We start from the raw sequence: 141,309 nt of genomic DNA on the forward strand, positions 1-141,309 counted from the left end.
CACGGGGAGGGAGGGAGGGGTCAGGCTGGACAGTTTGTGGTGGTTGGTTCTCTTCCCTTCCATCTGGGGCAGGGGTCAGACGGAGCCCGTGGGTCTTGCTAGTGGCAGGGAACTTTATCCCCTGAGCCCTCTCGTTTGTGTTATGTTTGGTTTTTCTGAGACAGGGTTTCTCTGTGTAGCCCTGGCTGTCCCGGAACTTGTTCTGTAGACCAGGCTGTCCTCGAATTTAGGGATCCACCTGCCTCTGCCTCCTGAGTGCTGGGATTAAAGGTGTGGGTCACCACTGCCATCTTGTTTTTTAAAAGGCTATATTAAAAAAATACTTAAAGGAAATAGTTATTTTTGTAATTAAGAAAATGGTGTAGGAATCATTTTGGGGGGATGCATTGGATAAGGGGTAAAGTCTTGGAAATAGGAGGAGGAAGGGGACAGGAAAAAATGTTACATTGATTCAGGTTTTGTCACTAGGAAATAGAATAAATTCATGTTAAGTTATAGAAATGGGAATAATTTGTAAATGGTGAAATCACATCCTAACGAAAGGATTCACTTCATGCGTACATATATATTTGTAGACCAGTTCATGGGCAGATGGCAGACAGATTATCCTTTAATAACAGCAATTAGAAAAGTAAGGACTTGAGAGACAGCCTGGTGTGGTGGCACATCTCTTTAATCCCAGCCCTGGAGGAAAGCCTTTAATTGTGGCAAAGGTAGGAACTCTATTCCAGGCCAGCTTGCCTATAGGAGTAGTTTCAGGACCTCCAAGGCTACTCAAACAAAAAAACAGCCAAACAACAACAACAAATCAAAATTAAAAACAAAAAACAAAAACATAAAAAAACCCCAAAAACATCTTTAAGGGGCCAGAGATGGCTCAGTGGTCCTTGGAGAGGACTGGAGTTTGATTCCTTGCGTTTACACAACCATCTAATTCCGATCCCAGGACATCTGAAGCCTCTCCCTGCACCAGGCTCTCGTGTGGTCCGCAGACATACATGCAGTCAGATGTGTGTGATAACATTTGGGTTTTTCCTGGTCTCTCTTGTTTATAGCCGGGGACAAGGGACTCCTTGTCAAGCTAGATAGATTTTGGCGGTTTTCCCTCAGTGGCACTGACTTCCAGGTTACCGTAGTTTTAGGGAAGAGAAATCTCAGAAGCTAGCTCTCTAATCAGCAATTCTGGAGCAGAGAGGTCTGCTGTTTGGGCTGGCTTTGGTGGCTGAGTCACTGATGTTTCCAGGGTTGCTTGACAGCAGGGCCTTAAATGCCTGTGTGGGTGCAGGACTGGCTCTGCCCAGCAGGTGGTGCTGCTTCCCCACAGCCCTATTGAAAGGCATCAGATGGGAACAGGGAGGGAGCAGGGACGTGACTAACAGTTCATTTATCTTTAAAAGCCAGTAACAGGCTATTGCAAGAGCAGAGGAGTTAGACAAAGTTTTGGCAGTAATACCAACCACAACCCACCCTCTAATCCCCTTTCCCCTCCTGTATCTAACACATTTTAAAAAATACATTCCTTTTGGGTAGACAAGTTTTAGCAGCAGTGTTTAAAGGGCTTTCAGGAATTTTTGTTTTCAGGAATGTGTTTTTTTACTCCTATAAAATATAATTAAATATAATATGTCCCATAACAATTTGCTATACTACTACCTGTGCCTTGATGTCCAAATTATACTATCTTCAGTAATAGTCAACAGTAATTTGCAGTGCCCGGCCTGGTGACTTACAGTTACAGTCCCTGGCAGGGGCCAGCCTGGTTTACATAGGGAGATCCAGGCTGGTAGCCAAGGCCACGTGAGCTCTGTCTCAAAACAAATCAAAAATCCCACAGTTGTTGCTCATAGAGTAATGAGTAAAATCTGCCCTTGAGTTTCACTCAGGTTTATTCTGTCAAGATGTGAGTCCTGGGCTGACATGAGGGCACATTGTCCCTATGGTCAGCATGCACATCCTCTAGAGATGTTAGGAAACCAGAGACAAAGTAAGGTCTGGGAGGGCGGGCAGGGCTTGTAATCTTACCAGATAGAGAAGGGGGAGAACACTGTGTGCGCATTAAATGTAGAGAGTTAGACAGAATTGCTGGGACTGGGGACTAGGGAACCCGGTGGCTGAATAAGGTTAGAGAGGTCTACAGGAGAGGCCTGACCATTAGGTTGTTGGGACCTAGTGAAAAGACTGTACTCTAGATGTGGTCGGAAGCTACTGGGGAATTCTGAGCAGGACTGGGTGACTTAAATTGTGTTTGATGGAGAATGGGTTGCTATAGGAAGACCTATGAGAGGAGAGGGTTGGAAGCAGAAAACGCTTGGGTGTTTTTAAAAACGATTTAGTACTTAATTGTGTGTGTGTGTGTGTGTGTGTGTGTGTGTGTGTGTGTGCGCGCGCGCGCGCGCGCGCGCCATCATGTGCTTGTGGGTGGAGGCCAGAAGATGGCATCAGATCTGAAACTGGAGTTGTGAGCCACTTGAGGTAGATGCAGGGAACTACACTCAGGAGTTCTTCAAGGGCAGCAAGTGCTCTTTGCTGATGCTCTTAAGGTCTCTTAAGGTCCCACTCAGGTATTTTGATCACAAAGGAATAAGGTGTTTTTACATAAACCAATGGAAGGCTTAGAGGAGGGACAGTCAGGTGAACCACCCCAGGAAGCCCCACAGTGGTGATTTGGGAACTGCCACAGTTGTCACAGCAACGGCTAACCCATGGAGCTGGCCAAGAAGTGGGGTACAAGCCCGCTGGTTACAACCTCTCCAAACACTTGCATTTTAGTGACCTTAGATTGTCTTACATCTCACTGAGTAACTCAGTCCCAGAACCTCCTGTAGGTATGTCTGCGAAATGGTTTTCATTTTCCAACTCCACTAATTGCTCTGTCTGCCGGATCCTGTATCGGAGACTATTGTATGGAAGGGTTAGCAGTGGCTGGTTTTGGTGTGCTAACACCAGAAATGGACATGGATGTCTTAGAGGTGTTGATAACCACATTAGGTTGACTGGACGGGAAAGGGAAATGCCTACCATTTCGCCTTGAGTAACTGGATAGCTGTTGCTATGGAGACAGTGACTTGATGTGTAAAGTGGAAAGCTGATGTAGACTGGGAGACAGAGGTAAGAAGTAACCAAACCAGTGAGGAGGAGCCCAGAGCCCGAAGCTCTGGCCTGCCCGCAGAGCAGGCTGAGGTTGAGAGCTGATTGGCATAGGAATGCTGTTAAATCGCGGAGTTTTGATTAGGGGAAGAATTAGGAGAGGAAGACCTGAAGTTTCAACTTTTGAGATTAAGCCTCAGAAGGAAGCAAGCCAAGCAGATGAAGAAGAGACTATGATGAGCCCTGACAGTAATGCACGCGAGGGTCTAACTCCATTTTAATCCCCCCGCCCCCCATAGGGTTGTGGTCTTTGTTACGAGGTATAAGACTTTGAGTGCACCTGGGAGAGGTGGGGGTAGGGATCATATAGAAACCCCTATCTGCCAAGAAGACACCAGGATGTGTTATTCAAAGACCTAATTCACCAAAGACCATATTTTTCTGATCTTCCTAACAAGCTTTTAGGCCAAGTTTATTGTTTGTCCAACTATTACCCATCATTCATTCAGCTGTGCTTTTAACTCTTTCAGCAAAGTGGCCTGGGTAGCTACCGGAACTGGCAGAGTTCCAAGCTCGGGAAGGTACAGCCAATCCCTTCGAGCCGTTATGGGCATTGTCAGACGGTTGCTGTGGTGGCTCGCCAGGACTGTTCCTTGAAATTCATGTGTTCAAATCCCAACGGGGTAGGCATTCAGGAGGTAATTGGATGAAATGAAGTGTAGTAGCACCCATCTAGACCCTAGTACCCTGGAGCCTGAGCCTGGACCATCTGAATGTGAGTTCCAGATTAGCAGGGCTGCGTGGTAAGACTCTGTCTCAATAAATGAAATAAGTAAATAAGTGTCATAAGGATAAGGCCCTGCTCCAGTAGGCTCGGTGCCTTCATTAGGGGAAGAGAAGACAGGAGAGAGCTTGGTTTTACCAGTTTTTTTTAGTCCCACGACTGTCTCATCTCTCTCTCCCTCTCCTCGCTGTCTACTTTGTGAGAACACAGTGAAAGGTCACCCAAAGCTCGAACCCTGAGCCAATTCCCCTGCCTCAGCGCTCTCACTGTATTGCTTCGAGAGCTCCCTAGTCAGGTGCTGCAGTTTGCACATTTGCTCCTGGGAAGCCGCTACCTCCATGCTGTGTGGGAACCCAGATTCACACAGCCTGCAGAGGAACGCAGGCTGTGAGCAGTCAGTTAGCCACTGCTTCCAACCTCAGGCTTTCTAGTCAGCGAGCTGAGACCCCGGATACCAGAGAGCATTGATGTTGCAGCTGTGCTGGCAGTTAGCGCTGAGTCTGGGAGTCAGACAGTGGTTTTCTGCTGTTGCATCTTTTTTTTTTTTTTAAAGATTTATTTATTTATTATATGTAAGTACACTGTAGCTGTCTTCAGACACTCCAGAAGAGGGCACCAGATCTCGTTACGGATGGTTGTGAGCCACCATGTGGTTGCTGGGATTTGAACTCTGGACCTTCGAAAGAACAGTCGGGTGCTCTTACCCACTGAGCCATCTCACCAGCCCCTGCTGTTGCATCTTATGTTTGGCCTGGCATCCAGCAGTCAACGTAACTAGGACATCAACTAAGTCATCAAGTAAGTCATTGTTACCGAGCAGGGCGCGGCCTCTCCTCCACAGCACAGGCCTGTGCCACAGTGTGCAGTTAGGAATGTCAAGATTGCCCCATTCTTTTCCTCAATGGTGGTATCGCTTTTCTTTGGTATCTTAGGGTTTTACTGCTGTGAACAGACACATGACCAAGGTAACTCTTATAAAGACAACATTTACTTGGGACTGGCTTACGGGTTCAGAGGCTCAGTCCATTTTCACCGAGATGGGAGCATGGCAGTGTCCAGGCAGGCATGGTGCAGGAGAGTTCTACATCTTCGTCTGAAGGCTGCTAGGAGAAGACTAGCTTCCAGGTAGCTAGGACAAGAGCTGTAAAGCCCTCAGTGACACACTTACTCCAACATGTTCACATCTCCAAATAAAGCCATTCTTAGCCTGCTTACACATCTGTACACTGTTATGAGCCTGGTCCCAGCAGAGGTAGAAGGTAGAAGAGAGTATATCGGACCCCCTGGAACTGGTGTTACAGACGTTGTGAGCCACCATGTCGTTGCTGGGAATTGAACCCTGGTCCTCTGAAAGGGCATCCAGTGCTTTAACCACTGAGCCGACTCTCCAGCGGCTGTGCACTGTAACCTTAGTCAATTACAGGCATGTATGTACCTTATTAATGTTTCCGTGCATGTGTCATGACATACATGTGGAGGTCAGAGAGCAACCTTGTGGGTTGGCTTCCTTACCACCTGGGTCCGGGGGATTGAACTGGGGTTGTCCAGGTTATCAGCAAGCACCTTTACCTACTGAGCTGCCTCTCTGGCCCGAGATCATGTTTTACAAAGACTTAGTCCATAACAAATCCTAAGAAATAGTGTCGCGGCAGACTCTGGAGGCTGATTTGAAGAGTGGAGAGACCACACCCAACTCAGCGAAGAGGGTGAGATTTTCATATCTGAAGGTAGATTACCCCTGGAGTCTCAGCAATAATGAAAGGTTTAGAGGGCTGGGACCTATGGGACATTGTAGTGAGCTGGGATTTCAGTCTGAGGACATGGGAAAGCCCTGGAGTTTCGTCAGCACAGGAAAGAAAATGAACAAGTGTAGCCTTTAAGAGAGATGGCCTTGTTGTGTCAGGAGCAGGTTGAAGGGAACCCATAATGGAAACAGACCAGGTTTGTTGTTAGGAGACCATCAGGAGAGATGGTTAACAGATTGGACCAGATGGTGGCAGTAGAGATTCGTAGTCATCTTAAAGACTGGGAGGGTTTCATATAGCCCAGGCTGGCCTTAAATTTCTCCTTCCCTCCTCCCTGCTTCCCCCCCCCCTTCTTTCTTTCTCTTCCTTCTCTTCTTCCTTTTCTTTCCTCCCTCCTCCTCTTCCCCCTTTTCCTTCTAGAAATGGTTTCACCAAGTAGTTGTGGTCACCCTGGAACTCACTATGACCTTGAATTCTCAGAGGTCCGCCTGCCTCTGCCTCCTGAGGGCTGGGATTGAAGGTATGCGCTGTCATGCCTGGCTTGTACTCAGCTTCAAAGGTGACTTTGTTTGGATTTCCCCACAAATATTGGGTGTGGGAACAGATACAGGAGTCCCTGTAACGATTGGAAGATGAACATCTTTAACTTACACAGGACAACTGTTCAAGGGTGGGTTTAAGGGCTTGAGACCAAAGGGTTGAAACTGAGATGCCCTACAGTGGAGATGCCGTTAATTAGTAAAGAGTGGACCAAGCAGGATGGCGATCTGGCTGGATAACTCGGAAGGGTTGATATATGGCAGTAAAATCTTCCTTCTCTCCTTGTTTGAGATAGGGGTCTTACCACGTAGCTCATTCTAGAGTGGACCCCAGCCCTCCTGCCTCTGCCTCTCTAGTGCTGGGATGACCATTAAATACTTCTGGCCTTTTCTCCTTCGAGAGGCTCAGTTGGACAACACAAAACTCAGTATGTGTGGGACTTTGTTCCCTGACAGCCAGGGCTGCTCATTCTGTATGAAGATTCCCCAGCTATGGCTTCCTGTGAGTGCTGTGAATGTCAGCTCTAAGGGGTCACTCTGAGCTCCATCTGTATTTGTGTGAGGTCGTTTAAAAATAAAAAGGTTTGGAAGATCCCATTCCTATGCCCAGCCTCCCAACCCCCGTCCCTGACCAGCTACCTAACCACTGTGGTTTTTGGATTGAATCACACATATCTAAAACTTAAAAGATGACATCCATATGTAAGGGGAAATATGGTATTTATCACTTTGGATCTTTGGTAACCCAGATGACATGACGTGGAACCTGTACAAAGTACTGCGTAAGATGGCCAAGAACTGGGCCTAAATGTCATGAGCCTAGGGGAGACCCCCCTGCAGTACAGTGACTCTTAATGACACATTTCTATACCATAGCTCACAGACTAAGCCCTCATCCAAGAAGCTGCTGCTCCGAGTAGATGGTAATTAGCAGAGACCCACAACTGGACAGTGGGCAGAGAGTGAGTTGGGAGCACTTAGCGCTAACTGGGAGGCCTTTATCGAGACCCTTTCCCTTGGGCTGGAGAGATGGCTCAGCGGTTAAGACCACTGACTGCTCTTCTAGAGGTCCTGAGTTAAATTCCCAGCAACCACATGGTGATTCAACCACATGGTAGCTCACAACCATTTGGGGATCTGATGCCCTCTTCTGGTGTGTCTAAAGACAGACAGTGACATAAATAAATCTTAAAAAAAAAAGAAAGATAGAAAGAAAGAAAGACCCCTTCTCAAGATCCCTCTATGCAGAAGAGGCGGCAGAGTCAGAGCCAGAGGTGACGATTCCAAAGAAACTGTTTCTAGACACCATAGAACCATAGAACTAGACACCATAGAACTGATACACATGTGAACTCAGAGCCGGTGACAGTGCATACAAGGCCTGTGTAGGTTCAAACCAGACAACATCCCAGCCCTGAGGAGGGAGAGCAGACACAAAGTCCTTCCTACCCCTAACCAAGAAGATACTCGTAACTGGAATTTTCTGGGACACAAAACCAGCTTCCTCAAATGGAGTGCCACTGGGTATATCAACAACACAACTGGGCAGATTCCATGCCCAGGAGTAGTTTGCTAACACACATACACACACCCCGTGTCCTTTTGTGAGATCTCTGCATACTGGCTGGTTTTGTGTCAACTTGACACAGGCTGGAGTTATCACAGAGAAAGGAGCTTCAGGTGGGGAAATGCCTCCATGAGATCCAGCTGTAAGGCATTTTCTCAATTAGTGATCAAGGTGGGAGGGCCCCTTGTGGGTGGTGCCATCCCTGGGCTGGTAGTCTTGGGTTCTATAACAAAGCAAGCTGTGCAAGCCAGGGGAAGCAAGCCAGTAAGCAGCACCCTCCATGGCCTCTGCATCAGCTCCTGCTTCCTGATCTGCTTGAGTTCCAGTCCTGCCTTCCTTTGGTGATGAACAGCAGTGTGGAAGTGTAAGCTGAATAAACCCTTTCCTCCCCAACTTGCTTCTTGGTCATGATGTCTGTGCAGGAATAGAAACCCTGACTAAGACACTGTGTTTTGTCTTATTGGTTTTCTTTTTAGTTTGCTTTGATTTTAGCTTCTTATGGAGAGAGAAATTGGACGTGGGGTTGGGGAAGATCAGGGAGGAGAGAAAGAACATGTTAAAACTTTATTGTACAAAAACATTTTCTCAGATAAGATGTTTGGCTTTCGATTCCATTCCTGCTATGGAATTCCTAACACCCATAGGATAGAACAGCAGTGTTTTATTCATAATGAACATCTTCTGTTTGTACCAGACTTCATGCTACTGAGGTAACTTTAGGATGAGGCTGCTCACCAGGTGCTTAGACCTCCAGCCTACCTACTTCCGGGAGGTTGGGGGCAGCTGGGATGGAGAGCCGTCAGCTCCACTCCTGAACAGAGAGCTGTGGGTAGCTTCCAGGCTGGGAAGCTGAGAGCCTGGGGTGCTCTGAGGGCAAGGGAGCCAGCCCCGGGCCTGCCTTCTTTACCCATGCACCTCTTCCATTTGACTGATCCTGAACTGTATATCTGTCACAATAGAGTGAGCATTAAAGAACGTGTTCTGCAAGCTATCCACAGCAAGCATGGACGTGTACGTGCACACCCACGAAGAACTGTTAGTGTAAGAAATGAGGAAGTCACGATTTAGCATAAAACCCCTTTATTCAGTGGCCAGGTCCCAATGAGTCATGTCAGTCTTGCTTGATTCTGCTGCTACATACACTTAAGAAAGCAGAGAAGCGTGATCATCGAAAGCTCTTTAACTTGGAGTGTGGAGAGTAAAACAAAGCCGTTTGTTCTTTGATAAAAATCTTTAAAATATAAAAATGAAAAGGAGGAAAGAAGAGAAACCCCATAGCAGTTTCAAAACTAACAGATGTCCCCCTGGAGTATTTACGGTAAAGACGCCTTTTTAATAAGAGAATACTCTACTTGAGGCTTTCTCACACCCCTGAGGGCTTTTCACTCTCTGCCCTGTCCTGTAGTGATGAGTCCTCCCCCTCCTTCTTCACTCTGGCTTCCACCCTGTCGTTTGTCTCTGAATCTCTTTGATGCTCCTCACCTCCACTCAGAAACGAGCAGCAAATCTATTCATTGGACATTTACTGTGTGCTCGGCTATGCTGGGGGCGGAGATTAGATGTAACAGCATTTGAACCCTTCCTTGGGAAGCTATACTTCAGGTTGAATTTACAAAACAACGTTTTCCACATTACATTCCGGGCTGTCTGAGACCCTTAGGAGTTGGGAGAGTTTTTTGAAACAATGCACTTGGTTGGGGGAGGGGGTGCTTGTGCACTTGGTTGGGGAGTGCTTGTGCACTTGGTTGGGGGAGGGGAGGTGCTTGTGCACTTGGCACTCTGTTGTTGGCACAGGGATCTAGGATGGCCTTGAACACCTGCACCTCTGGGCTCATCTCTGAACAGCTTAGCAGTATTGCAGCTCCATTTGTGCCAATGTGGTTTGTGGGAGGGCGATGTCTTTAATTTGCTTCTATAACTTCCAAATTTAATTTAAAGTCCCCAGTCCTCAAACTATAAAATTTGAGCAACACACGGATGTTAAAATCTCCCCTGGGTTGGACTGGCAGCAAGAGGACTAACCTGTCTTTCCTCAGAGCCCACAGGTGCCCTCATGCCTTTCACCCCCATGTAGATTTCTTTTGCGATTCTTTGAGAATCTTTTTTTCTTCTTATTATTTCTTTAGATATAAATTAAGCTTACACGTATACCCCTTTCATACTTGAAGCCAAAACAAGGTTCTTGCCTTTGGTCCATACCTTTGCCCACAAGGCCTACATAGTCCCGTGAGAGTGGCACTTCAAAAAGAAAATGCAAGCCATGAGCTATAAAACTGGAACTGTGGGGTGATGCACTGTGGAAGGAAAAACCAAGCCACGCCCTCTCAGCTGTACCTCGTGCCTTTCGCGGCTGACTGTCCCGGGGTAGCATTCACGTTTGGAGATCTTCCTCAGGCAGAGTGACTCAAGTCCAAATGATGGTGGCCGGCTTTTTTCCCCCGCTCACTCTCTGTAGCATGCTTCTCTCTCTGGATCCACAAAGCCGACGGCTGAACAGTGATGTCAGCCTGATGGGTAAGCTCTACCCACGCCTCTCAGGCCACGGCCAGCTTTAGTGCGGAGTGCATGCAGTCAGCTCTTAGGTTTCCACTCAAGTTCCCCTCGTGCTCGTGCTCGCCTCAAGCCCTTCTGACCTGAAGGCGACTTAGGGAGCTGGCTTGACTCTCACTTTATATTCAGCTGGCCTTACTTTGCAGGAGGAAGATGCCAGGTTGGAACCGGGAAAAGGATGAGAAGCGCAAGGCCTGCTGGGAGGGCGGGGGGCGGGGAGGTGGTCATGCACAAGCTTCTGGCTCTGTCGTGCATGTTTTCGATGTGACAGCGTGTATTTCCATACATGAGGGCTTGTGCTTGTTCAAGAAAAAAGTAACCTGCCCTGAAAAGCTCTTCTGTCAGATGTGGCCGTGAGTATGCGTCCGTGTGTGTGAAAAGCATCGTGAGGTGATGTGTCGAGTCCCGTGAGTGTATCCTCCTGGCCCCTCCCCTGTTGCCACACCCACCGCACCCCTTAGGACAAACTGATGGGCTACACCTGATCCGTCTGATATTCAGAAGCTTCTGACAGGCTTTCTGAGAAGCTCAGGAAGTTCTCTTGGTACTCGGAGCACACAATCTCATAGCGGTAGTGCCGGAACTCCACAGCCAGGGTGCCAAAGTACGCCAGGAAGCACATGACCAGGCCCCATTGGACCCTGGCTGCGTACATGTGGATATCTTGGGCCATCAGGATGAAATCTAGGGCACAGGAGTTAAGGAGGGTAATCGGGCATAACCGCATTAGTCTCCTCATCACTGGGCAAGCTACCAGCAGCAGGGCTCGCTGAAGCTGATAATTGCATGTGTTATTAGACTGTATTGAGCTGTGTGCCGTGCTGGGCATGCTTCTAGATGTGTTCACAGATGATCTCCTGAAACACTTACAGTGATCCTGTCATCACTGAGAGTCAAGAAACGGAGGCCAAGTGGGGAGCTTGCCGGAAGTCCCTCACACAGGCATGAATTGGTGGATTTACACAATCCACCAATCTTGGCCACCTACCACACCCCCAATATCGGTCTGATATTCAGAAGAGGGCATTAGGTCTCAGGAACTGGAATTATGAGTGGTTATGCGCCACCACGTGCATTCTGGGAACTGAACCCTGGTCCTCTGAAAGAGCAACCGTGTTCTTAACCATGGAGCCATCCTTTCAGCTTCCATGGAGCTCATTTAGCACCCACATGGTGGCTCAAAGCCATCTGTAATCCCAGTACTAAAGCATGATGCCCTATTATGACCTCCAAAGGCACCAGGTATAAAGGTGGTTCACATATATTCATGCATGCACACATGTAGGCAAAGCAGTCATACATGTAAAAATAAACTTAAAATCTAAAAACTTCTGAAAAAAAAAACCCAAATAATTTCAAAAGACCAATAAAATATTAGATGACAGTCCTTTCCCTAAATGTGTATACATCCATATCAAAGAAATATATATATGTGTGTAATACATATAGTGTGTGCGCACACATATGACCATGGATATGGAAGTATGGGGGCTGAGCAGAGAGCAAAAGCTCACAGCATGTTTTGGTGAAATACAGTCTAAGAACCAAAAACATTTGTTCAGAAAAATCACATATGCCCCCTGGATTTATCTGTGGACTTACACCTGTGCTCTGTCTTTAATGCACAGACCTAACATCTTCAGGGACTTCCAGAGACTGTAAGAGCAGGTGGAGCTACTTCAGCGATCTTTACTCTCTTGATTCAGCCTGGATCCAGGAAAGCCAGACACTAAGCAACTGGACTCACTGGTTTTGTGTTAACTTGACACAAGCTAGAGTCATAAGAGGAAGGGACTTCAGTTGAGGAAATGCCTCCATGACATCCAGCTGTAGGGCAGTGTCTCAAATAGTGATCAATGGGGGAGTGCCCAGCCAATGATGGGTGATACCACTCCTGGGCTTGTGATCCTGGGTTCTACAAGAAAGCAAGCCAGTAGGCACCGCTCCATGAACTCTGTACCAGCTCCTGCCTCCAGGATCCTGCCTTGTTTGAGTTTCTGTCCTGACTTCCTTCAGTGATGAAGAGCAATATGGAAGTGTAAGCCACATAAACCCTTCCCTCCCCAACTTGCTTTCTGGTCATGGTGTTTTTGTCGCAGTGATAGGAACCCTAACTTAGGCAGCAGCGCTTCCAAGTGTTCAGATGCAACCAAATCAGAACCATTAACTGTCAGCCCCAGAGTCACAGACAGTCTGCACATTCTTTTGACTGAGGGTAGAAAATGTCATCAGGGCTGGGTTAACTCTGGGGACATGGCAGCTTTGATTTCTTTGATCATGTGGCATCAGGTAGCTACAATCTGTGGGATCCTGGACAAATTAGCCTACCTGTGAAGCTCAACCTCTGATTGAAAGAATCAATACATTTCACGAGCTTAGAACGACGCCTAGACAGGGTAAGCGCTCAGCAAACACTGGGTATTGCTGACTGAGGTGTGTAAGTGTTAGCTGTGAGTGACCATTTAGGAATCGTGACTCCCTCTTCTGAGGAGAACCTGCCTGAGTAGCTGTTGGTTACTACAGGGTGTAGACAAGGCCCGAGCCATTCGAACCCACTTTACTAGGAATAAAAGCTGATTTCTTTTCATCTGCTCTGTGCTCAGTGTAAGTAATGGGTGGGGTGGGGTTGGGGGTTTGAATGATAGATGCCAACCGCAGACTCGTGTATTTGAAAACTTCATCCCCAGCTGGGGGGTTCTGTTTGTGAAAATTACAGAACTGTTAGAAGACGGAGCCTTGCTGGAGGAAGTATGTTCCGGATGCAGGCTTTGAATCTTTAGAGCTTTGCCCCACTTCCACAGCCAGCTTCCTGCTCTGACCACTAGGCTTTCCTGTCATGATGGACCTGAACCCCGTGGCTCTGTAAGCTTCAACAAACCTTTCATGTTCTAAGTTGCTTTTGGTCGGGGTATTTTTATCACAGCAACAGACCAACACAGACAGGGACTGGTGACTTCTATTGAGCCAGGGCTGTGCGCTGGCTGGCCCTGCTCTCTGGGGCTTGTCTGGGGTTTGAGGGAGTGAGGCACACTCTGCCTTTCCCTCCCTCTGCTTATTGATGACAGTGTGCAGATGGGGTCTGAGCTGATCTCTCCTCTGTTCCCTAGGAATCAAGGCTGATTTTTGCCCAGCTCCTCTTTGTCTTTCCTCCCTTGGTTCAAAGTCTGAGAGGAGAAAGAGCATAGCACCCTAAAGGCTCAAATCTTTATCCAGGAAAACCACACCCCTAGGCCACCCAGTTCCTGAACTTGTTTTCCAGAAAAATATATAATCCGGAGAGATATAAGCATTTGTCCCCTGCAATTCATTTTAAGGATAACCAGTAACCTACCAGAGGAAGACAAAGTCATGGATACATTTTTTAAGATGGAAAAAATATCACAACACTTTTGGATTTCTGTACTGTGGTTTTCATGAATGGAATCTCTGGCTGGCGGCAGAATGCCCGACACCTTTCCCGTAGGTTGGAAGGATCTTCAGAGAGCAGAACCTGCTTTGGTTTAAGTTACCCATCTCTCTTTGGCTTGGTATAAAAATCTGGTCTGATAGTTTTTTGTTTTTTTTTTTAATTTACTTTTATTTTTGAGACAGGGTCTGATGTGGTCCAGTGTGGCCTTGAACTCACTATGTAGGCAAGGCTGATCTTAATCTCCCAGTTCTCTAGCCTTCATCTAGAAGGTTCTGGGAATTTCATCTATGCTCCACCAGACCTGACTATTGATTTTTATTTATTTATGTAAAGACTTATTTGTATGTGTGTGTGTGTGTGTGTGTGACTACTCTGTCTGCATGTATGTATATGCACCCATAGTGTGTCCAGTATCTGAGGAATCCAGATGGGGGTACAGCATACCCTCTCTGGAATTACAGGCAGTTGTGAGCCACCATGTGGGGGTGGGAACCAAACCCCAGGCCCCTGCAAGAGCAGCAAGTGTTCTTGACCACTCGGCCATCTCTGTAGCCCCTGGCTAGGCCTTTGTAAAGGTAGAGCACAAAGTCATAGGTTCATGTTGACGCTTTTGGACCTGACAGCTTTTCTACACTGGGGGAAGGGCAATGGTCTTCTGTACATAAAGCTTACCTGTGCTCTACTGTCCCTGACAGAGAGCCCTCAAAGGATACACAGGACTACACAGAGGGTAATGACGGCTGACAAGATGACTCGCGGGATCCCAGCTCTCCGCCCCTCGTTCTTGATATTGACTTTGAGTGTCAGTGCGGCCTGGATCCAGCAGGTCAGTGTGCCAAACCCGAAGGTCAAGGATGTCCCCACATTGTGGATTTCTTCATCGTTTGTGAGCTAGAAGACAGAGGTGGAAGACACGCAGGCCGTGAGCAACTACGGAGAGGGATGGGGGAAGGTCTTCAGGAGTGGGGCTACAGAGATTAGAAAGGTTGGGCTGGGCTTCCTGGTCTCTCCAGCCTCTTTGTGTTGATTCTCAAATGGTTAAAATCCACAGAGAGGGAGGGAAAGAAATCGTTTTTTCACCAAACTTAAAAAACATTTGTTTAGAAAACCCTGCAGGAGGCAGGGATCTATTTCCTGAATTTATTTTCCAGAAAAAGCTTTTAAGGAAAGGAAATTAAAAAGCAGGAGAATTACATAAAAAAGGAAAATGTCAAGTTCCTATGGGCACACATCCCAGACTCTGCTTTTCAAGCTGAGAGAGAACGAGGGTCGGGATGTGGATGCGTACTTACTGAGAATCGCCAGTTCTGGCACGGGAAGATTTGATTGGCACACAGTGATACCCTTGAGACAACTGGCTTGTCTGTAACACAGGCCCACTCAATGTTAATAGGAATTCTCTGGGTTTTGTTTTCCTATAGTCATAAAGAAAACTGTAAGCTCTGCGCGTTAGCCAGAGCCACAGGCCATTAAAGAACAACTGTGTCTGAAGATCCAGTCTCAAGGATCGGCAGAGTCTAAACACTGAGGCTTCTCTGGGTTGTTTCCGTTGGCTGTCAGAGATGTAAGAACTCTCCACATGAGCACGCAGCTATTGCACAGAAGGTGCCTCTCACCAAAAACTCCCGATAAAATTATCTGCACTTTAACGGCACCTTCAGGAAAGTGAAATCCGCTCAGGAGACAGCTTTTAAACCACGGTGAAATATTATTGTAAACCTTTACACTCCCCTTAGCTCTTTTACTGTCTGATAGTGTTGCTGTAAGTGTTGCACCAAATTAATACTGCTTTTCTCTTATGATCTTTCTATTGTTTCTGGTTATAGATTCCCCTGCCCCACCCTTTACTAAGAAGCCACGTTCCCCCCTCATAATTCAAAAGGTCTATTTTCAAAACTCATTTAAAGCAATGATTTCTCAAGCTGAATTTCACTTCTAGGAAATCAATTTCTCATGTTGAATGTAACCCATTTCGTTTATTACTCCTGTTTTACCTGTTTTTTAAAATAGGTAATACAGTCATATGGATCAAACTTTCTCAAATTTGTAAAAAGAGGTGGTGATGGGAACATTTCTCATCCCATACGCTAGAGGGCTGATTATCGGTTCTCTAAATGCTCCTCGCAGACAATCTAGCAAGGATGTTCTTCTCATTGGGTGTCATCATTCATAGCTTTAAAATCTGTCCTTCTCCAAGACAACCCATTTCTGGGATTCTTCTAGGACTTCAGAATGAAATATTCACTTCAGTAGTCATCAGAGCTCAAAGCCCTGGGGGTGGGGGTACTAACTAAGCTACACCTCCATGTCCAGCCCTTGTGAAGGCCGCCACCAAGATCTCGGCAGCCATCTCAACAGAGATGCTCTTGACAGTTTGTTATCCTGGGCCATATGCTCTAAGAGTGCAGCTTCCCGGCTATCCAGCTTGACATGGAATAGGGCTGTTAACAATGCATCGTGCAAAAAATATCGATTGGCTGGGAGCCAAGGTGAAGCCTTGAGGAGGAAATGGTCCTGGTTTAATGAATCAGCTGGAGGCAGGGTGAAAATAAGAAAGAGCTGCAGAAAAACCCACTAGCGGGTTTTGGTAAAAACAAAGACACATGTGCAGTTGAATGCCGAGGGTCCTGGGTGCCTCTGTCAGGGAGGAGATCAGATATATCTTGTTTGCTCACAGTGCAGGGAACAGGGGAACAAAGGGAGGCAGGGAAATTAGCCAACTACAGAAAAAATAAAAAGAAACCATTCAGGACAAGAGGAAATTGCTCTTCCAGGTGTGTGCACAGGGCTCCTGAGTTCTGGGAGGCTGAGTCAGGGCTAATACATCTCTGTATGAATCAGGGATTCTAGAAAAGGTTTTCCATCGTGGTTTTCCATCCTGACTTTCATGTCAACGTGTTACTGTGAAATGCACGCGTTCATCATAGACGCTGGTCAGCATTGAATTATCTAGGAAAGCACACTGGGATACTGTTTACAATGAAGACAAGCGTGAGCCGCCCTCTAAAGGAATCCTTGTAGGAGAAACCCAGCCATTGTGAGCTCCTTCTCAGCCATTGTGGCATCTATGCCTGCAGTTAGCACTCACATGTCAGACCCTGGGGACGGGGGGATGCAGGACCCAAGTGTCTACTTGTGTTTGAAGTTCATGCAGAATAACACGGGCCATACATACAGTGACTATACCTCAGCCTGCAACAATCTAGACGTGAATAATCTTACCAGCACGAGAGGGAGGCAGAAATGCCAGAGGAAGTACCTGGAAATTACCAAGTAAGGTCATTCCAAAAGAAGCCAGACACAGCGCCGCCAGACCGCTGATATTCAGCCATGGGTTTAAAACCTTTGGTTTTAGCTGGATGAAGCGCAGAACAGCTACCACGAGGGCTGGGGAGGAAATAAACCATAAAATCAAAATACGTAAACCACAGGCCTAGACAAAGGTAGACGTCTAAGACCATGGCAAAACAGTAAGACACTTTAAAAACTTGTTTTGAGACAGGGTCTTGGTAGGTAGTCCAGGCTGGCCTGGAACTCAGAATGTAGTCCAGGCTATGTAGTCCAGGCTATGCAGTCCAGGCTGTCCTGGAACTCAGAATGTAGTCCAGGCTATGCAGTCCAGGCTGTCCTGGAACTCAGAGTGTAGTCCAGGCTATGCAGTCCAAGCTGGTCTGGAACTCAGTCTGTAGTCCAGGCTGGCCTGGAACTCAAGTTTGTAGTCCAGGCTATGCAGTCCAGGCTGTCCTGGGACTCAGTCTGTAGTCGAGGCTCAAACCCAGGATTCTCCTCCATTGATTTTTTTGTTTTGTTTTTTTTTTTTTTGTTTTTTTTTGTTTTTGGATTTTTGAGACAGGGTTTCTCTGTGTAGCCCTGGCTGTCCTGGAACTCACTTTGTAGACCAGGCTGGCCTCGCACTCAGAGATCCGCCTGCCTCTGCCTCCCGAGTGCTGGGATCCTCCATTAGCTTTCTGAATGCTGGAGTTATTGACATGAGCTACCATGGCTGGCTCTCACGACATATCTTAAATCTCACCACAGACACATTTTCCTTATTATTTCTGTATTTTTGAGATTATTAGAATGCCATTTTCTCCTTCCCTTTCCTCCCTCCAAACCTTCCCAAATACACCTACTTGCTGTCTTACAAACTCATGCATGGCTTCTTTTTCTCATTAATTGTTATTAGACACATATATGTATGCATAGGTATATGTATATATACATATCCCTAAATACATAAATACAACCTGCTCGGTCTGCATAATGCTGATTGTCAATGTGTTTTCGGGACTGACTGACTGATATTGGGTAACCAGCTGGTGTGCTCTTCCCCGGGGATCGACTGTTTTGTCCACTCTCAGGAGTCCTTAGTTACCTCTAGTTCTTGACAGACAGACAGTTTCTCAAAGGACCTTTTCATTCAATGCTTAGACTCTCCATATGCCTTATTATTCTGAACTTTTGGGGAATCAGAGGGGACCTGATGCTGGGAGTGACCCTGTTTGAATGTTTACTGCCTTGTCAGCCATAAGTGCTTACGTACAAAGTCTTGGCCTTAGTGGAGAAGTATTAGCTTAGTTGAGATTTCTGAAAAAAAAAAAAAAAAAAAAAAAACGAGATTTCTGTGGGAAAAGTTGAGGCTTCTGTAGGAAAGTATTATCCCCAGTTAAGAACAAATAGCTACAGATCTTGTGGACAGGTACCTAGCAACCCATTCTGTTCTGTTCCTCCTGATGAACTTTTTACCTAGCCAATATCCTGCTTTGGGGAATAGGTGCGTTCTCCCAGAAACAAAGCGATTTTGTGTCATCCCCCTCCCCATACTCTGCTTCTGTGGGCATAAAACCTGCCTGGGAATAATAAAAATTTGACAGCTTGATAAATCAGACTTGCTGTCCGTCCTTGTGTTTCTCGCTTCTCATTCTCTCCACAGGTGGTTCCCCAGACCCTGTTCGACCGTCCTGCAGGCCGGGACAACCTGAAGCAGCCCAGTGTACATTTCCCCTCCATTGATGCAAGGATGACAGTGTTGCTAACAGGGCTGTTTCCCAAGCTTTCAAAAGCAATATCAGCGAAGCCCAGACTGGGCCAGGAGAGGACTGCAGAGTCATGGCACAATCCAAGAAGACAGGGACAAATGACATGCCAGGATTTGGGATTAGCTGGTCAGCCACCTTTGGCTTATAGCAGTGTTAGAACAGAAAGGCCAGAAGACATGGGAAAGAGGACAAGGTTATCACATCTGGACAAACCACATTCACTGAAAAGTAATTCCTTCAAGTGATATTAGTCACTTGTTTTTAAAAGGACACTTTTAAAAAGTGAATTGAGAATATAAAGGTAGAATGGGGGTTAGATTTCAAACCCCACTTCTGTCTGTCTGTTTATCTGTCTATCTATCATCCATCTATCTAAACATCTATCTATCCATCCACCCATGACATCACCTATCTATCTATCTATCTATCTATCATCATCATCATCCATCTATCATCTATCTCCTACCCACTACCTCATCTGTCTATCTATCATCTGTCTATCATCCATCTATCTACCTATCTTTACATCCCAGCCACACTTCCCTCTTCTCTTCCCAGTCCCTCTCCTGACCCGACCTTCCTTCTATCTACTTAACACCCCCCTCCCCATTTCTCTTCAGAAAAGGCAGGCCTTCCATGGATGTCAAATAGCTCTGGCACAACCCACTTGTACTAGAGGCCTTGAGGACAGTCTGAACTCAAGTCACTAACCTAAAAGATCACCTTTTATTACTGCTTATGCAGAGATAGTTCTCTGTGTGTGTCTTTGTGTGTCTGTGTGTGTGTTTAAAGTTAGTCTATAAATGAAGAAAGATAATTAGCAGTTAACTTAAACATATCCACATATAAGGGAATGTAGTAACAACTTCCTATGACCATTTTGATATTGTATTTCATCAGAAAAGACAAAATTACCCTACTTATATAGCAATTTAACTGGAAATTATTTACTAAGGGTTTACCCTTGACTCCAGACCCTCATCTCTCCAGCCGTGAACAGAGAGAAGCCATCCATCTACATGCCTGCATTTCCCAAGTTGCTAGGTTTCACTGTGTTGAGCGGTGTGATCCAAAGCTCATTTGTAACTCCGAGTACCTCTGACCAGCAATGGGAATAAAACTTGATTCAGATGTTCCAGCTAAGGCCTATGACTGATCAGAGAATAACCAAGTTGACAACTGTTCTACAACCAATATCTCTGGAGGTGTACCAGAAGGCTGTGAGTTACAAGGAGGGTTATACTAGAAGTCTACTAGTTACAAAAGCATGACACTATATCTAGTTAGTTACAAGGAGGGTTATACTAGAAGTCTACTAGTTACAAAAGCATTCATTGTTACGATGGGAACAGGAAGAAGGTAGGAGAGGGCTAATTAGGCAGGACTGGTAAAGCAGCCTTAGATCAGAATGGAAGGGCTTAGCACAGCGCCCCATGGGAAGGAACACTCACTAATTAACACTGTATGATGTCACTGCAGAAGAACAAAACACAAACTTAGCACCGTTGATCTCTTCTGAAGACAACTAGTGAGAAGCCTTTTCCTGGGAACTCTCTGCCGGGCATTTAACATTGTGGACCTATTGTGCTAGAACTTTGACATGCACTGTAAACACAGATCCAGTATGGCTTCTCACGCTGACCCACCTGACAGTGTCTCCCCCACGCCCAGCACCGGGGATGTGGATCACTTTGGAAACTATGAATGTCTTGTCTAGAGTCATGGATGTGCCTACCTCCTGGAGGCAGCGGCTTCCTGCTTGGAATATGGGCGAGAAGTTGCTTTATCAGGAGCAGAAACCTCCATCTGAATGTGATGATTTGACACCCAGTTTTGACAGTCACATTCCAAACACCAGGCTTTGCCCTTTTCAGCCCTGACTCTGTACCAACCAGCTCAGAAGAGACAAGGTCTCCCTTCAAGATAGATTCTAGTCTGAATTTTATAAAGACGGAACTGATGAGGATTTGGCTTTATAAGAATTTATGAACTTAATCTATCTTTAGTCAAACAATCTGTTAGAAGAGCCAATTTTCAACATAGTGATCAAGTTACAACTTCTCAAAAGTAGCTTCTGGGAAGTATGGCCATTTCAAAGACATCTTCATATCCCACACGCGGATCCGCTCTCGTGACAGCTACTTTCTGACCAATAGATATACTGACAACTTGGAAAATAATTACTTTATGTGTTTTTCCTGCATGTATGTGTACCATACATATGCAGTACCTGCAGGGTTCAGAAGAGGAGGTGTCAGGTGCCCTTGGGACTGGCTAGTTGCAAGCCACGATGTGGATACTGGGACTTGAACCCCCATCTTCAAGAAGAGCAGCCAGTGCTCTTAACATCTGAGCCATCCCTCTATCCCCTAATAGGTTAATAAGTATACTTTTAAGTTTCATTAAAAATGATTGATTTGGGGGCCAGTGAGATGGCTTGTGAAGACACTTGCCACTAAGCCTGAGAACCTGAGTTCAATCCCCAGGTCTTACATGGTAGGAGAGCACTAACCTCTGAAAGTTGTCATCTGACCTTCACATACATGTGACATGTGTAAACTACCTCCCCCGCCCCCAAACAAGATGTAATGAAAGACATTTATATTTGTATTAAACAGCTTTAGAAAGAGAACTTTAAAACCCACCCCTCTGCTATTTTGGGGCCTACATAAGTTGTTGTGGTTGCTGCTGTTGTTGTTGTTATATGGGAGTTTCCTCTCTATAAAAGACCACAATTAGAAACATAGCTGACGTTGAAAAATGAAATGTCTAAGGACTGATTGGAGTTTTCCAGTCGGGGAAGTCAGAATAACATTTCCCCGTCACAATCCTCAGCTGGCAGGCAGCTGACTTCTGTTTTGTTAATTCTACTGTTTATCCATCAGCGATTCCTATTTATGGCTGCGGGAAAGCACAGCAGCCGGGATGCTCTGGCTGAGGGGGGGTGTGGGGGGGGGCGGCTGCTGTTAGGTGACTGGGATCAGTTAGCTATTTGCGGTACCCTCTCATCCTCCCTAGGGCAAGGGAATGCTCTTTTTAACACATTTGTCTTGGGTCCTTGCCCCCAGTGGGGAAGAAAGTGTACATTCAGGACAGAGAAGGCAGCTAATTCTGTGGAGAGAATAACCGAACATTTAATCTTTGATTAGTCTGTCAAAAAGATAAAAGATCCCCGCTAACTAATTTTAATAAGTGCCACATGGACTCTCTTTCAGATTATAAATTACTGCCTATACGGCTGTCAAAAGCAGCGACTTTATAAGCAGTGAAAGCTATTTTTAAAGGCAGCTGGAGAGCTTAAAGTGATAGCTTGAGGTCTACTGGGGACCAGCCTCGGGGAGAAGAAAGCAGCTACCATACACAACAATAATCTTTAAAGAAAAAAAAAAGATTCTTTTCCACGCTCAGTTGATAAATAAGTGACTGCGGCGTTGCTCTCACAGAACACTAATCTCAATCAGTTTTTGCGTCCACCAGCTGGCATCAAGCATGATGATCGGTAACAACGGCTGAACACAGACCGCTCTGACACCTTCCAGCAAAGGCTGCTAAAAGCTTAATTGTTCTTCTACGGCGCAGGGAGAGCCGGAGAATGAGGGGACGATGCACCTGGAAGAGGGTGTCGCTTGCTTTTATAATTTGTTAATCGCAGGCTTTGTGACCACGGGACACATAAGTTGTTGCAAACTGGCAGTTTTTAGAGCCTACCCCAAAGACTTCTGGGACGTATCAATTGTGCAGAGTATACCAAGGAAATAATGAGGAGCTTCGCGGCATGCTCGCTGGTTTCCTTGAAGCCCCGTGGAGGACAGCTGTGGCAGCCTTTGCGAGAGGGAAGGCTCCTGTGTACTGTGAGGAAATGAGGCAGAGATGGGAAAACAGTCAACCATGGGTCTGGAGCAGAAATCACGGCTGCCAATGTCTGTGCTGAGCCCCCGGGAGATGCTCAGGGCTGAGGCTGGCAGCCTATAGGCCCGCCCACGCGCTGTGATCCGGGGATCCCAGAGGGTCTGCGGGAGGCCTCAGAGCAGCTGTTCAGGTTCACCGTTGGGGCTTTGTGCTCTGTTAACTGCGAGCGTTTGTTAGTAGGCATGTAGGCCATGAGTGAATGGATTTACTGGATTATTTATTTACTTGTTTATTTATAGACAGGGGCTCTCAATGTAGTCCAGGCTGGCCAGGAACTTACTATGTAGACCAGGCTGACCTCGAATTCAGATATCTATCCAGTTGCTTCTGCCCTCAGGGTTTAAAGGCACATGCGTGGGTGTTTTTAGACGAGCAGATGATATTCAACAAGACGAAGAACATGGCTGCTTCCCTCTGTCCCCAGAGGACTGGCAGGGTTGTGTACGAGTACTTTCAGATGCTCAGGGGCAGGGTGTTAAAGGAGGATTTTGGGATCCAGAGAAATGGTACTTTTTCTGAAGCCTGTGTTTTCACAGGGCAGCCTGATGTATGTGGGCACTCAGGAGGATGTCGGGCTAGGGTCAACGTTAAGGGAGATACTCATCACAGAGCCTATGTCTTCGCCAAGGAAGGAATAAATAAGACATCCTTTTCAAAGCAACCACATGCCACCCTCTTACAGTCTCAGCAAGATTTTATGACACGTGAAATATGTTATCTCGCGCAGCAAAAGAAATAAAGTTCGGAGTATGAAGGAAGAGATGAGCACCATAAAGGGAGGAGGGCTGGAGGGAGGCAGGGGGATGCAAAAGGATTTACGAGGGGGAAACGGGTCCTTAAAACAAAAGCTGCCTTCAGCATACTGACTTGACTTGACACTAAATTTTAGTCAGGTCCCCCCATGGTTTCGATAAGGATTTAGGAAGATTTAAAGCAGAGATGTATCAGAGCACAGGAATCTCTCTGTCCCTGTTCCTCTTACCTAGGAAGGCGGCCATGTTCATTACTTGACTGAACACACAGCTCGCAGGAGGGTCGTCACCTGCAAAACTGGAAGAGGGGAAAGCCTTAGGGTCCGGCTGTCCACGTCTGTAACTTGGTGGATCTGACATGCACTTTCCTTAAACAGGCCAGGCAGACTCAGTTACCTGATGTACGGAGCATGCTTTGCACCCGATTTCCTAGATGACAAAGCACAGAGGCACAGATTAAGACAATGTCACTGGTAACTCTGGGGGAACAGTGAATGCATTCTCTAGAGGAAATCTTTACCTTGCAGCCGAATTTAATGGCAAAATTTTGTCATCTTCCACGGCTATAAAGTACCTAGCAAGAGAGAATGACTACTTTAAAAATTTTTTAAAACAAACAAACAAAACCCTAAGAATTGTTTGCCAATTTAATTGGGTTAAATGTCTAATTTATCTGTATCATGCCATATGTATTATTTTCTAAGAAAACTTTTTTTTTTCGTTTTTTGTTTTTTTCGAGACAGGGTTTCTCTGTATAGCTCTGGCTGTCCTGGAACTCACTCTGTAGACCAGGCTGGCCTTGAACTCAGAAATCTGCTGCCTCTGCCCCCCAAGTGCTGGGATTAAAGGTGTGCGCCACCACCGCCTGGCAAGAAAACACTCTTTAGGTAGGAATGTCTGCACACATACAACTGTATTTCCAATATTTGGGATACGGAGGAAGTAGGATCAGGAATTCAAGGCCATCTTCAGCTACATCGGGAGTGCAAGACCTGCCTGGGCTATATGAGACTCTCTCTCAATAAACCAACTAAGCAACCAACCAGGAAATAGAAAAAGGTCTTTGACTACGTTTATTTTTCTTTTGGGTCAGGATCTCACTATGGCGCTGGTTGACCTGGAATTTGTTCTGTAGCTCACACTGGCCTAAAACCTACGATCCCCCTCTTTCAGCCTTCTAAGTGCTGGGATTGCAGGTGCGCACCACCACAACCGTGCCAATTGCAATTGTTTACCCATAGATCACTAGTTCTTTAAAGCAAAATGCCAGGGTTAATGGGTCACTGATTATCAGGACCTGTAGAGACGGCTCAACAGTTAAGAGCATGCGCTGTTCTTCCAGAGGACCTGAGTTCAGTTCTCAGCACTGATGCCAGGTGGCTCACAGCTCCTGTGACTCCAGCTACAGGGGCATCTGATGGCTCCAGCCTTCATAGACATCTACACTTATAGGCACATACCACACAGAGACATATATATGATTAAAAAGAAACCCAACTCCTTACAAGAGTTAATGTTGAAGAGACTCCAAACTAGCAGTGATACTTATAATCTGAAAACGTGGTGGTGGGGGTAAACCTTATAGCTTTAATAGGAATATTCTCAGGAATATATGGTCTCAATTCTTCCTTTTCTGTTTGTTTGCTTGTTTGGTTTTGTTTTCCCACTCTTTGTAATCAAGGCTGCGGTGGTTTGAATGAGAATGAACACCTGGTCCCCAGTTGGTGGAACTGCTTGGGAAGGACTAGGAGGTGTGGTCTTGCTGAGGGAACTGCTTGGGAAGGACTAGGAGGTGTGGTCTTGCTGAGGGTGGTATTGCTGTGGGGCGGGCTTTAAGGTTCAAAGACTTATATCATTTCCAGCTAGCTCTCTCTGCTTCCTACTTGCAGATCAAGATGTGAGCTCTCAGCTTTTCCAGCCACCACATCTTTGCTCTGCAATCAGGAACTCTCTGGAACTGGAGGCCCCAAACCACATGCTTTCTCTTTTATAAGTTGTCTCAGCCATGGGGTTTTATCACAGCAATAGAACAGAAGCTAAGACAGAGCCCATGGCCTTTTACGTGCTAGGGAAGTGCTCTCCCATTGGCCACACAGCCCCAGGCCAGTGACATCATTCTTCATGCGTTTTCTTGAGACAAATGTTGACTGAATCATCAACTAAGGGAACTTTTTCTGTGGTAAGCCAGGCCTTCTGGCACAGTGATAACTATTTGATAAATACATCATATCTTGTCATAACTAGATTGCAAATGGAGTCCACAGCACATCGGTGTCAAATGAGGAAAATCTTGCAAATATTAACTCCTATAATCAGTTTTCAAGATTCATTAGAGTGGTCTAAGCCAATCATCCCAGGACAGGCTCCATACCAGCCTTTAGAGTAAGACTCTGGGTAAACAAAAAGCTTCACAAGAAGTTCAGATGGCTGTGTGTGGTGTAATCTCAGCACTCAGAAGACTGTTGCAAGTTCAAGGCCAGCCTAGTCTACACAGCAAGACCTGTCTTGATGGGGGTTAGAGGTTAAGGGAAAGAGAGATGGAACAGAAGACAAAACCAGTCTTCTTCATTACCTATTTTTGCATAATTTATTATTAAATTTTGTTATTGTTAATAAAGGATGATAAAATGGAGACTTTAGTAAGGTTGAATTAGTATGTATGTGTATATGTATAAATATATATTTACTTTTAAAAAACATCATTTGCTATATATAAAGTTACTTATAAGTACACTTCTATAAATATGTCATAATACCAAAACTTGGATTTTTCTCTGAAATCCTTTATACACTTGAATCCTTTATTTATTTACTTATTTATTTTATTTTTCTTCTTGCTCCGGCTCCACTCCTTCCCAGAGCGGAAGGCTTATGATTTATTTATTTTATGTATGTGAGTACAATGCCACTCTCTTCAGACACACCAGAAGAGGGCACCAGATCTCATTCTAGATGGTTGTGAGCCACCATGTGGTTGCTGGGATTTGAACTCAGGACCTCTGGAAGAGCAGTCAGTGCTCTTAACTGTTGAGCCATCTCTCCAGCCCCTACACTTGAATCCTTAAATCATTAACTGAAGTATACTCACACTATCCACAAGCCAGCTGAAGTAAACAAAGTAAACACGAGAGGTAGAAACATCCACACGCTGCATTTCTTCCCGTCCATGCCTGTGCAACTGAAGTCAAATGAACAGGGGTTAATAACGTAGGCAAAAATCCACATAATGCTTTCAAGATGGAGAGCCCAACCGGGAAGAAAGAACACCCCACGTATTTTACAAAATCATGATTCAACTTTATTTACTATTGCTTGTTACTAGCTTGGAGATTCCAGATCTTACCCATGACCCACTGGGAGGTTTCTCATGAAAATGTATAGCTTTACATACTCAGTGATTTATTTAAGAAGGGATTAAGGACTTTGTAGTATGGAATGTAGAAGGGTTGGTACCAACAGTATAGTCCAGAGTACTTTTAGAACTACCATTAATGGCCTGATGAATCTTCCGTGTGCTTAAGTCTATGGAAGAGTGAGAAACAAATAGCTACTAAATAAACTAGCAATTCGGGGGAAATGACAGATGTTTTGCAAATCTGAACTTTCCTTGTGGCTGTTATTGAGCAGTTCTAGTAGATTCTCAAGATGAATAAATACTTGGCAAACAATGTTTTCTATTAGCTTCAATAAGCATATTGGCAAAATCACAGACATTGGGATTTGGGGAATGTCTTAGCTTCATTTCCTGCTGTTGTGATAAGTTATCCTGATATGAGCAACTTAAGGGTCAAAAGCTCACAGTCCCAGGTTACCGCCCATCATTATGGAGAAGTCACGGCAGCAAGAGCCAGAGAGAACTGACCATAACACATTACAATCATGAGCAGGGAGTCATGAGTTAATTCACACATACTTAGTGCTCACACTTAGCTTGCTCTCCCTTTCATTCCATCCAGGGCCCAATCTATAAATGGTGCTGGTCACACTCAAGGTGGGTCTTCTGTCTTCAACTGGCCAAACTAAGAAATTCTCACAGGCATGCTCACAAGCCAGCATAATCCAGACAATTACCCACTGATACTCACACCACAGGTGACACCACATTGTTCAACTTGACAATAAAACACTAGCTGTCACAGGGATAACAATTAAAAAAAAAAAAGACAGTGCAGCGTGGGTCTCCCCACAATCATGGATCATAAGCTGGTAAGGTCCACAAGGTCGGTGGGAGTGGAGACTAGTGTGTGTGTGTGTGTGTGTGTGTGTGTGTGTAAGGTGTTTAGAAGGCCAGTGAGTGCATCTGGTGAATAACTACACCAGGACCTGCTATCAGGAGGCAGATCAACTTTACTTAGGGTGATTCAGGCTTATAAAGTTTTAGGGGGACTGAGGGTAAGATCATCCAAGGTGGGCAAAGGTCATTGGCTGAGGTGAGGGATTAAGGCATGGAAGTGCCTCATTAGCACGGGGAAGCACTTCAGAAATCTCAGGTACTAGCCAAATAGGTTTTATCAGGAGAAAGGAAATTGTTCCTATAACCACACTAAGGTTACGTGACATTCCTCAGCTGCAGGCATGTGTGGGGCTTAGAATTCCCCAGACAGGGTCAGAGAAGGAGAAGTCCCGCTAGTGAAGAGTCTCTCATAGTGTGCCAAGTCCAGAGGTTATCTGTCATGGTGGACTTCAACCTTAATTAGCAGAGTCTTCCCACAGTGCAGGTCTTTACTTCGGGGAACCTAACCAGAGCCTCCATTCCTTACAGACTGGGGTGGATCCAGGGCTGAAGCAGCATGTGAGGAAGGAGGGTGGACGCTTCCTTTCTGACTCAGGATTGGCTGTTGCTAGGGTGAAAAATGGAATGGTGGATAGGTAAGTAAAAGAATTCTGCTAGGTAGTGGTGGCATATGCAGTTAATCCCAGCATTCAGGAGTCAGAGGCAGGTGGATCTCTGGGAGTTTGAGGCCAGCCTGGACTACAGAGTGATTTCTAGAACAGCCAGGGCTACACAGAGAAACCCTGTCTCAAAAAAACAAAAACAAAAACAAAACCAACACACACACACACACAAGTCCAGGTGACCAAAACACATCCCTTACAGACAGCCAATGTCGAGGGTCTTCTGGGGTGGGATGGGGGTGGGATGGGGCAGGAATCCAGGCTTTTGTTCTGGAATGCCAATTACTGTGGTTTATGGAAAATGCTACTGTTGAACCAAAATATGAGAACTTTTCACGGTGGCATTGGTCATGGCTAACACTCCCAACTTCGACTTATAGAGATGGGTGGAGAAGGTGCAGCCATGGTCCATGTGGCTATTCCTGCCGGATGATGTTCACATCCTCACCAGGGGGTTCTTGGAGCAGTATCTGGCACTGAAGGGCAAGGATGCTCTGAAGGAATGGTCCTTCTTCAGTGGTCTCCAAGCCTGCTATTTAGCTACCTGATGTCAATTTTGGAGGGAGGAAATGTCACGAAGGATGGCATCCCTGATGGCTTCCAAGCCTGCCAATGGTTATGTAGCTACCTCGCATTCTCTCCTCAAATGTTAAGAGCTGGAATCATCTAGAAGATGGACATAGAATCAATCTGGGTGATTCTGGATGACACTGGGGGTGTAGAAAGGGCTCACAACCTGGCTCTTAGTTGACTTTCTGGAGGGTGATCAAGGGGATGAGATAGTGCTAGTCATCCCAGGACCATCTGAGGGTGAACAAACTGTAAAGAGTAGATAAAGCTAAGGCAATGGCTGAGTACACAAGGTTTAGGGTGTGACGGCATGAGTGCTAAGATCATCATAGATTTAACCCATGTTCCCTATGAAGAGCTTTTACCACTGGGATGCAGATGCCAACATGGCCTTAGTCTGATGTTGTAAAGCAAAGGAAACAAACAAGCAAAAATGTCAGGAATATAAAAGGAGCAATGTGCTCATTGCTAAGAAAAGATGAGAGCCCTTTACTGGACTATGGCCAGGGAGGCTGTGATTACTCACCTCACTTGTCAGTAGCCCACAGGCACGGGTGGGTTGGTCTACTCTTTGTCTTTTATTATTATCAACAATCTTACTTTTGGTGATGTTTTCTTGCTGTGTGTTTAAGACCATGCAGGAGGCCAAATTTAATCATTTTCTTCTTTTGTTATGGCTAGCTGAAGGCTTAGCCCTCAGGAGTTCTCAGGAGAAGCCCCGACTCCTTGGACCTTTCTGTTACCAGTGCCTTCCTTACTGTGAGGATTAGTCAGAGCCCTGCATGGCAACGGCTTCCCTTGGAGGCATGGAGGCAAGTGCTGCCCTGTGGTGACCTCCATCTTTGTACAATGGACACTGGGTAGACTCCACCTGGCAAAGTTGCCATGGCCTCTCCAAACAAAAGAAGAATCACCAGGCATAGAGGACATTTCGGGAGATGTCTCATCGTCTCTGGGACATAGTTGACTTCAGAGGGCAAGGGGCAAAGTGTCTGTTTTAATCTCTTTCCACATTAGGATAGCTTCCAGGTACGTTTATTTAAAGCGAGAAGTCTGTTACACCAGTGTGGTACTTTTAGTTAGTGTATAATATTTAAAGCTTGGGTATAGCTTAAATGCTTCTGAATAAAGTTTGCTTAGCTACCTGGCTCTCATCTTCCACGTGCCTTACATAACTTAATTGGAGCTTTTGGGACTTGCTTGGGCTTTCCAGTTTTCTTTCCCATTCTGGAGAAACCCCTGCCATCTTAATCTCCTAACACAAATCCATCTTTACTAAAAGCATTTCAATTCTTATAGCTTTCTAACATTTCTTTCCTCCTTATTGATTCCCTTTTATTTTTTTTTCCTTAATACCTTAAGACACAGTAACATTAACAAGTAAGCTTATTATCATGTTAAAAGAGAATTGAGCCAGGGCCTTTAATCCCAGCACTTGGGAGGCAGAGGCAGGAGGATTTCTGAGTTCCAGGCCAGCCTGGTCTACAGAATGAGTTTCAGGACAGCCAGGACTACACAGAGAAATCCTGTCTCAGAGAGAGAGAGAGAGAGAGAGAGAGAGAGAGAGAGAGAGAGAGAGAGAGAGAGAGAGAGAGAGAGAGAGAGAGAGAGAGAGAGAGAATTGAGAGAGAGAGAGAGAGAGAGAGAGAGAGAGAGAGAGAGAGAGAGAATTGAATCCAAAATACACACAGAGCAGAATCTAATTAAGTTAATATTACCTGTATGCATAGTGCCACACTAGAAGAATCTAAGTTCCCAGGCAAATCCCATAGAAAACAGGACAATCACAAATCTTTTTGTGTTTTTTCATGGTCCAAAGAAAGATCGACCATTGCAGTGCTTTGGGTTCTGAATAAGCCCAGGCAGCAGACAGAGATGCAAGAAGCAGATACAAACGTCTTCAAATTGATGTTACAACATTCAGCAGACATCCAGGAAGGCAACCCTACTAAACTGTGGTGGTGGAGTCACCCACTGTGGGTCTTTAGGCTGAGAAACTTCCTTAGCCTCTCCTTAGCCTCTCGCTCTACAGGCATTTTATGTTATGTAAATGCAGAAATGTTTTCAGCTGTTCTCAAAGGCACAATGCTTTCACTTTGAGCTGTTTTGTTCTATTTTCAACCTGTTACAGAGTCAAGGTGCATCATGACCCAGGTCAGGGGAGTTTGAAAGATGCTTTGAGATAAATCATCTTGAGTCTGAAGTAGAGGGTCAAATCCTAGCTCTTATGCCAGTTCCAAGAGCACAGACAATTTACCAAGATAATACAAAAGGCATTTATTTGCTTCTCTGCATAGCTGAAGATAGCTGACGGCTACCTTTTCTAAAGGACGGAAGAAGGTAGAGGAGGAAGGCAGTAGTGTGGGCGGAGCAGAAGACTGGCAGTTTTGAGTCCAACAGGCTTCTCCACCCATCTCTAGAAGCTAGAGTTGGGAATGTCAGCCATGGCCAATTTCATCTTGAAAAGTTCTTATGTTTTGGTTGAATAGTAGCAATTTCCAGAAACCACAGTAATTAGCAACCCAGAACTAAAGCCTGGATTCCTGCTTTTAGTGTTTAACTAAAGGATCTGACAGGGTATTTGGTTAGTCTTTACCACCCTCCCCTCAGCTGTCCAGATCGGCAGTGTCTTTTGTTCATTTGTGGTGAACTCTTGGGTCTGTTCGTGCTTGTCAATCTCTTCCAGCCTCTTCAGCCTTAGAGGATTTACCCCGTGCTTCAGAAGCATCTTCCTGAATCTCCATGAACCAGGGTCCCATGGAGTCCTCTACCACGGGTCACAGGGAGCATTATATTTGACCCACCCCTGCAGATCCCAGATAAAAGAAATGGTTACTGGTCATCTGATGTTCTGTTAGTCACAGCTCACTATCAGTTTACTACTAACAATGGCCAGTCTCAGTACATGTACACACAGACACAGGCACAGACACACACATATAAACACACAGACAAACACACAGACACAAACACACATACACATAAACACAGACACACATACATAAACACACAGACACAAACACATGCACACATAAACACACAGACACAGGCACACACAAATGCAGACACACACACAGACACACATATATAAACACACAGAAACACACATAGACACAGACACACAGGTACGCACACAAACAGATACACACACAGATGCAGACACATTCACAAACACAGACACACAAATGCAGACACACACACACATAGACACACCCAAATGCAGACACACACACCAAGAGACACAGACACAAACAGATACACACACAGACACACAGGCACACAGACAAACACACATAGACACAAACACGCGCACACATAAACAGACACACACACACATAAAACATAGACACAGACACACACACCACAAAGGAAATTTTTCACCCTCCTTGCCCACACCCTGCTTCTGCTCTGTAGCCATCCCCATTTGTACGTGTACGGAAGCTCTGATTATTACAGAGATATCCCCTTCTGAGGATCCCACCAATAGAGACCTGCACTGTCTTAAAAATGTGTTATCACTGTGACGGCTAGAGTTTTGCCATCATATTGACACAATGAAGAATTACCCGGGGTGGGACTATTAACAGGGAATTCTCTGACTCATGCTCTCCGGTGATTGTGCCTGTGATATTTTCTTAGTTCGGTCAGTTGAGATGGGAAGACCTGCCCTGAATGTGGCCAGGACCATTTCAAAGATAGGTTTTCAGCACTCTGGAAACGGACACAGGTGAATCTCTGTGAGTTCCAGGTCAGCGTGTCCTACATAGTAAGTTCCAGGGCAGACAGATCTACATAGTGAGACACTGTCCAGAAAGAGAGATGGGGGTGGAGGGGGAGAGAGAGAAACTCTAACTTAGAAGAGTTTAAGTATACACAACCCCAAACAATTTACCTAAAGGGATCTGGGTAAACAGTTATCCCAGAATGGCCTAATATTGTTCTTACTTAAAATTCCTATCAGGGGCTGAAGAGATGGCTCAGTGGTTAAGAGCATTGACTACTCTTCCAAAGGTCCTGAGTTCAATTCTCAGCAACCACATGGTGGCTCACATCCATCTGTAATGAGACCTGATGTCCTCTTCTGGTGTGTCTGAAGGCAGCTATAGTATACTCAGATACATTAAATAAATAATTAAATAAATCTTTAAAAAATTCTTATCAGAATCAAGATTAGTCTTTTTTTTTATAACATATATAGCATATCTTCTAAGTAGAACAGGATTTAAGAAATACAGAGTCCTTTCCCTTTAGGCTGGAGGGAGTCACAAATTTATTTATAGTAATTATTTACTTAATTATTAATCTACAGGACTGGAGATCATAAGTATGATGAGGTTTTGTATAATGGGTCCAATTAACAGACATTTCAGTTTCTGGCCAGTAAAATACAATCTATGGTGACTATGTCATTTACCCGATGTTGGGAAAACAGTCTATTTGGAGAAATCTAATAAATGTTTGAAGTGTTTCATTTAGTGAAAGGATAAAACATTCTTGTAAGTCAGTTTTAAAATCTTACCTTTAATCATCTGTGTTTGTGTGTGTCTGTGTATGGGAGCATGAGTGTGTGCACAGGTCTCTGCAGAGGCCAGAAGAGAGTATCAGGTCCCATCAGAGACCAGAGCAGAGTTACAGGTGACTGGATGTCTTGTGTGCTGGGAGGCAAACTCAGGTCCCTTGTGTGCAGTGTGCGCTCCTGACTGCTAAGCTCTCTCTCCAGCCTTGCAGGTCAGATTTTATAAACACTGGCAAGATTTCATCACAGTGCTCAGAAACAGCACAGAGTTTAGCGTATGACATATTTACTTCTGGAATGTCCCCTTGATGTCTTGGATCATGGCTGAGTGTAGATAGCTAATATAATGGAAAGTGAATGGATATGCATTGATGCTATTGAAAGCTACGGGATGGCCTAGTCACCAATGGCTTCCATTTATAGAATGCACAATGTTGAACATTTGCAGCATATACAATATGAATAATAAATGTCTATTAATGTATGTGTGCCCATAATAAAGCTATCAGTTATAGTAAACAGACAGACAAACACAATTCTATATGTAGACATCTGTAAAGGGAGGAAAGAGGAAAAAAAGAAAGCAAAGGAAGGCAGCAAGGAGGAAAGAAGGAAGAGAAGGAAAGAAGGAAGGAGGAAGGAAGAAGGAGGGAAGCTAGCAGTGACTGGGTCAACAGATCACTGTAGATCTATCACTAAATAGGTCACTTACATATGAGTTCCACTCAGGGTGGGTCCCCTGAAAAGAGAATTTACCGGGCAACATAAGGACCTAAGTTTGGATCCTATGTTTGGATCCCATCCTGGACTTAACCTCAGTTATGTCAGAAACTGGCTCCTTGGGCCTGAGTTTAGTTCTTGAAATCTGTAGTTTCCTTGTCTCACCACACGGAGATTGCTGAATTTGAAGAGGTGGAGAAAGACAACGAAGAGCCAACTTCACAGGAGGTCTTCACCCGTGGGAACCACAGGCGCCTTGGTGGTTAAGCACAACTGTAGGATCATGCTGAGAACTGACAATAGTGTGGGTAAAGAGCCTCGCGTGTGTGCAGTCCTTGTGCTGGAAGTGCTGTAACTATAGAGGCTAAGCAGAGGGCCCAGTGCGTTAGCACTGCGCTCCCATCTTCCGAGTAGGACTCAGAATAGTACTTCCTTCTCAGGGAACCACTTTTTTTCTAGAAAGGCACAAATAGCTTTTCTGCTAATAACATTTTTTTCTTTAAATGTCTTTCTAAAAAATACCTTAACAAATGTTTAAAGTCTTCGTTCCTGTGTCTGTTTTTAGTAAGGGGATGCTCTCTACCACTGAGCTATATTTTCCTAGTTATTTCTGCACATGGGCAAGGGGCTCCGATGTGCACACACATGTGGAGACCAGAGGGCGACACCAACCAACGTCCTTCTCCATTGCTCTCCACCTTGTTTCCTGAGATAAAGTTTCTCATTGAACCTGGAACTTACTATTTCAGCTAGAGGGGCTGGCTGTTCTGGGGACCCACCTACTTCTGAGTCCTCAAACATACTCCTGTGCTGGGATTAGGGGTGCACGGTACCATGTCTGGGTGTCGGGGATCCAAACTCAGGTCCCTATGTTGCCCGGTAGGCACTTTACCCATGGTGCCATCTCTTTAGTCCTTCCCTACTATGTGTGTGTGTGGTGTTTGTTTTTTGTTTGTTTGTTTGTTTGTTTGTGTTGAGATGATCTCACTATGTAGCCCAGGCTGACTCCAACCATCTTCCTGCCTGAACCTCCCAAGGGCTGTGATCTCAGGTTCTCATCAGGTGGGCGGGGCCCGTTTTGTTATTCTTCACACATGGTACTTGATGCTTTAGACACGCCAACGGTTTCTAAATCGTTTTACTTTCGCTAGTTTAACTCTCTTAGGGCAACTTATGTCTAAATGATAGGAAACTTGCTCTATACCCTGCCTGAGGTTAGATGAGAATTGCCCTTTCTTACCATGAAGAGATGCCAGGGGAGCCGTCTATGAACGGTCGCATTATTAGCTTGCAGCAAAACTACCCCAGTGCCTCTTCCAAAACATTTCACGTAAGCTTTGATGTGTTCCCTTTTCAAATGCTTGCAAATCCACACACAGTTGCAAGAAATAATACAGTGAGACCCTGTCTATTCTTCACACTGTCTCCTCACTGGCAGTCTCTAGCATACCAGTAAATGTTTAACATCTTCAACTAAGAACTGGCCTTAATATGACCAGCTCTCAAGAGCTTATATTGACCTCGTCTGCGGCTTTCCTGTGAGTTTTATGTAAACATCCCACCTCCCTAGATTTGTGTGGTCACACACTTACTGGTCGTTTGTATATTTCTCTACAGAAATGTCTACTTAATTTGTTTATACTTCATTGTTTTCAACACTAGGTAGCACATGCAGGCCCCAGTACATCCTGGGTAAGTGTGCTACCACGGAACTGTGCCTACAGTCCCTTCACCTTTTCAATTGTCTTATTGATCCTCACATGTCCTGGATATTCATCTCCCATCATGCACCCCGATTCTCCAATTATATAAGTCACCATCTCACTGTCGAGAGCATCCTTTGGGGCATACACGTTTTTAATTTTGATGAAGTCTAATTTGTCTACTTTCTCCTTTGTTCCCCGAGTTTTAGTGTTCTAAAACAAAAAAATCATTGCCAACGTCAGTGTCGTGAGGCTTTCTCTCTCTTCCCTTCTCATTGTTTTTATAACTTCAGGTCTTCCTATTTAGGGGTTTAGGTCATTGTGAGTTCAAAGTATATGGTATAATGTGATTTCCTTTTTTTTTTTTTATATTAAAGGTCCATAACTGTTTTTAAAAGTATCTCTCACCACAAAATGGCACGTCAAAGAATCTGTGTATTTATGTATGGAGTGTGTAGTATGTATGCGTGTGTGGATACCCACACCCGTGCATGCATGTGCAGGTGTCAGATCAGGTGTCTGTATATATGCATGTGTGTATACCCAAACCTGTGCTTGCATGTGCAGGTGTCAGGTCAGGTGTCTCTCTGTATGTATGCATGTGTGGATACCCACACCTGTGCTTGCATGTGCAGGTGTCAGGTCAGGTGTCTGTATATATGCATGTGTGGATACCCACACCTGTGCATGCATGTGCAGGTGTCAGGTCAGGTCTAAGGCTCTTTCACCCTGCCCTTATCTTTGTGAAACAGTCGTTCACAGAACCTGGAGCTGACCACTTTCCCCACCCAGACCAGCTGGTCCCCAAGCTCCAGCAATCCTCCTGTCTCTGTTCATACCTAGTGCTGGGTTACAAGTGTACGTGACCACATCTGGCTCTCACAGGTGCTGGGACCAAGCCTAGGCCTTCACACTTGTGCAGCAAGCACTCTTATCCCTGGGACATCGCCATCTCACTTGCCTTTGAGACAGAGTCACATAAGCTTAAGCTGGCCTCAGACTCACAAGATGCTGGAGGCGGGTCCTGAACTCCTTTCCTTCCTCTTGCCTCTCAACACCTGGGATGGGTGTGTGCCATCGTGCCTTGCTTGTTTATGAGAGCTTTGCAAAGCAAGAAAGTCTGCTTTGAACAGTCTAATCTGCCCAGTTCTATTTTTAAAGGTTCTGAATTTGATGTCAAATCTAAGGGACTTCTTGCCTATCATCCCTTGATCTCAGGTTTTCCTGTGTCCTTTTTATTAGGAGGTTTGTGGTTTTATATTGAAATCAGTCATCTGGTTTTTATCTTTAAAAGCTGCGAGCCTCCACTGTTTTATTCAATTTGCTTAGATCCTAAACAGTTATAAATTATTTTGGTAAGACTTGAGGAGCTTGTAATGAGATAAATCAGATGAAGTCATTGAAAAAAGATTTGTACACTAAAGGACATAAATCAGACATATGGTAGAACTCACCATACTATGTTCTTCTGGGAGCTAACAGGTATGAGCTGAAGACCAACAGGGAGTGTGTGTGTGTGTGTGTGTGTGTGTGTGTGTGACAGAGAGAGTGTGTGTCAATGCATATGTATCTGTGTGCATGCATGTGTGAGTGTGCATGCATGTTTATATATGTGCATGCTTGTGTGAGTGTGTGCATGAGTGCCTGCAAGGGTGAGTGCGTGTATACATGTAGTGTGCGTGTGCATGTGTGTGTGTGGTAAAAAAGAAAGAGTATATGTCCATGCATATATATCTGTGTGCATGCCTGTGTGTGTACTCATGTATGTGTACATGTTTGCATGCATGCTTATATATGTGCATGCTTGTGTGAGTGTGTGCGCACATGTATGTGTGCATGTGTGTGTGGTAACAGAGAAAGAATGTGTGTTCATGCATATGTATCTGTGTGCATGCATGTGTGAGTGTGCATGCATATGTGCATGCCTGTGTGTGTGCAAATGTATGTGTGCTTGTGTGTGTGCATGTGTGTGTCATGTAGAAGGGGAAAGTCCTCTTATTTATGCCATCCTTTTGCCCACTTTTCCTTTGCAAAAGACTCTGTTAGGCATCAAGACAAGCAGAAGAGTTCAGTGAAGAGCTCAAGGCCTCCTTCTGGCTTCATGGGCCTGCCAACGTCCCATGTGACAAATCATGACACTTTGCTCCTTTCTGCCTCTCCGGTGCCCCTTGTTACACACCTTTTTTCTTGGCACAGAGAATCCACTGGTCTTCTGTTAGTCCACACTCAGCTTAGAAGAAATTCCAGGAGACACACAACCGATATGCTCTCCCTTCTTGGTGCTAGAGGCTTGTCGGGTTCCAGGAAGATGAGCAAGACTTACTATGTGCTGTTTGGGATCACGTGCAAGTTCAGAAAGGGAACTCGATGGAAAGAGCCCTGGAAATAACCGGCCTGGTAAGTCAACCAGCAGATGTTGTCTCGGAATTGTCTAAGAATGGAGTCCTTGCTGGCCTCAAACATCTCCTGCTTCAGCTCCCCAGGTTTTGAGATTATTACCGTGAGCCACCATGTCCAGTTGGGACTCTGACTTTACAAAGTCCCCCTTTTGAACTAATTAAAGTTTGGATGGGGTCTCAAGGTCATGTGGGCATAGCATACACGTTTCAATGGTGTAACTTTCTCTTGGTCACATGACTGTAGTAGCCCCAGTCTAAGAACGGAAGGAAAGGCAGAGATGTTGTTCTCTATATTTCCTGAGCACAAATTGGCTCACTGCTCCACTTACATTAGAAAATGTCACCAGGGCTGGAGAGGTGGCTTAGCTGGAAAAGGCACTTGCTGCGTACACCTGGCAGCCTGAGTTCAATCCCTGGAACCCAGGCAAAGGTGGAAGGATTGAGTCAACTCCACAGAATTGTCCCCTGACTTCCACATGTGCCGTGGCATGGTTGTTCCTGCCCACACAGATGATGCACACATAAGCACATACACATGCTAATAGCACATTTTTTTTTGCAAATATTTTTTAAATATAGGGGAAACATCACTCAAAGTTCTCATTAACTAGTGGGATACATTGGCTGGTTTTATGTCTGCTTGACACAAACTAGGGTTGTCAGAGAGGAGAGAGTCCTTATTGAGAATGTGCCCCCCCCCCCGTAGGTCCAGCTGTAAGGCATTTTCCTAATTAATGATTGATAGGAGTGGGGAGAGGCCCAGCCCATTGCGGGCAGTAGTCTTGGGTGCTATAAAAAAGCAGGCTGAGCAAGCCAGTAAGCCTAACTCTTCCTTTCATGGCCTCTGCATCAGCTCCTGCCTCCTGGTTCCTGCCTGGCATGAGTTCCTGCCCTCACTCTTTTTGATGATGAACTGTTCTACGGAACTGTGAGCTTAATGGACCCTCTCTTCCCAACTTACCTCTGGTCATGGTGTTTTATCACAGCAATGGCAACCCTAAGACATAAGGATAAATTCCATTCTTCTCTTGAGTTAGATGAAGAAGCCTCTTCCACATACCTAAGGATTTGGGACTGGGGAGATCAGGGCTCAGCAGCTTAGAGCCCTGTTGTTCTTGCAAAGGTCTCAGGTTCAATTCCCAGCACCAACATGGTGGCTAGCAACCATTTGTAACTCCAGCTTCTGTAGGACTAATGCTCTCTTCTGGCCTCTTTAGGGACCAGGCACATAAATGGCATATATATATATATGTGTGTGTGTGTGTGTGTGTATGTATGTGTGTGTGTGTGTATATATATGTATGTATATATATACGTGTGTGTATGTATATATATGTGTGTGTGTGTATGCATGTATATGTGTGTGTATACATGTAAGCAAAGCACCCATACATAGAAAATAAAAGAGAATTATCTTAGAAAAGAATTTTATCTTTGTCTAGTAGTTGTGATTTTTTTAAAAGGTTTATTTTACATATGTGAGTACACTGTATCTGTACAGACGGTTGTGAGCCTTCATGTAGTTATTGGGAATTGAATTTTTAGGACCTCTGCTTGCTCAGTTCAACCCTGCTCACTCAGTCCCTGCTCACTCTAGCCCAAAAGATTTATTTATTATTTTACATAAGTACACTGTAGCTGACTTCAGATGTACCAGAAGAGGGCATCAGATCCCGTTACGGGTGGTTGTGAGCCACCGTGTGGTTGCTGGGATTTAAACTTAGGACCTTCTGAAGAGCAGTCAGTGCTCTTATCTGCTGAGCCATCTCGCCAGCCCCACGATTCCTTTTATTCTGTGCAGTATTTACTCTGCTGACACTAATCTTCCAGTAATATTTCACAATGAAGAAACCCAGGATAAATGTTCCCATGGCCCCAGAGAGCTGAGCGTATCTGGCATGTGATCTGATGAGTTTTTGACAAAAGGAGGGAAAGAGCCAGGATTGTGAAGACTGTCTTGAAAGGGTTCTGGCACTCAGCCTTGGTTTGGAACTCTCCTCCAAACGGCATTATTTATCCAAATGACTTGCTAAGCTCTTACCCAGATGGTCACAGCTCACAGAGACAGTGCTGCCAGCTCTGTGCGTTTACCATGTGTTCTCTTCCAATGACTGTCACTGCCCAAGTGCGCTTACCCAATCTGGGTGTGAGGCAGGCCGCTCTGCACAGGCTGTTCAGCGCCTTGTGTGAGACAGTGAGAACCTCCGTTACTTCTGCTCCCTTTGTGTCCCCAAAACTCTTGTCTTCCCCCCACTCCCCCAGAGGTGGGGGAGGAGGGAAGGTACCAAAAGCTAAAGGATTGTGGCATCTCCCACCATTTACGTTTTTGAGTTACACTCTCTTGAAAACGTGTTTTCTATTCCCACACGAGCTTGTTATCGAAGACCCCAGCCACCTTAACTTGTTCAAAAAGGGGAAGTTTATAAGTCAAAGCGGCTCGTGGCAGTCATCTCACCACGTGGGAGGCTGAGGTTATCGAAGACTTCATAAAGGGACCCTATTAGAAAACGCCAACAACGATAGTAATATTCTTATTCATACTTTTGTTATCAGGGAACATGTAGTTCTTCCAGCTATTAAAGCCTGGAAAAATTGCGTCCTGTGGTCAGTATGGGGGCCTTGAAGACAAATCTTTTATTGTCCCATATGATGGAAAACACCTCTCATCTCCAGATGGAGCCCACCAGATCCTTGTTATTTGAAGCTCTTTAAACCACGCCTACTGGTGACTGACTGCACAGTTTTCAGCACCAGCACAAGGCTGTCTGGAGAGGAGAAGCTTTGTCCGCCTGGGGCCAGTGGGGGCAGGCAGGTTTGGCTAATCTGCTTGGGACAAGGGCTTAGATTCTCAACTCTGCCACTTCCTAGTTATGTGACATTAGTTAAGCTTGGTCTGTGCCTCAGTTTCTTCATCAGTAAAGTGGGGGAGAATAATGGCTCTGGCCTCTGCATGTCTTTATAAAGACTGGAAATACAGTGAAACCAGTCCTTCCTGTCTGGCCAGCCTCCCAGGAACTGCCAAGTGCTGTCATGCGCCATGAATTAGTACTTCTGCCCACGAAGAAGCTTGCACACAGCTGTAGTCCCCAGAGATGACACTGCCTGGTGACTTGTAGTCAGTCTGTGGACGTGTGTTCCCATGAGGATGGAATCAGCAAGTGGCACTCTCCTCGGGATGTATCCCTGCTGGTAAGTGACACATGACTCTGTACTCTGCCACAAGTTCTACCTAGGTCTTTGCTTCCCTTTCTTACTTTGTAATTCATCAGGAGATGGGCTCCTTGCTATAGTAATTTTTCATGTACCCTTGGGGCCAGCGGTACAGAGCAGAAACAATGAATGAGCCACCTACTAATGGCCAGAACTGTCACAATGCCTATGAACCAGAGCCTCCTGGGAATGAATCTCTGCCACGTGTGTTGTGCGCAAACGTGGAGAGCTTGTATTATATTGTAACCCATTTGTAATTATAAGTGAGAATGACCAGGGCTATCTGTTTTGTTTTTCCGAGGTTTTTCTAGACCCAGAGATACAATCAGCACGGGGATATGGAAAGGGGAGCCAACAAATAAGACCCCAGCACAGAGATGAAAGGTACTTTCACCCCATCCTGAGTTCTGAATATCACAAGAGTCAGGTGACCTGGTATCACCTTAAGAGTCTATGACGACTTCCCCTGATCAACAGATACAAGCAGCATCATTAAATCTACAAGGTCAGTCCCCTACCACAAAAATTTTAAGAATGCTGGCAAATCAAACCACACAATGCAATACAGTTGTAGTGAAGAATTTCTGTAAAATGTTGCCATTCCCCAAATATGATGGTTTCTAAACAGAACCAGCAGTGACTGGTTTTTTTTTTCCTCCACCATTCTTTTGATTTCTAAAAGCAGTCACCCTCATTCACCTGGCAGATGACTATAGGGTCCCCCTGTACTCACGGCCCAGAGGACTCTTTCTCTTAGAACTAGACCGAACTTACTGTTCCATGCCATGCAAAGATAACCCCCAGAGGAAATCCCTTCACTCGCACCTGGATCCACTGTGGTCTGACTTTCCTTTTAGCCTCTCAATTCACCTACCTGGTTATGCATAACAGCAAGCACGACCCATGTATGGATGATATGACTTTGCTTCCTAGTTGAGAACAATCTCATTTTTCTCAGGACAGCAATGTGCTCAGCCCAAGGACACCAAATATGTCGTGACTGGATAAGCCAAACAGCCGCCTCATCTTCCTTTGACAAGTTACCATTGCAGACTCTCTTGGACCTGGCCACTGAGATGCAAAAGGAAGTGCCCTGGATGGTAAATGGGAAGGGTTTGCATCCTCAATGATGGGAAGAGGACTTTTTCTATCTACGTTCCTTTTTTCTCACTTGGGATGGTGCAGTAAAACTCCAGTACCTGGTGCTGTGGCATCTGCTATGTAGTCATGAGACAATAAACATGAGGACCCGAAGCTACCACAGTGACCGTGGGTGAATAGAAGGCGGAAGAACAAGTTCTTGGTGACATCATTAAAGGTCCAGCTCCACCCATCTCCAGGCAAAACGAAGGTCAGTTAGTCTTGATTACAGGCTGGCATAGTGCTAGACTGTCCGCTCACCTCCTACTATGACCTGGGAAGTGGCCACTCACCTGTACTATGATAAGTACCCTCTCTTGCAGGGGTGGCTTTGTGAGGAAACTCGCCCCAAAGAATATGAGGAAAGATTCATTTCACAACAATGGGACAAGGTTCCTTCCTTCTATAGATGTGTTCCAAGGCATTTAGACACCAACTGTCTGTCACCCAATAAAACTTCAACAGAGAGATGAAAAAGCTAAGAATAAAGTGCAATAGCTGCATGACTGTACAGCTGCATGGCCACACAGCAGCATGGGTGCATGGATGCACAGCAGCACTGATGCATGGCATATATATATATATATATATATATATATATATATATATATATATAATATGTGTACGTGTGTATAATGTGTGTGTGTGTATAGTATGTATAGGTGATGTGAATGTATAATGTGCATACGTGATGTGTATGTATGTGTGATGTGTGTGCATGCATGTGCATGTGTATATGTTTGTGTGTGTATATACAATGTGTGTGAGTGTACATGTGTATATGTTACTATGTGCATAATGTGTGTGTACATATAATGTGTGTATATGTATATATGAGTGTATGTGTGATATTTGTGCATGTCTGCATGTGTGCATGCACATGTGAGTATACATCCTCTGTGTGTGTGTGTGTGTGTGTGTGTGTGTGTGAGATTGTGTATGTGTTCTGAGGATCAAACTCAGGTTGGTGGCTTGCATAGCAGTCTTACACACTATAAACTAAATGGCAGGCTACCCACCTTCTACACTCATACATGCATTCCAGTTACAATGGTGGAGCACTGTAGGAAATGGAGATTTTCTGGGAGCCAGGAAGGAGCTGGTGGTGGCAGATTACCAGCTTTCTATGAAAGTCAACATCCCCTTCTTCCACTGTGTGAGCAGAAGATCTGGGCACACAGCTGTCCCACTTATGGCAACCCAGCTCCTCTGGGCTGCAGCACAGCTAATGATTAATTTCTTACCAATGAGACATGAACAGGAGGGATTGCCTCTGATCTAAAACAACAGCGACCCTGCACAGACACAACACTGCAGATGGTCTAGCTGTTATCAGAACCTCCTCTCCCACTGATTCGTAACACCCACCCTCTGTTACATAAATTAAAAAGACAAACAAGCCTTCCATGTTTTAAAGCCATTTTGTCTTTAGATTCTTGCTGCCACAGCGGAATCTTTTCTTCTGTGGCTAATTAGTATATGTAGATGCTGAAGTCCAAACGGCAAAGCCATTGTTCATAAGCTACTGGAAACATCCTATGATCCTTAGGTGACAGTGACATACATAACCTTGCCCTGGGAATTAGGTGATACCCAGGAGACCAGAGTGACTACGTGTTTCCCCTAGTCCATGGAAGAGCTGAGGCCAGAGGACTGTGTCCTGACCTTAAAATGGCTAATCTTTCAGTTTTCTTTCCCTTGACAGAGGATTTCATGTACTCCAGGATGGTTTTAAACTTGCTACATCGTCAGGATGTCCCTGAACTCCCGATCCTCCTGCCTACACCTCCAAAGTCCTGAAATTACAGGCACACACCACCAGACCTGGATTCTGTGGTGCTGGGGATTAAACAAAGGTTCCTGCTAGACAATCCATCAACTGAGATACCTCCACAGCCCCATCCTCACAGAGGTTTCATAGAGGCACAAATCTAATCCCTACTTGTCAAATACCTCCTCTGAGGCAGGGGAAAGCCTGGGTTTTGTCATTGATGTGATTTGTCGATGGTGAAGTGATTGTTTGGGGACAGTTCTGAAGTCTATTTGCTTGCCCTTTGGTATGCAATTATTTCATGTATCTGCCTATCCCAAAGACAATAAACAACAACAAAAAAGCCACACAATAGTCTGACCGCAAGCCGCCATGTGTGCCCTGGTCCACAGCTGCGAGACTGCACAACAGCAGCCTCTCTGACACGCCGTGTCAGCTCCAAGCTCCAGAACAAGATTGAGCCCACGAGATGCAGGCTCTCTCTTACCTAGAATCTGACATCAATACTTAGTTCAGTGAAGGGAAAACAAGCAAACCTGAAACAAATCAAAGCAAAACAAGGAACGCTCCAGCCAAGTCCCCAGGGATAGAAAACTCCCAGGAACTCCAGGAGATGAAGATCTGACAGGCAAACAGGTTGAAGCTTGTCTGGCTGGTGGGAGAATCCCAACCCTGAGCAAGGAGCGGGACCAGCCATCCCTGACCACTGACGGTGGAGCTCCTTGTCAAGCAGCTGCCAGCTTCTTGGTGGATAATGCTACAAATGCAAAGAAACTGATGATAATTCTTCTACATCCCATTGTATGGACCTCAGGATAGAGCGAGGGCCACGAGTGTGACCTGGACCAGTGGGGTGATGCATTTTGCTGAACCTTACTAAGCCTCAGTTTTCTCATCACAACATGGGGTTCATATAGTACCTACTTCTTTGGGTTGCAGTTAAGACGAAGATTTAACCTATCAGTGACATACATGTGCTAAGCTCTTCCTAACTGGAAATCACACACACACACACACACACACACACACACACACACACACACACACGTAATATATATAAATAATTCTTTAAGAAGTCTCTTGGAGATCATTTTATGCCGATGACTTCTCCTGAAGGACAGAAAACATGTGAAATATACCACCAGAGGTTGTTGGAGCGCAGAGGGTACGGGAGCAGGCTGTACATCATCCGGCATCCTTCCTTCAGCAAGAACTAATCAACAACTGAACTCATGTTCCCCTGAACCCAAGCAGAACGACTCCATCAGCAGAATGGCAACCATCAGAAGCGGGAGCTGACGGAGTGTAGTTAGCTGCCCAGTACCTGCTCTTCCAAAGCCAGTGGTTGCTCCACATTTGGTAAACGCTCACTGCCTTCATGCAGATTCTCCCACCATGTAGTATCCTGTATAAAAGCAATCTGGGCAGTCTTTGGATGGCCTTTCCTTCAGTCTCTGCTCCACACTTTGACCCTACATTGTCCCACCTGGGGATCCATCCCATATACAGACACCAAACCCAGGCACTATTGAGGATGCCAAGAAGTGCTTGCTGACAGGAGCCTGTTATAGCTGTCTCCTGAGAGGCTCTGCCAGAGCCTGACAAATACAGAGGTGGGTGCTCACAGCCAACCATTGGACTAAGCATGGGGTCCCCAATGGAGGAGTTAGAGAAAGGACTGAAGGAGCTGAAGTGGTTTGCAACCACATAGGAAGAACAATAATCTCAACCAACTAGACACCTCCACCCTCCTACCCCCTGCCCAGAGCTCCCAGGGACTAAGCCACCAACCAAAGAGTACATAGGGAGGAACCCATGGCTCCAGCTGTGTATGTAGCAGAGAATGGCCTTTTCTGGCATCAGTGGGAGGAGAGGCCCTTGGTCCTGTGAAGGCTCGATGCCCCAGTGTAAGGGAATGCCAGGACAGGGAGGCAGGAGTGGGTGGGTGGGTAGGTGGGTGGGTGGGGGAGCACCCTCATAGAAGCAGGGGGAGGGAGATGAGATGGGGGTTCCCAGAGGGGAAACCAGGAAAGGGGATAACATTTGAAATGTAAATACATAAAATATCCAATAAAACTAATAAAAGCAACCTGGAGTGGATCTCATAAATAACTCTTCCTTCCTCTGCTTTTCACTGCTCTTTTTGTTATACCCAGAAGGCTACAGATGACAACCGAGCACGTGGCTGTAGATTAAAGGCTGAAACCAGCTTGTTTCTTTTGTTTGCTGTTCTGGGATCACACCCAGGGCCTCACACATACTAGGCAAGCACTCTACCACCGAGCAACATCCCAGACCAAGGGTGGTTCATGTCATACATTGATGCCGCAAGGGTTAAAGGATGCTCTGATAACAAGTGGATGTGTCTCAGAGAAGGCTTCAGGAGACTGAGGGTCCTGGTTAGCTTAAATTGTCAATTTGACACAATTTGGAGTTATCTGAGAGAAGATGCCTCAAATGAGGGGCTTCCTAGATCAGGTCTGTGGGGGGAGGGGAGTCTGTGGGCAGTTCTGTGAGGGATTGTCTTGATCCTGTGGAAGAGCCCAGCCCCCCTGTGGCTGGCCCCATCCCCAGGGCAGGTGGTCCTGGAATATATAAAAAGCACAAGCCGGTGAGTGATCCAGAGAGCGAGCCAGCAAGCAGCAGTAGCTCTGTGGCTCCTGTCTGTAGTTTTCTCCCCTGAGTTCCTGTCTGGCTTCTCTCAGTGATGAGCTATGACCTGGAAGTGTAAGCTGAAATAAACTCTCCCCTCCTCTGAGTTGCCACTGCTCAGAAGGAGTTTCTCACGCTACCAGAAGGAAAGCAGAACAGTGGGTACATAGGATTTACTCCCACCCATTGAATGGCACTGTTCAGTCTGTGGAAGGCTCAGAGAGAACAAAAAGCAAGAGGGAGGCCAGATCTCTCCTCTCCAGCTAGGACATCCATTTTCCTATCTTTGAACAGCTGAACTCTGGGATCTCCAGCCTTATAACTCTAAACTTAACAGGAGTGGCTTTGCTGGACCCCAGGCTCCAGCTGCATCATAGCCTGGAGTTCCCTGGGTTTCTACCTAGCAGGCTGCAAACTGTAGTACCTCGGAGTCCTCGAGTGGCATGAGCCATGTCACACACTGCATCTTTATACCTGTAGCCTCTTGGTTCTGTTTCCGTGGACAACCCCGACTCAGACCATCCTCAGCAAAGGTGGCTCCACAGTCAGTCAATAAAACTAGCACGCGGAATTGTCACACATCCTAACAAGGGCTTTCGAGCTTGAAGCGAAGGGAACAGAGTGGCTCCCAACTCTCCTTGAAGCTGTCAGGAAACATGTTCAGAAAGCATTGGGTGGCAACTACCCTCAAGGTCTAACTCAGCCCACGTGGTGGCCATGGCTGGCACCAGGCTTTGGAGCTAGGTGACTTTACTCCGCGGTCATACCTAACTGCCCCCTTCATGGCTCAGAATCAAGCTCTTTTCATGTCCTGTCTGCTTCTACATGAAGATGGGTCAGATAGTGACATTCTCTTCCTCTTCTAGGCAAGGGCTGGTGGATGGGACTCTCTCCCTCCCCTCCCCCTCCCCCTTTACCTCTTACCTCCCCCTCCCCCCTCTCCTCTCCTTTTCCCCTCATCCCTTCCCCTCCCCTTCCCCTCTTCTTCTCATCTTCCCCTCTCCTCCTCCTCTGCTCCTCTCCCTCCCCTCCCTTCCTACTCTCCCTCCTTCCCTCCCCTTCTCCTCTTCTTCTTCCCCTCCCCCTTCCCTTTCCCTCCCCTTCCCCTCTTCCTCTCCCCCTCCCTTCCCTCTCCCCCTTGGCAAACCTGTGGATAAAGCTCCCTCTTTTGTTCCCACTGCCACTCCACTAGAGTCACAGGCCCTTCTCGCTGTGGTTTAGTTGCCTGGTTTCTCAATGGTGGTTGTCCATGGGCCTCTCGGTCTCCTCTCCAGGGACTTTGTAGTTCATTCTTAAAGCAGAAGGCTACGGGATTCGGTAGCATAGCAAGAATTGACTGAGAGGATACCTCATAGGAATTACACGTCAGGAACCAGCAACGTGGCTCAGTGAGGACACGCTTGGATACATACAAGCTTGATGACCTGAGCACAATCCCCGGATCCCACAGCGGAAAAACTGACTCCTCTTCATGTTCTCCTGACCTCCCTCCATTCCTATGGTAGCATGCACGTGCACGCACACAATGATCAATAGCATCTAAAACAAACTTAAAGAAATTGCTCAACAGGGGCTGGCTTGGTCGTAGCATATGCAACACCTGGGTCCTGATAGAAGAGAGGGGATTGAGTTATTAGGTGATCTATTTCCCTTCTGATACACACAATTCATAGAACACTAATTGGGTATGCTAATGAACTGGATTCCCCCTAGTATCTTGAGCTATCTCTAGGGTAAATTAAGAGTGAATTTACTGACTAGGGGGCTGGGGATGTAACCATTAGGATTCGCAGCATGTCTGAGTAGTGTCATACATATAAGGGGAATGTTGCTCCATTCTGAGAAGCGTTGTTTTCTGGAAAGAAATGAATGACAGTGAGGAGCGATTACTTGACTCAGTGCTTGAGAGACAGGGATGAAGGGGATCACCATGAGTGCTAGGCCAGCTGGAGCGACACAGTAAGATCTTGTCCAAAATGAGATACAAATTCTTAAATAGACAGCATGATAGCAAACTAAAGAGCTGGCACACAGCAAAGGAAACAGTCGGTAGAGTGAAGGGATGATCTACAGAAAGGGGGGAAAGCCTCTGCAAGTCACACGTCTGAGGAAGGGTACAGTCCAGAGGAGCCTCATATATCCCAGCAGACCAAATAATATCCAGACTAGCAAAGGGGCACCAGCCCCAGGAAGAGGGGCGATGGGTCCAAAGAGATGTGTCTCGGAATGATGAAAAGTGCTTTGCTCAATCACCAGAGAGATGCAAATCAAATCACAACGCAATGCCACCCTAGGTCATTCCACTTAGAATTCCTGTTCTGCAACAGAAGAAAGGTAAGTACCAACAAGGATGTGGAGGGAAGGAAATCCCTACACAGCGAGAAAGTAAGTCAGTAGCGATTACGAAGATTTCTGTTAAAATCGAACCACATGACCTGACAATACCCTTTCTAAAGGAAACGAGGCAAGTATTCCCAGCAGATACCGCCATTCCCATGTTTACTGTAGAACCAGTCACAGCATTCAAGATGTGGAAACAAGCTACCTGTCCATCAACTGATACAAGGGTGAAGAAAATGGACCTGTGACAGTGAATGCTATTCAGCGTTCAAAAAGAATCAAACCCGCCATTTGTACAGATCATTGTACTAGATGGAATGCCAGGCTCAGAAAGATGCTGGGGTTGGTCGGCTGCTGCAATGCATTCAAATGTTAAGTAGTGGTCCTCGAGATCTGGTTGCACCCTGAGTGAATCCCCACACACACCATAAGCTTTTGTTGTGTAAACCTTGTCCCTCCCACCCCCAAGTTATCCCTGATTGGTTAATAAGGATGCCTGGGCAGAAGAGGGGTCGGTAGGACTTTGTCTTCTACACTTGGGGTCTCAGGGTGGGGCGGGGGGGGAGAGCAAGGGAGGAGGGAGGTCACCATGGGGTAGTATGGACCATGAACACATGGCCATGAAAGATGGCCTGATGGAGCAGGAGCAACCCAAATGAAATATGTGGGAAGTAATATTTTAGGGATTTTGACAGGAAAGAAGACAAAATAGGTTAGGGGGTTGATATCTGCCTAGATCTAGTGCTTATTAAGGCTTATTATAAAACTAAAGGTCTCTATGTTATTTATTTGAGATATTTGAAGGCAACAGAGGGGTAAAATGACCCCATCCAAGTAACTTGAACCACAGCAGAAAGACAAACGCCGCATGATCTCATCACACACAAACTCTAAGTCAGCTGCTCTCAGAGCTGATCTCTTAATGTAGAGTAAAATGGTAGTTAGTTGTCAGAGGCTAGCAAGGGTGGGGTGGGGCTAGGAGCAGGTAGTAAGTTCCAGAAACACACCCCGTGTGCAACTGTGAAGCGGGATAACAACAGGGGACGATGATGTACCCCTACACGTGGGAAAGCAGAAGGCTTCTGAGTTGCACCGTAAAGAAGAGACATAATTGTCTGAGACATAATTTACCTGGTTCACACATTATGCCATGTAGACATGTATCAAAGCACCATTCCATGTTTTTATGTATCAGCTTATATGTTTTTTAGTAGTAAAATAAAAAGAAATATAGCAATTCATCTAATTTGAAGGCAACAAAGGGGAAAAACAACCCCATCAAAATAACTTTCACCACAACAGAGAGACAAACACCACGTGATCTCATCACACACAGACTCTACATCAGCTGATCTCATCGCTGATCTCTTAATTTAGAGCAGAATGGTAGCTCTTAATGAAAGCATCTCCAGGGTACCATTCTACCTGTGACTTTAACCCTTCACCTGCTGGCCTAGAGCATGGCTTTCCACATAGAATTAACTCCCAAGAGAGGATTTCCACAAACAAACAACTACTATTGCTTCCTCAGCATTGCGGCTGCTTTGCTGTTCTGGTTATGGATTCAGATTCGGATTCAGATTCAGATTCGTAGTGGTCTCCAGAGTGGGCGCATTTCTAGTGACCGAGGGAAGAAACCTGCCGGGCTGGGGCGGTTAGCGCGTGAGTACACGGGCTGGGATGCTGAGGGTTTAGCGCATGAGTACACGGACCAGCTCACATTTGCTCTGCTTGTTCACTCTCTGTGTACACTGAAGGCAGAGACCTCACACCCTCAAAGCTTTGTTCTCTTCGTGTCACCTGAGCTCGTGGAGAATTGAGAATTGAAAAGCGAAAAGTGAAAATCCGAAAATCCGTGATAATCACAGTTAATGCTTCTCCACTAGTCCTCTGAGACCCCGCCCCGTATTTAACCCTATCATGTCCTTTACCTGTATGTGCTAGGGCCACGGGTGTACTCTTGGCCGTGCGCCATCGTGCAGTAACAGTGGTTCTTGGCCCCACAGCCTCAGGGTCATTCATCTTAGAGACCTCAGATTCAATATACCAGGGAGTCAAAGCAGGTTCCAGACTAAACGCTGCTCCCCACAGTAGCCAGGAAGATACCTTTAAAACACAAGCCAAGCTCCACTCCTGCCAGCCAGACAAAAGGGTTCAAACCCCTCCTCTGACCTCAGCACACACTCCTCCCAGGCTGTAGACTTTGGTCTCCTGCCGGGGCTTGTGAGCCTTGTCTTGTTCCTCCAAAGTATGCTTTCCCCCAGTGTGGCACACGGCTGCGCCCTTGGCCTGCCCAGCCCCCTTGCCTGTCCTGGGACTTTGTAAAGCTTCCTTGGAAAGCTTTACCTGAACATTCCACTGAACATGTCCCAAAATTCCCTGCACCATCCTGCAGCTCTTTCCCCAAGAGCATCCTGTCCTGTACTTAATCTATGTGTTCTATTCATGCTGGAAGCTTCGTCAGGGAGGGATTTTTTTAATTACATAAAAAAGATTAATCTATGTTTTTACTGATACTACTTTATTTTTTACTTTTATTGGTTTTATATCCTGACAAAAGTTTCCCCTCCCTCCTCTCCTCCCAGTCCCTTCCTCCAACCTCCACTCTGTCCTCCATAAATTAGTTTAAAATGACTTTATTTTTTAATTCTTTGACAGTTTCCTTCTATAGTGAATTTCAGTCCCATTCATTCCTATCCCACTCTTTCTCGGGCTGAAACCCTTTTCTTCTCAGCAACTCAGAGGGTAGGTTTTTTTCTTTTATTCTCCATTTTATGGAAGTGTCAGAACAAGGCCACACCCATGGACATCTGGCGCAGAACATGTGAAAGCCACTATGCTAGGCATGGCAATAGAAGATTCTAAAGAGTTAGATGAGGGATGGAGAGATGACCCAGCAGTTAATATCGATAGCTGCTCTTTTAGAGGACCAGGGTTCAATTCCCAGCACCAACATGACAGCTCACAACCAACTGTAACTCTGGTTCCAGAGGATCTAACGCCTCTTCTGGCCTCCATGAGTACCAGGCACGGATGTAGTACAGAGACATCCACACAGCCAAAACACCCAAACACACAATAAAATAAAAACTAAAAGAATAAAAAATAAGGGGCTGGAGTGATGGCTCAGCGGTTAAGAGCACTGGCTGCTCTTCCAAAGGTCCTGAGTTCAATTCCCAGCAACCACATGATGGCTCACAACCATCTGTAATGGGATGCCTTCTTCTGGAGTGTCTGAAGACAGCTACAGTGTACTTACATATAATAAATAAATAAATAAATAAATCTAAAAAAAGAGAATAAAGAATAAAAAGAAACTAAAAAAATAAATAAAAAGCCAGCTGCAAGAATGAGATTTGGGCTGATTGTGATGGTTGAAGGAGGCAGAGGCAGGAGGATCATGAGTTCGAGGCCAGCCTGGGTTACACATTGCCAGGCGGTAGTGGTGCATGCATTTAATCCCAGCACTTGGGAGGCAGAGGCAGGCAGATTTCTGAGTTTGAGGCCAGCCTGGTCTACAGAGTGAGTTCCAGGACAGCCAGGGCTACACAGAGAAACCTCGTCTCAAAAAAAGAAAACACAAAACAACAACAACAAAAAGAATGAGATTTGGTTGAAGGTGCTATCAATGCGGACATAAATGACCGCATACCAAGCATATTAGTTAAGGTTCTCTAGAGTCACAGAACTTATGGGTAGTTTCTATATAGTAAGGGAATTTGTTATGATGACTTACAGTCTATAGTCCATCTCCCCAACAATGGTCAGCTGTGAATGGGAAGTCCAAGAATCTAGTAGTTGCTCAGTCCCATGAGGCCAATTGTTTCAGCTGGTCTTCTGCAGAAGTAGATTCCCACAGATGTGCTGGCAAGTAAGTGCAAGCAGGCGAAGAAGAGTGAATCTTTTTTCTTCCAATGTCCTTATGTAGGTCTCCAGCAGAAGGTGTGGCCCAGATTAAAGGTGTGTACCCACCAAGCCTGCATCTGGGACTTGCTTTGTCCCAGGCTGACCTTGAACTCAGAGATCTCCTTGCCTTAGTCTCATGGGATTAAAGTCATGTACTACCTCGTCTGGACCTAAGCTTTTCATGGCCACCATGGCTCAAGATCTCCATGCCAAGATCCAGATCAGAAATTTGTGTCTCCCAGCCTCAAGATCTGGATTACTGAGAGCCCTCCAATTCTGGATTGTAGTTCATTCCAGATGTAGTCAAGTTGACAGCCAGGAATAGCCACTACACCGGAGAGCTTTGTGTGCCGAAGATAAAGATCTGTGTCTACTCACAGCAAGCATGACTGATTCTGTCACAAGTACAGAGGCTGGCCTATAGGTGGCATCTGTGCTGATGCACAAGCTTGCAAGACACAACGGCCCCGGCAACCGAGTGTGCAGTGTAGCAGAGGGACCTTGCTCTCAATCACAGGGACCTTGCTTCTGATTACAGGCAGGCATGGATCAACATTAAGGAGCAGAATGGGAAATTACCATGAGGAAAGACCATGGCAGTGGCACAGTGCTGACTGAATGTACCTAAAAGGATGCACACGAAGCAGTATGGTTAGCAGCCAGTGAGGTACGTTGTTGTCTGTTGCTATGACAACACGTCTCACACAAAAGCAAGGTAAGGAGTGAAAGTTCGTTTGGCTCATGGCTTGAGAGGAAACAGTCCTCGTGGTGAGGAAAGCTTGCCAAGAGGAGTGTGAAATATCTGCAGCCAGCAAGCAGAGAGAGCTGCCCCAGGAACTTGCTCCCTCCCGCCTTTGCCCATCTGGGGCCCTGTTTCACAGGATGGCACCGCCCACATTCAGGATCTCCTTTCTTACTCCTCACTGGAAGCACCTTCACAGACAAGCTCAGAGGGCTCCTCTTCGGCGGTTCACAAAGAAATGAACCATCAGAAGGAGACTGGGGAGGGTTACAGTCTTATTAGTTATTGAGGGTTGGAGGCTCTTGTTAAACCCAGAGGCTTTTGTGTTGTTGTTGTTTTGTTTTTTGGTTTTTTTTTTTTTTTCAAGACAGGGTTTCTCTGAATAGTCCTGGCTGTCCTGGAACTCACTTTGTAGACCAGGCTGACCTCGAATTCAGAAATTCGCCTGCCTCTGCCTCCCAAGTGCTGGGATTAAAGGCGTGTGCCACCACTGCCCAACAAAACCAGAGTTTTATAACATGTACGGATGGGCCTATAAGAAAACTCAGGAGTCTGATTAATGTTTAGTCAAGCAACGAGTCTTTGCCCAGGTCATGGTCACCAGTTTTATTAAAGCACAACTAAAAGCATGATCATAATTCAAAATTAGGTTGCAGAATATAAGGTTGTACCAACATGCCACTGTTGGGGGTGGCTTTCTTTTATTTCCTTTTTTCTTTTTGGGTAAAAATTATTATAGCTTTTTCTTTTCACCAAGGCGTTTATTGCATTCAGCATTCAAGTAGTTACCTATTTCTAGAGAGATGTGTTTTGGGAACCCCGAATTTCATCCATCAGCTATGAATGACTACGCCATGTCTTTCAAATTGTAAACAAATTACATCTACCTCAATTTGTTTTTCAGAAAAAAATCAAGTAATTGCCTTTATTAGTCTTTCCTTATTATGTATAGACCACTATATCTATAGATGAATCTATATTCTATGTAGAGCTCTCTGTATATTGTATATAGAGAGTCACTTACCAGTCATTCACTGGATAAGTGTTTCAGGCCTTCTCTGGATGAGGAACTGTACTGGGTGTTGGGGAAAGGTTACCAAGAAGGCAAGCCCTGAATCCTTAAGTCCTCCAGAGAAGACAGACACAGCTATGGTTGGTTCAGTACAAAGGAAAAAGCCCACAGCAAGGCAGGCCCAACCCCTCCAAGGAGCAGAGATGGACAGCAGAGTCATCCTTAGGAATCCCCCTGCCAGGTGAAGCAGAAAGAGGGTGTGGCTCTAGACACAGCGTGAATGAAGCAATGGAAACAGGATTTAAGTGAGGCAGGCTTCCCCAGCAAGGTGGGTCACAGAGTAGTGGTGGGTGGGGAAGGGAATGTGTTGATGGAGAGAGCTGGTGCCCCAAACCAAAGCAGGCTCCCCAGCAAGGTGGGTCACAGGGCAGTGGTGGGTGGGGATGGGAGTACAAGAAGGAGAGAGCTAGTGCTCCAAACCGAAGCAGCAGTAGCTTAGACACTGAAGTAGATAAATTCAAGAGCTAGTTTGGAGGTAGGAGTAGCAAGGACCAAGAACGCTTGGAGCATTTTAATCTGAGTATGTAGCTGGGCTAAGGCAAACCTTCTGAAAGCTGGAAACCCTGTTATTGATTCTGAGGGAACTCATGTTTGGATTAAAGCTTGTTTGGGCTTGGTAAACAGCGGGGTGGGGTGGGGGGAATTACTGCATTGATAAGATCTGCCGACTGTTTCAAAAGACGCATGTCAATGAGTACAGCTGGGCAGAGTGGATCAATACAGCAATGGAATAATAAAACCAGAAGGGACTGTGCTGTTCTCAAAGTCTAGTTCAGGCATTCTCACCATGCAAGGGGTCACAAGCTGCAATAACCTAATTAAAGATGGAGAGAAGGGAGGACAGGAGTGAAGATTTATAGGAGATAAAGATTTATGAAACCCTGATGGTAACCGAGATGTAGGAAGTGATTTAGAGAGCGCCTTAATTAAAAGACAACATTAAAGGACATCTCAGTCTTTGTTTCTCATTGTGTTAACAAACACAGGGAGACATCCAGGCCTTTCTCTCCGACAACAGTAAGTCTAACAGCTTCTGATTACGGTTGTAAAATGGCAACTACAGCTGTGAAAGATCATGAGTCTGTTTTTCCTTGGCCAACAACTGAGTTACCAACTGAGTTACAAGGCGGCCAAGCAATCACTCCTTCACACAAGGGACATAGTCACCCACCCACCAAGCAGACAGGGTGGCAGTGGCTTTAACCACTGATCCACATGCTCACCCAAGGGCCTGAGAGTGCAGACCCTGACCAAAATGCAGATGAAAGACCTTTTACGGGAAAACGGAGGGATACTTTTGGGGGTTGGGCTCTGGAAATTATACTTGAGTCTAAAGAAACCATAACAATAAGTAGAGGCAAGTTCTTCTGAGAATACACAAGCCATCTACCAAACTGGCCTGCCATAGCGTACCCAAGACCGCACGACCATGGAAAACATTTCATTGGAGCTGGCTTAGAGTTTCAGAGGCTTAGTTCATTATCATCATGGAGGAAGCATGGCAGCCTGCAGGCAGGGATGGTGCTGGAGGAGCTAAGAGTTGTACATCCTCATCTGCAGGCAGCAGGAGACTCTGTGCCACACTGGGAGGAGCTTGAGCATAGGAGAACTCAAAGCCCACCTCCACAGTGACACACTTCCTCCAACAAAGCCACACCTACTCCCACAAGGCCACTCCTCCTAACAGTGCCGGTCCCTGGGGCAAACATTCAATCACATGCATCTATGGGGCCCAAACCCATTCAAACAACCACGTCATCTTTGCAATCAACCTTCTTGGAAAGCATTTCCTGGGGATATAGCAACAAAAAAAGTTAGATGCACACAACGATTGTAATCAACTATTGGCAGTGGCTTTGCCAATTACCGTACATGGATTCTGTTGTTCATTCATCACAGTTTAACTACGGTGCTCAGACCAGCTTTACTGTCAGTTTACAGGAGACCACAGTGGCTTACTGAGCTATAGGACCTTGCTCACGGCCATGCGGCTTGAGAGTGGTGGAGTTCATCCAAGCTCTTGGCCTCTCACCAGTACATTCTACTAAACATTATTACCCTTTATTACACGCCACACTTGCCAGAATCTCTCAGTTAACTCTAATGCCTAGACGATGCTCCAATTAATTAAATGGAGATGTTTCGACTTCATCTCTTACTGATAATCTTTCCAAAATCCACCCTACCGGCGAGACAATCTACTGAGCACAGTTCTGTCTTTTATTGGCTGCTGAAAGTCTTCTTTGGAGAAGCAGCTTTTGGCTTCACATGCAAACCTCACTTACTGCTCCAGAGCCAATTTTACTGCACGCTAACCTTCGAAGGGTTTCTCTCATTACCCAGCTTATATTGTGTCTTGTTTTGCTTTAGAAAGAGGGGGGAAAATCACTCCTATCTCTGATCTTTTGCTTCAGCCCCAAGCCTCTGGTATTCTGGTATTTCAGGATCAGACACGTGGCTGTTGTGGTGGATTCAGGGCAGTTTGGTTAGGCTCCTCTGAATTAGGTTTCACAGGATTCCCTCCTGCGTGCTTCTGGTCAAGATGGAGGACAAGAAACACCAACACTGGAGGTCTGGAGGGCAAAGCGAATTAGCAACCACTGGGAGGATATTAAACATTCGCCTGGGATGATTTCAATAAACAGGCAGTTTGTCTTTTGTCCTTGGAATGCTGAGCATGTGTCTGTAGCTAACACATCCTTGTGAGCCTGCTGGCATCTGTCCTTTGACATGGGACAGCTGTTCGATCTGCATCTGGTCCCCTTTCTCTGGACCCTTTGCAGCTTCACTAACAGGCCAGAAATGTGCTTATCTTTGTAATGAACTGTACCCTGTCCTCTCTCCAGCTGGCCCCTCACAGTAACAGGGTTAGAGGTAGGCAGAGCCAACCCAGATCCAGAAGACGATAGATTCTGATCATCATGCGCATGAGCTCTGGCATGTGCGTATGGAATTTAGTGTTCCCTTACTATCCTCCCATGCCTCCTTTGCATCCATCTCTCCCTCCCCAAGTGTCAGAATTCTTAGTGTGTCAAGCCCCAGCCTCAGAAGGAAAGACAACAGACTTACACCAATAGTTGAAGTATCTCCGTGACTATGTGGGTTCCGATGCCTATAACCTATCACACGTAAGTGTGACTCTGGTGTGACCTGCTTCTTTCTTCGAACCCTGACTGATACAGAGACAAGAGGGTTAAAAGCTTGGACCTTATGAGAATTTTCCCTTTGCATGGCAGGACCTTGTCCTGACTATTTATATTCCGAAGGCAGTTTCAGGAAAACAAGAAAGAACATGGAGGAAATGAAAAGGGATCTGGGGTGCAGCAAACAGAAAAGCCATCTGTGACAACGTGACATTTGTGTGTTTGGTTCCAGGCACATGCCTGGTGCTGGAGATACGATGATCAATAACAACCTGAGACAGCATAAGGGGAAGGGAGATGCTATGGAGCTAGCTGTAATAGAACAAGTGCTACACAGTTGACATGAATGAAATGCTGGGGGCTGGTGGGGGGGGACAGGGATGAGGAAGTCATCAATTGTGTCTGGAAGAGTCAGTAAGATCTCTGCAGATAGATAGGCTACTGCTGCTGTTACCATGAGGAATAGATAGGTACCGCTGATGCTGCACCAGAGAGAATAGATATAGGTACCAATGATAATGCACCGTAGAGAATAAACTGGTACCACTGATGCTGTAGCCATGGAGAGTAGATAGGTACCACTGATGTTGCACCATGGAGAATGTGTGGATTCCCTGAATGCAGGGGGTTTGAAAGTTCAGGTGGTATACAGTCACCTGAAGAGGCTCCTTGGCCTTGGCCCTGAAGCTCTAGTACAGTAGATTTGGCAAGTCTATGAGTTTGTATTTCAAGTTCCCAGTTATTGTTGATATTACTGGCAGGCACCCACATTCAGAGAGCCATAGCCCCATGAAAGAAGGGTTGGAACAGGGTGGCAGACATTCTAAACAGCAGGGACAGATACAGCTAGGAGTAAGTCACTTACAACTCAGTCCCTAGCCACAGAGTTCTCTCTTGTTCTTCTAGCTCACCAGTTCCACCGACTTCTTCTGCCCACTGTATCATCTTTGATGGGCCGTGATCTCTCTCATCTCTGAGGTGTGACCACGGAGATATTCAAGGCAGGAAATATGTACCTAGACTTCAGGCTTAGGGTTCAGGTGAGTGCAAAGGCTGATAGTGACTATTTGAACATCTAACTTATGGGTGACAGAGAGTGAGCATAGGGCAAGGTCAAAGGAAAGAGGACAGTGGGGACAGAGGAGAGCTAAGCAGAGGCCCGAGCAGGAGACAGGACAAAGCAGTGGGAAGACAAAGGGGGCACTGTAAAGGGAAGTGGGATTGACAACCAGAGAGGAGGGGCCACGAGAGGGGATGAGAGACTGAAGTATGAGGACACCATCCATGGCCCACACAACAGTTTCCCTGGGACTTCAGAGATCCACTGCACCGAGGCTCGGAAAAAAGAAGTGAGACAGAGAAAGCAAATGTGGCCTGCCTTCAGCAAGGGCTGGGTGTGAATGGAAGACAAGATGTGTGGTTTCACAGGAAAGAGGTACAACTGTCTATGGGAGCAGTGAGGACTGAGGGCTGAAGTGTGGGGTATGGGTGTGCAGAGGGAGGTATCAGGAAATACACATGAAATGTCCCTATCAAACCCAGCAACACACTGTATATGAATACAGGCCCATTAAAAAATATTATTGGAAGCCGGGCATGGTGGTGCACGTCTTTAATCCCAGCACTTGGGAGGCAGAGGCAGGCGGATTTCTGAGTTCAAGGCCAGCCTGGTCTATAAAGTGAGTTCCAGGACAGCCAGGACTATACAGAGAAACCCTGTCTTGAAAAACTGAAAAACAAAAAATATTATTGGGACTGGCAAGATGCTTCAATGGTAAAAGTACTTGATGCCAAGTCTAATGATCTCAGTTCAGTCCTTGGAATCCATGAGTATGAACACACCCACCCACCCTTACACACATATGCACTCACACACACATATACACACTCATACACACATTCACACACACATACACACATTCACACATATACATACTCACACACACTTATACACACTCACACACATATACACACATTCATATACTCACACACATATACATACACTCACATACACACACATTCACACATATACACACACATACACACATCACACACACATACACACACTCATACACACACTCTCACACACACATACAATCACACACACATACACACATTCACACATATACACACACATATACACACATTCATATACTCATACACATATACATACACTCACATACACACACATTCACACATACACACATTCGCACACATACATACACTCACACACATACACACTCACACATGCACACACTTGCACACTCACAATACACACACACATATACACACACACTAAATAAATAAATAAATAAATAATTTAAATGCTTTAAACAAGTGTTATTAGCCAGGTGTGGTAGAACATACCTGAAGTCCCAGAAATTGAGAGGTAGAAGGAGGAGGCTCAGCAATTCATGGTTAGCCTTGGCTATATACATATCAAGTTGCAAGGCTTGCCTAGGCTAGATGAGGCTCATCTTAAAAAAAAAAATATTCCCACAAAACCCAACAAAAACATTATTAATAAAAAGGGAAGGCAAAAGGATAGTTATAGGTGAATGGAGGTCTAAATAAATGTAAACAGTGTTTGTTCTTCAAAACCTAAGAGATGTGATCACATTGTACGGCAATAGGGAAGGAGATGGAGATGGAACATTTGGAGAGTGGGGCACCACACAACAGCTTAAGGTGTTCATTAGCCACAGGAGGGAGGAATCACATCTCAGGAGAATAAACAGTCAGCGCCTGCCTACTGTCCATTCCCCTGCTAAGGTAAGGTGAGGCCAACTTCTGGAGGGAAAGAGGTGAGGCTAAGAGGGAGAGATGCAGAGGCCCTAGTTAAGTCTGTAGTCATCATCTGAGGCTGGAGTGGGTTGAACACTTAGAAACCACCCTGCTTTAATCCTGGTCTTTAATCCCAGAGACAGAGGCAGGCAAATCTCTGAGTTTAAGGTCAGCCTGGAACAGATTAAGTTCCAGGACAACTAGTGCTACACAGGGAAAGCTCATCTTGAAAAAGACAAACACTCCCCAAAAGCCCCAAACACCCTGTTTTAAATGGAGCAGACATTCCCTCTACTCCAGCAATCAGCAGCTAAAATACCAGCAATCTGAAAGCTAGTTCTACCACAGAAGATTGACATATCAAATATCCTGATGAGAAAGACATACAAAACAGCATTAACTGTGTCTGTAACACGTACTTGTGTATCAGCACACTGGTGTATATATGCATGTATAAACCAACACTGGTAACTACACAAGCTGTGTAAAACTAAGCTATGGATAACTGAAAGCAATAAAAACAGTGCTTATCTCTAGACATGCAGATTGTGTTCCATTAAGGGACAAGCTCAACTGGTTCCTGCTTCTCTCAGTCTCCCACAGAAGAACCATTTATTTATACCGTTACTGGGCACTGTTTACCTGTAATTCATTCTTGTTGCCTTACAACAGTGATTTCCAGTGCTGTGGCCCATTAACAGAGTGCCTCATGTTGTGATGCCCCCGCGGCATAAAATTATTTTGTTGCTACTTCATAGCTGTAATTTTGCTGTTATAAATCACAGTGTAAATATCTGATATACAGGTTATCTGACGTGACCCCTGTGGGGGTCAAGACCCACAGGTTGAGAACTCTAGAGCACTTGTCCTACAGTGTACTTGCCTGCCTGACTCCAACACCCCTGTCAGCGGTTAGTGAACTCAGCATCTTTAACTGGTATCCATTTTTGAATCCACATGAGAATAACAAAATTACCTTTTTTTTTCCTGAAAATTATTCTTTAACAGTTACACGTGTTTATGGAAAAGTTCATTTTAATGTGAAAAAAAATAAATGCTAGAACATGGAGAAAATATGGTAAGCTACTCAAATTCTTCTTGAAGATGGACTATTTCCGATGTCCCAAATCAGTAAGTACATTTCTAAACACTGGAAACTGTAGGCCAATTTCATTCCCAAATAAAAAGCAAAGTAACGCTCATAGTTTGAGACTAATGTGGTTTTACATCCTGGCTCTCACAGCCACTTTCCAAACTTTATTAAAGAACAAACAGGAACATAGTCAGTTCTCTGGATACCTGCCTCAAAAATGTGACACTTAATTCCTGGACATGTGATGAAAGTGCCTGGCTACCTGTATACCAAGTAAAGAAGAGCAACCAGAGGTGCCCCCCCCACACACACACACACAATGCAGAGCCCGTGGGCGGTCTTTGTACCAGCAACAATTGTCTCAATAGTTGCTAGAGCATTGTGGGATCCTGTCTGTAGCTCTCTGAGCTCTTTCACATCTAGTCGTCCCAGAGTCTGAGCAGTTACTTTAAGCACTGTACTTCCTGAGTCAAAACCAAGGGTATTTGTTTAAAGCAATAGGCAGGCCCTTTCTGTTTGAATTGTTCTATCAACTGAATCCTTTAGGCTGCTCTTGAACCAAAATGTGAATTGCCGTAGGCATTCTAGGCCATCATGATCTTGAATGAAGAAGGGTAGCCAAAGCCAGAGTATCAGCCTTAAAATAAAATCCACATTAGTCAACGGCTCTGCATTTTCAGGTACAGTCAGTACCTTTTTTATCTGTCTGTCTGTCTATCCATCTGTCTGTCTATTTATCTACCTACCTACCTACCTATCTACCTACCTATCTATCATAATACTGGAGACTAAATCCTAGGTCTCACCTAGGTAAGTTAGGTAAGTACTAACCACTGAGCTACATCCCTAGCTGTGGGTCTCAAAAGGATAGTTATCATCTGTGAGACATTTTTTTTTCAAAGAACTTGGGTTAAGGAAGGGTAAGGGGGATGAATATGAACAAATAAAACAATTATCTCCTATACGTAGTGAATTTAATTTTACAAGCATGAAGAAGGCTGGGGAGATGGCTCAGGAGCCAGCGAGCTTGCTGTGTAAATGTGAGGACATGTGCTTTGATCCCCAGCACCACACAAGGAGACACATGTAGCAGGACAAATATGCAGCTTCAGCATCCAGGGAGGGGGTTGCGGGACTTATTAGCTGCTGGCACAACATGGGGAGGGGCACAAACAAGTGAGCTCCAGATTCACTGAGAGACTCTGTCTCAAAGGAATAGGCAGAAGGTAATAAAGGAGGATGCTGGGCATCTTCCTCTCTCTCTCTCTCTCACACACACACACACACACACACACACACACACACACACTGATCCATATGCATGCATACACACACACACATGCACACTCACACAATGCATGCACACATACATATAGGTATACATGCACACACACACTTGCATGCATGCACACACACAGATCTGCACATGTATGTGTATATGCACACATATGCACACACTCACACACATCCATGCATGAGCACACACAGACCTGCACACATATGTATATATACACACATATGCACACATACATGCACACACACATTCATACACACACATGCAAACAGATCTGCATACATATGTGTATATACACATACACAGAGAGAAAGAGGAAGAGGGGGAGAGACTTCTGCACATACATATATACACATGATCTTTAAAATTTTAGAGAGAAATGTCAACTATTACTGTCCTTAGGTCTGGTGGGTATTTCCAATGCTGCAGAAAGAGCTATCTTCTCAGTGTGTAGCTTCCAGCTCCAGGGCACAGCCAGCCTCTTGATAAATGATAAGGGCCATGGAGATGTGTCCCGATCATTGGAAGAATGTAAATCAAGATAGCCCACCACTACCAACAAGTCCAGCTTGTTTTAGAGGAGGCTTCTATCTGCAACCTTCCCTTGGGCCACAGGCACCAGGAAGCTGCTTTTGCTAAACTATACTTCACTTGAGCCCACAAGGTAGCCTGCGCACATGACAATGCACCCACACACTGGCGCATATATATATATATATATATATATATATATATATATATATATATATATATATAAAGTAAAGCAGACCATTGATCGTTGCTGTTGTTTTAGATGAGGGGGAGTGCGGGCAGAAAAGAGCTCTCTCCTCCCCAAGCATTACTTCAGACACATTAATGTGTTCGTTTTCTTGGAGACAAATTCAAGGCCTGTGGTCAGAAATACCCTGGTAGATAAGGAATTAAAAGATGTCTTCAGGAGGCAGATTTTAAATACCACGCAAGAGAATCTCCAGGCTGCTCACAACTCATTTTCAAATGTTGGCCTCCATGGCTGGTGCTGGCCTCTCAGGAAATGACCAAGATGTACAGGCAACGTGCAGCCAATGACGAAGCAGAAGATGAGCTGATACTAGGGGACCTCGTAGGTGCAGCTCATGACAAAGTGGAAGATGGGCTGATGGAGGTGGGGGGCTAACAGTGGTGGCTCAGAGCAGAACTGACAATGCAGCTAGCTGCTTTTCCTTCCTGTGTTGGTCACACCTTGAGCTCCAGGCTCCCAGGAGTCACCCCAGCTGACTCAGGTGGAATCAAATGATCCTTGGCTAAGCACCTCCTAATCTGCTCTCATGCCCCAGACCCATATCACCTGCCAGAGGAGAGCAATTCTGTACTCCTTGAATAAAATCAACAAGGAACAAAGACCCTGCCTGGCATTAGATGTTTGTCTACCCCACCCCCAGTGGACCCATCCTGCCCTTCATGGTTTATCTTTTATTTGTATTCTCTAACAAAACTGTTTTTTTTGGGGGGGGGGGATTTTCAAGACAGGGTTTCTCTGTATAGCCCTGGCTGTCCTGGAACTCACTCTGTAGACCAGGCTGGCCTCAAACTCAGAAATCCACCTGCCTCTGCCTCCCAAGTGCTGGGATTAAAGGCATGGGGCACCACCGCCCAGCTTATAAACAAACTTTCTCTTTTAACCTCTTTCCACCCTTCCTCCTTCTGCCTGCCCTGCTTCTTTCTTCTCCTTGACTCCTACAAAGTATCCTGGAGTTCCATCCTGAGTCTATTTTAAATTTATTTCATTAATGAGACCTGTAAAGGTGACCCCATGCCCCTCCATACACATCCTGGTGCTAGAAGCAGCATTAAGAATGCGTGCGCTAGCAGATGTGCCAGGGCACACCTTCAATCCCAGCACTTAGGAGGCAGAAGCAAGCAGACATCTGTGAGTTTAAGGCTGGTCTGGTTTAAACTGGTCCACATGAACTCCAGGCCATAGAGGGCTACAGAGTGAGGTCTGCTAATCACCCTGAAGAAGCAGGCTGGGAACAGACAAATGTCAATCTAAAACCAATGAGCAGCACCACTGCTAACTCATGTTACATGGAAATAGCAGGTGTAACACCGGGAAGAAGTTAAAATGACCTGTTCCAGGTGAAGAACTTCTGTTAGCTGCACCTTCACCTCGTACCTGCGGGCTTAACTAAAAAGCTCAATTTGACAAGAGAGCTGGGTAAATTGGAAGGATACAAAGCAAACCCTTAAAAAAAAAAAATCAATGGTTTCCATGTATACCAACAACAGCAATTACAAGGTGTAATAGAAAAAAAAAGAATCTGCTTACCACATACAGGATGTATCATTGGTGTGTGTGTGTGTGTATGTGTGTGTGTGTGTGTGTAAACTTTGCTGAAGGATAGGATAGTCAGATAAGGGGAGAGGCAGTGAGGAGCTGCTCGGGTCTGACAGAATGCTACACAGGAGCAGCTTTCCAATCAGGGTGCAGCAAGTGCTGCCCCAAAGCCACAGCTCACACTCCTCACAGTGCAGTTGCCTGCGCCTCTGCCCAACTTAGGTAACTTAAGAAAGGGAAGGAACAATTCCAAAAGCGTGTCTTGGAGCAGGTGTGACAGTAAGTCCCTATAATCACTGCAGCGGGGTGGCTGAGGCAGAAAAACATGTTGGAAGCCCTACAATGCAATGATTTGTCCAAACTGGAAGAAAAAAAATACCACAAAATCCTGAAAGGAAAAACAAAAAACAAAACAAAACAAAACCCCAAGAACTTGTCTCAAATCACAGCACACCTACTGTGTGACATTAGCACAGTTAGGAGTTAAGCTACCACAGCCTTCCTCACTCAGGTGTCATAAAAGCCCACAAAGATGGGGGGGTGGGTAGGGGGAGCTGCCCTCACACATGTTAAATACAAAGTGTATCATAAACTTTGGCAATAAAAATAATGTTGTCCTGCACAGAAACCAACAAATCAACGGAACAGAAAACATAGCCCTGAGACAAACTCCTCTCTTCAGCTGCAGAAGTAAAAGGCCTTGTGCCCGTTACACTGTCACCAGGACACTGCCGCACTTCTGCCCAACAAATTGAGAGGGTTTGGGTTGATTGGTTCGAGGCCACAGGGCATAGAAGCCATCTTGGAGGAAGGATGCAAGCCAGAGTAAGCAGAGGCATCACAACTTGAGTCAGGGGGCGTGCCCCTCAGATGAGAAGCTGGGAGGCAGGGGGCGTTGCCCCTCATAAGAAGCTGGGAGGCAGGGGGCATGCCCTTCAGATGAGAAGCTGGGAGACATCTGTAAATTCAACCTAAGGGATGCAGGCACCGATCTAGACCTGTGTTGTTTCTCAAGTGGGCCTCTGGATGAGAAGAACCAACTGTAAGTGTGCATCATGATTCCGTAGGATGGAGTCCCAGACTAAATAAAAGGCAGAAAGGGGCTGTGTGTGAGCATCCATCTCCATCATGTTCTGACTGTGGATGCAAAATCACCAGCTCCCCTCAACCCCAAGCCCCTGGCACTGTCCTTCCTACCATGACGGACAGTGTTTGTGAGCTGAAGCCAAATAAACTCCCTCCCTTAACCTGCTTCTGTCAGGCCTTCGATTGCCCCAAAGAGAACAGGAGTTAGTGCAAGAGGATGATTTAAAACTTGAAGCTACAACCTGGCGGGGAAATTTGGGGATATGCTTGGCGAGGTGCTGGCCAGGGAAGCATTTCCTCATTTTCTCCTTTTGAGATTTATGGTGTTTTTATGTGCATGCGTGTTTTGCCTGCAGATATGTATGTGCATTGTGCGTTCATGGTGCTCACAGAGGTCAGGAGGGTGACAGAGCCTTCGGAACTGGAGTTTCAGATGGCCATCTGCTGCCGTGGGTGCTGGGAACCAAACCTGGGTCCTGGGCAAGAGCAACGAGTGCTTTTAATCAGTGAGCAATCTCTCCAGCCCTCCAGAAAGCATTTTTTAAGATTTCGAATATGGAAAGACACCACAAGTGGATACTGATGGTTTTGACCACATAGAATAAACTTTTGGAAACATTAAAAAAGCAAGTGGTAATCTGTGAGAATTGTTCTAAACAGCATGAGAGAGAGAGAGAGAGAGAGAGAGAGAGAGAGAGAGAGAGAGAGAGAGAGAGAGGCAGTGGTGTGGCAATGTGACCAAGGCAAGAGACAAAGAGCAAGAGTCACCGGAAAAAGAAACAAACGTCTGCAGTAGCATACAGGAATTTCTGCTGATCTCAGCAAAGTCTTCATTTCCGAGTCCCCGCTCCTCACTCTGTCCAAGACGTAAAGATCATCTTAAAACAGATACTTAATGCAAGAATGACTATAGGTTAGAGGGGCAATCTATACCACTGATGACCAAGGACAGCCTCAGTGTAGCCTTTGGAAAATTAGTAGCTAATGGGATCAGGAGGCATGAGAAATCTGTCCTCTAACACAAATTTATAGTAGCGCTGAATCTTGCACCCACCAAGAAGATATGTCCATGTCTTAGTCCCTATTTCCTATGAATGTGACTATTTGAAAGCAGGGCCTTTGCAGAGGCAGGTGTTGACAATCTTGAAGTCATCATGGATTTATGGTGTGTGGCTGTTGTCCTTGTGAAGAGAGGGAAGGACACAGGGACACAGAGGACAGCCACAGATGGCAGTGACAGCACCACATGCCAGGGAGGCCAGAAGCTGGCAGAGGCAAGACAGTCAGTTTCCTGGACTCTTTAAAGGGAGCATGAGCCCTTGAAGGGCCAGCAACTTAAATCTGAATTTCTGGCTTCCATGGTTGTGAGAGAATAAGCCCTTGCTGTTTTAAGCTACCCTGTGTGTGGCAATTCACAGAGGTCTTTGGGAGCTAGTACAAGAGGTAGGAGGAAAAGTTTATACATGCGTCAACGCACACCTGCATTCATTGTGACAGTAAACAATCAGGAAAATGTGAAGCAGTGTAAAAAAAGTAGGGATCAAGGGGTCCACAAGATGGCTTAGTGGATAGAGGTGTTTTCTGCTAAGTCTGTTGACCTGAGTTCCACTCTGGCAGAAGGAGTTAGGTGAGTTCTGCAAGCTGTCCTCTCATTCTCTGACATGGTAAATAAGCAAACATGTAATATAAACATTTTAAAAACTGTAAGGATTTAATTATAAGGAACCCATAGTATTAAGCTGTGTCTTAAAGAATAACCCATCTAAAGATTCTTATAGTATATAGACAGAAAATTCAGGACATAAAAGAATATGTACAATGTGACCCCTAAAGGTAATTGCATGTAACACACGTTTTACTGCTCATATGAGCAACATGGGGAAAAATTGCAAATCGGATATAACACGGTATGTCAACAAGACACTAAAATATGCATGCCTCTTGTCCAAATGTTCAGGAAGCTAAGGCAGGAGGATTATCAGGGTTCAGAAGTTCAAAGCCAGCCTGGCAACATAGCCAGATTTAGTTTCAGAACAGCCTCTTGATCTAAAAGAGTTTATTCTGAGAAATATATTGATATTATTGACATAAAGCATCCATGTGTCAAATCTGAGGTTCATGGATGTAGAAAGACATTTAATAAAACAAAACATCTAATAAAGACTGTACTGGCTAGTTTTGTGTCAACTTGACACAAGCTGGAGTTATCACAGAGAAAGGAGCTTCAGTTGAGGAAATGCCTCCATGAAATCCAACCATAAGGCATTTTCTCCATTCATGATCAAGGGTGGGAGGGCCCATTGTGGGTGGTGCCATTCCTGGGCTGGAGTATTGGGTTCTATAAGAGATCAGGCTGAGCAAGCCAGGGGAAGCAAGCCAGTAAGAAACATCCCTCCATGGCCTCTGCATCAGCTCCTGCTTCCTGACCTGCTTGAGTTCCAGTCCTGCATCCTTTGGTGATGAACAGCAATAAGGAAAGTGTAAGCTGAATAAACCCTTTCCTCCCCAACTGCTTCTTGGTCATGATGTTTGTGCAGGAATAGAAACCCTGACTAAGACAAAGACCATCTAGGGAAGCCAGTGGCAGGTGGTTCTGTGGTCGCCCTCCTCCCTCTGTATCCACCAATATTGTTCTTTGGTATGAGAAGAGAGCTTTCACCATAAGCAAAACTAGAGTAAAGAGACATAAAGAAATGATAGCAGAAATAGTGAGACCAGAGAGCGAGCTAAAATATTACAGAAGTTAATGAGCATTGATATAAAGGGTTTGATAAAGCACAGAAAAGTAAATGTCTCAGAATCCTACAGCAAAAGCAAAAAGCAAAAAAAAAAAAAAAAAAGGAAATATAATAAATGTATAACAGCCCCCCTAAAATAGCTGGGTGTGTCTGCAGTAAGAATGGACGTGAGAAGACCCTACAGAAGGTGGGACTCAGAAAGTCAATAAAAAAAGACCTAGGGGAGATGAGTTTGGAATTGATGTTACCTCTATCACTCATCTAGAACACCAGTTTTAAGACAAACCTCCACAGGAAATCTCTGACTAAGCCACTTTTAAAATCTTTTTAAACCTACTTGATCATCTTGAAAGTCAGTTCTATTAGGAGACTCACAACTAAGCCGGGCAGTGTCCCCACCTGCTATTTTAATTAGCATCCGGTCCAGGAGGAAGTGTCCCTTCATACACTATTGTTACTATTGTTGCATTTCACACTCTATTGTTATCGTTGCTGCGTTTGCTCCTTATTCCTCCTTAGCTCAGCTGGACTAGGGAAAGGCAAACCTCCGCACAGCAGGAAGCGCCTCTGAAGCTTTCTAATTTACACATTGCACCACACATGTATTATAGACTCATTTATCTAATTTAGCATGTACATGTGCACGCACACGAGCATGTGTGTGTGTGTGTGTGAGCGTGTGCATATCAGGGTGTGCATGTGGAGGTCAGAGGACAACTTTGGGGAGTTGGTTTTCTCAGATCGTCGGGTTTGGTAGCCTTTGGCCACTGAGCCATTTTCCCAGCCCATTAAACTATATTTTTATGTTGGCCTAAAGATAAGTTGTTTTCCTGTTGTCCACTGTCTTTAACTGTTAAGTAAAAACCGTACATACTTACTTTTTCTTGATGTTTTAATATGGGTACTGTGATGGTTTGTATATCCTTGAACCAGGGAGAAGGCACCATCTGGAGGTGTTGGAATAGGTGTGACCTGGTTGGAATGGGTGTGTCACTGTGGGTGTGGGCATAAGATCCTCATGCTAGTTGCCTGACAGTCAGTCTTCCACTAGCAGCCTTTGGATGAAGACATAGAACTCTCAGCTCCTCCTGCGCCATGCCTGCCTGGATACTGACATGCTCCCACCTTGATGATAATGGACTGAACCTCTGAACCTGTAAAGCAGCCCCAATTAAATGTTGTTTTTTATAAGACTTGCCTTGGTCATGGTATCTGTTCATAGCAGTAAAACCCTAACTAAGACAGGTACACACCGAGGAAAGGCTAAATGAAGCTAATTGGCATACATAACACTTCACGTACCACTGTTTCTGCTGAGAACACTTAAAACCCATCTTGTAGCAATCTTGAATATCTATTACATTGTCAACACCTTGAGTTTGTCTTTCAGGAGATGGGGGAATTTTAGCTGTCTGACTTTAGGCGATTTATATCATCACGGGACATTCCAATTCGTTTATTTTTGAAGACTAGATTAATGAACCTACGTCACATATCTGCGTGCGCATGCAGGCACATGACTTACCTAGTTCCGCATTCCTCACACACTAAGAGCTTAATAAGTGTGAGCGGCAAGCTTCTAGTTCTTTCTCTGAACAAAGTTTGCCTGCACAGCTAACCCTCATTTGGGGCAAACTCATATTACCATTAGCACCCAGTGGCCGCGCGGCTATGGACTCAGCTGTGCTCTCCTAGAGAGGGCATGCTTCCTTCTCCCATATGTCTACACAGCTCCTAAGATAATCTACCCCCGATTTGTTACACACTATGAGAGAATAGGAGGCCAGAGGAGGAGGGAGAAAAGGTATTTAGTGATACATGCTCAGTATACTCTGGCAGTGGAATTATAGTTCATTATGTCTTAAATTTGATGAAATCTTAGCATTTGAGAGATGTGTTAAATTGTCACAGAAAGGTGAATGACAGGACAAATCAGACTAAACCAGCAACGAGCCTGCAATAAACGGGAAATCACTGTCTACAGTCAGTGAATTCCCACGAAATACGTACATGCTTCCCACATTCTGGCTCTTAATCTTGTAGTCCGGATATGAGTTGATAGTGAAGAAATGTGTGTATACTGGACTGGGTAAAGTCTCATGTATTTAAAGTGCAGATGTCTAGACCTGTTTCTCCTAACAATAACAGTAATAGCCGTTGTTCTATATTACTATTTAAAAAACCATTTAGACGGATGACAATCTCTCTCTCTCTCTCTCTTTCTCTCTCTCTCTGTTGTGTGTGTGTGTGTGAGAGAGAGAGACAGAGACACACAGAGACATAGACACACAGACAGAATGACTGAAGAGATAAGTTGTTCAATCAGTATAGAGTTTCAACTTTGCAAAACAAAGAGTTCTGGAAACAGGATGCAGAATAATAGAGATATTCCTAGCACAATTGGGTTGTACATTCTAAAATGACTAAGATGGTAAGCTTTATGTGTGGGTGTGTTTTTATGATACAACTAAAAATGAAGTAAATAGGCTGGTGAGATGGCTCATCAGGTCAGGTGCTCGATGCCAAGCTCATGACCTGAGTCTGACTCCCAGGACCCACAGCTGGAAGATGAGACTCTTCAAGTTGTCTTCCCAAATGACTCTAGCAGCTAGAGTCTAGCTTGTGTCAAGCTGACAAGGAACCAATTTTGTTGGTTAGTTTTAGACCAACTTTTTTTTTTAACTTTAAACATGAATCTGTGTTTTTTTATTATTGAAGCAAGTTTTTTTTTCCATTTATTTTTCTTTCATACATCCTGACTGAAGTCTCCCCTCCCTCCACTCCTTCTAGTCCCCCTTCCCCCTGCCTACACCTCTCTTCTTAGGTGCAATCCTCAGTTTTTCTTCAGAAAAGAGCAGGTATCCTAGGGATATCAACTAAATATGGCATAAAAAAAGATGCAATAAGGGCTGGCAAGATGGCTCAGCTGGTAAGAGCACTGAAGATCCTGAGTTCAAATCCCAGCAACCACATTGTGGCTCACAACCACCCGTAAGGAGATCTGACACCCTCTTCTGGTGCATCTGAAGACAGCTACAGTGTACCTACATATAATAATAAATAAATCAAAACAAACAAACAAAAAAAGAAATCATATCAGGGCTGGGCAAGTCAACCCGTTGGGGGGGGGGTGCAAAGCAGAGACATTCCCACTTCCACTGTGAGGAGTCCCACAAAAACACCAAGCTGGAAACTATAACATGTATGCAGAGGACCTCGCACAGCTCCAGGCAGGCTCGATGGTGGCTGCTTCAGTTTCTTTGAGCTGCTATGAACCCTGCTTAGTGGATTCTATGGGGCTTGTTCTCCTGGTGTCCTCCACACCCTCAGTTCCCACAATTCCCCCACCCCCAATTTGAGCAAATCAAATTGGTACTTGGACACTATGGGTTGTAAGGGAGCCCTTGTTGCTATGGCAACACGATAGGAAAATGGCCTAGATCTAACACCATAGATTTGTCAGAGTCTCCCTGATTAGGATAAGATGGGCTCCATTGGCCTTCCTGTGTTCATTTCTGGCCCTTGGCCCGAGGCACACTCTGTGATGCCCTGAGGGAACACTAGGGCACACAGGCTTCCTTGACTTCCTGATGCCGCCTAACCAGCCAAACTTGATGAAATCACATGAAAGTTTCTTTTTTAAAGTGTGGTGTCCATAACCCCCCCCCACACACACACACACACACGTGCACGCACGATTCTGATTTAACTGTTTGAGGGTGCAACTTGATTGTTAACTCCTCAGATGATTTTATCACACAACCAGGCTAGGAACCTCTTGGGTTGCCTGCCCAGCCTCATGTGGGTGGCGCTGTCCAAGGTAGCAAGTCTTCAAGAATTGTATCAGCTCACCATCTATCTGCCCATGCCTGTGTCTTTGAACCATTTGATGGAAGGATGCTGCACCATACAAAGCTGGTAAAATTTAAATTAGTCAAAATTAAAGATTGCCCTCAACAGGCCTGGAAGTGGATACCATTAGTTTGGGGAGCCAAATATTCACTAAGCCAGCTATCCAACTCTTTGATGGTATAAGAGCAGTTCAGGTAATACAGGAACAGAAGAATGGCTTTAGCCAGTAAAATTTTATAGTATTTTTCTGGTCTATGCCATTAGATAGTCAGATGCCCTAAGATAAAATTAACTTGCACAATATAACTTCTAACCCTAGAGAGGCAATGATTTAATTGAGGGGAGGAGTGAAGCTGAAGAGACTCGTAAGTCTAAGCTGGGAGTCACGCTAAGAGAGCCTGGCCAGCAGTGTGTCAAGAACTCATGTAAAATAGCCAGGCTCTGAAAGAATAAAGAAGCCACCTCCTTCTGTGGTGACTATACTCCAAGAAATAAGTCATGTGACATCCAAAGGCTTTGTCTAGCTTTTAGAAGCCATTGCCACCTAGAAGAATTCTCTTCAATTTTCCATGTGGAAAAATAAAGATTAAAAAAAAATCCATGTGGGGCTGGAGAGATGGCTCAGTGGTTAAGAGCAATGACTGCTCTTACAAAGGTCCTGAGTTCAATTCCCAGCAACCACATGGTGGCTCACAACCATCCGTAGTAAGATCTGATGCCCTCTTCTGCTGTGTCTGAAGACAGCTACAGTGAACTTACATATAACAATAAATAAATCTTTTTAAAAAATCCACGTTATTATTAAAATAATAATAGTAATAATAATAGTAATAATAATAATAATAATAGGGAGAGAAAAAATTATCCAGAGGGAATGGGACAACATCTTGGTCAGCACTGAGATCAGATCCTCTGCAGCCATGTGAAAGCCAGGCATGCACTTCAGGGCTTAAAGAGCAGAGATGACAGGATGCCTACAGTCTGCTGTCTAGCTGGACTAGTCTAAAGGTGAGTGTTGGGTTTGATGAATGACCCTGTCTCAAAAAACGAAAATGAAGAACAAATTAAGACACCTAACATTGATCTCTGAGCTTTACATGTATGCATGCATACACATGCATGCATGCACACACGCTTGTATGCACACACATGCATGCACACACGGATGCATGCACACACTTGCATGCATACACGTGCTTGCTTGCACACACAATTATACATCCCACATTTTCCCACAAACAGTTATTTTGAGCCAGGGGCCATACTTCAAGTGCCACTGTAGCTAACAAGAAGCCACATTTCTGTACTCTGTTTATGGCTTTGCAAGCAGACACTGGCTTAGTTTAAGTGGCCTGATCTTAAAAAAAAAAAAAAATCACAACTTGCCCCTATTGGATCATAACTGGGTCTGCTCTGCAATTCAGTTAATGGAGAAATTTTCTCTTTAGTTCTACAAGCCTAGATATACAATCAAAATTACAGTATGAAATGGCAACCCACTCCTCTCCATGTAAATCAATTTTTATGCTACATATAAGCTGAAATTAAAAGGGAGAAATACCAATCAAAATGTCACAGGGAAGATAATCGCCTTTTAAAAGACCAATTGCATTAGCCGCTAACGTTACAAGGATATAAATATGATTCTTGCAGCCACTGTGCTGCCATCGACAAGAATGGCAAAGTGTTAGATGTCTGATGTGGAGGGCATGTGGGAACACAGTCATAAAAGTCTTTGTGTTTCTGTCTAAACTACTTGGCAAAACTGGACCTAGACGTTTTGTGATACACTTCTGCTGGGAACTCTAAGAGGGCTGCATCACAGAGTCACATTTTAATAGACAAATACTTCTAAACTCATAGGAAACCAATATGCCCACTTATGCTGTTTTACAATGATACCCCATTTTGCTTCTTTATTTAATGTGTGTGTTTTGTCCACGGGTGCTTGTGCCTGTTGTGTACAGAAGTCAGAAGAGGATGTCAGAACCCAAACTGGAGTTACAGATGGTTGTGAGCCACCATGTGGGTGCTAGGAATCAAACCTTGGTCCTCTGCAAGAACAACAAGTGCTCTAAGCTACGAAGTCATCCCTCCAGCCCAACATCACCATTTCTTTACAATTTTATTCACTTATGAGTTGACAGAAGGAACACAGTTTGAAGACTCTGATTGACAAGTACAGGCTCCACAGAGTCTAACACCCATTGTAGCTACAGAAAGCCGGGTTTTAACTTATGTTTTAGAACTTCCAAGTAATGCCATCTAAAAAACATTTCCTCGTCAGTTAACTCACCACAAGTATGAAGAAAAACAGAACAAATCTAATTAAAATGTTTAATTTTGCCAGGTGCTTATAATTTCAGCATATAAAAGAGGGACTGGAATCCATTGGTTATTGTGGGGGCATTGGGCTATGCACAGACAGGTTGGTCTCCAGTTGAGCTGAGGTCTGAACCCCAAAGTCATAATTCACATTCATGGCACGGTAGGCGTTCCCTCATGCTCCTAGAACTCTTCAAGCCTCTTTCTGTTCCAGAGGCAAAGTCTATCACTGCCCACAGAGACAGACAATTCCGGAGCCTCGAACAAAGTCTGAATATTTTATAGATTTTTTTTTTTGTATGTTACATGCAGCCTCTGGACTTTTAACAGAAGGAAATTTAGCATGCTTAGGCCTCTCCTACCTGGCAGGGTCTCTGGATAAGTGATCATTTGTATTTAGCCTGGTCTTTAAGGAAAACTGAAATCTGCTTCTAGATTACAGTGGGAGTGGGGGCAAGGCTTTCCAGTTTCAACTTTAAGACCTCCTAAGATACTGACGTTTATGCCCTTATTTATATTTAAACACTTTTTTTCCCCAGCTGTGGTGCTGGGGGGATAAATGCAGGGCCTCTCCAACACTAGGTAAGCCTCTACCACTGGGCTAGTCTCCGTTCACTGTATTAGAAACTGCGAAGAGGCATTCACAAGTAAGAAGTGACTTTTGAAAAGAAAATGCAGGTGATTGTAAGCAGTGGGGAGGCTTGGAGATGGACCTGTTAGAGTATCTCTCATTTGCTTGCTGCAAACCAGAATGCAGAAGTTAGGGCATATAGGCAGGAACGGAAACACTTCTGGAGATGTACTCTGCAGGCAGTCTCCATGATGTGTGGGTTCTTTAGGTACCAGGCTGCATCTTGAAGGACATTAACCTCAGAGAGCACTGGCTGGCAGCAGTGAGGTCTCTGCAGCCCACAACTGTGGTGACTCCCCTCTCATCAGGCTCTGTCTCATGCAGAAAATTACTGCTTGTCAGCTGACATCTGCACAGGGCATTGGTGTATTGTGTCTATGAGGGCCACGGGTCTGCAGATGCCCATCTGTGTTTGTGACGATAGAATATGGGGCGTAGGGTGATTGGATACGTGGCGTGTCTCCAGACTGATCGCTTTTCCTACCTGATAAGATAGATGTAGGTATTGTGGGGTAACAGAACTCCCCCATCAAGGGAAAACCAGGACAGCTCACGTGGGGCACTTGGCGTGGAGTTATTGTTAAGCACCAGTTACTGCTAGAGGCTACCTATGTCTCCCATCAGTGTTTCCCAGAGGGGTCCCGAGAGGAACTTTCACAGGCAGGACGTCGGATCTGAACTAGGATACACACATACACAACAATGACTACAGACAATGAACACATGAACATCGCAGTGCACAGATGAACTAGGCTGTGCAGCAAAGATTTAAACCCAGAGGTCCCGTGTCTCTGGTACTCAAACTGCTTCTGCACACTTCCTTGTGGCCTGGTCATTATTATACACTGAGGAAAGAAAAACTTTCATTGAGGAGGATGCACAGACAGTTTTCTGGCTCTGTTTCAGAAGGAAAAGGATGGCCCTCATCTACTAATTGATTGTAAGACCCAAGGCAAGCAATTTGAAAAACACCATGATGTATGAAAACACTAACAACGTTTCTTTTTTTAATTAAAGCTAAATAAACATGTTACTTTATTTCAGAGGGTACTGGAATTATGTGGCATATTCATTAAATTTATTTAAGCATTCCTATCACCTAATGGAATAATCATGAGCTAGTGGCCCATCTAGACTGTTAATACTTTCAAGGCACAAATCCCTTAGGGCTATTTTAACCTATCTCTTATATATCTCAACATACTCAATAATTTCTAAATAACTGACTGAAGGGTAGTGACTTCCCAGAGACTGGGAATCCTCAGAAACTTCAGTTCTCCCCTGCAGAGAGGATCTTAGGTCTCTGGGCTGGGTGAGGGCCGCTCATTCAAGAAAGGTGAGAGGCAATATCTTGTGAAATCTAATTAAAAATGTGCTGTCTCCAGCATCAAAATAACAGTTTTTAACCAAAGCAAGTTAGTTTAAAAATGGAAGCTCTCCAGTAGAAGCTTACTCAAACCCTGCTTCACTAAAAAGGATAGTAGGCGGTATTTTAAGTGAATTTGGTAAACCCTACAGGCGGTGTGGAGCCATGGAGGGGGCGGGGTGTCTAGCTTGAAGCTCCAGAGAAAGAAACCAGACATGGAGGGATACAGAGCAAAGACTTCAGCCCTTGGCTGTCCCGGGAGCGACTCGTGTGCCATTTGTCTCAGGGCTGACAGTGTGAGAGGAAGGGTACAGGCAGGCATGGCCATAATCCTTCCTCTCTTTCTCCAAATATCTCCCCCTGGCTTGCAAACTTAGCTAGAGCAGAAGCCAACGTAGAATGACTGATGGGCCACAGTGTGCACAAGGGCAGATAATGCTCCTCTGTGAACACCCACCCGAACACTGTTCCCAACAACTTGGAACTATGACTATGTTTGTGAGTAGCAGAGACAGAGAGTTAAAAAGCCAAGTGTTTTTAGAGTAGACAAGAACTCTAGCATGAATGCACGCGCCTTTCTATAAAACACGGTTCCTGAGTTAAGTCCTGGCAGTATAATGCAAATTTCTACTTCTTCCTAATTAAGGGATAATTGCCATCAGATGTATCCCTATCAGAAATGAGTGGTGGGAATTCAGAGATGCATCGCCCAACATGGTAGCCACCATCTCTATGTGGCAATTTAAGTTAATTAAAGTTAAATAAAATTTAAAATCTGTTCCACAATTGTACTGGCCACATTTCAACAGCCTCATGTTAAACTTTATGGTTATCATATAAGACAGATTTATAGACTATTCCCATCAATGTAGAAAGTTATACTTGGTAATACTGAGCTACAAGAGAATATATACATACATATATATATATATATATATATATATATATATATATATATATATGTATACTGTCCTGTCTGAAATCCCTCTCAGTTAAGTATTTCCACTCTGGGCTGAGAGAGGCTCAGCCTATAAAGTGCTAGGCAAGTAAACGTTAGGACCTGAGTTTGGACCCTCTGTTACCCATGTTAAATGCTGAGTATGGTGTTGGGTGCCTATAACCCCAGGCTTTGGTAGGGGAGGGAGGCAGGTAGACCTCTTGAAACTCCTTGGGCCAGCCTGACTGAATAAATCAGCTCACTGAGAGGCTCTACCTCAAAAAGTAAAAGTGGAGAGAGATGAAGGGAAGACGTGCAATGTTGACCTCAGGCCTCCACACGCGCATGCATGTGCACATGTGTGCACACCACACTCATATATACCCAACACATACAACGGCATAGTAATGATAGGCACCTGGGCCTGGCAAGGTCAACCTCATTACTACTGAGTCCCGAGTCTGATACTACAGGTTCCTCCAGGAACAGGAAGACTGGCAGATAAAACTTTTATCTTCTCGGCATCCTTTGGCTTAATAGGCCCCAGAAATGATCCTGATGTACAGAGATACAAAGGACTAAGACTGTGGGGCCAGATACCCTTCGCTCCCTCAGGTCTCCAGATTGTTGCTCACCTGACCATGAACCACAGAGGTACTGGCCACAGGGAAACCAAGAACAGCACAACTGAACACAGAATTCTTGCAAGGTGACTGTGAGCAAGGTGACAGCAGGCTGTAACAAAGGCCAACTGACAGCATTACTGTGTCCACGAAAAAATGATGACCCTTTAAAGCAATCGACCTCCCTCGAAAAGCATTGGACAAGAAACACAGATTAAGAAATCGCTATCAAGATATTATAATGCAAATTTAAGTAAACCAAACAGACTTTATTCAGTTAGCCTGCAGATCGCAATAAGCATGCGGGTTTTTTTCCCCCAAACTGTTTATGTTTGACCAGTGTCATAACATCTGTCAATTATTACTAATGCTAGCAAAACTTCCTTACCCTTTTATTTACTATATCCAATTTGTCAGCTTCCAACTTGGGAGACTTGCAAAAAACATTTAAGTAATTTGTACATCAAGGGCAAACCATTAAAATTCCCATGCTTATGCCAAGAAAATTAAATTCACACTTCTAGTTCATTAAGAGATGACAGTTGCTGGCATGGTGGTGCGTGCCTTTAATCCCAGTACTCAGAGGCAGAGGCAGGTGGATCTCTGCGAATTCCAAGCCAGTCTGGTCTATATAGAAAGTTCCAGGACTGCCAGAGCTACATAATAGAGAGACCTTGTCTCAGGTGGGTCAGTAGTGGGGTGAGTGGGGAGGGAGGGAGGGAGACAGAGACAGAGAAAAGGTGGGGAGGAGCAGAGGGAGAGGGAGAAGGAGGGAAGGAGGCCAAGAGATGGGGAGAGAGAGAGAGCTCGTGCACAGCTATGGTTACTTTGGAAGCAGGGTTCTCTCCAGGACCCGTGTAAGAAAAAGTTAGGTATCTGACGCAAGTTGAGATTGTAAAATTATTCATTTTGCATCTATTAACGTGTATGCACCTAATGGTCTACCCTCAACACGGGACATTTTATGTGGGTCAACTTACTAACTGCTACCATGAACTTCATACATTCACATTTGCCTACCCTTTTTATTAACTGCAGCCCAGAATGGAGTTACAGTCGTGCATTATTAAAAATCTGTCTTCGATTCAAGCAGAGAATTGAAGAAGCAGAAACTAATATTGCCCTTTCGGCGGTGTTACTGTAATAGATCTAAGAAGTGCTTTATTCTGTCTTGCCTTTTAAATGCATCCGTGCATTTCGGTTCCCTATCAGGACCATGTATGTCGGAGGTCAGCCTGGGATCGCCCAGGGGGGTTGGCTGGCTTCCATTCACCTGGGCTCTATTCTCATGTTGGCAATCTCCACCCTGGCTCAGCCCTGAAAGATCTGGTCGGAAAAACCGCGACCAAAAGACCAGCAAAGTGTTTAGGGTATAATAAAGTGCCATGGGGGTTAGGGGTGGACAGAGAGGGATGAATGGGGAGTGGGTGGGGAGGAAGGAACATGAATTTCAACTGGGAAACCCCTTATTCCCTCTTTGATTCATTTAAGGAGGGGGAAAACCACTCAGCGAAGGCTCTCTCCATAACCCAAGAATGTGGACTTTTGAAAATTATTATGATCGTGGTAACCAGAGCGCCTCGTGCACCGCGACCTGTACCCCACCCCCGCACTCCCCCTGGTTCAGCCCGAAATCCTGGATTCTTCCCAGGAACGCGCGCCCAGTAGGGCGGCCGCGGGGCTGCGCTCAGGGCACCGCAAGTTAGCGCCCGGGGCCGGCGGGCTGGGCTCCGCCACTCCTCCCTGGACCCCACCCGCGGCGGTGGGACACCTGTCACCGGGCGGGGCGGGGGCCGCAAGCGACACTGCGGCGGCGGCGAGCGGGACGGGCGCGCCGCGGAGCCGCACCGCCTGCCTCGGGCTCGGGAGTACGCGCCCGGGGGCTGGGGAGGCACCGCCGCCGCCCGGGTGGGGTCCCCGCTGGGTCGGGAGCGGGGCGAGCGGGGCATCAGCGGCCAGGGGCGGATGAGGGTGCCGCGCCTACCTGCTCCGGGCGGCGGCGGCTCGCGGGCCGTGACCTGCGGCGGCAGCGGCGGCGGCGGCGGTGGCAGTCGCGGTGGGGAGGGCGCTTCCTTCAGGAAGGGGTGGGATCTGCCCGCCCGCCCCCTCCCGCCGCAGCGCGGCCCGTCCCCGACTTACTCCGGGGTCCCCGTCGCGGGGCTTCGGGTGGACAGTGGAGCCCTGAGGTCCCGGCTTGTACCTCCCCCCGTCCCCGGGTCCCTCACCGTCACCCGGGGCTGCGGCTGCGGGCGGACGGTCCAATCGCCTCCTTCCTAAGCCAAGGTGGACGCGCTTGCCTGGCGCTCCTCACCCAACAAAAGGCAGGACGGGATCCGGGATCCTCCGCCTGCTGGTTATTTATTCCTGACCTGTTGTAACCTTCTTACCGACTCCCTTCTGTCCACACACCAAGGGCTTTGCATACAGCAGCTAAAATTCACTTTCAGGCCCACGAGCCCAGCGTAGTTCTCCACCACCCGCTGCCCTCCCGTGGTTTTCTTTCATCTTACTGAGCAGACACAGGGCTAACTTCTGACCCTGATAATGGACTGAGGACTTCAAGGCCCTACAGCCAAACTTGCTCATTTCCCGTGTGTGTGTGTGTGTGTGTGTGTGTGTGTGTGTGTGTGTGTGTGTGTGGTCATAAGACACTACTCAGCATTTTAGTAGCATCCCCACCCCAGACCCCAACTTTTGTCACTGCACTGACCCCTAAACAGCACAGCCCAGAGTCATGTTAATCTTAGATTCTTCATTAACTTACTTGACTGGCCTTCTATGCCTGGTAGGGTCGCATGGATCAATCCACCACACCCATCTATTTAAAACCATTGCCTCTCAAAGCACAAGTTTCTAAGTTTCCAAGCTCCCTCCTCAACTCAACCTGGACAAAATCTCTGCCACTGGCTTCTAGAATGCTCTCTTCTCCATGGCGCTTGTCATTATCTACGCATGCGTTGATTTCTGGCCACTGTTTTGTTTTGACTACTGGACCGTTCGATTCTTGAGGTCTTACGGCTTTCTGTTTACCATATATTAAGGAATGGGACTCTGATTTATTCAATTAAACTAATTCAAAAGTTAATTCTAGTATAGAATCCCCTGAAAGCACGTGCTGAGTGGTGAGGGCGTTTTCTGAAGAGAGTTAACTTTTTTTTTTTCAGACTCTCCAGGTGGCCTGTGAGGTTAAACGTTGCTTGAGGCCCAGCCTGAGCCCCAGCTCTGAGGAGTATACTCCGACTTGTCCCTTTATGGGATGCCCAGACTGGCTATTAAGACTGCATTGGAACCATGAGTTAATCTGGTATGCACGGGGTGGGGGTGGGGTACCACTGATCCTTGCTGCTGCTGCTGCTAAGACTTATGAACACAACATTTTGGGAGTTTGGGGCCTGGGGTGGGAGGCGTTATTAAAACGCCAATTCGTACATTTTTATGACTACCTGACCAAGAAAGGAGAGGAAAAGAGTAAGCTGACCCTGGGAGAGTAGGTAGAGAATCCCGAGAGTTTCTCCCGCTTCAGCCTCCCAGGCGCTGAGGTTCCAGGGGTGCTCTACCCGATCTACTTCTATCGATCGCTCACTTCTTTTTAAGTTGACTGGAAGAGTCCTCTAGCTAGACTTTTTTTTTTTTCTGATTCATTCTTTTAGAAGCCATTTATTTTTAATAGCGTGTCTATTAGAGTGCCTGTGCACGTGAGTGCAGCAGCCTTTGGAACTCAGAGGCATCCATAAACCCCCATTCCCGGAACTGGAGGCATGGCGGGTTGTGATCCACGTGATATGGGTGCTGGGGACTGAACTTAGGTCCTTTTCTAGAGCAGTGCATGCCCTTAACGGCTGAGCCTTCTCTCCAGCCCCTCTAGTTTATTCGTCTGTGTGTGTGCACATGTGCATGGGTACATGTGGGCATTTGTGCGATGGGGGTTGAACCTAGAGCTCAGGGCTTGCTAGGCAGATGCTCTACCACTGACCTACATTCACAGACTCCTGTTTTATATCATCTAGATCCAGCCAAAGTGGTTCCTCTTAACTTGCATATTAGACCCACCCATGGAACTTAAAAAGAAGCACAAAGGCCCATCCTAGCTCCCTGGAGTCTGTGTGTGTGTGTGTGTGTGTGTGTGTGTGTGTGTGTGTGTGTGTTGGGGGTGGGGTGTTTGAGACAAAGTCTCATGTAACCTCAGCTGGGCTAGAACTCACTGTGTTCTATAGCAAGGCTGGCCTTATATCCCTGCCTCCACCTCCTGAGTGGTGGGATTATTGGCAGCTTTGCATCTGTCTTTTGGAGAGGTTCATGTCATGGTCAATCTTGATTGTCAACTCAAAGAATCTAGATTCATGTCCGAGGCCAACCTCTGGGCATAAGCTAGAGATTTTCTAGGTTAGCCTCCAGGGATGTCTGTAGCGATTATTTAGGTTAAGTTAATTGAACTTAGGTGGCTCTGGTTTATGAACTGAATGAAAGCTGGGTGTCTCATCCATCTCTCTCTACTTCCTGACTTCGGATACACTGTGCCGTCTGCCTCAGGTTTCTGCTGACACAACGTCTCGCCACCATGGGCTCTACCCTGGAACTGTAAGGCAAAGTAAACCCATCCCTCCTTAAGCTGCTTTGCAGGTTTTTGTTTTGTTTTGTTTGCAATAAGGAGAAAAACTAATACAACCCTGTTGTGCAGTTGTGAGGCTTTTCTCAGAGAATAAACATCTGTTTGCCACCAGCAGCTGGAGGAAGGATTCTGAATTGCACTTGGAAAAGCAGGGAGTTGATTGGATTTCCTTACAGAGCATGAATGAGGGACGACTCCAAGGGCTAGAATCACGCAAAGACAGTTGCATCACTAGAAACAAAGCCCACCCCAGTGTGGTCAGCACAAATACTGTGCTCTGATAGAGGTAGGAGGTAGGGAAGGCTCCAGGCTGTGATGGGCACCAATGCCCAGAAATGGAGGCTGGAAACCTCTAGGTATACCCCCACTTCCTCATTTTACCTCTCCCATACCCATGAGACACCCCGAAAAGGGGAAGAGAGGACTGAGATAAGGACTTAATTGAGAACCCTTCTCAGTTTGGTGAACTTTCCTCTGATGGGCCTGTATTTTCACCTATTTTGCATATATACAGCTAGCCAATTAGGACCTTCCCGAACTTATTAAAAACCCCTAGACCTTCTCTCTTCAATGGCAATCACTCTCTCTTTTAAAATAAATTTTATTATAAGAGAACTTACAAAAAAACAAAAGGATCACTCACCAAAATTAACCAGACACCAAGTCTATGAATCTATATAGGTAGAATAGGCATTCAAAGCGCAAGACATATACCTTAACATTACATTTTGCACTTTCTGTATTAAATATATTTTCTGCACGTATCCAAGGAGCGAATGCAGGCAGTGGATGCGACTTGTGAAAGAGGATTTTTAAGCTAATGTTTTTCTAGTTCTAATTCTGTCAGGGAGTTTTTGGTGTTGGTGGTAAACTTTCCCAGTCCCCTTGCTGCTGCTGTGGCTGCTGCTGCTGCTGTGACCCATCTAGAACTTTCTCTTTCTCTTTGGTTAATAAATCCTTATTCTGCTCACTCTTCTCTGTTCCTTATCCTTATAGGTCAGGGGAAAAGAAGTATGCAGAGAGGAAAACCAGCCGCGGTTCCCAGGACAGAGGGTGGATCCCCCTTCGCAGTCATTACTGTTGCCTGTTATTTCTTGTATAAGGAGGGGGGTTTAGGAATCTAGCTATAGCTTTCAGACACTTGCAAGTTTTGTTTACTTTCTGACACACAAACTTCCCTCTCCCTCAAAGTTATTACCCAACAGGCACATACTAGGCTTTGGAAGCAGGCCACAGCTTGCAGTCACTCGTCCCAGCTTTCCCAGTATCAGAGGTCATAAGCACATGCCATATATGTGTGCCACCATGCCTGGTTTGTGGTTTTTAGATTTATTTTATTTATTTTATGTTATTTTATGTGTATGAGTGTTTTGCCTGTATGCATGCCTGGTGTCCAAGGAAGCCAGAAGAGGATGTTGGAGCCCTTGGAACTGGAGATGCAGATGACTGTGAGCAATTGTGTGAGTGTTGGAGCCTCCCCGCGCCCCCTCCCCATCCTTTACAAAAGCAGCAAGTGCCCCTAACCCCAGCCACCTCTCCAGCCCCAGGGCATTTTGATGAAGAACCAGCTATGGTTTTTGATGTGGTTGTGAGAGTCACAGCCTTTGTGGGGGGAAAGTTCCAGTTTATGAGAGTTCCTTCCTCGGCTCTCCGTAGCAGAGTTGACAGAGCTTGCTCTGCGCATGCTTTTCCGTTCACTCAGAGCTCCGCCCACTTTTGCTTTAGAAACCGACTTGAGTTTATGAAGATGGTAGGCTCAGTTCCAACTGCCATCAGTACTCCATCATTGCCTCCTTTGTCTCCAAAATGTCCATAGAGATCACCCCAGAGTGGAGTGAATCACAGCCCTGACAGTGATGTTGACAGTGTAGAAGGATATGTTAAAAGGCTGGCTACAGAGAAGAACTCATTGATAAAAGCAGATTCCGTTATCATTTATGGGACTTCCGTTCTATGCTCTATGGTTCCAGAGGGCTGGAGACAAAATACATGCTTGATGGTGCTTTTATCTTTCTCTGACTGACATTCCAATCATTAAAATCTGCTGTCTGTTATGCACTCGGTATGGCCGTAGACATCAAACCTGTACATGACTAAGTCAGGGCATTGTGGTTCATAACAGCAGTATTTATAAGGTAAAACGGGGATAAGGAGGTTTGCAAGTTCAAGGCCAGCTTGGACTCCATAGTAATATTCTATCTAAAAAATAAAAAAAATTCAAGAAGGGGGCAACGTTTGGCATGTAAATAAGTAAAGTAATTAATTAAAAAAACAACATTAACATTCCAGACCTGGTTATCTCTTAGTGCATGTGAGATTCATCTTGTGCCTTCAAGCAACTTACTGATGGAGTTCTAAAACACTTCATGCTGTAAGGGCCAAGCACCGAGTTACAGGCCAAGGGGTTCAGGAAGGCCGCTGTAGGCCGATTTGTGGTATATGCCAGCCACAGACTTTATCAGGAAGGATGGGGACAGTTAGGGCCACGACAAGACATTGGATTGTGGCACCGTCTTGCTCCATAGCTCAGCTGTCTGGGTTCTGCTGACCTGCACAGAGTTCACGTGACTGAGCAAGGATGTTGGCTTTTCCAATCGTTATAAGTGAATTCTAATACACACCATGGCAGAACACTTAGAACTCAAAGGAAACTATTCTCTTGTGCATTTTCTTTCTCAAGGGCAGCCAGTTTGTTATTGTTCATGACTCAAATCACTTCCCTTATTTATTTGAAACATCAGACTTGCACAGCTCATAAATAACACTCCTGTAGATTCTGGCAATTCTTGCTGTTGGTGAAATTTCAATGAATCCCATTATGATAAAAACCCCTGCATAATGGAATTATAGTTAGCTCTCATCCGACAACCGGAAACCCAGAAGCTGAGCAAAGTTTATAGAAATGGCATTCGATCTGCCTGCTGAAGAACCCCTTAGCTGGATAGGATGGCATATCCCTGTAATTGTAGCACCCAAGAAGCTGAGGCAGGAGGATTGCCTGCACTGTGAGGCTAACCTGGTCTACATGTTGCAACTTAAGATAACCAGGTACTCTGTCTTAAAGAAGGACCCTGTCCCACCCACAGTTGCCAACAAAACAACACCAAGAAAAAACAAAAGAAAGAAAGAGAAAAGAACAGAAAAGTAAAAAGAAAGAAAGGAAGGAAGGAAGGAAGGAAGGAAGAAAGAAAGAAAGAAAGAAAGAAAGAAAGAAAGAAAGAAAGAAAGGAGGAAGGAAGGAAGGAAGGAAGGAAGGAAGGAAAGAAGGAAGGAAGGAAGGAAGGAAGGAAGGAAGGAAAGAGAGAGTGAGAGAGAGAAAGAAAGAAAGAAAGAAAAAAAGAAAAAAAGAAAGAAGGAAGGAAGAAAGAAAGAAAGAAAAGAAAGAAGGGAGGAAGGAAGGAAGGAAAGAAAGAGAGAGTGAGAGAGAGAAAGAAAGAAAGAAAGAAAGAAAGAAAGAAAGAAAGAAAGAAAGAAAGAAGGAAGGAAGGAAGGAAGGAAGGAAGGAAGGAAGGAAGGAAGGAAAGAAAGAAAGAAAGAAAGAAAGAAAGAAAGAAAGAAAGAAAGAAAGAAAGAAGAAAGGGAGGAAGGAAGAAAGAGCGTAGAAGTGACTGGAAGAGTAGGGATACTCTGGTATGGAGGTGTTAAGTGGATGCTTGCTGTGTACTCAGTGTTCCCCCATTCTGCAGGCCCCCCCCTCCCTGACGATACTAGTTGTCAACACTCTAACTAAACCCGGTGCTATACATCACCGGGGAGGATTTGCAAGAACTATGGGAGTCGTGCGATGTCTCCATTACCTTATATATAGATGCGCACAGGGCTGCTGAGCACTAGGGAAGGTCTCTGTAGACAAAGCTCTGAGGAGTGGGCACCTCCTTCACTCCCACAGCAGGGAAGCCAAGACAGCTTGTCTCGGCCTCTGGTATGAGAGACTTCAGGCAGACTTCTCACACAGCACAGCGTGTGTTCCTTGTACTCTACCCTGTACACCTTGTACAGACTAAGGTGCAGCTCAGGTCTGAGAAATCAAAACTGACCAAAAAAAAAAAAAAAAGCTCGCATATCACTGGGGGAAGCAATTTAGTCCCACAGAGAGTGCCACAGTGTGAGACCGAGGTCCCACTCAATGACCGAGTGACCTCAGCAGAAAGAGGCACGAAATTGACCTCATGTCAAGGGCTGGGGGCATTGGGGGGGGTAGCTAAAGCCACCAGTGGGGACGAGGGACATGGTCCAATGGTATCAGAGGATCTTGGGTGGTCAGCACCTGCCAGTGGGCACCTGCGAGAAGCTGAATTCTGACAAGCCCCAGAAAGGAGACAGAGTGGAAACACAGCCGTGGGCAGGAGCACCCTGCATGTAAGCACTCCAAACCTCATTTCCTTAGCTCTTTTCCCCCACTCCTTCCTGGAGGAGCTGGCCAGCCTAGGGCAGAGACAAGTGCCAGGTTGGAAGAAACATGGTGGTGGTGAGGGTGCCTACACCACTCCCTTTCCCACCGGGGGTGGTTTTTGTTATTATCCTGTACCAGACATATTAATTACTGAAATGCCCCCCCCCCTTTGGCTAAATGTAACCATAGACTTGTTTAGCTCGAAAGGGCCCTCTAAAGGAACATGCCCTGTGCCTTCATTAATCAGGAGGTAGAAAAACAAAACAAAACAAAACATTTTATAGGGCAGGTCTGAACAGGGTTAAGTGGGAAAGAATTCAACTGTTTAGGAGTTTACCCATGTGCCTTGGCTACTATACCACCAGCCTCAAGGCATTCCGCGTCATCCCATGAGCCTCCGAGGCTGTCTCCTTTAGGCCTTGAATGATAAAGAAGTGACGTGTGTCACAAAACCCCTCTTTTGCGAGTGTCTGATAATTTAGGATTTCCAGCAAAGATGTTGCAAGGACATTGGGTGCAAAGAACTTGACTTGTAAATATAAGCCTAACTGTCTAATAAATACATGTAAATGCTCTTCATCTCGAACAGGCCAGATTAGGAGACCAGCAAGGTCTTCATCAGTCAGAAAATTATATTTCAAAGAAGCAGACCATATGAGAAGGGCCGAATTTCCAGGTTCTCCTCCAGACTCAGCCCTCATCCTGCATATCTGATGTGGTGTCTCTCAGGCTTTCCTAAGATGGGGTTCTGAACAGGGTGGCTGGGACTCTGTCTTCTGTCAGAGGCAGACTTATGGCTAGGGCTGATGCAATGACCAGAGTGACAGTCTCCACACTGTGTGCCCTTTATCACCTGGGATTCCCCACACACCATCCCGTATTCTCTTGAGTGCTCATCACACTGGTTCCTCTGCTCGGGTGGGAGAGGCTACGTTGTCCTGGAGCCTTTGTGATGTAGTTCCCAGGGAGAACCTCAGGGAAAGGACAGATCCTGTGCTGTCAGGTTCCATGTGGTTCCATACTCCCTGTTAACTGGGAGTCTGCATAGGGTTTAATGTCTACCAGTGCTTTCTCTGGACATTTTAGCAACGTGTGTTTCATTTATGTGAGGCATCCATTGTTGACTTGACTTACAAAGAAAACCATTCCAAAGCAGAGTGCTAAGGACGAATGATTTTTATGGTGCGGTGTTCTTTAAACCACAAATGGCTGCTTTTGAGGGATTTAACGAGCTCTCATTCCGACTTTCAAAGTCCCAGGCAACCGACAGTTGCTGGGTTTGGTTTCCTTACTCTGGGATCTGCTACCCAGGTGCCTCCATCCATCCACATCTACTCTGAGGCCTCATCAGTGGCTAAAGAGTTAGCGCTGGTCAAGCAGAGACCTCCTGGGTCCTGTCAGGAGGGGGTGCAGCCAGTGTCCCGTGCTGGTCTCCTTTTTGCATTGGCTGCTAAGTATATCTTAAATATCAGCCCTGGATGCTGGTTCCTTGAAGATGTTCTCACCCTTTCTGTCCCCCAACACCTTCTGATCCTTTGTAACCCTCTCTCCATTTTGTTCCCCACACCCCTTCTGCTTTGAGAAGATGAGGGCCCCAACTTTACATCCAAACATAAACCTACCATCTGACTCCTTTTCTCTCCCAGTTCTATGTGTTTGTAACAACTGCTCATTTAAACACAAGGTTCTACACCCTTACAACACATATTTCTCGTGTTCTAAAAACACCTTCCATACCCATTTTCTGACTCACACTCCCATTCCGTATCTTCTTTCTTTCTGTGAGAAGTTTCTCAACAGTGTAGGTCTTGGGCACTATGCTCCTTCATCGACCCTCTGAGCCAGAAGCCTGGACTCCATCCCTTGAAGATCTATCTACAATGAATGAGCTTGAAGGCACCTTGTTCTTCTGGCTGCTGCCAGTCTCCTGCCCGGCCTCCCTGTCCTTCAAACTCACTGGTCAGTTGTGCTTGGTTGTGCATGTCTGTAGTCCCAGCACTTGGGAGGCTAACTCAGGAGAATCACAGGCTTGAGGCTAGGCTGGCTACACAGTCCAGTCTTTGACTAAAATGGAGGGGGGGAAAGGAAGGGGAGGAGGGAGAGAGAGAGAGAAAGAGGAGGAGGAGGAAGAGGAGGAGGAGGAAAAACACCCTTGCTGGTTCTTTGGCTGCCCTGGTGGTCACCTGGAGCCCATTCATCGTCCCCTGCCTCTACATGGGTCATTATACTTTGGTAGAACCACCTGTTCAGAACTGCCTGATTCAAGTGCTGGGAACGAGATGCTGGCTTAAGATCTTAACCACTGAGCCACCTGTCCGGGCCAATTTCACTTTAAAAAGTATGTCATTCCACCAAAATATAAAGACATATATTACTTTGTATCTTAACTAAGATGGAAAAATTTAAATTATAAGGTTTTCTATTTTCAGTAAAAAAGTTGAAAAATTCCAAATATATATATGTGTGTGTGTGTGTGTGTGTGTGTGCGTGTGTGTATGTGTATATATATTGGAAAAATTCCAAATATATATAATTAAAAAAAACTTTCCATGGTCTCCAAGCTCCTCCTTGCTTTCCTACTTCAGTGTTAGCCTGGTGTGTAGCTGTTGGAAATACTTGTATACTCGCTCAAGCATGTATTACTATGGCAATCTCTTTCCCAATTTAAAAGTCTATCACAGACAACTGACTAACCTATTAAGAGCACACACCTTGAGATGTAACTTACACAGCGCACAAAACACCATTTAAAGACACAGCACTATTTACTGTACTCATATGATTGTACAATAATAACAGATTTTAGTTCACCCCCATTACCTCAGAAACAAATCTCATTCTATGCTATTTCCACTTCTTCCAAAAATCCATCTCCACGGATTTTCCCCAGGCTGGGTATTTTGTACAACTGAAATTATATATGTGGCCATTTGCGTCTGGACTGTTTAATGTAGGTACCCATATTGTAGCTTGTAGCAATACTTAATTTCTTTTTTAAAACAAATAATAGTCTATTGAATAAATACACAGTTTATTCGGTCATTCTTCTTTTTGTGCACGTGTATGTACATGTGGATGTGCATGTGGGTATACGTGTTTGCATATAGGTGAATATACATGTGTGTGCTGGTGCCGAGGCACGTGTGGTCACGTGTGTAGAAGTCAGAGGTTTACATCATGTATGGTCTTTGATCAGGCCCCACTTATTCACTTATTTGCTGTGGAGAGTGAGCTGCTTACTGGTTTTTTTTTTTTTTTTTTCAACTTGACACAATCTAGAGTCACCGGGAAGAACTGCCCCCATCACACAGGCCTGTCAGTGTATCTGTGGGACAATTTTTTTGATTGATAATTGATGTGAGAGAGCCCAGCCCATGTGGGCGGTGCTACCCTGCATTAGGTAGTCCTGGGTTCTGTAAGAAAGCAAGCTGGTTAAACCATGGGCAGCAAGACAGTAAGCAACACCCCTCTCTGGCCTCTGCTTCAGTTCCTGCCTCCAGGTCCCTGCCTCGAGTGCCTGCCTTGGCCTCTCTCAGTGAAAGAGTGAGACGTGGAAATGTAAGCCAAACAGATCCTTTCCTCCTCTGAGTTGGTTTGGTCAGCGATTTTTTTTTTCCTCAGGACAGAAAGCACCTAGAGCAGTATGCACTGGAGTCTGTTGAACTGGCTTAGCTAGCTAGCCAGCTTGTCCTGGGAATCTCCTGTCTCCACTATCTAACCTTTGCATGTACAAGGGGGCCACTAAAGGGATCTACCCAGTTTTACATGGGTGATGGGGATCTGAATTTGTATCCTCACATTTGTGTGGCAAACACGTTACTCATTGAGCCATCTTCCGACACTCCCACTCATCTTTTGATTACACTTTTCTTGGTGATCTGGATAATATTGTTGTGACATATGCTTATGTTCCTTTGTGGATAGGTATTTCCATCTCTGTTAGGGACATGCACAGGGGTTAGACAGTGATTCCACGTTTAATTTTTAGGGCATTGTCTATGTCTTTTCCAACGTGGCTATAGCATCTTACACTACCACCAGTAGTGCATTCGAATCTTAACTTCTCCACATCCTCATCAACAGTTGTTATTGTCCATTAAGAAACACAGTCCATCCAGGCTGGAGAGATGGCTCAGCCCGAGTCTTCCAGAGGACCCAGGTTCAATTCCTAGCGCCCACATGGTGGCTCACAAGTGTCTGTAAGTCTAGTTCCAGAGGATCCATTGCCTTCTTCTGTCTCCTTGGGCACCAGGCACACACATGGTGAATAGATATATATACAAGCAAATCATCTATACACATTGGACATAGTACTACCTGAGGACCCAGCTATACCACTCCTGAGCATGTACCCAGAAGATGCTCCAACATGTAACAAGGACACATGCTCCACTATGTTCATAGCAACCTTATTTATAATAGCCAGAAGCTGGAAAGAACCCAAATGTCCCTCAACAGAGGAATGGATACAGAAAATGTGGTACATTTACACAATGGAGTACTACTCAGCTATTAAAAACAATGAACTCATTAAATTCTTAGGCAAATGGATAGAACTAGAAAATATCATCCTGAGTGAGGTAACCCAATCACAAAAGAACACACATGGTATGCACTCACTGATAGGTGGATATTAATCCTAAAGCTCCAATAACCAGGATACACTTCACAGACCACAGGAAGCTCAAGAAGAAGGTGCTTCGGTCCTTCTTAGAAGGAGAACGAAATATTTACTCCATATTTACTCACAAGAGCAAATATGGAGATAAAGTGTGGAGCAGAGACTGAAGGAAAGGCCACCCAGAGACTGTCCCACCTGGGGATTCATCTCATATACAGTTACCAAACCCAGACACTATTGTGGATGCCAAAAAGTGCATGCTGAAAGGAGCCTGATATGGCTATCTCCTGAGAGACTCTGCCAGAGCCTTACGAATACAGAGGTGGATGCTCTCAGCCATCCATTGGACTGAGCTCGGGGTCCCCAATAAAGGAGTTAGAGAAAAGACTGAAGGAATTGAAAGGGATTGCAACCCGATAGGAAGAACAACAATATCAACCAATCAGACCCCCCAGAACTCCCATGGACTAAGCCATCAACCAAGGAGTATGCATGGCTCCAGCTGCATATGTAGCAGAGGATGGCCTTGTCAGGCATCAGTGGAAGGGGAGGTCCTTGGCACTATGAAGGCTTGATAGATGCCCCAGTTTAGGGGAATCGTGAGCAGGGAGGCAGGAGTGGGTGGGTGGGTAGAGGGACACTCTCATAGAATCAGGGGAAGTGAGGGAGGATGGGATGGGGGTTTCCTGTGGGGGGAGACCAGGAAAGGAGATAACATTTGAAATGTAAATAAATAAAATATATATTAAAAAAAAACAACAAAAACCCCACCACCTATACACATAGAATAAATAATCTAAAGCCATAGAGCTCTGTCCAAGTGACTAGAGTGTTGTCTCATTGTGGCTTTAATAGTCTTTGCTCGGATGCTCAGGGTCTTGAATACCTTTTCGCGTGGTTATTGGACATTTGTATATCTTGGAAACTCCTCTGATCTCTGCTCACTTTTAAACTGGACGCTTGACTGTTAGCTATTGAGTCGTGACAGTTCTTCATGCTGGGTGTTAACTAGGTGTGTGCTTTACAAATGTTTTCTCCCAGGCCACTGCCTGTCTTTGAATTCCTATCACAGTGTCTTGTGAGACAGCAGCATCTTTAATTTTTATTAGTTCCTAAATTATGTCCTTTTGTTATTTATCCTTTCAATGTCCTATTTGAGACGACTTTACCTAATGCTAGGCTACAAAATACACTCCCATATTTTCTTCCAAGACTTTCATAGTTTAAGCTCCTAGAGTTGAGTCTCTGCCTTATTCCATGTGTGAGGAAGGGGTCCAACTTCATTTTTAGCATGTAGTTGCTATCCTGATGGCCCAGTATCGCTCATAGCAAACACTATCCTCCCCCCCACCCCCCACTGAACTGTCTTGGCACCCTTATTGAAAATCAATTGACTGCAAATGTAAGAGTTTATTTCTGGCCTCTTAATTCTATTCCATTGATCCATGTGTCTACCTCATGTCAGTACCACACTGTCTTAATTACTATAGCTGGTTTTGAAATCAGGATGTATGAATCTTCCGCTTTGATTTGAATCCGCCCCCCAAAGACCATATATTGCAAACTTGGGAAGTAGGTCACAATAGAGATAATTAGCATCCAAAGTATTTGACCCTGAGAGTGGATTGATGCTGTTGCTGCAGCAGACTGAGAGGGGCCTGGCTAGATGCCACTCCTTTGATCTTGGACTTTCTGTCTCATAGAAGTGTAAGCCAGTGTGTCTCTGTTCATTACAAAGTGCTCTGTGCTGTTGTGTCACAGGGCTGAGACAGCCTCCACCTTTGGTCTTCTCATTTGATATTGTTTTGGTTATTCTTGGGAACTCTCATTTACATATGCATAGTTAGATTAACTTGCCAAATTCTGCAAAGCCAGTTGCTATTTTCATTTGGGTTACGGAGAATTTGCAGACCAGTTGGGAGAATACTGTCTTTTTATTTATTCTTCAAGTACTTGAAAAAATGACGTTTTCCCATTTACCTAAGTTTTATACTTATTTTATGCGGGTGGTGTTTTGTCTGCATTTATGTCTGTAGTACATGTATGCCTACTGGAGGCCAGAAGAGGGAACTAGATTGCCTGGGATTGGAGTTACGGACAGCTGTGAGCTGACATGTGGGCGCTGGGAATGAGACCCAGGCTGAGGAAGAGCAGGCAGTCCCGTGCTATTAAGTTTTCCTTGACTTATTTCAGTGATGTTTTATAGTTTCTAAAGTATAGTAAATTCTATTGCTGAATTAATTCCTAAATATATTGTGGTTTTTTATGTTATTACAAATGAATATTCTTTAGTTCTGTTCTTAGTTTGTCTGTTGCTTCCTAGAGGAAGCACGATTGATTTTGTATACTGACCCACTCTTGGCGGAATTTCTTAGGTGTGTGTACTCCTGAGGATTCTCTGCAGTTTCCCATCGTTCTTCCCAGTATGGATGTTTCTGTTTGTTTGTTTGTTTTCTTGACTAATGGTTCCACATAGATTCTTCAACATAAGATTGAATGAAGTGACCAGAGTGGACATTTTTCTTCTCTCCTGATCTTAAGGGAAAATGTTCAACCTTTTATTAAAGAATCCAGTATCAGCAGTGGAGTTTTTGTTGTTGGCCTTTTCATAAACCAAAGAAAAATGGAGACAACTCTCACTGCCAAAGAAGCTGAGCCAAGTTACTTTACAAAACCTCACAGATAGTCCATAGTTTGGATATTCGGATATATTACAATTTATTTAATAATAACATTTTTGATAAACATTTAGATTGATTCCATTTTGTTCCTGCAGTTAACAACATGTAGGATAAATAGACTTAAGTATGTGTGCTTTTAATATTGAGACAAGTTCCTAGTTGTGGGGCTAGGGGGTGTAGCTCAGTAAAAGGATTTGTCTAGCATGCACAAGAGCCTATAATTTATCATCAGAGCCTCAACTCGGCCATGGTAGTACATACTAAACCCAGGCATTGGGAGGCGGAGGTGAAGCATCAGAATTTTAAGACCATCCTGGACCACAAGAGGCTTTGTCTAATAAAACAAATGATGTCAGTTTGTTAATTAATACAGTCAATGTGAGCTGTATAGTTCTCATGTTCACTGATGTTTCCAAATAACTTTCTAAAGGGTTGTAGCCATGTATAAAAGTATTAGTTTTTTATTATTTTTAAAGATTTAAATATCGTCAGCCTGGTGCCTTCCCCCAGTTCTCTTGTTATTTTTCTGATAACCAGGGCTGACATTATTCTGCGATGTCCCTAACAAATTCTTTTAAGTTTATCCTCTTTATATTCACTTTGGCTTTGATGGCTTTTGACATGAAATAGTCTGAATATAAAGCCAAATGTTTCCTTCTTTCTTTTCTTTTCTTTTCTTTTTTTTAAAAACATGAGCTCTGTATTTCCAGGATTACTTGAAAATGAAAAAGTCTCTTTCACCCAAAGGTACTCAGACATTCTTAACCATTTCTAAGGATTCTATCCTGTGCACATGAGTATATTTCTTCCTTTATCTTTAACTTTCTTTCTTTTTTTAAGTTGGATGTTTTATTTGTTAAAAGTCTAACACTCGGGAAGGAGACTCCGAAGTTCCGGCCATCCTTATGTATATTGTGAGTTCAAGGTCCCTACGGCTACATGAAACCTTGTCTCAAAAACCAAGACAAAAGACCTGTCCAGCTGTTTGGCATGGCTTGATCATTTCCTTGTCTGGCTTCACACATGTCCAGACTACCTCATCTCCAGGTTTCCAGCCTTCTTGTTCCACCCTTGGAAGGTCACCCCAATATTAAAGTTTTATGCTCCTTTTGATATGTTAAATGCTCCTTCCATGGCCGTTGCCTGTACAAGGTGGTAGAGACACAAATACGGATGTTAGACAAATGTTTGCTGAGTGAGCTTGCTTTCAGGGGTGGTTCAGGCTCATGAGCATGTCATGTCAACGAGATGTGACGGGCGCCCTCACAAAGACACACACTCCCTGCTCCCTATTATTTGTTAAACAATTGACCCTAAGACCGTGTTGATAGATTGTGGATTATAAACTCCTAAATATATATTTATGTAAAGATCAACAACTGAGAGGGGTAATTAAGAAAGCACACAAACTGAAAAAGATCTTTTAAAAAACCAATTAGAATACTTGAACAGTTATTTTCTTGTTATGTCGTTGGCTTGGAATCATGAGCAATACAGGTCTTGGGAAAGGAATTAAGCTAATGTTTTTGTCACAACTTAATAATATTCTATAATTTGCTAGTACTCCACACTCCACCCACACCCCTAGGCCCACTTTGGGCAGGTGGTGAAACGGAGGTGAGATGCAGAAAACCAAGTCACACTAGGAGGAAAGTGAACCTTGAATCTAATGTCCGCAGGCGGAGCGGAGAGTGAGCTGTGCCGAGGAATCTGCTTGCCCCCCCACCCCACCCCCACCCATCCCTCCCCCTCTCCCCCCCCCCCATCAGCAGGTCCCTGCCTTAGCTAGCTCACCACAGTGAAGACAGGCACACGATTGCTGCTTACTGAGCTGCAAACCTTCTCATCTTCCCCCCTCAGAAATCCGAGGCTGCCCCTGACTCACAAAGCCCGATTTTAACACCCCCACAACCTACTTGTTTCTCCTCCCTACCCTTTTTTTTGTCCTTGAAGGATGCCCAGGACTCTTTGGGCATCATGGTGACATGTGGAGGGTGTCTGGGGAAAGTTAGCATTAGGCTCCATGAATCCCAAGTGCATTTGGGGTATTTTTTCCCAGAATAAAAGTAACAATAAACATTGATGACTCAAAAATAAAACAAAACAAAACAAAAAAACAAAAACAAAACAAAACAAAAAAACCCAAACAGGTTCCTGAAAACCTCCTGCCCTGAGGTCTCAGCCTGTCCTGAGGTCTCAGAGCATGACTGCCACTGACTGCTAGGTTTGCTGAACAGCTCAGCCCTGCACACACACACACACACACACACACACACACACACACGGGTACTTTCCACACCTGTGTTTTTTGAAGGTACTAATTAAAAGATGTGCATTAAACTACTGCCTGCAATCTGGACCCTGGTCTTCCCAGATCCCAGCTCCTGCCCTCTCCCACAGGTGGCCCTTTGCACTCAGAGCCTTCGACCTTGCAAAGGCAGGCTGCCTCTGTCATTTCCCTGAGGAGTGCTGGCTGAACCTCTCCTTGGCTGCCTTCTGCCAGTAGCTTTTGTCACTATGGATACAGTGGATGAGAGTAACGAGGGCCCTCATTTTAGTCTTGGCCTGATGATTTCCACAGGTTCAGCATGATTCCTGCTGAGTGTGAGTTAGTGAGCTTGGGTGTAATTCCATAAGCATACAGGGCCGCTTTGCATGATCAATAGGCAAGCCAGGCTCTGGAGTCCTGGGTGAGGAGGTCCCTGTGGGGGTCAAATGAAGGTGTTGAAATTACCCAACAGTCTCCTGGGGAGTAGACTGCATGCGTACAGGAGGGTTCTTGTGTTGTTAACTGGGTGATCTTGATTTCTCTGGGTCTCAGATGTGAAATGGACATGAGACAATCTTCCATCTCTTACAGACTGCCATTTCTGGTCTAGATTTGCCCACTCAGTAGGGGGAGGAGATAAGTCCTTCACCAGTAGAGGTGTACAGATGAGTCCAGATTGTAAACAACATCAAGAACAATCTTGGTTGGTGAATTAAAGCCTCAAACATTGAACAAGGAGAATGCATTCTGGTTGCCAGGCAACCAGCCTAGGCCCTTGTTGGCAGAGGGGCTCTGGTCTTTTTAGCTATAATTGGCAAGGTTGCTTGTGACCTTCTTATGACCAGAGCTTCAAGCCGTCCTTGCTGACTGAAGGGACACTTGTGCTCTTCCTTGGGCTTCAAGTGTTTAGGGAGCACCAGGAAACTTACTTTGTTCCATAAGAGCGTTCCATTCTTATTTCCATCCGACACACACTTAGCTAATATTTGAAAGTCTCCTCTACATTATGAGATTCTTCCCCCATTTGCCCCTGGGGGATTGCCCTTGCCCTAAACCAGAGAAGGAAAACCATACCTGCAAATACGGAAGCTGCTGCTTCTTATTTATTTATTTATTTATTTATTTATTTATTTATTTATTATAAATACACTGTAGCTGTCTTCAGACACACCAGAAGAGGGCATCGCATCCCATTACAGATGGTTGTGAGTCACCATGCAGTTGCTAGGATTTGAACTCAGGACCTGTGGAAGAGCAGCCAGTCTCTTAACCACTGAGCCATCTCCCCAGCCCCTACAGAAGCTTCCTGACTGACATAGGAAGGCTTACCTTACTTCGAGAAGACCATCGTGAACCTTAAATGCTGTCAGTGAGACATACATTTACTGTACCTAGTCTAACTAGAGAGATTTAAGGGGATCTTCAAATGCATTTACTATATCTAGCCTAACCAGGAAGAGGGGGGTGAATTTCCACATTGGAGACTTCCCTCTACATTGTAATGTAGGATTGGGAAGAGGAGGAGGCAGAGCCAAGGCAGAGGGGAGTCTCAGCACGAGACACTATGCTTTTTCCAGAGGAAGCTCCATCCATTGCCAATGTCAATGCATAACCAGCCAGCCATGATGGACACACCAGCCCATCTCTAAGTCAGGGGTGTTGTCTCTCCCCTGATCTCTGTGTGGATGACTCCCTGTATAGCAGCCCTGGACTCTGCTGCACATCAAACTCCATCCAGAGGTGAGGCGTGTATCTTGATACCCCAGGAATGGAGTGAGATGGAAGAGCAGCCTAAACCTGTGAGAAAAGACAGAGCCTAAGGTCCTCCACGGAAACCACATGATACAGGAGTACAATGTTGGTATTTTTACACACACATGCACACACACACACTCACTCACACACACACATACACACACATGCATGCACGCACACATACACACTTGTATGCACATGCATGCATGCACACACATGTACACATACACCCTGCACATGCACACACACATGCACATGCACACACACATGCACATGCATGCACGCATGCACACGCACACACAGAGGCACAGGCGTGATAGGCTCCTCCCCCTGGATCTCCCTTCCTTTACCACCACCTTTCTTCATCCTGTTACTATTTATAACCTGTCTCCTTGCCTTTACTCACACTACTCAATGACTCCACTCAGCAGCCACAGTGGCTAAAAACAAGCACATTAAACAAACACACTTTTCTAAAGCGGCTTCTCTCTGCACTACAATGAAAGCCAAGCACCTCCCCCTGACTACAAGGTGCTGTGTGGTCTGGAGCCTGGACAGGACTTCAGCCTTATCCTGGCCCAGGCCCAACCTCACCTAGTTCCAGCAACACTGGCTCCAGTACTAGGCTAGCCCAGGTCAAACTCCCTTTGCACTGGGAAGTTCTTCCACGTGGCTGACTCTCTCTCGCCTTCTATTTTCTCTCTCATCACCAGGTGTTCTAGCTCAAAGCATTCAGCACAATCAGGAATCCCAGCCATTACAGAGTAGTTTAAAAACTTAGTTATTGTAGCTTTCTTCCTCCAGAGCACAAGCTCAGTGAGAGCAGAGGACATCAATCCGCCTTGGTCAGGGTTTTATCCATGTCTACTCCACTGTCGGGCTCATCTCAGATTAGTTATTCTTATTCACTATTGGTTAATAAAGGAGGGACAATGGAGAGTAGATAGGTCAATATTATACATTTGCATGTAACTACACACATGCACCTAACAGTTACCCACATAGAGCTTTCTGTGTGCTGGGGACTGTTCTGGTTCTTCATAGAGACAACTCATTTAGTTCTTCATTAACGCTAATTAGCAGGCATTGCAGCCAGTCCCCAATAAGCAGGCACTGCAGCCAGCCTCCAATAAGCAGGCATTGTAGCCAGTCCCTAATGAGCATGGATTGCAGCCAACCCCTTTGATAGTGAAGAAAGCAGAGGCACAGGATAGTTGATGACATCAGAGGGCAAATGCTGGGCTAGGTCCTGGGGTCTCTATAATGAGGTGCCATAGACTGAATGTCTTAAACAAAGAATTAATCTTCCCACAGCTCTGAAGTTTGGAGGCTTCCACTTCAGGTGCCAGCAGGACCTGTTTCATTCAGGGCGTTCCCTCCTCGGTGGGCTGGTACCCAGGCTCTGCCTGTCTCTTTGCCTGGCCATTTTTCTTTGCTCATGTGATCCTGTCCTGGTTGTCTCATAAGAACAGCCACATTTGATTCTGGTCAACCCTAGTGGCCTAATAGCAACTTGGTTGCCGCTTTGTGGTTTCTTTGTCTGTAAACAGCCACACTCTGAGGCACTGGGGACTGGGGATTCATCGTATGAATTTGGGGTGCACAGTTTGGCCATAGCAGTAGAGAAGACACAGCAATTCAGCCGTATTTCTCCAGCACTCTAGTTGAATCCACCATGCCATGAAAACTTTGAGTGTCTCCCAACAGTTGGCACTGTTTTGAGTTTCCTGGCATGGCAGACAATCTCTGCTGCCCACTCAAGACCCATCTCAGCATTTCTCCTCACCCTTTCTCTTGCCAACAAACCTGGCTTTGGCCCAGGAGGCAGTGTGAGTTGCTTCAGCACTCAGTCTTGATAACTCTACCCCACTGTCACTTTCTATACACTTCCTCAGTCCTTCCTGCATGGGGTGGGGAGAGGGGTGTGGCTTAATTCTTTTTGTTTTTTGTTTTTTTGTTTTTTTGTTTTTCTCCAGTGACAAGAAGCCAGCTGTGGTGGACCTGCACTTGGATGAGACACTAAGAGCATGTTAGATCTGCTTTCTGTCCATTCTGTGGGTCTGTTTCAGAGCTTTGTTGGGGGAGAGGCAGAAGGGTGGGGTGTGGGGTGTGTGAGGCAGGGGATGAGTAGTGTGGCAGAGAGGCTGGGTGCTCTTCAGGATTGAACACTGGCAACAGGAGGGAGGCGGAGACAGGAGGGAGGCAGAGACAGGAGGGAGGCGGAGACAATGCAGAACAGCTGGACCTAGCCACACTGCTTCTTCCAGACATCTTAGTACCAGAGAGTGCTGCTAAATATCCACACACAGCCCTTTCCTCCATTCTTTCTGTCACTGGAATGTGGTTCTCTCTCTGTCGACATATCTATAGGGCATGAGTACCATGTAGGAGCATGCGGAGCTACCAAAAGGAAGTGCTACACAAAACATCCAGAGTAAGACTGTCTATAGATTAGGGTTTGCCTGAGACCTTAGAAACTAAAGTTCACTGTGATGATGGAAATGTTGTGCCCCGCCTTGCCACTTGATCTGATGGAAAGAGTACTTCAACAGAAGCAGAATTTCCAACTGTTAGTCCCAGTTTTATGCCAATGTTTCTTCCACTCTCCTGAGTGAAGTAAGGTGACCCCACTTGTGATTCGTCCTCCCCCACACTCTCCTCCCCATCTGCCTCCTCTTCCTCTTCCTCTTCTCCCTCTTCACCCCTCTTGTTCTCTTCCTCCTCCTTGGAGCAGTATCACACTATGTATCTCAGACTGGTCTTGAACTCAAGATTTTCCTGCCTCAGTCTCGAAGATGTCACCCTCACTGGCATGTGCCATCACACCCACGTTAGCGAAGGACTTGCCCTCCCTTTCAGCTCTACCATTTGCAGCTATTTTCATAAGAAATAAAACCAGTATTGAGTTAAAATTCTATGTCATTGAAAAAAGAAGGCATGAATCATCTTAAAATACTCCATCCCCTAAAAAAAATGTAAAGTCATGTTAGCATGGCTAATTGTACTGTATGAGAACTGGGGGTGTCACAAAATTTCCATCAAAGAGAGAGATCCCTATAGCACAGGAAGGTGATTCTTTGCAGAAGAGAATAAACACATTGTTGCAGAATGTATCATTTTGGTTGAGTGCAATGAACTCAGCAACTAGGGAGGCTAAATGGGAAGGATCTTAAGGTCAAGACCAGCCTGGTAATGCCAAGACACCTTCCCTAAAATGAAATAAAGCAAAACGCTGTCAGTGGTAGAGAGGGGGCTAGCACAGAAGAAGACCTGAGTTGTATCCCTATCATTGGCCAGTGGAGAAGTGCCTTGTTTATTTGGACCTCTTGTCAGAACTTGCTTAGAACACATGCTGTGTAGGACACGCTAGAGTGATCAGGCAGGACCCTTTCCTTTGTAAGAGGGACAGCAGGAATTAGACTGTGAGCATATTGGTTGGGGAGCTATTCATGGTTATAAAGAGACAGGGTCACGTGTATCCTTGAACGCTTACTTATTGATGCTTTTTAAAAAGTTCCGGTCATGGTATTGTTCTCGTGAATGTCGCCTCCTATAGGGTGACATGTTTGCTCAGCAGTGTGATCATAAGGATGGACACACACATCTATACAAGCATGAAAATTCACAAGCATGAACTCTTTGCATTGAAAGAAGAAGAGCAGCCTTAGCATATGCTAATTTTAAATTAAAACCAAAAGCGTTCTTATCTTTTGGAAGTACATAGTAAAATATTCATGGATGCAATGGTAACGGTGTCCAATATTTGCTTCAGATAATAGGAAGGGGATAAATTTAGGGTGCAGATGAAACGAGGCTGGCTGAGAACTGATAATTGTTGGAACTGGGTCGGGTTTTTTCTATTTCTCTCCAGGGGCTCATTATGTTCTCTCCCTTAAAAAAAAATCTGTTCAAAGTTTTCTATCCTAACGTGTTAAAGACAGAAAGAAATAGTGAGCAAGAACTTAGAAGAAGCTGCTGAGTTCTCTCTCTAAGACAAGGGTTCTCTGCACAGACAAAGCGAGAGGAGATAAAGGCTGTGTAACTTTCTGTAAAGCTTGCCAAGTCTTGTTACAAGCATGGACTTAAAAAAAAAAAAGAAAGAGAGAAAACTATCCACAGCTTCAGTAACATCGGCAGATTCTTAAAAAAAAAAAAAGCGATAGCAAACTTTCAAGGATAAAGGCATATGGTCCAGCTGGGCTGGGGACATTCCACAATTTATCTTTGTATTGAATCAGAGTTACTGAAAATCTGCTTGTGACTATCATCAAAATAATCCTTCCAACACAGATCTCAAGTCTCACCTATTCAAAGGAAACCAAGTCTTAGCTGGCCAGGTTGTGCATCTGGGGTAGCCAATCTGGGGTGTAAATGCAGAGCAGCTTCCTCTGACTGCGCTTTTAGCCATTGGGCTGTATTTTGGACATTGTTTGCATGGCAATATGAGCAGGATGCCTCCATTTGTTCTGAATGTCCAGACCACTTCTGCCTACCTTTTCTCCAGCAGTTCACTCCTATCATCTTCTCCAGAGGACTCCCCAGCAGCTGCCTGGTTTATTGAAGTCTAGAGAGCCAGATGCGCAGGGTTACAGCCTTAAAGCCAGTGCCTGCCCTGCAGAAGAGTACCAAAGTTCATCTCCCTGCCTTGCTAGAGACCAAGTCTGAGGTATAATTAATACTGCTGAGCTCCCCTGGGACAGGCAGGAGCAGAAGTTGCACACACCTTTGCTCTATGCTCCCCCTTTCCTTGTCACTGGCTATCAGGAGCATTTCCTCTGTAAATCACTTACTCATGACCTCTGTTCAGAGACTGTTTCTTGGAATCCCAGCCAAAGACAACTTCTCTCTCTCTCTTTGGATTCAGGCTCATTGCTAATAATTTCTCAAACAGGAAACATGTGAGCATGCCATGTGATGGAATATACAGAAGGTCATGGCTGCTTACACATTTAGGTATGCAGTACTGCATACGCTGTTGTGACTAGAAATCAAAATATGCAAGGAGGACAAAAGCTATCTTCTGGGAAGAGTGTGTTGCTGAATAATGCAAACTAAAGCAGCGTGGCTTGCTCCATGTGTATCCCAGAACAGCCTTATCAAAAGAGGATCCAGTGATCACCCCATTGCTGTCTGGGAACCGAAAGAAGGTTAGGCCTGACCATGAGGGTTGACAAACAAGAGAGGCTACGCTGAAGAGACTTGAGACTTGGCCTATAAGGTTTCTTCAACAAAACAATGCTCTCCTGTAGTCACTGTCAGAACAGAGACTTTGTATTTACAGAGCATAGCCCTTGCCCAAGGAGAGGGGAATTCAGTTCAGAGACAGCAATTTTGCAGCTAAACTGACTGAGTACCAAGCCTGCCTACAGAACTTCTGTGTAACTCAGACTAGTTTTGAACTCATAATCCTCCTGCCTCAGCTTCCCAAATATTGGGTTACAAATGTTACCCAGCTTCTCCCTTCACTTTTTTTTCAAACTTGTGTGAACCTGGTAAGTTATTTTTACATCTTTGAGGCTCTGTTGTGAGAAACAGTGAGGTTAGTAACCACCTCACAGTATCACTGAAAGGGCTACATTGTATATAAAAGTAACCAGATTACAGCACCACTGAGAGAGTTACATAAAAGTAACCAGCTCGCAGTGTCACTGAGAGGGTTACATTGTATATAAAAGTAACCAACCAGCTCGCAGTGTCACTGAGAGGGTTACATTGTATATAAAAGTAACCAACCAGCTCACAGTGTCACTGAGAGGGTTACATTGTATATAAAAGTAACCAGCTCTCAGTGTCACTGAGAGGGTTACATTGTATTACATCATACAATCCAGAGAGTAAGTCCTCAGCAAAGGCATAGTCTTTATTACTAGTAATACTAGAAGAATCACAAATTCTTTCCTTTGGATCTCCTGGTTAATGTCACTGGGTCAGTGTTGGTGTGGACAGAGAACATGACATCCTTTGGTAAGAAATATAGCATGTAAAGCCAGCTCCAAGACAAAGGAGTCTGGCTTCACAGCTATTTGTTCTTCCCTATAGGATAGCACTTTGCCATGGCATATTCTAATTTATCTGCTGAGCCTGGGAGGGGGTAGTGCAGAGTCTCCCATCCATACCTGAGCCTGGGAGGGGGTAGTGCAGAATCTCCAATCCATGGCTGAGCCTGGGAGGGGGTAGTGCAGAGTCTCCCATCCATACCTGAGCCTGGGAGAGGATAGTGCAGAATCTCCCATCCATACCTGAGCCTGGGAGGGGGTAGTGCAGAGTCTCCCATCCATGGCTGAGCCTGGGAGGGGGTAGTGCAGAATCTCCCATCCATACCTGAGCCTGGGAGGGGGTAGTGCAGAGTCTCCCATCCATACCTGAGCCTGGGAGGGGGTAGTGCAGAGTCTCCCATCCATACCTGAGCCTGGGAGGGGGTAGTGCAGAGTCTCCCATCCATGGCTGAGCCTGGGAGGGGGTAGTGCAGAGTCTCCTATCCATGGCTGAGCCTGGGAGGGGGTAGTGCAGAGTCTCCCATCCATACCTGAGCCTGGGAGGGGGTAGTGCAGAGTCTCCCATCCATACCTGAGCCTGGGAGGGGGTAGTGCAGAGTCTCCCATCCATGGCTGAGCCTAGGAGGGGGTAGTGCAGAATCTCCCATCCATGGCTGAGCCTGGGAGGGGGTAGTGCAGAATCTCCCATCCATGGCTGAGCCTGGGAGGGGGTAGTGCAGAGTCTCCCATCCATGGCTGAGTGTGCAACAGTCTGTTAATTTCACCACTTTGATCAGTTATAAATCTCTGCAGTTACTACTGTCCACTGCCAAAAAGACTGTCTCTGATCAAAGCTAATAGTAGCACAGAAATAAACATAATTATTTAGATTACAATTTGATGGGCACATTATACCCATTTATCAGAACAATAGCAGCATTTTTAGTATTTAGTAATGCCCATGGCTTCATCCCAGTTACCAGCTTTTGACCAGGTTTGCAGTACCACACATGGATTCTATCCTGAGGCGGAGGCCTCAGCTCAGGTAGACAGCAGCAGTTAGCTACCCTCATAACAGACTTTTCACCACTGCTCCAGGGACAATTCCTGTCCAGTCAGTACTGTAGCATGCAGGGACCACAGCTGAGTAAGCCTTTTGATGCCAGTTCCCCCACTGTAGCCTGCATGGCACCCTTTGGCAAGCCAGAAGGGAAGAGGCAGCAAGGGAACGGGCTGAGAGGCAGGACATCACACCATTGTCCTGCCCAAGTACATCTAGCAGCCAGCGTACTACATCCTCAGTGAACTTTGTTGTTGAACAAAAGCTCAGCCCTATGGCAGTAATGTGGATCTGGGCAGATTTATTCTAAAATAATCAGACTAAAAGAAGAGAAGTATTTATGTGATGTTTTTCAAAGAAACCACATCAACAATGGATGGGAAGGTGAAAGAGAGGGAGAGAGAAAACGAAGGAACAGTGGAAAGAGGGAAAGGGAAGGGAGGAGGGAGGAAGGAGGAATGGAAGAAGGAGGGAGGGAGGAAGAAGGGAGAGAGGAAGAGGAAGGAGAGGGGAGGAAGGGGGAGGGAGGACCAAAGCAATCGTAGGAAAATTCAAGAATCTAATGCATATCTAATTAGCTGAGATATCACAGAGCTATTATTAAAACTTAGGAAATCCAGACACGAGCAGGAAGAAACCTCTAATTGTTTCATGAAATACATTTTTATCAGAAGGAATACTCCCATCCTGTAAGTTATATGAATGCATATGAATACGAACTATCTGGGGCTTTAGACACTTGCCCTACTGTAGGAACACCATTTGCATGTTTGTTTGTTTAATCTTTGCACTACTGTCGCTACACATTTCATGTATGTGAAGTTATCTATTTTTAAATAAAATCAAATGGCGAATGCTCCATTGCAATCTGATGCCCTCCCTGTTTCCAGACCGCAGTGACCTCCCATGGCCCCTCCCACGCCAGGAATCAGATATAACCAGCTCCTACTGCACCACTCAGGGACTCTGGCCAGTCAGAAGCAATCGCTTGTGTTTGATGTTCATGTTGTCAAAACTCAATGTGAAACACAGTCATACTAAGCTGGGATCGATACAGGATGTGAAAGGGTTGACCTCTAACTTGAAAAGTACTTTCTAGATAGTTAGCTGAGGGATGGCTGTCACTCTCCTGAGCACCGGAATTCAAAAGATAGCAGACAAACTTTCAACCCTTAAGGAAGTTCAAAGGCAGCCAGGAGAGAGACCCGGAGGCAGCAGCTACAGTGTAATACAATTACTGTAAGACAGAACATGGAATAAATACCATAGAATGTTAATGAGAGCATGCTTGGTACAAAAAATAGGAATGGCTTTAAACTGTCAGGAAGGCAGGTGGGAGCCTGACAAGGTTGTAGGGAAATGCTTTGAACCCAAGGAAGGAATACTGGCCTCACCGCATCTGGGAGCTGGGAGGAGTAATATTGTGAAACCAGGTAACTAAGCCAATCGCCCCTCCTTTCCCTCCCTCTCCCCCTTCCCCCCTCTCTCCTGGGGCCTCTCTTCTCTCTCCATCTCCTCTCCTTCTGGGTGAATGTACCCTCTGTCTGGATCTCATCTGTACTATCATGCTCTAGATAAACTCTGCTTTCTCTGTTTACTTGGCCTCCCTCAAACAGCCTCCGGTTCCCCAGTCTTCAGACCCAGCACTTCAACAGCTTGTTGGCGTCTTTGAGTCCTAATTCCAAATTCCTAAAGGAGAAAACCCTCGTTCATCAGTCTTGGATCTGGCCCCAGCGCGGCTGGAGCAGGAGTCTGGGACGTCCTTGTTGTATTTAGCAAAGGGCGAGAAGGGAGACGTGAGACAGACAACGGCCAGTCCATCTCTTTACAGGAGAGCTGAGGACCTAACTGACTGGACATATCTGTGATCAAGAAGGTAGTCTGGGTTGAATTTTGTGGGTGATAGTGAGGAGATTCAAGTTTCAAATTAGATTATGGAGTAGAATCAACGACTTGACCGATGGTAGAGGGAGAGCAGCAAATCACACGGCTGGTTTGGCCCATTGTTAAGGAGCCTCCACAATGTCACTGTCCTGGGAACTACCAAGTTCACCTTCCACTGACAACTCAGTGAGTGAATTCCCCTCTGCTTCAGCAGAAGTCCCTTGCATCCACCACTAGGTCTAACTGAAGCAAAAAGGGGAACAGGAAGTCATCTGATTCCTCAACGGAACTGGATGCATCCTTTGAAGTCTAAGATTTTGCTGCAAACTGCATTAAAAATAAGTGGATGCATGCACACACATACTCATACAAACACATATATGCACACATACCATATGTACACATACATATACACATGTCAACATGTACACAATTGCATACACACATGTGCATACACATACACATAATTACACATACACAGTGCATACACATATATGCACACACAATACACACATGCACACATAGAAATACAACACACACACAAGTACTTTCATAGAAAGGTGCAGAGATTTTTTTCTGGCTGATTATTCTGTTTCTTACTAATGTATGGAGCAAGCTCTCCAGTCAAGTAGTTGAGGAGAGTTATGTTATAGCAGCATATGGAAGTGTTGCAGGCTTCCCTTCCTCCCTATGTAAATACAGTGTATTTATAAATACAGAGGCTGTGCCAACGCATGCTGAAAGTTGGCTTTGTGGCTGTTTTTTTAAGCAGGGAGCTGTCAGTTTACAAATTCTTATTTCCATTTTGCACATTGTTTTTCCCATTTCTACCAGCACCAGCAGGCTTCAGAGTTAGCCAGGCCTTCAGCAGGGTCCTGACTGGCCGCTTTATCTATGGCTACCAGATTTCACACTCAAATGCATTCTTTGCGAGTGACTCTCCTTGAACACCAGCAGTCTCCATTCCCTGAGACCCACCAAATAAAGTCCAATGTCTGTGTTTTAGCGTTTGGCTTGGGACTGTCCTCCAGATTTCCTGTGTTGGGAACCTGGAGGTCAGGCCTTTGGGAAATAATTAGGATTAGATTATGTCAGGGGAGTGAGAGCCATGTGGTAGCATACGTGACTGTATAAGAGCAACTTCTATGCTCAGTCTAACCACGGGATGTCCTCCACTATGTCAGGATGCAGCAAGAAACCCGCACTAGATGCCAACAAGCATCCTACCACGACTACTTCTTAATTGTGAGCCTTATCAACTTCTATTCTTTACCCAGCCTCTGGCATTCTGTTACAGCAACAGAAATTGAACTAAGACACCTTAGCCTTCAACATCAATAGAATGCAGTAACCATAAAACCTCCAAACCCTTTGTTAGTCCTTCCTGCTTCAGGTAGATTGGACAACTATACTCCCAGATAACTAAACACACTTAGGCTTTCCAATCAGGATATATTTTTCCTTCTGTTTCAACAAATATTATTTCCCTTTAATTATCAAGCAAACCTCACCTTTTTACAGTGTCTCTTCTATACATTCAGTGGGAAGTGATTGTGTCCGATCCTTCACACACCCACACACTTAGCTCATGTTTTAAAATCTAACATTGATATCTAAGCTATCTTCTGCCTTCTAGACCAGTGGTTCTTACCCTTCCTAATGCTGCAACCCTTTAATACAGCTCTCACGTTATGGTAATCCCCAACCATAAAACTATTTTCCTTTCTACTTCCTAACTGTAATTTTGTTACGGCTAAGAACCATAATGTAAATTTCTGATATCAGAACATTTCACATGTGGGCCCTGTGAAAGGGTCGATTGGCCCCTCCCCCCCAAAGGGGTCGAGATCTACAGGTTGAGAACCTCTGTTCAGGATGCTTTCCCATGCGTTCTTTCCCAATCCCCTGTCCTGCGTGTTCTGTGACTGCTCACTCCCCTCCGCTCTGGACTAGGCAGCTCCCGGATCAGTCTGTGGTTCAAGCAATGGAGTCCAACCTTGCTTAGCCTTCAGGAACTTGTTAGGAGGGTCTGGGAAATCAAAATCCAAAGTCTAGAAGAAAAATAGGATGCAGAGCTCCCCCTGCCTTTGCCTCCTCGTGCTGGGATTAAAGGTGTTCACCACGGTGGCCCAGCTTGACATTCTACTTTTAACATTTCCATGTGGCACATTAAAGATAGCACACAGTCTGTTCCTTACCTCACTTAGAGACAGAGTTTTCCCATCTTTCTGCATGTGGTCTGGACCTGATATGAAGATATCAATGTATGTGCTTCTCCTGGGCCTTGGCTTTCTTTCTATCCTTGGAATCTGATGTCCATACTGCGAGGGAACCTAAGTGGCCACTTGGAGAAGTTCTCATGGAAAAGGATCAAGACGTCTAAACCAGCAGTCAACTTGAAAGTGACGTGTCCCAGCAGATGCTACATGACTCAGCACTAGATCGCACCAACCTATCCTCACCTGATATCAAAATTCTGAGCAACTAAATGGTGGTAAGAGTTTCAGCCACTTAGCTTTTAGAAGTTGATTACACAGCAGTGCCTATGGGAGAGAACCCTTAGCTGGCTCAGATATTTTTTTCCCTAGAGGGACAGGAGAGCTCTTGGCTCTGGGTAAAAGCAAGAAACTTGAATATTTAGGTTTGAGTCCTAATATAAACTCCTAACGTCTCCTGACATTTAAGCTTCTTTTCAAAACTGTATTTATTACAAGTTGTATGTGTATGGGTGTTTTGCCTGCGTGTGTGTCTGTATGTGTGTGCAGTGCAGGAGAAGGGGGAAGAGGTAGTCGGATCCTATGGGGCTGGAGGTACAGTCGTGGTACCTGGGTGCTGGTCTTTTGGAAGAGCAATCAGTGCTCATAACCACTGAGTCATCCTCCAGCCTCACATTTCAGTGTCTTTAATGACCGATCACTGTTTCTAGACAATTCTAAGGGTCTTTAACTTTGCCCTCCAAGAGAGGAATTTTTCTAACATGTACAGATCTAAACTCCAAAGAGAGTGAACGAAGCATTGATGTTCCCCTCATATTTATGGGTCTACATCATAGCTTTCTGGGGGCCAATGAACAGTCCTCTAAGACTTCTTTGTTATCACCCCAAAGTGGTACCAGATCTCTCTGATCTTGGCCTCCCCTCGTAGGTGGAACAGCCATACCTTGGATACTTGCACGACACCTTATTAAGCCCACACAAGCTTCTGTAACCTGCATCGTCATATGGCAAGGCAGCTGACTCTCTCTGTGTCTCTCTGTCTCTGTCTCTGTCTCTGTCTCTGTCTCTGTCTCTGTCTCTGTCTCTGTCTCTCTGTCTCTGTCTCTGTCTCTGTCTCTCTGTCTCTGTCTCTCTGTCTCTGTCTCTGTCTCTCTCTCTCTCTCTCTCTCTCTCTCTCTCTTGGTTGTTGCTTTGTAACCCCTCTCCCTTCCTCTGTTTGTACTCCTCCAAGTCGAGCCTCATTGTAGCACAGTGTACTTTTCTCCCCCAGTCCTGAGGACACCAGAGGATGCGTTGCCAGGGAGTCCTGAGGTTGCAAAGAACCTGGGGGAAATCTAGATATTCCTTTACCTTCAGGTGAGACTACACGCCCTCTAGAGCTGTAACAAATCAGGATGCCAAGTAACTAGGAACGATTTAACTTCCTATGAAGCATCTGAGGTTCTCCCAAACCAACAACCTGTCCTAAAATCAAGTCTCCATGGCATGCACAATCCTGAGGCTGGGGAGTGGTGGTGTTGAGAATCATGATTAGTACCATAGGAGTAGATTGTTCAAATATAAAAAGTCAGTCATAAGCTATTCCAGGAAAGAAGAACCTAAAAAAATTCAAATATGTGGTATCTTAGACAGAATTCTGGAATATAACAACATTCTAAAGAGATCCAAGCAAGCTATGGAATTCAATTACAATGATTGAGTCCATTTTTGCAACTATATCTGATGTGTTGATGTCATGTGTGAACAACAGAGAAATGGTATGGGACATGAAGCCTCTGTCCTGTTTCTGTGGTTTTTCTTCAGATGTAAAATGATTCTAAAATATAAGATTTATTAACAAGCCATGTGTGATGGGTCATACTGCAGCCTCAGCATTCAGGAGGCTCAAGCAGGAAGACTAAGTTTAAGGCCAGCCTAGGCTGCATGGCAAGACCTTGCTTCAAAATAAGATGATAAAAAAAAATCATGACTAAATAAAGGAGAATCTCAGCCCTGCGTTGTGGAAAGGCTATTTATTAGGACAGGAATGAGGGATTGCTGTCCCATACTTGCCAAGACTATGAGTTCAAGAAATACTCATGTCAATCAAGGGAAAAAGTGAAGGCAGACAGGAGACCCACAAACTACCCCAGATGTCAAGAGAGCCCCTGGGTCAAGTTTCAAAGTGTTCAACACACACAGTGTTGCAAGATAGGGTTTCTGAATTCTAGAAGAATCTGTTCAAACATGGATGAAGGGTGAGACTACCAGGATACGAAGAAGGTGGGGGCATCTCCTGTGAAAGACTTAACTAGCAGTCGGGTGTCTTTACAAAGGAAGGAATGGAGACCGGAGACATGCACACAGCCGAGACTTTCTGTTGAATGTTGGAAAGTGTGCACATTGCTCCTCTTCCTGCATGTCACCCCTCCTTCAAACTCCTAGCTCCAAGAGAAGCTGTTTCTCTGCGTTCTTGGTGTGGGTGTAATGATATGTTTGAGAATTTTGAAAACTCAGTCATGAAACAAAACGTTCTGTGTTAAACCACAGCGCTAACAATAATACTAGCTAGCCACCTACGCGCGCTAACTTCCTGGCTGGACCTTGCTCCCTCTCTAGATTCTGATCTATGGCTAGACTAGTAAAGCTGGACCACAACTCACAGTCACACAACTGATACAGCTCAGTTCCGTAGTAAAGATCTAAAGAGACAGCGCTGCTCTTGGGTAGAATTAGAAAGAAGACAATGTTCCTTTGGGTACCCACCCACCCACCTCCCTTGTGCAGGTCTCTGATCTCTAATTCTTTCCTTTCTATTAATGAGGGAATTAGAGTTCTCAGCCGTCAGCCTTCCAGAGTTTTCTCTGATGCCGTTACCTTCCCACCCACCTCTCCCCTGGCTCCCTGATGATGACATTTCCCACGCTCAGCACACTAGAGAGGCATCAGCTGGTCTACATTAGGGGCTGATGAACACCCATTGAGAAGCTAAGTATGCTAGCTCATGCCTGTAATCTGAGCACTTGGTGGGCTGAGACAGGGGAATAGCCGCAAGTTTGGGGCTAGCCTGGGCTACATAGCATGTTTAGGAATACCTTCACTACAGTTAGAATACAGAAAAGCACTATCTTTTGTATAAGAGTGGGGGAAGTAGGAAAAATATGCATGCATGTGGGTATGTATATATTCACATTTTGATTAGATAAATAATAGATTATACAAGGAGTAAGGTATTACCTGTACAGAGGAAGTGAGTAGGGAAATGAGACAAGCAGAAGAGGGTCAGGGGTCAGAATCCATTTTACAGCTTTTGGACTTTTGAGTCATGAAAAGCTATTCTGCAATTTCCATGGGCCTTTGTGGGGGATAGATACCCCATTTAGGGCTGAGCACCTAATAGCCACTCAATCTCAGCTCTTAGATCAGTTTGATGTCTCTGCATTGATTGACGCTCACTGTCAGTCTGTGTAAACACAGAGCTGCTGTTCTGACTTGGGTAAGACCCATGCACACAAAATGGCGTCCAAACAGGATAAATCCTAATTTGGAAGAAAGGGGTCACCAGAGGTGAAGACGTGATCATGGAGGACAATGAAGGGGGTCATGTAGTCCCCATATACTGTATACATGTATAGAACTGTCAAACAATTAATTAGACAGAAAATGCATTAACTACTCAAAGCTTTTTTTTTTTAGACAGTAAAGCATTTTCAAAGGTTCTTGTTAATCGTTCACCACGTTACCCTCAGGGAAGAAGGTTGAAATTATGTGATAATGTCACCGGACCAAGGCAGGACCAGTCTAAGTGTGACTCAAGGAAAATCCACTTCTGCCATCCTTGGAGCCTAAGCAAGTTGTTTAGTGTCTCTAACCAAATCTTAAAGTGGACCAACAGTGAGTTTCAGTGATGAACAGCTGTACCAGTGGGGCAGAAAAGCCATTGCCAACGTCACTCCATCAAAGCCAGTAGGTGCTGACACCAGATCCGAGTCTCCTGAGTCTCCTGAGTCTCTCAAATCTCTTGAGTCTCCAGTCTAGTGAGTGTCACCAGAGCCTGAGCAGGAAAGTCGTTGTTCCTTGAAGTGCCAATAGCAGTTACTGAAAGAAAAGGTCCTCTGGGTAGTGAGGGCGATTTGTTAATAATGAAAGAAAGCTTCTGGATGGACGGAGTAGACAGCTCCACTGACAGCTGCCCTCACTGTTGGCTCCCCGTCAGTAGATGAGTGATAGCTCATGTGGTGTCTGGGATTTGATTTAAAATACGACAGGAACAGAGAGTGGAAGGGTGGGGATGAGAGAGCCCAAGAGTCAACAGTTGCTGAAAATGGTAGATATGTATCTGGAGAGCTGGATACTATTTTGTCTTCTTTGATACATATTTAATATATTGTTTCCCAATAAAAAACAAAGTATACACTGTAGAAAATTAAAGAGAGAGATACAGATACCATTTTCTTTTTCTTCTTTTCATTGCTAGGGAGTTGAATCCAGGACCTCCCCAGCACTGAGCTAAGTTCTCAGGCCTACAAATCACTTTTCTATTTGAGGTGGAGCAATCACTATCACTTCCACGTATCCTAGCAGGCTCTTGAACTTTGTTGTTGTTTGTTGTTGTTGTTGTTGAAAACAGGATTTCTCTGTGTGGCTTTGGTTGTCCTGAAACTCCCTCTGTAGACCAGGCTGGCCTCAAACTCATAGAGATCTGTCTGCTTCTGCCTCCTGAGTGCTTGGATTAAAGGTGCGCACCACCATCCCCAGAGGAAGTGACTCTGTCCTAGGGCCTGAGTTGGGCTTTAAAGAACAGCAGCTTCTACCTGACCCCTGCTTATTGGAATGTTGGTCTGGAGCCCTGAGCCTTGACAGCCTACCCAGTTAGATCTTGACACAGAGAAAACAGACAGCTCTCTAGCCATCAAGGTTACAGGTAACTGAAGCTCTCTGCTCCAGGCCCATCAGCCACCAGTGAATTTTATGAGTGGCTTAACTGCTGTGACAGAGACTATAGGAAATTCCCAGCGAAGCCTGAAATCCTGGTCCATAGACAATAAGGTAGTCAAACATGGCTTAAGTCTTAGGCCACCAAGCTTTAAGGTAGTTTATTACACAAACTTCCTAAACAAAGAATTGAAACCCTCCCCCTACACACACCTTACACATAGTACACATGTCACATATACACACACATACCACATGCTTTACAAACACATATATACCACACATACACACTCATACACTCCATACACACAATACATACAACACACAACACACACTATGCAAACACATACACAAACCACATGCCACATTCGCATAATGTATACTACACAATACATGCACACACTATACAGCACACATACACATATACTACATACCACACAAAAACATACACACAATTCACACACACACACCACAAACACACACATATGCACATATACCACACACATACACACACCACACATACTCACATGATATACCACACACACATATATACCACACACAAACACATACACACACGATACACCACATACCACATATATATACACATGTACACACATACCCCCACATACATATACATACATGCATGACACATACACACATACAACACACACACTTAACACACATATACACCACACACCACACAAATACATACACACACACACACCATATATATACGCACACACCACACAAACACACACAATACACACATACACCACTCACACCACACAAACACACATGCACATGACACATATACTACACATACACACATATATCACTCATACCACACACATATGTACATATACATACACACATACATACACATATCACACATACACACACAACTCACACACACTCTTAAAAAGTGCAGGAATCCCACTTGAGAACATTTAGACATGTGGCTATTTAAAATATTGCGCTTATGTAAAACTAATGTACAAAATTGTAAAAAAAAAACCTCGGTTTTTGGTGTGCCAAAAAAAATTTATGCATTTGAAATTCAGGACAGCATTTCTCAGGCAGGCAGGGTCTCTTCAGTAAGGAAATTGAAATAGAAGGCTGCAGAGATTTGCTCTCAGAGTCTGGGCAATTCTGCAAGTTTTCATTGTGTGCCAACCTGGTTGTTGACAGAGCTATGGAGAAGCATAGAATTCTGAAATCTCTCAAGCAAACAGAAGCCATTGTGAAAGCCCTCAGCCACACCTTACCAGGACACGGCCTGCTGGCTGCTCCGGGTCTCCACTGTCATCCTGTTCACTGGACTCACAACAATTATCTCTTGGAGTAGATATATTAGTTGTATGTGTGAGCAGGTGTTTTTCTAAACCAGCAATGTCCATCATCTGCCTTTATAAAATATGCATTGCTTTCTGTGGTGTCTTCACATGGTAGATTGATTTCTGTTGATTCTGTTAACAAAACAACAGAAGAAAACCAAAAAGACAAATCCATGTGTGGGTGTGGCTTGCTTTGTTAAAAACCCTTTCTTTTTCCAGCCTGACAGATGGGACAGGTGACATCAAAGAGCAGCCTCTCCTTCCCCCAACCCCCCACTGTGCTCACTCGATGTTTCTGTAGTTTTATCATCTAGCTCCACTTCAGTGTGTGTGTGTGTGTGTATGTGTGTGTGCGCACATGTGTGTATTGTGATGTGTGTACATACATGATGTGCGTGTCTGTGTATGTCTATTTCTGATATGTATGTATATGTATGCATGACGTGTGTATATGTATGTACATGTATGAGTGTGTGTCTGTGTGAATGTGGGTATGTGTGATGTATGTACATGCATGATGTGTGTGTATAATGTGTGTGTCTTTGATATGTATGTATGGTGTGTGTGTACATGTATGATGTGTATGTATGTATAATGAATGTGTGTGTGTGTGTATGATGTGTGTGGTATGTGTGTTTGCATGTGTGTTGTGTGTGTGTAAATGTGTGTGCCACAACTAGAATGTAGAGATAAGAGGACCACCATGGGTACCTTTTCTGAGGATTTCTTTGTACTTCACTGCTGCATACAGCAGATGAGCTGGCCAGTGAATGTCTGAGAATTCTCCTGTCTCCCTCTCCCTGTAGGAGCTTCTAGATTAGACACAGGTGCTGCATAGCTGGTTTTACAAGAATTCTGGGGGCTTACATTTGCACGGTACCATTTTACCCACTAAGCTGTCTCTAGACCTATTTTCCATTTTTATTTTAGATGTTTGTTCTTTTTTTCCCCCTCTGGCACTAGATGTGGGCTACTGAGGAAAAGACCTTCAAATCCTAGCGGGCTTGAATCAATAGCTCATGCATTGGTGTTTCATGTATGTTTATTTAATGAATGAGCATTTTCATCACAGTTAATCTATGGTGGGCAATCACCCTAAGTTATGAAATGTGACAAAAACTAATAAGTTGTGTATTCTGAGGCAATGTGGAGCCATTCCTAAAGCAGAGGCGACTTTCAGCAGCTATCTCTGGCTCAAGCACACGGTGCTTCCTGTGGGAAAAGTGACACCGCAGTTCCACCGCAGCTCTGCAGCAGCAGAGGACTGGCACCTGTCCAAGGAAGGTAGTACATTTTCTGTGCAACCAACAATGTCTCCAGACTGCTTGTTAGCAGTCGGTCAGTGGCGTGGAGGCGGCTCCCTGCATACGGAGCCCAAGACCTGACTGGAAAGTGACTGAGGTAACAACAGCAGTCCCTCAAGTTCAGTGCTGGGGTAAATTGAGAGGACCCTAAATAATTCCAATAACAAGGTCAGACAGAGAGTTGTTTTGATATAAAATTACATTGAAGGTAAACAGAGGTGGCCTGAGGTCAGTTGTACAATAAACAAAGATGGAAAAGGAGAAAGAACTCCGGGCCAGTGAACAGGTAGACAGGATCTACTCAAGGGCAGCAATCTGGGCAGTGTAACCATATGATGACTGTGGTTACCATGGCAGCCGACGCTAAGGCTATGTATAATACTATGCATTGGTGAATACTATGCATCGGAGTTACAGGTTCTGTGACTCTGGGAAAAAGCAGTCCTCTCTCCAAGGTCTTGGATAACAGCAGAAGCGCCAAATTCCACTTCAGGGCTCCACATCTACCCTACCTAACAAATAGACGCCCAGGGAGTGATATATGGAAGGAAGCTGGGCTAGACTGCCTGGGCCGGAGGCAAGAATGAAAGGGGGAATCTGATTCTGCTCTCTGGGCTGCGGTGGGATGGAGGGGTGTATAGCATATCATATGGTTGACACCAAATACCTTCCTTACGTGCTGTGCTGTACTTCTGGTTCAGGGGTGTCCCGGATATTCGGGTTTACCGGGAACTGCAGAATGTGGGACATTTGCAGATGAGCTCAGCTAAGAAAAGATCATACTGAAGAGAGAGGGGAGAGTTAAATCGGATCAATGATAGAGAGAGACACAGCGGGAAAAGGTCATGTGAGAACAGAAGCAGGTCGGGAGTTAGACTGCTGCAAACAAGGGACTCTTAGGAATTCCAGAAGCTAAAAGAGGCAAGAGAGGGTTTCCACCCCCAACCCACCCCAGGACCACTAGGCGGAGGCCCGCCCTCACCCCACCCCAGGACCCACCCCAGGTTCACCAGACTGTGTGCTAATCTTGTTTCTAGGCTTCTAGCTCCAGCCCCTGGAAAGAATACGTTTCTTTTGTTTTAAGTAACCCAGTTTGAGGGCCTTTGTGTGGCAGCTATGGGAACTTAGTATATATGAGTTTCTCGAGTGTTCTTGATTTTGAAGAATAAACACATGTTCACACATATGTGCGTATGCCCTGGGGAAAGTCTACAGAAAAGTGGCATGTCATACTAGACTGTGTAGCAAATCCTTAGTAATTGTTTTTAATGCTAGAAGAATGAATGACTTTAATTTCTGTCTCTTTTTGTCTTCGAATCGTCTGTTATTAGCAGTTATTACTTTAATAATCTGATGTGAATTAAGTGTTCATTTAATTGATGCTTCTGGGCAGATTAGAACCCAGACCTACAAATCAGGAGGCGTTACAGAAATGTCAGTTAATCTGGTATTTTATCAGTGTTATTGAAAGTCTTTCTAAACTCACCTCCGGCTTGTCGGTGTTTAGTGCTTTATGCTTTTGCCTATTTATCGGTCAGAAGTTAACACCTGCGGTTCTGGTCTTCTCAAAAGTAACTGGTATTGCCTCAATGAAAGTGATAACTTACAGTTTGCCAGGCACTAGTCTAGGTCATGAGCTGGCAGGACGAGCTCACAAGAAGCTATTCTTAGCTCCATTTTACGTATGAAGAAAGAAAGGCAAGGGGCTCAAGTAACCTGCTAAGCTTACACAGGGAAGCTAGTGCCAGGTCAGTGAAGCAGACCTGGGCTCCAGACTCCACACACTGAAGGATCCTGCACAGCTAGACAGAATACATTGAGGCCTGGCATTGAATATGAGAGGGGGAAGGGGAGGAGGGGAAGAAAGACAGGTGTGGCGAAGCACACCGGTAAACTCAGCACTCAGGACACTGAGACAGCAGAATCATCAAGAGTTCAAAACCAACCTGGACTAGTGAGTTCTAGGCTAGCCTGGGCTATGGAGCAAGATGCTGTCAAAACAAACAAACAAACAAACAAACAAAAACAAACTAACAAACAAAACCCACGGTCTGCTACAAAAGGAAAACACACATGTGAAATGTGATTTTTTTTTTAATTTCTTTTTTGTTTTTTAGGTGTCACATAGACCTACTGTTTTATGTCCTGTAAACCCCTATGAGGAGAGGTATATAGTTTGGGGAAAGCTGTACAGATTTGCTTACATATAACCGAACAATGACCAGGCAGATGTACAGTGAGGAAACCGAGAGGCTGCAAGACCGTCGGACACGGTATAGGGTTGACCCTCCCATCGCTTTATTCTGCCCGACGAATCAAGTGAAAATATCCATGCCAGGCATGGGGGCTGATTGTCCACCAATCTCGGTTCTCAGAGGCTGGAGGAGGGCACGCACGCACGCACGCACGCACGCACGCATGCACAGGTGAAGAGCAGGGTCCTTATGAAACCTTTCTTGTCTTCCTACTTTTGCACTTTTTTGTGTTTCTGGAACATTCTGTTCTTTCCCACTTCCCTGCCAAGAAATTTCAGCTCGGTGTTTGTTTCCTGCTGCTCTCCTCTCAGCGGTCCCCTGAAGTAGGAGCTCTGTCTGCCCCAGTTTCTTAACGGGGGCCCTAAGGGGTAGGGGGGCACAAGAAGGCTTGCGGGTGCAGTAGGGACTGATGTCTACCTTGCCCAGGCTGTGTCTGTGGCACAGACACAGAGGGAACCATAAGGGAATGTTAATTGGCTGGCCTGCTGGCTACAGCTTCCTTAAACACACTTCAGGCTTTAAAATGTTCCAATTAGTGGCAGCAACAAACAAGAACTCTCTACTTCTAACACTTCAAAACCAACAAACTAGAAGTGACTGAACCGTGCTACTTAGTCAAAGACAAAAGCCCAGTGCAATTCTTTCTCTTTGAGGGAATCGATAGTTGTGGGAAGTGATTGGGCCAGCCTGTCTCTGATCTTCATCTTCTGGTTGGGATGACGACACCCACAATGGCTAGACAGCAGGCTGACCTTTTTTGCATGTAGAGTAGACACATCTCTGGTTTCAAACACCACCATACCTGAAAGCCAAGGCCAAGCCACAAAGTGGGAGGGGCCACCACACTGGCCAATCCATTTCTCCCAGCAGTGCAAAGAGATATGGGCAGACTTCTCACAATGGAGGAGGGGCAGCTGCTTATATCATTTTACTTTATTTTATTATGGTTTTTCGAGACAGAGTTTCTCTGTATAGTCCTGGTTGTCCTGGAACTCACTTTGTAGACCAGGCTGGCCTCGAACTCAGAAATCCGCCAGCCTCTGCTTGTATCATTTTAAATGAAATAGCTTGTAAGTGTTTCTGTAGGCTTTACAGAGACCTGTTGAGTCTGTGATATTCCAGGCTACCCTGGATTCCTAGCAGCCAGCCTCCCAGGTGACAGTCAAGGCTTGGGCCTAGGAACTGGCCTTCGCCCTCTCTTTGTGTCTACTGTTCCTCACAGCAGTGTGTGTACGCTGCAATTCCATTTCTTCCTTCATTCTGCCGAGATAATTGTACATTTCAGGAAAAGCATCGCAAATACCAGTAAGGAAACAAGACAAGAAGAAGGCAATTTCTTAGGGTGCTTCTATTAATTTAAGCCTTTATTTTGGTATACTCCCTCTGGCGTCCTATTTTCTGTATTTACTTCTCAGGGCTGGGATAATTACATTTCTGATCTTTCAGTATGTGGGTGACCAGAATTGGCTTAGTAATCCTATTTTAACACTTCAAAGGGTTCTTTTATTCCGACCTGTTGGGTTCCTTTTGTGCGGTTCGGTCTTAGCATCCTCTGCACTTCTGACTCCACCCCTCTCCCCTTTTTTTCCTTTTCTCAATTTTTCCACTGTTTGCACACAGATCTCTTCACACTGGGAGTTACTGGCTGAGACATCTGTGTTCCACAGCCAATAGGAGGGAGGCTGGCTCAGGGGGACTCTTCGCATGGTGGTTTGGGCTAAGGATTGCTTTCTTGGTATCTGACAGTGCACTGGGATCACTGAGGCACACATCACACCCCCACAGAGGAGATGTTTTAACAGAGCCATGACTAAATCTCTAAGAACCAACCTCCATCAACCTGTGAAGGGTTCATCGGCTGCCCTTTTGGTGGGACTTTTAACTTTAAATGAAAAAAAAATAGAGGTTACATAGGATAGATTCCCCCTCCCCCCGGCCCTGAGGCAGCAATTGGATTGTGGTTGTTACCCTTTTTAAAAGGGGATTTCTTATTTGGGGAAGAAAAAGAGGGAACTCCACCGTAAAACACCCAATCACTGTAATTTAGAAGTGGGTGTCACAATGTTGTCAAACAATGCTGTCCTAGATACTGGGGCATGATCATCAGTTAATCTTCCTAGTTGCTGTGCCTGTGTCTATCTTTGAACACTGCTTCTATGGGAACAGTTGTCAAGGAAACCTGTACAGCAGGGCTCTTCCGTGGTTCACCCGCCTGGTCCCTCACTGCAGCCAAACTGCATGGTGAGACCTTTCTCTGTACCTCCTAGTCGCTTTTGTGTTGGTTAATTTGAATAATCAGTGTTTTTAATATCTGAAGAGATGATGCTAGAGAAGTTATCCTGTCGCTTTGTTTGCAGACTGGGCATTAATTGATGTACCACCTCATGACATTCACAGATATCAGGTACAGTTGGACACCCCCAGAGACATTTATAAGTGATTTTCAACTAATGTCCTAAAGAAGTGTGAGTCACAAAAACTTCCCAGATTTTTAGTTCTGCAAAGATGAAAGGTTGTGTCACTCTTCATGGTCTCCACTTTCCTGCGGGAATCAGCTGAGACTGACAAAGAGGTTCTTCATCGCTTAGTGTGTGTCTTCAAATGTCCCCGCTCATGGCACTTCATTTGCTGAAGCCATATCTTCCAGAATGAGGATTTAAACAGATGCCTTTGCTTGCATTTTATTCAGGAAAAATCCATAATGCTATAGTCTGAATTTAGCAATTCCCTAAGTCATATTTCAAGTGTAATGAGGAACTTGAAAAATTCATGTTTCAATAGAGTGCAAAAAGCAAATCAACCTTAGAACTCGCCAACTGGTAGCGGCACCTGTGAACCATTGAAGGCAGAGTCAGAGCTACGCAGCTTCAGCTCCATCTACCCGTCTGCCCGCCCAACACTGGCTTTGAGCCATGACTATATTCTAGTACTTTTAGGAATAAGATCATGTAACCTGCCGGGCAGTGTTGGCACACGCCTTTAATCCCAGCACTCGGGAGGCAGAAGCAGGTGGATTTCTGAGTTCGAGGCCAGCCTGGTCTACAGAGTGAGTTCCAGGACAGCCATGGCTACACAGAGAAACCCTGTCTCGAAGCCTCCCCCCCCCCGCCCCCCCCCAAAGAAAGATCATGTAACCTTAACAAAAGACTGTGAGGTATGGTATCTAGTTTTACTAGGGAGCTACCTTTCTCAGGACTTCACATCACACACAAACACACTCACACACACACATGCATACACAAATAGCATACACATACACAGCACACACAAATGCTATGTACATACACACATACCACACACACATACATAAAAACACCATACACACAATACACACACACGAATAGCACACATATACACATACCACACACACATATTTACTACATATACACCACACATATATGCACCACACCCACCCACATATGCACCACATATATATAACACACGCATCACATATACACACACAAGCCACATATTACACACACACCACCAACTTTCTTGCTGCACACAGCTGACTATTCAGCTCATCTCTGTGTGACATCTTAAAACGCTCTGTAAGAGACAGTCAGCCATAATAAAAGGTTGACCATATTCCCATCTACTAACAGGCTTCACTGGCTAGCACCAGACATCAGTATTCTCAGGTCTTGCTTTCCCTGAGGAAAGACTCGGTGTGGCCTGGTTTATGAGTGACTGCGCAGAAAATCAAAAGCTGAGGTATTAACTACAATGAGAAACATAATGTATGCATAGCTCATGGTAGTCATAGACTGCAGGAGGAACTGAATGATCATTAGACCATGCATACTGGGTAGGCATCAGAACAAGGGAAAGCCACATGACACTGGCATTAGATTCTTAGAGTTTGGCCACCAATATTTATGCTTAGAAGAATGCAGCTGCCAGGCCTGTCAGGATGACCATGAGTGAGCTTCACACAGTCTATGCAGAGGGTCCAGACCTTGCAGCAGACCCTGTAGTCCATACCATCCACTGTCCCAGTGCCAGATCGCCCTCTTTCTTTCTTTCTTTCTTTCTTTCTTTCTTTCTTTCTTTCTTTCTTTCTTTCTTTCTTTCTTTCTTTCACACTAATCTTACAGCCAGATCTCACCAGAGGCTCTATCCTGATCTTTTAACAGGAAGAAACTTTCAGTTTGATCCTTATGGGATTCTAGAGTTTTATTTGCATGTTCCTTAATCTAAGTCAGTGGTTGGGATCCCCAGCTGTAGTTTCTGCTTACTGCCCATCGCTGACCTTGCTTGTTTTCTAGAGAATACCTTGAGATTTTGCTTTCACAAAAGCTCAAGTCTTTGTCCCTGCTTTGGATCTGTACCAACTGCTACAGCTTCTGGTTGGCCCAGAGCCCTGAAGACCACCACCCAAAGAGAGCCACTAAGAGCCAACAGTGTGCCCCTCAGTGACATTTTGTTGGCCATTATTAATTCCAAGGGCAGTGTAGTGCATGGATAAGATCAGTCTGTTCCGGTCCGTGGTGCACCTGAAGGTGGGCATGCTGGGGTGATGCGGTGAAAGTGATGTTCCGCAAGCCTTCCCTTCCCTACTGCTGTGAGTGAGCCTCTGACAGCTGAGAAGGAAACTGATTTCCACTCACCTCAATTAAAGCAACACTTGTTTATTATCTAGCTTTCTATTGCACTTTAAACGAAGAACCTCAAGATGAACTGTTACTAGGACAACAAGAAATTAGATCAATTTTCCTAGCTTGGCATATTATTATTATTATATTTTATTTGTTTACATTTCAAATGATATCCCCCTTCCCAATTCTCTCTCTACAACCCCCCCCAGCCCCACCCTGCCCCTTCCTCCTTGCCTCTATGAGGGTGCTCCACCCACCCATCCACTCCCACCTCACTGCTCTAGCATCCCCCTACACTGGGGCATCAAGCCTCCACAGGACCAAGGGCCTCCCCTCCCACTGATGTCAGATAAAGCCATCCTCTGCTACATAGGTATCTGGAGCCATGGATCCCTCCAAGTCTACTCTTTGGTTGGTAGTTTAGTCTCTGGGAGCTCTGGGGGTGGTCTGTTTAGTTGATATTGTTCTTTGTATGGGGTTGCAATCCCCTTCAGCTTCTTCAATCCTTCCCTTGCTCTTCTACTGGGGTCCCTACAGCCAACCTAGAGTAACATCTTAATGGTTATCCCAGTAGGTTGATAGGTAGAAATATGTAGCTGACCGTGTTACAGACTGTTCTCAGAGGACTAATTTTGTTCAAGTAAGAACAAAACTCAAGTCCATCCAATACATATTTGTTGAGTATTTGTGATGTATGTCACGCGCACAGAGCACCTGGTCATCCCCGTGACCCTGCTGTGCCCTCTCGCTTCCTCCTCCTGGGTCAGCTGAGAAGCAGGAACACGTGAACCCTGCTAAAGCTGGGATCTGGAGGAGACAGAAAACATTCAAGGTCATACAAGGTCATGCAGAAAGTCAAGCAGGTGAGCCTGGCTAAGTCTTTAGGAGAGGTGCATGGATTGCCCAGGAGGTGGACAAACATGTCGGTAAATGTAGGAGCAGGAAGTTAAACAGAGAGAGGCACTTGAATCTCGGCCACTATTTTTATGCAACACAAGCTTTCAGCTAATGAGCGATTCAGGCTCAGAAGTCTGTAATGACTGGGTGGAGATTTCTTTCAGAACCAAATATGAGTTGGACTCTCTCTGTTAATCCTTTCCCATCAGCCTGCTGCAGGTCAGAATTGCACCATGGCTCGGATATTCCCCCTGGTGGCTCCTGTCCTTCATCTTCATGGGCATCTTCCATAAAAAGTCCTTGCTATGCCCAGGTCTGCCCTAGCATCTGCTTCTCAGAGGAATAAAACTGGTGTAACACCTTATAGGTAGCAAGAGATTCAGGTCAGTAGGCCTGGTGGGACGACTCCATGTGGTGGAAGAAGAGATGCATGCTGATGTTGTGGTTTAGATATGAACTGTCTGTCTCCCACAAAGTCAATACGTTGCTTGACTTATTGGCTATGTGCAGCTTGCCCACTGCTCTGTTCCCTTATCATTCTAAAGTTCTGGGCCAGAGTCCAGGAGGGGACCTGGCTGCAAAAGCTGACCTAGGACCTTGAAACGAGGCAACAGGATAAGGTCCAGTCACCAGTGTTAACTTCCTTGCTTAACCCCTCATGTCAAAATATACTGGCCAGTGCAACAGCCTATCCCAGGCCCCTTGCTTTGTGTTCCCATCCTATAGAAATGCTGTACTACCTCCCTTTGTGGATGTGGTTTGGGTCCCGAACTGGCCACCTCCCTGAGGGCTCAGAAAGTAAAGCTTTCGTTTTTAAGTGTCTGGTGAGTTTTTTCAGCTTCCACCCCCAACCCAACAATGTGACACTCATCCCATCATAACAGAATGAGAAAGTATATGGAGTCATAGACACACACACACATGCATGCATGTACAAATAGACACAGAGAGATGATAGACAGAAACACACAGACAGACAGACATAGACACACAGACACACACACATAGACACACACACACGTACACATAGACACAGACAGACATAGACACACATGCACAGACAGATAGACACAGACAGACAGACACACACACACATAGACACATATGCACAGATAAACACCCATACATACAGAAACACACACACACACACACACACTACTACTACCCCAGCTATTTCTTCAAGTGCATTAGCTAGCCATCCAATACCCTAAACTTAAGCTATCAAAATCATGCCCACTTCCTCTTTTCTCCATCACATGAATCAGGCTTGGAGAAGCCAAGCAGCTGGGTTCCACGTTCAGCTCACAGCCAGTCTGGGCCCCAGGATTAATGAGCAACTTTGGACCTTCCTGGCATGATTTTGCCTCCATGCTTTGATGACTTTGGACAGATTCTTCCAATTAATTAGGATCAGATGGCTTTTCTAAGGTCCTGTGGAGAAGAGCCACAGACCTGGGCTTCCGCAGACCAGTGACTGCCCACAGTGCAGCGGCTTCCTCTCCCACCAACTTGGCCTTGTTCCTTAGATTCTGACGGGCAGGCCTGGGTGAGCAGAGAGGGGCGCAGGTGTGGGTGGTTAAGACTGGAGGATATTGGTCTCTTTTTTTACAGCAATGGCTCTCATCCTGTGGGTAGCAAGCCCTGGGACGGGGTGGGATTGTTGAGTGACCCTTTCACAGGGGTCAGATACATATCAGATATCCTGCATATCAGATATTTAAATTATGATTCTTAACAGTAGTAAAATTATAGTTATGAAGTAGCAATGAAAATAAATTTATGGTTGGGGATCACCACAACACGAGGAATGAGGAACTGTACTATTGGGTCACATCATTAGAGCCCCTGGTCTACAGTCCTGGGCACAGCAGCTCCAGAAGAGTCCAAGCCAACACTGCAACCCATGTGGAATGACATTAAATCCTTATCAAGTTGTGTCAGTCAGGGACCTGATAGAAAGTTGGTGAGCCCCGCCATCAAGCCAACACCGTTAGTCAATGTCCCAACAGGCAGCCCTAATTGGACCCAGTGGGTTGCAAAGAATAAACAGAAAGTGCATGAAGGGGTCAGGATGACACGCTGGGGCGCCTGGCGAGTGGGAGAGGAAAGTCAGGGGCACGTATGATCAAGATGCAGAGTTTACATGAACTGTAAAAAGCCGTGAGCCAGTTGGAATTACCATGAAGCAGATGCCAGATTCATTGTGGGCAAGGATTGAGGAAGATAAAGCTGGGAAGGAGAAAAGCCTTTAGTGCAGATACCACAGATGTGATGGAGAGGAGCCAGGGAGCATGCGCTCTGAGCACCTCTCAGATCTACAAGAGTCTGGCCATCCCAGAGTGGAGCTGGGCTATGTGGGAGACTGCTCAGGCACAAATAGCCAGGCCAAGAGTGTGGCAAGGCAGGAGCTGCATAAACAGTGGACTGAACTGGAGGGGTCAGCCTTGCACACTCGCACCAAGTTCTTTTGAAAGACCGGTAGAGGAGAGAGAACAGAAGATGGTAGAGAGGGGCACCATTCTCTCTCTGTGTGTGTGTGTGAGAGAGAGAAAGAGAGAGACAGAGAGAGAGAGAGACAGAGAGAGACAGAGAGAGACAGAGAGAGAGACAGAGAGAGACAGAGAGAGACAGAGAGAGACAGAGAGAGACACAGAGAGAGAGCATGTGTGTGAGTGCCTGTGCGTGTGCACTCCCTGTTGACAGGGAGAGGTTAAGCAACTGCAGCTCTCCTGCCTCTGCCCACAGAGACAATGGAAGGTGTTCAGTCCCTCTGGGCAGCCAGCAGAGCTGATCACAGAGCAGTCTTTGATGGGGGAACCAAGATGCTAAGGGAGAGACTTGAAGACATGCGGTGGGGGGAAATGGTTCTTCCCCCACATTCTTCTCTCCAGCTTCTCAGACACTGGCCCAGGTCCATGAGACTGCTTCTTACCCTCTCAGCAGCAACTTCTGCCAGGACAAGGTTCTCAGGAATGGATGTCAGACAAATGGGGAGGACTGAAGGGAGGAGGGATGGGAAGGGACAAGAGAAGCCTGAAGAGAAAAGGGGAAAATGAGAAGGGAAGAGGGGAAGGAAGGAGGGGAGAGAAGGGAGAGAAGACAAAGGAGGGGGAAGAATGAGGAGGGGAGACTAAAAGGCGGGATAGAATTGCAAAGGGACTGAGGAGTGGAGCACTCACTCACAACCTACCCCATGGTGGAACACTCTCTCCCAACCTACCCCACAGTGGAGCACTCACTCACAACCTTCCCACAATGGAGCACTCTCTCATAACCTACTCCACAGTGGAGCACTCACTTACAACCTTCCCACAGTGGAGCACTCTCTCACAACCTTCCCACAGTGGAGCACTCTCTCACAACCTTCCCATAGTGGAGCACTCTCTCTCAACCTACTCCATCGTGGAGCACTCACTCACAACCTTCCCACAATGGAGCACTCACTCACAACCTACCCCACAGTGGAGCACTCACTCATAACCTACTCCACAGTGGAGCACTCACTTACAACCTTCCCATAGTGGAGCACTCTCTCACAACCTTCCCATAGTGGAGTACTCTCTCCCAACCTTTCCATAGTGGAGCACTCTCTCTCAACCTACCCCATCTTGGAGCACTCACTCACAACCTTCCCACAATGGAGCAGTCACTCACAACGTACCCCACAGTGGAACACTCTCTCACAACCTACCCCACAGTGGAGCACTCACTCACAACCTACCCCACAGTGGAGCACTCTCTCACAACCTTCCCTCAGTGGAGCACTCACTCATAACCTACTCCACAGTGGAGCACTCACTCACAACCTACTCCACAGTGGATCACTCTCTCACAACCTACCCCACAGTGGAGCACTCTCTCACAACCTTCCCACAGTGGAGCACTCACTCATAACCTACTCCACAGTGGAGCACTCACTCACAACTTTCCCACAGTGGAGCACTCTCTCACAACCTACCCCCTGGTGGAACACTCACTCACAACCTTCCCACAATGGAGCACTCTCTCACAACCTACCCCTCTGTGGAGCACTCACTCACAACCTTCCCACAGTGGAGCACTCACTCATAACCTACCCCACAAGCACACATGTGTGCACTTTTGCTATCCTGAATCTTAAACCTAGGGTGGGAGGGCATTGTGAGAACAGAATCAGAAACATGGGCCCTCCTCATCACACCATCTCCGTGGTCCACATTCTACCCACTCTACCCACTTCAGGGAGCACTGGTCTGGCCTGGCTCCTGCAGGGTGGCCTACAGCCTGTGCATGCATTCCTGCCCCAGCCCCCAGGTCTGACTGTTTCCTCCAGGCCAGCTCCCTCTTTCCAGCTGTCTGCAGATCTTTATCTTTGGGATGCTGTTTCCCAGACATCCGCAGCCACAGGAAGCATTAGCTCTGCCGCTAAAGCGTGGACAGTGCAGGGCAAATGACTTCTGGCAGCAAGCAGTTACGATAATTTTTTAATGATACAAGCAGTCCTCAGCCAGGACTGTTCAATACAGGCCTGCCTGAGCAGAACCCGGACCTGACCGAGGGTTTCTCTCCTAACATGGTTTGATTGAGCGAGACGTTTGATTTGCACTTCTATTAAAGGGAAGTAATGTATTAAATTGTTTTGATGCTGCCGCTCGCTCACTCGCTCACTCAGGCTGTTCTCAGTGAAAGAATGCACTCTGTCTATACCACTGGCTGGCTCCCGTCTCCCACCACTCACAGGTCCAAGGCCAGGGTTTCCTCTTATTTTTTGAAGCCAAGTATGACCTTGAACTTATGACCCTCCTACCTCCACTTACTGGACGCAGCAATTACAGGCAAGAGACTGGTTTTGTGAAGGGCCAGCAACTGAGTGCAGGGCTTCAGCTAGGCTAGTTTCTTAAGTGAAGGCTCGGGACTTTCTAAGTTGCTTGTTTTTCTGCAGCGTTTGCAAAAGCAATTCTAATGTCCAAATGGTGTGGTTGTATTTAGAGAGTGAGGCAGGAGATTGAGAAAGGATCTTTTTTCCTTAAGGATCAAAGTAACAGCCATTTTCCTACCTTCCATACTTCTACTCTTATGACAAAGAAAAATGAAACCTGGGTTGTTATAACTGTTTTCTGCTGGGAGGCTGGAGTGTGTGCATCTGCTAGGGAGAACCTCAGGATGAGGAGAAAGCCCAGCTGAGCTGCCTGGGGTGAGGAAGAAGGTGGGGGAAGCATCTTTTCTCTGTCTTCTGTTTGTCTGGGATCCAGAAACTTCTGCACTGTAATTTTAGTCTGCAGAACAGTAGAAGAAAGCCTACAAAAGATTTTTTCCATGTATATGCACATGATCATGTATAGCACAGACCAGGCGGCAGGCACAGGAATTTATCATATCTTGCTTCTGGAGGCTGGAGATACGAGCATCTATAGATCTGGTTTCTTCTGAGCCCTCCCTCCTCCTCTTTCACTTAAAGATGGCTGTCTTGTGTTTCTCCAGCCAGGTTGGTTAGAGCTTACTTCTATAATCTCATTTTATCTTAAACACCCTTTAAAGACCTCATATTCCAGATGTACTCCGAGATGCTGAGTTCAGCTGAGAACTCAGAGGGAAAAATCCACCCTGAGGTGGAAACTTAAGGGTTCTTTGGAAAGTCAGTTGTGTTGGGTGGTGTTTTTCTCAGGCAAATATGTGAAGGTGAAGAAATGTTTCACTGAAGCAGACACAGGTGACAGGACGTTTCACTAAAGCAAGCACATGAAAGGACACATGAGTGAGGATTCTTTGATAACACGACACGCTTGTACTGGTCCACCTTACATTGATAGTTGAGCTCCATTTGCCAGGACTCCACAGAGAGAAATACACCAAAAACCCCTTCTGTTGGCATGCTGTGGCTTCTTGCCACTTCTATGGACTTGGGCCAATTGGCAGAATGATGTCAGCGGAGACAGACTCACATGGAGTTTTGCTAAGTCAGACTCATGTGCTGAGGCAAGACACGTGGAGGACACGTGATGTTTAGAGGGAGTATAAATAGGACTCAACGGACCGTGAGAGGAGCTTGACTCACTGGTGGTAGAGCTGGCTATGCAACGCTTGCTGGTCTCTCATCTTTGCTGAACTTCAGTATGTTAAGAGAGGCACCTCGGAGAACTTTTCCTGGGGTTGCTGGGGAGCTGAATTCCTTCTGCTGACTCCTGCTGTTTCAGCTGAGGCCTGGCTGTTCCTGCTCGGTCATGCCACCATTGCTGCTATCTCAATACTACTGAACTGGACTGCTGCGGGTGTATCTGTGAAGTGTTTACAAGTAGACCGAGCTGCCACTGCTGACCTGTGCACTGAACTGCTGATTCTCTGACAACGCGGATGGAATTGGCTCCAAAGAACCATTTCCAGGCAGGTCCACTTCCCCCACGTCCTTTCTTTCCCACTGCCTCTGCTGAGTGGTGGGCTAGAGAGAAGGCTGGAGGGCTTGGGAACCATCATTAAAAGTAGGTTTTGAAGGAATTGAAGATACACCACCCAGTGACTCTGTTCTAACCTGCTTTACTTGGGACATAGTCTTATTCTCGTGGCTTATGGGTGACCTGTGGGGCTCTAGCCCTGGCCATCTGCAGGTGTGATCTTGGTAGACAAGGGTCTCTTGCATTCCCAGGACACTGACCTTTAAAAGCGGTGACGTGCTTTCCGTGGAAAGAAACCTACAACGGGTGCTTCCATAAAACAAATACTCTTCTTGCATGTTTACTTTTGTAAGTTTGGATTTCTGGGTCAATAGTTTTCTGGTGTATGGTGCCTACCTGTATTCACAATAACAAAAGCTCAACCAAAAAAAATTCAAGGTCCTCTTCATTCCCACTTGGGAACTTGGAAAATTTCTGTGCATGAAACAAGCCTGGGGCCCCGCTTCCTGGGCTTCATGTCTGTTTTCTGTTATGTTGGAAATTAAAAGCCTGAGCCTTGCATATGCTAAGCAAATTCTCCCAAGCTATATCTGCAGTACTTTATTTAGTTTTTAATTGTATATTTTAAGGATATATTAATTTTTCTTTTAAGTGTACAAGTGAGCCTCAGAATCTGTGGTTTGCCAGAAGAAGAATTAGATCTCTTAGAACTAGAACTACAGATGGTTTTAAGCTGCCCTGTGGCTGCTGGGAACCAATCTGAGTCCTCTGGAAGAGCATCCAGGACTCTAACCTCTGCGTCATCTCTCCAGCCCTGAGTCCTTTATTTCTACTTATTTTGAGATAGAGGGCACACAAGTTGCCCAGGCTTGAACAGACTTGAACTCTCTGAGTAACCCATGAACGCTTTGAACTTTTAATCCTTCAACTTCAGCTTCCTAAGTAACTGGGAACAGGCTTGTACCACCAGGCCTACTAGATTTCTCATTTCGTAATACAAACAAAAGATGAGACAAAGCAATACTGAAGAGTTTCCTTCTGCACTGTTGAACACTGCATCTACTTGTCATACATCCATCCATCATCCATCCATCCCTTCATCCATTCATCCCTTCATCCATTAATCCATCCATCCTCTTATCTATCCGTCCATTTCTTCATCCATCCATCCTTCCATCCATCTATCTATCCATTAATCTGTCCATCTATCCACTCCTTCATCTATCCATTCATTCCTTCATCCATCCATCCATCCATCCATCCATCCATCCATCCTTTCTTTCTTCCTTCCAACTATCCATCTATTCATCCAGTAATTATATAACAAGAACTTCCCAACTGAGGCCCTGTTGTGTGGGCTAGGAACACCAGTAAAAATTCATGATCTCCATGACTCTTTAATATGAGTTGTAAACTGTTAGCATATCATTTTATAAATGTAGTTGTATATAGATTTAGAAAGCTAAGTCAAATGTGGTAAAGTTTCTATGTAGTTAGGGAAGGAATGTCTTCCAGATGAAGCTTTCTACCTCCCTCCTTTCCCCCTCGTCCTTTTTCCTTTCTCTTTCCCTTTTCATTTCCCCTTCTACAGCTAATGTGGAGAAGAATTCTGCGATCTGATACACTCTTCGCAGAGGTTCTCCTGGTGATTTTTCAAGTCAGGAATGCTTTCGCTGCATCTCTTCTCTGATGAGAAAGCCATGCTATGATAAGTGGCCTGGAAGTTGTTACAAAGAGCTGCCAAGTGCCAAGAACATTGTTCCATGGAGAGCTGGAGAAGAGTGTGAGGTTGGGGACACAGAAAACAGCAGACTGGATGTTACAGCAGAAGGCATCTGTTATCATCGGATGAGCCAAGACAAGTGTGTCAGGGAGGTTTTAATCACGTCGCTGGGCTCTGTGAACTCAGTCAAGTTTCAACAGAGAGTGAGAGCCTCTGGCAGGCAAATCATCATGGCGCATGAAGGCCACAGACCTTATTCTGGAGCAAGTCACTACATAATATTGTGACTTCCTGGATCCATCAATGCTCGTTTTATCCTTTAAAAGGAAATGCAGAAAAAGTTAAAGCAATGTAGCATAAAAGCAAAGTGCTGTTATTTATAATGATCTAGGCATCAAAATGGTATGTCTTAATCATCAATCAACTTCATAACTATATCTCCACTAGAGCATATTACTTAAGATGCTCTTCCGCATAGGCACTCCTGCTCCAAGTCTTCCAGTTTTGTTTGTTTGTTTGTTTTGTTTTGTTTTGTTTTGAAGCATAAAAGCTCTTGGGGAAGGGATTAGTTTATGACCCTATCATTTGCTTGGGTGAAAAATCAAGATAGTATTTCCTAAATGTATTTACTCTGATGCTTAACTTTCTTTGTCAGTTTGGCTGGACTGAGGAATGCTTAGAAAATTTGTATTGAGAAGCTGGGCGTGTGGCTGTCTTCTATAGCAATAGCATGGGAAAGCCTGTAGAATCGATTTATAGGAAAATTTTGAAAACATTTGGAGAAGTAGGCTGGAAGCAACAGAATTTCTTAGGTGGAGCCAACAGGTGGCTGTGGTTGGAATTCGGAAAACTCCAGGAGGCCCGCAGTGACATGGCTAGAACAGGCTAGCCTGACAAGCACTAGAGCTAGGTGGTTTTTGTTGCTGTTGTTGTTGTCAGACTACGGCAAGGGGTTTAGCTTCTGTCCATTAGGTTTTGTCCATTCCTGAGACTTTGTGAAAGGCAGAGCTAAAAGACATCGGACTGCTTTGTCTGGCAGAGGAAATATGAAGACGACACAGCTCTCGGGCTATGATGTAAAGGCTTCTCAGTGACAACCGGGGACTCAAAAGAGCAGAGCAGAAAGACTTGAAAAGGTTTGCTGGTTGGCCAGAATAGGAATGTGTATAAGGCTTTATCCAGGTGGGTGTGGTTAAAAAGCCAAGCATGTTCACTAGCACAATAGGGTAGATGGACATCCTAAAGGCGGCTGGGTGTGGGGTAAGGTCATGGCTATCAGAAGCTCATAGGGAGAGAGGGGGAAGGGAAGAGCAAGAGCAGGGGAGCAAGGAGGGACAAGCAGCCCCTTTTATAGTGACTCAGGCATACCTATATGTTGCCAGGTAACTGTGGGGTGGAGCTTAGACAGAGCACAAACACCAGACCCTTGAACAACGCCCAGCCCCTGGACTGGCAGGCACACTTAGAGGCTCACAGCTCCAATCCAAGACATAGGCCTTCTACTTTGGGGTTTTAAAACTTTTGCTCTTTGGTTCTAGATACTCAAGATGGAAGCTTACTGCTCTCTAGATTATAATCATCAATAGCTCCAGCACTTAGCAGCTATAGTAGCCCTCAGGTTCCAGCAGCAGGCAATGCCTGCTAGTGTTATAGCTCCTGAACATCCCTAGATGTTGGGGCCCTTGGTTCCCACAACCCTTGCAGCACGTAGCTCCCTGGAATTCTTCTAGTGTCTGAGCCCGTAGTTTCTTGTCTTCAGCTCTTCATAACCCTAGTCATTGGCACCATCTCCATTCCAAGTCCCGACCATTCTCTGGAACTCTCCAGCTGCTCTCTCGCTGTGCAGTGATGTCACTGTCACTGGGGCCTCCACGGTCTCTATGTATTACTGCCTCAGCTCACTCTACTAACAACAAAGATAAACCTTAGTCGGGAAAAGCCACTTGAGAATAGCAGTTTATCAGGCTTGTTACTGCAGCTCTAGGGGACAGAACAGGAGAGTGTCTCTGGGTTGACTCAAGAAGTGACAGGAATTGACTGCTTTTATAATGTGGGATGGAGGGGGGAGGAGCAGGAGCAAGAATTGTCCCCATCATGGCACAGCGTGCACCTCCATGCAAAAGAGGGGCGTGATGATCTGCACAGCGCGCATCACAGTTCTCCCTGTATGTAAAAGACGGTCTGCGCCGATCACAGGAAGAGCTGCCTCTTCAGCCTGGGTGAAGTGAGCGTCAGAATTCACTGCGGCTCTTGATGGAGAAAGTCCAGAACAAGCTGTCTGAAAGATCATGGCTTCAGCAGTGCCTTCTGAGCAGGAGTTAGGCAGCTGGGTTAGGGATTGCAGGAAGCTTCCTTGGGGAATCCGTGGAGCGCTCTGAGCAATCCGGCCCCCACTTGCCTGGGAGAGGCTGCTTGGCTAAATGTCTTTCTGGTCAAGGTACAAGGGAAGAACAGCTGCCAATCAGGGAGTCAGATTAGATGGCTCTGGCATCCGAGACTGTAGTTTACTTAAAGGTAGGATGAACAGTAACGGGTTGCTTCTACATTAACAGTGCTTTAACTATATTTAGTAGTACTCCGTTCTTAACCAAACACGGCCGTACCTCACATGCATGTGTGTTAAAGCCATGGCACCCTCTGTGGTACTAACGGGAGAAGGATGGAATCATTAGGGGACAGGACATGGGAGGTCTCCCACTCAGTGAGGACATGCTCCTGAGGGGACAGTGGGGCCCTTTTTAATCCTGACTATGAGATATCTTTTTTAGTTTCATTTATTCTTGCCATGATGTGTCACTATGGGCCCAGAGCCTCAGAACTAACCAATCAGGGGTTGTGACAAAGAAAATCGTGAGCCCTAATAAATAATAAACATTTTCTTTCTATAGGTTGATTATCTTGGATGTTGCTTTGATGACAGTTCTTATTTTTTTTTCCCTGTAGTTTGTGATCTAAAAAGAAACCTAAGCAGGTTTCTACTTTTGCTCATAAATGAAGAAAGAAGTTTGTTTTGTGTGTGTTTCCGTGAGCTATTTGAACCCAGTAATTTAAGCGTGTCCACCTCTGTGCGTTGTGTAGATGAGGGCCAGAAAAAGGGACTGTACTACAAACTAAACCCCATCAAAGTGGCCTGTTACAGGGCTGGAGAGATGGTACAGTGGTTAAAAGCACTTGTTGCTCTTGCAGAGGACCCACGTTCAGTTCCTGACACCAGGGTGATGGCTCACAACCATCTGTAACTCCAGTTCCAGGGGATCCAATGCCCTCTTCTGACCTCCGAAAGCTCCAGGCTTGCACATGGTACCCATACATGCATTCATCCAAGCAAAGCACAAGGATGAAACATATCTAGAAAGAAATGGAGTACCTTTCTGTTTGCAGTATTTAAGGCTGACTTAGTTCTCTGGATTTACATAGAGAGCAAAAGTCAAGGCCCTTAGTTTTTAAACTGTATCTTGAAGCCACAGAGACCAAACTAGCCCTGTTGACTGGTCCTCCTCTGCCCCTGCATGGTTGGTTGTTATGGAAATGTGTACTCAGTCCAAGACCCTGACTTGATGGATTGTGGTCCCCTATGTTACAAGTGGCTCAGTGGGGGGGAACTGCGCAGACGGATGCTCTCTCTGCTTGGCACCTTTGGAAGAAGCTCTTTCCGATGCTACCTGGCTAAGTGCCCTTTACTTCTGAAGAGGAAGTGAAGGGAGCGCCCGCCATCAAATCTGACGGAACTGTCCTCACTTTTGTGTGCAGCAGTTGCAGGACCAAGAAGGAGCCGATGCCTGGCTTTGCTGTTCCTTTACCTCAGCTGTAAGACGATCTACACAGCTGCCCAGACCAGGGCTGTGAATCTAACATTTGGTAATAAAAATGTAACCATACCCCCATTCGACTGGGACCCTGCCGATTTATCCATGGATAGCACAGGCCTGTTGGCAGAGAATCAAGTTCTGCAGCATTTCTGTCAACAACCACATTTTCGTGTTGTCTCATATAGGAGAAAACACCGAAGGGTAGAAACAGCAAGGTAGACTGGAAGTTGTGACAAATGGCCTAAGGCATGTTTTCCTCAAAACCAGGACGGGAGCTAGAAGTGAGGGTGCCCTTTATCAGGTCAAGGCCTTCCTAAAACTTTGAAACTGTGAGACAGTCACCATCAAAATGTGACTGGCTCCCCCTCCACTCCTGGGCTCAGAGACACCGTGGAGGGCGGGCAGAAGAAGGGAGAATGAAGGCCGAAGGCTTCGGCAGAGCCACCCACTGCTTTGCTGCCAGGCTCGCTATGCCCACAGGTACCTGGAACCAGGGCTTCCTTCCTCTTCTTCTTCTGATGAGGCAGATTTAGAAGTCAGGAATATTCCCAGGGGTGGGGGTGGGGTGGGGTAGGGCTACGGGCATAGATCTGCAGGGAAATGGCGGAGAGAACATGGACAAAAAACGTTCCAGTTCATTTATAGCGCTTCCGTGACGCAGGGGAAAGGGAAGAAAAGGGGTTTGACTGACTCCTTAAACTGTGGAAGCTTAAAAAAGGATCACAGGGGTTAGAGAGAGACGTGTGTTTCCTTCCTCATTTTTCAGACAATGAGGAAACAACTATACTTCAGTGTCCCTGTATCTGGGGACAGGACTGAAATAAAGAAAGGAACATGCGTCCTAGCTCATGACCGAACCCGGGAAAGGTTTGTCCTCTGAGAACAATGAGAGGCGCGGGGAGGAGCCAGAGTTTCAAAGAAAAAGACTGCGGGGTGATACACAGTGTTATGGTTTGAGGGTGAAGTGTTCCCCAAAGACTCATGTGGCAAAGGCTTGGTGACCAGTCAGTGGGTTTGGAGGAAATGAACGGACTACAGGGTTCAAGCTCCTGAGTGGATTCAGAAATTGATGGATTATATAAATGAGGAGGTGGGGCCTGGTCGGGTTATGGAAATGAGGAGGTGGACCTGTTTAGATTATGGAAATAAAGAGGTGGGGCCTGGTTGGATTATGAAAGTGAGGAGGTGGGGCCAGATTGGGTTATGGAAATGAGGAGGTGGGGCCTGGCTGGAGGATGTATAGTTCCCTGATGACAAGCCTTTGATGCCTGAGTCCTAGCAGAGCCTCTTCCTGCCTCATTTCTGCCCCTGCCACTTGCGGATGTTCAGCTTTTGGAAAAAAATTGAGTCAAAATAAAACCTGCTGCTTTAAGCTGTTTACTTGGATATTTTGTTTCTGGGGAGAAAGGAGCAACAGGCGCAGTTGTTTGTCTTCTTCAGAGAGAAACTTCCACAGAACCCGTTTACAACTAGTGAACGACAGAAGTAGGCCTGGAGGCTTCTGGTCTGTGGCCCGTTGCTCTACACCCCATTGTCCAGCTTGTGTCTGAGCCACGCCACTCACCCTCAGTGCGGCATCTGGCACTGTGGCGGAGCACCCTGTGAGGGATGTTCTGCTCATCCCGTAGCTTTTCCTGGTGGGTGAAGCTGTGCTTCATCACTTTTGGGGCATGGATGAAATACAGGTATTTCACCAAGCGTACTCCACTCCTTCAGCCTCTGTCTATCTCCTCCCAAGTAGACACAACTATTTTTCTCTCAGTTTTGATCATTCCGGTTCCAGAAAGGGGTGGGCACTACCTTAAGAAGAAGTCAGATATAGCCTCATACCTAATCCTGCTGATGTATGTTAGGGCTGAGTGGACCTTAGACAGAGTCAGGCTTAATGAGTTAGCTCCACCATCCCAGGCTGGCTCTGTGTGGTCACCATGACATCAGGGTAAGGGGAGGACAGGACTCTACTTGAGCTTCTTCCCCCTAGAATGAAACAGATGTCTGTCATCTTCTTGGTGATAAGCAGGATCAGGTTCCCATTTACCAGCCAATTAGTAAGTGCTAATTAGTAAGTGCTGCTAGTGGTAGATGGGAAATGAGGGACAGAACCATGGGGGTGGGGGAAGGGTCCCCATTCTACAGAGATGTGCCAACTTTCCCCCTGGCTGTGCCAAAGGGCAGATAGGATGGGCAATGCCTGGCCTCGAAGCCATCAGTAATCGAGAGTTTGCTAAATGTGAGTGATCACCAAGCATCCAGAGCTGGAGAGAACAGTCCCTAAATAACATGTAATTATCGGGACAAGGACACCAACGAACGGTAATCATTTATTGTAAATTGCTCATGGTTCGCACATTTCTAAAGGCCAAGTAACACTGTTAAACACCCGCTGGATGAAGAACTTCATCATAATTCCCAGTTGGTGAATCATGTCCTTTCCTAACATTTAAATTTTAAACCCTGTATCCCTCCGGATGTTATCTTGAACCTACCAGGTGCCAACCTAACAGACACTTCCTCTCCCTCTCACCTCTCGCACAGTGGGCGTCCATACGCCCTTCACACCCATTCTGTTCTAATTCAGAAGCTACATAATGATCACTTTATCTTTTGCTGCAAAATCAATGACGGCCACATGCACAGGACACATCCGTAAACGCTGATGACTCCAGGTGAGTTATTGGTTATTAAGTGTTGATGGCCTGGTGTGGAAAATTAATACACTTATTTAGTAGAAGTACCTAAAGTAGCATGCATCAGTGGCTGAGATCAATTAGAATACAAATTAGGTGTATAAACATTAAGATGAAAGCTTAATTTGTGTTTAATATGATGTCTGGCATGTCTAAATTATACACCTTTAAAATGGTAATAGGAAGGAGAAAACAGGACATCTAAATAAGCATTGACTTATAGAGTGGGCTGAGCAATAAATACATCCATTAAACTATTTTTTATATATTTTTAAATGATTTATTTATTATATGTAAGTACACTGTAGCTGTCTTCAGACACACCAGCTGAGGGCATCTGATTTCATTACAGATGGTTGTGAGCTACCATGTGGTTGCTGGGATTTGAACTCAGGACCTTCAGAAGAGTAGTCAATGCTCTTAACTGCTGAGCCATCTCTCCAGCCCACCGTCATTAAACTATTTTAAGATTAGATTTATTGTGTTTGCATACAAGTGATCATGTGTGTGTGTGTGCGTGCGCGTGTGCACACGCACGTGTACATAAGTGGTTGTGCGTGTTTGTATAAGTGATTGTGTGTGTGCACAAGTGATCGTTTAGGAGCACAAGTGTTTGTGTATATACACAAGTGATCATGTGTATGTGAGCATGTGTGTGTTACATGTGGTTCACATATCTTCTACATGTAGAGGATAACTTGAAGGCTCAATTCTCTCCTTTCACTATGTGGGTCCCAAAGGATCAAACTC

General features: G+C 45.4%; 1 protein-coding gene across 6 annotated transcripts; it reads right to left on the reverse strand.

Moving 5' to 3' along the window:
• Positions 1-8,597: 8,597 nt before the first annotated feature.
• On the reverse strand, positions 8,598-81,672 carry Tmem150c (transmembrane protein 150C). 6 transcript variants are annotated; one of them, XM_085836901.1, is made up of 11 exons: positions 81,192-81,232; positions 37,966-38,165; positions 26,470-26,559; positions 23,902-23,955; positions 23,778-23,810; positions 23,612-23,679; positions 22,429-22,569; positions 16,952-17,068; positions 14,974-15,044; positions 14,395-14,572; positions 8,598-10,956 (listed from the first exon to the last, which is right to left on the reverse strand). In XM_085836901.1, exons 3-11 carry the CDS (start codon positions 26,547-26,549, stop codon positions 10,748-10,750), a joined length of 951 nt encoding a protein of 316 aa, XP_085693027.1. In that variant the 5' UTR covers positions 26,550-26,559; positions 37,966-38,165; positions 81,192-81,232; the 3' UTR covers positions 8,598-10,747. The 6 variants fall into 6 exon arrangements, with proteins under 6 accessions (XP_085693027.1, XP_029332775.1, XP_085693026.1 ...); XM_029476915.2 differs by lacking the exons at positions 37,966-38,165; positions 81,192-81,232 and adding an exon at positions 81,433-81,672; XM_085836900.1 differs by lacking the exon at positions 37,966-38,165 and having other exon boundaries at positions 81,192-81,280.
• Between the last annotated feature and the right edge of the window lie 59,637 nt (positions 81,673-141,309).

The sequence above is a fragment of the Mus caroli genome, unplaced genomic scaffold (genome assembly GCF_978045245.1).
Source record: "Mus caroli unplaced genomic scaffold, Mus_caroli_1 scaffold_4, whole genome shotgun sequence".
Lineage (NCBI taxonomy): Eukaryota > Metazoa > Chordata > Mammalia > Rodentia > Muridae > Mus > Mus caroli.

Bases quoted from the DNA above. Each gene is read 5' to 3' on its own strand.
- Tmem150c (XM_029476915.2), bottom strand. From the start codon at position 26,549: ATGGACGGGAAGAAATGCAGCGTGTGGATGTTTCTACCTCTCGTGTTT. The intron at 23,956-26,469 runs GTGAGTATACTT...CTCTCTTGCTAG, and splicing joins TCAGCTGGCTTGTGGATAGT to GTACTTTATAGCCGTGGAAG. The intron at 15,045-16,951 runs GTAATTTCCAGG...CCTGTGTTACAG, and splicing joins TTTTGGAATGACCTTACTTG to ACAAGCCAGTTGTCTCAAGG.